Source organism: Hemicordylus capensis, chromosome 5, assembly GCF_027244095.1.
Source record: "Hemicordylus capensis ecotype Gifberg chromosome 5, rHemCap1.1.pri, whole genome shotgun sequence".
In the NCBI taxonomy this organism is placed as follows: Eukaryota; Metazoa; Chordata; class Lepidosauria; order Squamata; family Cordylidae; genus Hemicordylus; species Hemicordylus capensis.
In genome coordinates this window covers 224,766,818-224,910,996 of record NC_069661.1, presented here as the reverse complement: position 1 = coordinate 224,910,996, position 144,179 = coordinate 224,766,818, and the positions used below count along the sequence as shown (strand labels likewise).

At 44.4% G+C, this 144,179-nt stretch overlaps 1 protein-coding gene and 1 non-coding gene across 2 annotated transcripts; both read right to left on the bottom strand.

Moving 5' to 3' along the window:
• Nucleotides 1-48,142: 48,142 nt before the first annotated feature.
• Nucleotides 48,143-48,302, bottom strand: LOC128328625 (U1 spliceosomal RNA). Its single transcript, XR_008309342.1, has one exon. It is a non-coding gene; the product is annotated as a U1 spliceosomal RNA (small nuclear RNA).
• A 15,094-nt stretch (nt 48,303-63,396) lies between these two features.
• On the bottom strand, nt 63,397-136,234 carry NUAK1 (NUAK family kinase 1). Its single transcript, XM_053254321.1, has 7 exons — nt 135,613-136,234; nt 103,966-104,086; nt 83,878-84,029; nt 82,614-82,679; nt 72,396-72,515; nt 72,008-72,140; nt 63,397-68,187 (listed from the first exon to the last, which is right to left on the bottom strand). The coding sequence occupies exons 1-7, from the start codon at nt 135,982-135,984 to the stop codon at nt 67,043-67,045; spliced, it is 2,109 nt and encodes a 702-aa protein (XP_053110296.1). The 5' UTR covers nt 135,985-136,234; the 3' UTR covers nt 63,397-67,042.
• Between the last annotated feature and the right edge of the window lie 7,945 nt (nt 136,235-144,179).

The window sequence follows — 144,179 nt, the reverse complement described above, 5'->3', positions numbered from 1 at the left end:
TTTCTTTTTCTCCTGAATTGGTTGTATCTTATTATGTTTAAATTATGTTTAAGGGATTTTTTTGTTTCTTTTCTTTTTCACTTTTACTAGCATATATTATAACTATTCTCGATTGTGTTTTATGCATTGTTGTAATCTCATTGCAATAAAGGGGGGGGCGATATTGATGGTTACAAATGGGCCCAGGTTTTGAGTTTCAGATCTATTACAAGATTTAATTTCTGTACTACCATGTGGCAGAGAAGAATGGCCAAATCCAAATCAATCCTTACAATTTGATTTCCCCCAGGTTTTAGTACATTTAATCAATTTTGTGAATGCTTCCGGTGTGTCTAGATCAGGACCCAGAAACCTTTTAAACCCTTCTTATTCCTGTTTGGTTCTTTGTGCATTTGCAGTGCATATGCAAAAACATACTACAGGAATGGAAAGAGACTGCGGACACAATAAGGGGCATGGCATATAGAAGACTGGGGCACTTCTTCATAGATAGAGCTGAGGCTGTTACGACAGAGCTACCATTGCTTTTCACTTTCAAAGCAAGAAAATTTCAGCCGTTCTAGAAGATTCCACGGCAAACTGCAAAAGATGCAGAAGGGGAGAGACTTTGGATCCAGACAATTATTATTATTACATTTATATCCCGCTCTTCCTCCAAGGAGCCCAGAGCGGTGTACTATATACTTAAGTTTCTCTTTCACAAGAAGAACCCTGTGAAGTAGGCTAGGCTGAGAGAGAAGTGACTGGCCCAGAGTCACCCAGCTAGTATCATGGCTGAACGGAGATTTGAACTCGGGTCTCCCTGGTCCTAGACCAGCACTCTAACCACTACGAGGATGCCAATGACCTTCAACTGGACAAAAACTATACCATAAAGAAAGGTGCAGTGATATGCATATGGCAAGTGCATTTGATACAGTCAGTGAAGGGAGTTAACATTCTAGATGTTCTTCTAACTAGCATCGTGAGCTAATCTGGCATTAATGAAATACTATACACAACTTGGAAAATAGACCATGCATAATCTTGATTCCCTCTCCCAACCACAGAAGATTATGCTATAGGCTTATTGCGGCTATGTTTGTTTGTTTTTTAACTTAATCTCTTAATGCAGAGGTTTCCCCAGTGGGAAATACTTGTTGGCATTTTCCTGTATTCAAGCTATGTTACTGAGGGAAATGAAGGGGAAACTGGAAGGGGCAGGGGGGTTGACTGGCTGCTCCAAGGAAACCTATTTATTTACTAATTAAGTGCCCGTCACTTATGGGGAATGCAGAAGCAGCTCATTGCCCATTGCCACTTGAGAGGAATTGCAGTGTGCCCTGCCCCCCCCCACTGGTGCTGCCCCCTAGTTGAGCCCAGCGTGGCTGCTCCCCTACCCCTGCTGCCCTACTCAACCACTCACTCGCTGGGCCAGATGATGGATGATGGAGCTCAACATTTTTTAGCTTGGAAAAGAGGTGACTATGAGGAGAGGTGTTGGAGGTAATCACTTATACAGCAGATTATTTCAGGAGCTAACTCACTCCCATTACAGCAGCAGAAGGAGGAGGAGGAGGAGGAGGAGGAAGAGGAGTCACTTCCGCCCCAGGACATTCCTGTTGGAAAGTTAAAGGACTTTGCGCTATCTCTTGTCTCAGACAGTGGAGGACAGACTAGTAAGTCAGAGGGCTAGAGGATCAAGATATTTGTCATCCCTTCTCCACTGCTCTGATGCTATCCCTTTGAAATGTAGATTGCTAATCTCAGGGGATTCAACTTCCTTCCTCTTTCTCTCTCTTGCTACCTGGCCGTTTACCTTGCAACATGGCAAGTCTATTGCCCTGCACCATATGTGCAGAGAAGATGGAGAATCCATCTGCATCCACTTAGATAGATAGATTAGAGATCCTCAATCCTCACTTTCCTATCTAGAATGGAGTTCCTTAATAAATGCCTTTTATATTGACTTGAAACTATCAATTGGCTCCAAGTTACTTTACTCTCAGCACACACGCATGCCTAACTAATCTACCGCTGTGTTTGTGCCTCTGTGCACTCTGCTATATTGAGAAAGGGATTCTCTCACCACAGAGAATTTCCAACAATTCCTGAGTACATTCTATCCATAGAGGGGACATAGAGCTGAGGCAGAAATAAACAGGAAGGAGAAGGAGACCTCAACTGACTATCTCTACTCCCAATGTCCTCAGTGGTCTTTAGGGTTACTGATGCAAAAGGCTGATGCCATCTGGAGCTGGATTCTCCAACAAGAGGTGTATAAAATTATGCATGGAGTGGAGACAGAAAGAACATTTTCTCCTTCTCTCACAACACTAGAACAGGGGTCATTCCATGAAACGGATGGCCAGGAAATTTAGGACCAACAGAAGGAAGTATTTTTTCAGATAATACATTATTAATCTCTAGGATTTTCTGCCATGGGATGTGGTGATGACCACCAACTTGGAAGACATTAAAGGGGGCTTAGACAAATCCATGGAAGCCTGGTCCATCAATGGTTACTATACGCCACCTCCAACCTCAGAGGCAAGATGCCTCTAAATCCCAGTTGCAGGGGAGCAACAGCAGGAGAGAGGACATGCCCTCGCCTCTTGCCTGTGGGCTTCCTAGAGGCATCTGTTGGGCCACTGTGTGAATCAGGATGCTGGACTAGATAGGCTTGGGGCCTGATCCAGTAGGGCTGTTCTTATGACCACCCCTCTTCCCCTCACAAGGGCCTTTTGGTGATACATTGTCTCTAGCCAGCACTGCTGCTTGCTATAACAATCAGCGTACATCTAGTTTCGCATCAAACTTTGGTCTGTTTCCCTCCACCCCTGCTGCACCATTGCTCCAGACTTCTTCCCTCCAGAACCAAAGCAAATAAGCCTAGTGCCAGAGGGAAGAGACAGTGGGAGAGAGAGCAGAGCATGCATGCAAGCTGGGCAGCAGCACAGCAGTTGTGGCTAGAGACAGACCAGCTGGGGAAACATTATTTGTATTTGTTTATTTCGGCCCAAGGCCAGCATAGGTGAAACATTATGCACGCTGCTTGCTATGACCACCAGTGGCACTGGCCACAAGACAGAGTGTGTCACTGAAGATGAGGCACTGGCAAATGAAAGAGGGGTGGCATCAGCATGGGGCAGTGAGTTGGGTGGCTCACTCAACTCACTCCATGGGGCAGTGAGTTGAGTGGCCGGGCCAGTGAGGGGAAAAAGAAGAGGAGGAGGAGGCCGTGGGAGCAGGCAGGTGCAGTGATGCCTGTGCAGGGTGAAGCAAAGGGCCCACACTCAATGCCCCATGGTTCCCTTGTTGTCTGAGTTTATTGCCTCATTTGGCTTCATAGGGGAGCCACTCCTAGGTAGGGTCATCACTATGGGTCAAATTCAGATGGAAGGACTTCTATACGACAACCCACTATTATAGGATAAATGACCCTGCAGTGTATTTAGGGGTTCCTCCTGAGGCAAAATAACTGGAGCATTTATTTATTTAACCTATTTTTATACCGCCCAAAACTCACGTCTTAAAGGAAAGCCAAAATAATGTCATAGAATGTAAGAGGTTGCCTTATACTGACTGAGTCAGACCATTGGTCCATTTATTTCAGTACTGTCTACACTGACTGGCAGTGGCTCTCCAAGGTTTCAGGCACAAGTCTTTCCAAGCCCTAAACTGGAGATGCCAGGGGTTGAATCTGTTACCTTCTGCATGCAAAGCAGGTGCTCTACCACTGACTGAATAATTTCCACAATGAGCAGCATTTCTTGGAAGTTTTTGCACACCTCTACGTTTATTTAGTTCTGAAAGATTTTATATTGCCTCTCACCTATGGTTTCAACATGTTTACTGTTCCCTTCTCCTTCTCAGTGTTCTGTGTTTGAAAAGAGGGAACATAGGAAGCTGCCATATACTGAGTCAGACCATTGGTCTATCTAACTCACTGTTGTCTTCACAGACTGGCAGCGGCTTTTCCAAGGTTGCAGGCAGGAATCTCTCTCAGTCCTATCTTGGAGATGCCAGGGAGGGAACTTGGAACCTTCTGCTCTTCCCAGAGCGGCTCCATCCCCTGAGGGGGATATCTTACAGTGCTCACACTTCTAGTCTCCCATTCATATGCAACCAGGGCAGACCCTGCTTAGCTAAGGGGACAAGTCATGCCTGCTACCGCAAGACCAGCTCTCCTCCCGCCAGACCAGACTGGAAGAGGACTTAATCTGCCACCCTAGGCAATCACCCTGCCTTTATAGTTCAGCGCTCAGGAACACACTGGTACTGGATGGCTGCCATTGGATTATACCCATTGCAAATGTGAGACCTCAGAGAAATGTCATGAGAAGCCAAAGAAGAGTTCTGGAAAATCTACTAAAATTTCTTCAGGAGGCTTTGCAGATCCATTCTTTTTATAGGCTACCGTATGAGCTGCTCACAAACTAGCCTGTTTAAATAACCCATTTTGGGCTATTTAAAATACAGTCTTGATCAGTATGTATGTGCCAGAAGTCTTTACTAAGTTTGTTCTGGATTTCTTAGCATAACATAGTGAGTCTTTTATACTTCTCTCTGGTACACCAGTGAATAAATATTGGCTAGGTTGAACCAAGAAAAATAAATGAAATGGCTAATCAAATAAAAGTATGCACAAGTTACCTAATGGGTGAGGTATTCTTCTTTTTAGGGACAAATGCACCATTGACCAACCCCTAAAAGAAACTGGAGCACAGTCAGGAACTATATAGTCCTGGTGCAACTACATAGTAATTATGTGTTCTTGCAGAGCAAAAGAGCTTGGTAATTATATTCAAAGGTTCCCAAAATATGATTCAACACGTGTCCTGGTTTGTAAGACTAAAATAATGAGGAGTTTGCTCGGTGATTACATGCTACTTACCACATATATGTTCTGCCAATACATGATTGTTATAGACCCTGTCATTAAATGATCACCAATTACTCAGGTCAGAGGAAGGATCCTAAACATTTTTCCCCTGCTTCATTGGAAATTCTGCACATTTCTCTTCTGAAAGAAAATGTCAGGAATTGCAGGTCCCTAGATGAACAAGGTTAAGAACGTAAGAAGAGCTCTGCTGGATCAGGCTCAAGGCCTATTCAGTCCAGCATCCTATTTCACACTGTGGCCCACCAGATGCCTCTGAGAAGCCGACAGGCAGAGGGTGAGGGCTTGTCCTCTCTTCTGCTGTTGCTCCCCTGCAGCTGGTATTTAGCAGCATCTTGTCTCTGGGGCTGGAGGTGGCCAGCCCCAGACTAGTATAGCCCCCAGACTAGTAGCCATTGATATAGACAAAGTCATGGAGGACAGCTCTAAGGACAAGGTTTTTTGATGCAAACCTGGACAAACAGACCAGATTTGTTTGTCTAGATAAAAATTATGAGGAGGAGAAAGCATCTTTAAAAAGCAAGCAACCCATTCCAATGCACATGAACCTATAAGTGAGTGAATCCTGTTTTGCTCAATGGGGCTTACTTCTTAAAAAAAACCAAAACCCTGTGTTTTTACCATTTTGGGAGGAAGCCCACTGAACTGAACGCAGTAGGAATTACTTTCAAGTGAACATGCATAATATCACACTCCCATACAACTCATTATCCTTTCTCTTATCTGTTCCACATTTCCACATCACCACATTTCCCCCTAGTTCTATCCTTGTGCTTTTAACAGCAACCTGCCCATCACTGAAATTAAGCACATTGAAATTAAGCAGAAACCAAAATTAAGCTTTTCCTATAACCTTTGCTCTATGCAAGATAGAGTTCCTCCTTTAACATCTTTATTTTTTCGCATATCAGACTGTTGTTAAAACTACAGAACCGGCAGGGTGGAGAAACAGGTAGGAAGCTTCTTGTCCCTTCCCAAAGAAAGGTGTCGAAGAAGAGAAAGCCCCATCAAAAAGAGGAAGGGCCACAGAGGGAGCTACTCTACTGCCATCACACATGGCTAGCAGAAGAAAAGCAGAATGCTAGTAAAGTTCTCAGCCTGATCTGATGATCTATATTTGTTTCCTTCAAGCTCCACCCACATCTGGATCTATGCAACAGCTGGAAAGCTATTAGGTGGAAGAACTCACTTCACACTTCCCACACATACCGTTTGTTTAGCTGTCTTCCTACCACAAACATTCCAGGGCAGGAGCAAATATGAAAGCAAGAAGGACGTTTTCCATCTTTGTCTCCAATTGTGTTGTCTACAGCTTCCTGCCTCATCTTTTAATCTATCATTTTTGAAAGTTCTTTGCAAAACCCAAAGGCTGCAAAGTGATTTATCACAGCTTTACTTGCAGCTTTCCTCCAGGGAGTTTAGGCTGTGTTGCTACATGACCAATATTCAAGGCCAGCACAACAAGCACAACAAGCCTGCAAAGTTGGTTGGGCTGACAGAGAATAACCAGGCCAGGTTTACTCAATGCGCTTCATGGTTGAATGAAGAGCTAAATCTGAGTCCCTCTGGACTACATTTGGCATTCTGTCTACAACACTACTCTGGGACTGCCTCGGCTAACTGGGCAAAGAGGGATGGTTTAAAGCAGTGTTTCTCAAACTTTTTGGAGTCAAGGACCGCTAAATTCTTCGTGCAGAGTTTCAAGGACCGCTACATTCTTCATGCGCAGTTTCCCGGACCAGCAGTTAGTAAAGGGGTTTCAAGTCTGTCTATCTATCTATCAGACTTCTATACTGCCCAAAACTTGCATCTCTGGGCAGTTTAGAATGAAAATAATATAAGCATTAAAATAATTAAATTTGGAATCTTTTGCAAACATTGAATATTAGGGGTTCTTAACCTTGGGTCCCTCAGTTAAACTCCCATAACCCCCAACAACAATGGCATTTGGCCATTATGGCTGGGGATTATGGGAGTAGAAGTCCACCAACGTCTGGGTACCCAAGGTTGAGAACCCCTGAATCTAAAAGCCTGGGTGAACAAATTTGTCTCCAGTATGTCTGGAGTAGAGGTGCTTGTGATTACTCAATGGAGAGGGGATGTTGGGCCATTAGAAAAATTCAAAAGCTACACGGGGCCAATGAAAACAACATACAAGCAAGCCCCACTGATGCAAGAGGGAAACAGTGTTCCCTCTCAAGGCGCCTCGACCACAACAGGCAGCTGGGTTTCAATCAACCAACCTTTGGCTGCAAACAATGAGCATGCAAGAACCAGCAGCCCTTCAAGTGGCGCCCATTGCCATACTTTTTCCTCCATGCCCCCGCATCGCATACAGTTTGAAGCTGTAAAGATAGGGAATAAGATAGCTGTAGGAAGATCTCAGCAGCACGTGGAGGCAAGGCACAAGAAGGGTCCCATGCCTCCGTGATACTCTTCCTCTTCTGTGCCATGTGCAAAATTGAGGAAGTGAGTGCCTTGATTTCAGTTGGGGGGGGTGGTTTGACTCCCAGTCAGGGACCGGCACTCAACCCTTCGGGGACCGGCAGCGGTCCAGGGACCGGTGGTTGAGAAACACTGGTTTAAAGGGATGGTTCTTTCCTGCTTTGCAGAGGGTAGCAACCATCTCTATTCACTCTGACCAGTGGCGTGTTTAGGCACGGACCACAGGGCAGGGGTCCGTGGCCTCCTGGGGCCCCCCCAAATGCTTGGGGGGGGGCTCCCCAGAGCCCAAATGCCCTGCTTCTTCTGCCCAGGTCCCGCCATTTCTCCCTCACTGCCACTTGCCGCTATTTCCCACTCTTCACCGCTGGGGGGGTAAGTGGAACAGAGCAGGCTACTCCCCCCACCAGTGATGGCAGCGGCAGGTGCAGGTGGGCCTCCTTGGCCTGCACAGACCAGCCTCCTTGGCCTGCACACATGTGCAGTAGGAGTATGGAATGTTGCATCTTGTTACATCATGGGATGTGACACTCTATACTCCTACTGTGCATGCATGCAGGCCGAGGAGACCCACCTGCGTCCACTGCTGCCACCAGGGGGAGTGCCTGTTCCACTCTACTCTGCTCACCCGCTCTGGTGGTGAAGAGGGGGAAATAGCGGCAAGTGGTGGCGAGGGGGAAATAGCTGCGGCGCATGGCGGGGCCGGACAGCAGTGGCAGGGCAGCCGCAGCGGCGGATCAGAGAGGTATTTAAAAAATTATGGGGGGCTCGCAGCAGGGAGGGACTCTGAAGCCCTTCAGCCTCAGGTCTGGGCACAAAAAATACCTAGGTGCGCCCCTGACTCTGACAGAGCATCCTTCCCAGTGGTTGTTGCTGGATCCCCCTTTTTCCCCTTCGAATTTTGAACTGTTTAGGCACAGGGAAGCATCTCTTCATTTCTTTTTCTACGTAAACCATTTTGTGAACTTTGTTTTTGAAAAGCAGTATATAAATGAAATTATAATATCACTAATAACTGACATAGGGAGTACATCGTTGTATATATTTTTGTGGTTTGAAGAGTGACTACAAAGTGATGACTCTTCCAACACTCAAAGTTGGCACATATTTTTCTATGCTAACTTGTCAGCTAGAAAATGAGGGCTAGAAATGTTAAGATATAGATCCTATATTTATTTATTATTTATTTATTTATCAGATTTGTACACCGCCTCAAACTTTCATCTCTGGACGGTTAACAATAGCATAAAACAAGTTAAAAACATATACAAAAAAACTTAAAGTAATTTAAAAATTTAAAAATAAACCAGAGATTAAAACCTAATTTTTTTTTTAGGAAGCTGAGAAAGCTTGGGCAGAAAGATGGGTTTCCAGGTGTTTTTTGAAAATTGCCAGAGATAAGGAGGATCGTATCTCAGCAGGGAGCGCATTCCACAATCTCGGAGCAGCGACCGAGAAGGCCAGTCTCTGTGTAGCCACCAAAAGAGTTGGCGGTAACTGGAGACAGACCTCCTCAGATGACCTCAATGGGTGGTGGGGCTCGTAGTGAAGAAGACACTCTCTTAGCTACCCAGGGCCTAAGCCGTTTAGGGCTTTATAAGTTATAACTAGCACTTTGTATTGTGTCCGGAAACCTATTGATAGCCAGTGCCAATCTGGGGGGTGTGTGTGTGTGTGTGTGTGTGTGTGTGTGTGTGTGTAACATACAGAATCAATGCAACTTGATTTTTAAAGTGAATTCATGTGCATTTCTAGGTCTTCAGACATTCCAAGGCTGTAGCTCAGGACATTTAAAAAAGAAGTATTTTGAAGTGGATCATAGCAGGATCGTTTAAAATAACTGATAGTAAGACTAGTTTCTTATGTGCAGTTCCACTGTGTTTCTTATATTCCAAGATACAAACATTATTCTGAGCCTCTGTTATAGTGATTTTCAATAATCTCCAATATTGCAATCCTGCACATACTTCAGCTGCTTAAATCCCAATTAAGGTCAATGAGAGTCAAACAGCTAAACTTTGTACAGGACTGGAGTCCTAGGTTCCCAAAGTGATGTGATCCTCTCAACAACACCTTTCTGCTTCCTTTTAACTAATCATCTCTCATTCCAAAAATATTCCCTTTGGATGTTAAACAGGGCTATGCTCAACTGTCTGGGCAATTTTTCACTTATGTGATCCTTCTTTTCTGTAGCACACATGGGAAAGGGACTAGTGACGAGTAAAAGGAGACAGTATGGCCCACAGGAGTAAAATATGCATCAAGAAAGAAAGGTCAGTCCTCAGAAGGTCTGCAGCATCCCTTATTCAAACCAATAGCTTCAGAGCAGTCTTTGTGATTTAAACTGAATTATTCCAGAGGAAAACAATAGCCAAAGGAGTTAATGGGAAGGCCATTAAAATCAATAAGCTTAAGCATGCTTAATACATTGGATTGTTTTCCTAAATTTCCTTACTGCACATTAGTTGAGGGCCAAACTTCATGTTACCTGAAACCCATCATTAACAGATGGACTTAAAAGCAGCAAGTGGATAGGGAGGGGTCCTTTTAGGCCCCCAAGCACAGCTGTAGGGGTTCCACTTGAGTATGAGAGCAGAGAATGCGGTGAGAACTAACACTTTCCCCTCTGCCATTCCAGAGAGAGCTGAAGCGGTGATGGTGGTGGGACAGACAAAATACCTTATTTTAATATACCGACTATATATTTTAGTAGGTATATTTTAATATACCTACTTATTCAATTATATTTAATATAGTAGGTATATCTGTTGTAACTGAGTATTTATGGATTGTATTTTTTGCATCAAGTAGTTAATAGGTTGATTTAGCAAAGACCCAGCTCCCTTGAGAAGTCCAAAATGCTGGGGAAAGTTGGAGGGGGAAAAGAGGACGACCAGCAGCAAGGTGGATGGACTCGAATGCACCACTGAGAGACCTTACAGGCCAAGCTGAAGACAGATCGTCATAGAGAGAATCTATCTATGTGGTCGCTAAGAGTCAACACCAACTTGATGGCACTTAATCAATCAGTTAATAGGTTGGGTTTTCAAGTTTTATGTGTGAGGCATGTAGTGTGTTAAGGAATGGTGAAGATATTTTATTAATGGTATTTATTGCTCCTTTATATACTCTTTAAGACTGTTTAATATGCATATAAGTGCATGTATTTTACCTCACATACATTTTATTGTCTACAGAATTCCCTTGAGAAAGATTGTCCATCAAAATGCACTGGGAATAAATCAGCTTCTCATGCCGCTGTTCTTGTCTTTTCTGACACTGCCCCCCTATATCAGGGCTCCACGACCTCAGCCCTTCAGCTGTTGTTGGACTCCAACTCCCATCATTCCTAGCCACAGGGGTCAATAGCCAGGGATGATGGGAGTTGTAGGCCCACATCTGCAGGAGGGCCAAAGTTGTGCAGTGCTGCTCCATATTGTCTTGACTTTCTCCTCTGCCATTTTTGCACTAAAAATTGCTCCCCAAAGTGGCTATCTGTAGAAATAGCCACTTTGGAGTCAAATGATGGCTCCAGGAATTATTTCAGTGCAAAAATGGTAGAGGGGAAACCCTGTGCTCCTGCACCATAATCTGTGAACACCCCCACCCCCCATGACTGCTTTGGCTGAAAGGGACCATTTCCTGATTTAAGTCCATCTACTAATGATGGGTTTAAGTGACAATGTGTAATTTGACCACAAGTTGACTCCAGAGGAATTATTTTAGGATAAGTAGCTAGAAGGTTTCATGCCATGAAACTAGACTAAGATGCCTCATGGACTGAGATGCTTCACCTTCTGATTTCAAAGGCGTGTGCATATATGACCGCCTGCTGGAGGCAATTCTTTCTGATTAGAGATTGCAGTGAGATGGTCTGCAGTGCTCCTGGTACACAGGAAGCTTGCAGACCAAGGATGGAAAGGAGGTTTTAGAAAGAGATAAAGAAATGGGTGGCCATGTGGAGAAAATATGCAGCTAAAGATGTCGGACCCTCCCTCATCTTTCAGCTTATTTCCTGCTCAGCAGGTGCAGCATTGGAATGGCTAAGGAGGCTGGACCACAGAAGAGACGCCAAGCCACAAGAGACAGACCACAAAACATGTTATGGGTTGCATTCTTTCTTCAGTAATGATCAAGACTGCCTTCTTTGAAAGCCACATTTTCATTAGCCCTGGCTTTGAGGGGAAACCGCCTTTTTCTAGTTATTTCTCAGCTTGATAGATTGTTTTGGGCCATGTCTTTTCAGGGACATTAAGGAAGCTTATTAATCTTCCTTATTTATCCTGTTAAGCCATGCACAGGGCTGCATTAGCCATAATGCTGAGTAAGCAACAGCACAGAACTCCAGCTAAACTGAAATGCCTCCAGACATTTTCCAAAGGGGCGAGGAGTTCGTCTTCCTCACTCTGGATGCTTTTTACAGCTGATTCTGCATATTGTTGTGGCCACCCTTGCCAGGCTTGGCCCAGCATTGCGTGCCCAAAAGGCAAGACTCAGGCCGGTCTCTGACCCTGCCATATTGAGGGAGAGTAATCAATGCCTGCACTGTGAGTGAATTGTGCTGAGTATGAGGAACTAATTGAAAACTGTTTTTTTCATGCTCAAAGCTTTAGACCTTGATAGAAGCGGGGGGGGGGGGTGAGTTTATATACTCCTGTCCCAACCTTGTTATGTTCATGCATTTCTTCTTTGCCAAATGTAATCATTATATCCACTTCCAAGACTGCATATACCAAAGATAATCACAATAAGAAGGCTTCAGCATAATACACATAGATAATGACACCTACTGTACATATTTTAGGGGTTGTAACGATCAGGCAGTAAGAGCCTCTCCTTACTTCTAAAGAGTGAACTGGAAGTGAACCCTGTCCTGACTGACAGGCGGTGGCCTCTAGGGATCAGCCACTCAGCACACGGTGGGTGGGACCTTGAGGGCCATGCAGCAGGAAGAGAACTTCCCTTTGTGCAGAAGCAGGTAGACGGGAAGTGAAAGGATGGGCGGAAGACTTAGTGAGGAGCAATGGAATTTTGCTGCCTCATGGTCAACAGTTAGCCCGGAGAATTATCTCATGGAAGGACATCTGCAGATCCTTGAGAGACAGGATTGTGGGAAACTTGAATTCTCTCCTGGAGTATGGGGTGAGTTCAAGGGGGAAGGAAGCCAGGGCTTCTGGAAATTTAGTCTAGGGAACTGTTTGCATCAGAAACTTATCTTTTGTGTGCCTTGCATATCCTTACAACTGTTCTATGGTGTTTTAGCTGTAATGCAACTAAGCTAAGAAATGCTGAGTCTTTGCCATTCCAACAGGGGGTTGCAAAAGTCTTTGTACACTCTTAAAGGTGCTTTTTGTATTTTCTTACATCTATGTATTTGCAACTGGGTAACCACAGTTTTTAAAGTGTGCAGCCCCAATATCATCTGAGGATGCTTTTTGAAGTATTCTTGCAGCTACTGAGTGTTCCTTTTACCTGTAACAATAAGCTGGGAAAGCCTCAGATGGCAACAGTCTGTAGTATTTTGAACAAAGTTTATTTTTCTTTTTTGTTCTTTGCAATTTTAACCAGAATGAGAACACATGCATGCAACACATAAGGATTTTAGCTGAGAAATGATTTAACTACACGACAACTAGAAAATTGATTGCTTTGCTTGCTTGTCTGATTGGCATTTATGCCTATGTAACCAATTGCCTTAATAAAGCCCAGTGAACTATAGATGTTTGTTGTGTCTACTTTCTGCTTTTGAATCGAGATCCTACATGGCCACCACAAAAAGACCTGAGCCACTGTGTGGCTAGTGACCAAGCCTTGTTTTTCACCACTGCAGGGTGTGAACTGGGGCTGTGCTCACAACAATATGTTTATTCAGGAGTATGTTTGACAGAGTTCAGTGGGATTTACTGTCTAGTAAGTGTGCTTATGATTGCAGCCCTGCATAGAAAAGGTGTCTAGGGTTGTTGCCTTTTTATCCTGAGTCAGGACCTAAGCCTTTGAGAGTGGTATAACCGGTGTTCACTGAAGCTTCTCAGCCTTCCCACTGTGAAATGCTACATCTTGGGGAGGAGCAAGCATGAATTGTCCCCTTTGCTAAACAGGGTCCACCCTGGTTTGCATTTGGATGGGAGGCTACATGTGTGAGTACTTAAGATATTCCCCTTAGGGAATGGGTAGAGCATCTCAGTGCTAAAGCATCTGCATCCTTGCATGCAGAAGATCCCAAGTTCATACCCTGACATCTCCAGGTAGGGCTGGAGACTCCTGCCTGAATTTATTTATTTAAAATATTTCTATATTGCCCAAAACTTGTGTCTCTGGGCAGTTTACAATTAAAATCATTTAAAACATTAAATCAATTAACAATTAAAATCATTTAAAAGATTAAAAACATTTAAAACCCAGTATTAACATTATTTAAAACTATAAATCTAATTAAAAGCCTGGGTGAATAAATGTGTCTTCAGTACCTTTTTAAAAGTTGCCAGATATGGGGAGACTCTTATTTCAACAGGGAGCGCATTCCAAAGTCCAGGGGCTGCAACGGAGAAGGCCCGTTCCCGAGTAGTTGCCAGACGAGTTGGTGGCACCTGCAGATGAACCTCTCCAGATGATCTTAGCAGGTGGTGGGACTCATGGCGAAGAAGATGTTCTCTTAAATACCCAGGGCCTAAGTTATTTAGGGCTTTATAGGTAATAACCACCACTTTGTAATTTGCCCGGAAACGTATCAGCAACCTGTGCAATTCCTTTAACACAGGAGTAATATGGTCACTCCTCAATGACCCAGAGACCAACCTGGCTGCTGCCAGCTGGCAGGACAGTCAGAACGGGAGACAGCAATTAAGTTACTGATTTCCCTTCCCCTGCAATGGCCTGCTGACCTGTCAAAGTTACTCCTTTTATTCCCCACCACCACTGGAATAGCTGCCCCATAATCAATGGATACACCCGCTGTCTCCTCATCTCCAGACAGATCCAGACACATAGAAATGCAAGATTTAAAAGAGAAGCCCAATTATAATACCCACCCTGCTTTACACACCCACGAGAGATCTTAAGCCAAACAGCCTGGCCCTCACCCTCATTATCCCCCAAAGTGGCTTCCCCAAAGGGGTCGCCCCCTTTGGTGTCGCCCCTTCAGTGGTGACCCTGCCACCATAAGCAGTGTTCCTATAAAGACCAAAGCTGAGCAGGTGACCCAAGGAACTGCTGAGTCACCCAGGAGCTGTTCCCAATCCGGCACACACTCCCCACGGATGTTACCCAGAGGCAGCAGCCCCACAGGGGGAGCAGGCAGGCAACTGCAGAAGGAGTCCTTGGGGGAACCATTGCCAGTCAGTGTAGTCAATACTGAGCTGGATGGACCAGTCGTCTAACTCAGTATAAATAAGCTTCCTATGTTCCTATATTCATTCCCTGCATCTCCAGGTAGGTCTGGGAAAGACTTCTTCCTGAAACCTTGGAGAAACCACTGCCAGTCAGTGTAAACAATACCAATCTGGATGGACCAATGGTCTGACTCAGTGGTATAAGGCAGCCTATGTCCTTGTTGAATTCCTGCCGTTGTTAGTCACTGCTATATATTTTATGCAACCTTTGTGTGTTAATAGTCCAAGAGCAAAGAAATTACCATAGAAATTACAACCAGAAGCAATTACACCAGGCAAAAGCCACCTTGAACCACATCTGTATAGCGAATTACAGCTAGAACAACATTTTGCTGGCTCCGTACTGTACACTGCTGTGGAAAGAACTCCTACTCACACCATTCCATAACCTCATTGGAAACTGGAGGTGTGACCAGACATCCCTTATAGTCCTCCAAGGAGGAGAAATGGAGATAGTTAAACATCTGCTCCTCTTCACAGGAACTATATGGCTCAAGCTTGCAATTCAGCCCATTTAGCCGCTACAGAAACAAAATCGCATGCCAGCATTTGCAGTGCTGTAAATCAAGGTTAACAGCCTGAAATAGCAGAAAAGATACTTATCATAAAGAGTAGTGTATAGCAAAGTGATCCTCAAGACACCTACTGAGACTCTGCTCTTCAAATCAAAAGGGGGTGACTTTCATCAAGAACTAATGTTTCTTGAATACTGTTATCCAAGCATTTCCAAGACAATTTTCAGAGAAATAAAAATAATTTAGGGCCAATGGGGAAGTTCTCCCATGAGGACTTGTGGCTTGAATTTTGGGGCTTGAGACTGATGGAAGGACAAAATGAGGCCAGCTCTTCACCTCTTTAGCCACAGTTCTTGTTTTCTTTCTTTTAAAAAATGTCAACTAAGGATTACAGCATTATATAATAATGTAACACAGAAAAAATGTATATGAATAACTAGAAAGAAAGAAAACAATATTTTAAAAAAAGTCCCTTGAACAGGATATAAACATAATTTGCCAAGGGGAACGGGGGTGGAGGGACAAATCTCCCCTTCTAAGGATATATTTCTGCAAAACATGAACAATTCATTGGAATTGGGCCAAGTTGCTGAAAATTCCTCTTCTTTACCTTTCTGTTGGGGGTGGGGGATACTTCAAATGCAGACAAGGAACACATATCAGTTCTCCAAACTTGCAATTCAGGAGTAAATTTGCCCTTCTAGTGCTTATTTGGAACGTTTTGGCAACTCCTCATCCTTCTGCCACTTTTAGCTTCACAGTATGAGTGCTCTTCGTGGCAGCTGATAGCCCCCACTTCCCCCCAGAACCCTTTCCAAGCGACACTATGAGGCTGTTCTTACAAGCAGCCCAAACCTTGGCTGCCCGTGAGAACCCGTGGGAGCCAACCGGCTCCAGTGCCTTGGCAGCAAACCTGCTGGGAGAGAGGGCTCCCTTACCACGTTTCCCTGACTGTATGTAGTGCTGGCTGCTTTTAGCCAGCGCTGTAACACTGACAGGTGCCCTGCATGGTGCAAGTGCATGGTGCATTGTGGGATTTCCGGGGGCCTGGAGAACATGTCCCCACCCCCAAACCTCTCCACACTGCCTGGGGAGCTGGTGATTGTCTGGGCACACAATCAGTGCACCCAGCAAGGAGGAATCATCTGCAGGAAAGGAATCAGGGGCGTAGCTATAATTGAGCAAAAGGGTTCAAAGAACACGGGCCCCCAGCTCCTGAGGGCCCTCCAGATCCACCCCTCCCTATTTTCTCCATTGTCTCCCTCAATCTGAGGGGCCGCCAGAGAGAGGGATGAACACGGCCCCCTCTTCCCTATCTATGCCCCTGAAAGGAATAATCTGCACTCCGCAAGTTCATACCCCCACCCCCAAAAGGACCATCAAAACGGCACCTCATTTTCACAAACTGCAAAAGAGAACGGGACAACATCTTCCCAACATTGCTGTAAGGTAAGCAATCAGGTGCAAAGGAGGACAGGTCTCTCGTACCTCCCTTTAAGAATCTGACATTTCCATGGGGGCAGCTCATCAAAAAACCTGCACCTAATTTATTAGTTCATGTCATTTATAGCCCACCCTTCAGCACATGTGCTCCCATGTGCACTAATGAAACCAAATGGAATTCTCTCTGTGGCCTGCTTCACACAAACAGCAGATGAGGTGGTAAAGCTGATACACAGCAGGTGGGAGAATTATATGGCTGGGGGGGGGGGGATCCCATGCCCATAGAAAAGTTGATCCTAGAAAAAAGAGGTCTAGTCTAGCCTTCTTCCCAATAGACTAGTTTTGCGTCTGCAGGCAATATTTTTTCTGCAAAGGGAACCATTCAGCCATACAATCTGGCACCTGCATTTTGAAGTGAACCAATCCAGGAGCAATTTATTTTATCACCTCATCTGCTGTTTGTGTGAGTGATGGCTTTTATGCAGTGATTAAAAGTGCAGGAGACCTTTGCAAATGGACACTCTAGTTGTAAGGGCAGGCTCGTGTTTATTTGCAACTTGCTCCTTTATTTTAGCTAGATTTCCTCAGAGTAGGATGTTGCTTTTTAAAGCATTTCTTAACCTCTGGAATGAAAGAAGCATATATCATGTGGACTGCAAGTTTGCATTAATGATGGGTGAACTCCTACAAGCTCAGTAAGGATTGGGATCAGCAATTAAGAGCAGAAGTGGAAAACACACACAGAGTCCCCTTTTTCCAGAGAGTTTTAAACTTACTGGCTGACACCCTGACCAAATTTACTAGAGGAAGTCCTACTGAAACGTAGTAGTCCTCCTGAGTAGCCGGTTAGAGTAACTTAGTCTGGATATCAGCCACTCAGAATTACAACTCCAGGTTTCCAGATTACCTGCTGTTCAGCTTGGCAGGATTGTCTTGAAACCATAAATAAAGGTTGTTGTGCAAAGCCACCAGCAGGAGGAACAGTCTTTTCTAGCTTGCACGAACCATCCTACAATGGGGGGAACATACAGCCATTTTTTTTCCAACGTTGTAGTCCTGTATAGCAAAGATAAAACCCAAAAGAACACATCGGAAATGTGAACAGCACTTTGCTGACAGTGCAGAGACTGCATTGTCGAAACACAGGCAGTACAGAAGCACACTTAACGGACACATAGTGACACTGCTGTAGGGTGTCATCTGGAAAGCACCGCTGTAGGGTGTCATCTGTAGGGTGTGCATCTGGAAAGCACCCAGGAGCCCCTGGATTCCCTTGCTGCTTGCCCGCAGCAGCACAATTTCATTCTCCTCTGTGGCAGCTGCTGCAGAAGGAAGTTCAGGCTCTCTCTTCTATGTTCCCTGTTCACCCACTTCTCTTTCTCCCCAGCGCCTGGAATATTGTCACCATAGCATGCCAGGAACCTTGGGGAATGTAATTTTCCCAGGGCACTGAAATCAATACTGACTATGAACAATAACAGCAGCACACACTTACATTTCCCAGCAGAGCACCTAGTGCCTGGAATGTTACTGCAGCAGGGTTCTGGGTGGGGGTGAGAGAGCGGGGGCGGCGGGCGGGCTGCCATCTACTGCCATGCCACAACAGCCAGGTAAGTGAATTAGATGTGTGTGTGTGTAAAAGGGAGGACTTTGCTTCCGGGTCAAATTAAAATCTCATCCAGAGAAGATCTCAGCAGCCCATAATGTATTGACAGTATGTATTGTGAGTGGCTGGGGTTCAAATTCTGAGCCAAAGAATTATGAACTTCCCGGGCTTTAAATATCTGGTTTTAATATTTGCTTCTACTACTGTTACTATACACATTTTAAAATATATACATTGATTTTATTTTTGATTTTTATTGCATATTGTTTTATAATGTGCTGTGAATCACCCTGTTAATTTCCACAGAAGAGCAGTATACAGGAGACCCTTGAATATTGGGTGAGATTTTCAATGACAAACCATTAATCTACTCTCATTTGCTACCAGAGAATCTACACTCAGAACACCATAGAAACAACAAAAACCAGTACTCGCTCTCGGCCACCCCAGCACCCACCAAGTGCAGTTATGGGGCTGCTGACACCTCCATGCTTCTTTATGGAGAAAAACCTTAAAGCCACGTACACTTCAAAAACCACTTAAAAATCAGCCCTTTGCTCAATTCCTTTCAAATAATTCTGATAGCTTCCTTGCCCCCCTTGGGAACTACCACCCACCACACTCTGCTCTAGGACACCCCTTTCCTCCCAACATGAAGCTATACATTTGCTGCAATCCTCATTATACCCTATGAGGAATTCAAAAATACTTTTAAAATTCACCAATAATCGGAGGAGTATCCAATTGCCTTGGAGTTTTGTGGGTGATAGGAACCCCTGGGTGCCTACCACCCATCCTACTCTTGTGCCCCTAGGTGCTCCACAATAGGGGATAATTGGCTGGTTTGGGTCCCATCATACCCTATGAGAAAAATAATTAAAAATCGTAGGAGTGTCCAATTGCTTCAGGGTTTGGGTGGTTGTTGGCACCCATGGGTGCTACACAATAGGAAATAATGGGCTGGTTCGAGTCCCATTATATCCTATGAGAAAAAATAGAAATAAATTTCAAAAACTCAGAAAAAAATCATATGAGTGTCAAATTGCTTTGGGGTTTGTGTGGTAGGTACCCATGGGCGCCAGATACCAACCCACCCACTTTTGGAGGTTCAAACTGGTTTGAACCAGTTCAAAATGGTTCTAATTCAAACCACACCGGGGGGGTTCGAGCAAAACCAAAACCGAACCTCCCTCTCCTGGTTCGAACCCGGTTCAAATTCGAACCCAACCTGGTAAACCAGTTTTGTGCACATCCCTACTAGAAAACTCTGCAAAAGAGCAAAACTACTGCTGCAATAATTACATTTGTGTATCAGAAAGTTGCCTGTGAATGGTCAAAACTGTAGATGCTAAACAGGAGTGACCCATCCTAACAAGCTGTGTGTGTGTGTGTGTGTGTGTGTACTGATCCAGATGCAGCTGTCTCTGATTCCTGGTAGCTCATTTGCTCCTCTCTCTCTCTCATTCTGCCCTGTCCCAGAGTTACTGAGAGCTGTGCTACTTGCAGTCTGGACATTCATCAGGTAGAGCTCTGTGGGCTGGTTAAGGATTAACCAGTGACCCAGCTCTACCCAATGAATAGCCAGCTTGCAAGCAGCACAGCTTTTGTTAACTCCAGGGAAGGGTGAAATGAGAGAGGAGTAACAAGGCTGCTGGGAATTAAGGAGCGGTCTTGTTCAGCACCCCTCCCCAGCTTTTAGAACCAACCAGTCATGAAGCCAGCCCCACAATATTCAAGGGTCTCCTGTACATCAGCTTCAATAAACAAACTATTTTTCAGGTGTTCAGGAGGCGATGAGCCTCTTTCCACAAGGCATCTTCGCTGAAGCTGAACTGACTTCAGCAAGCATTCAGATAAACCACTGGGTTCCCTTGGCAGGACTGAAGTGGTCTTGGTCTTACTACTAGAGAACTGTGATGTTCCCCAGCAAAACTGCAAGCAAATACTAATGTGTGTTTGAAAACTACCAGCCTATCAGTCTAGTTGGGAGGCCCTGGATGCAGTTCCAAGCATGCTTACTGTGGAGTAGGTCCCGGGAATATTTAGGAGCATTTTAAGCTGGTTTAGAATTGCAGCCACGTTTTCTCAAAGAAACATTTCTGAGTTGCTATTCCTTCTTTGTTCTGGTCTGTGTATACTATTGCTAGTAAACAAAACCACCCACATACCATCTCAGCTACACTAGATGTTACATTGGGGAGGGTAAATATAATGATCCACCCACTTCTCCACTACAATTTTAGGGACAGGGGAATCCTCTCTCTGCATCAGAGAACAGGTGCAAGTCTATAAAGGGTGGTCTTTTTACTACCTCCTGGCCACACAGAGCTAATGTATCTAGATTGCATTAAGATTAGGAAGATATTCTTATGCAATAGCCAGGATATTGGATTTGGCAGGAAGAAATCTATATTCAAATCTCTGTTCAGTCATGAGGCTCACTGGGTGGCCCTTGGCAAATCCCAAACCCTCAACTTAAACCTACCTCACAGGTTAGGAACTAAAGTCCCTTGTATTCTGAAAGCACTATACAAAGTGTGCATAAAGCTTCCATTACCATTATAGGAAATGATTAGCAGGAGATTATTAACGAAACAAGTGGATAGTTTATATTGAAATACTATCAAATGTTATTTTCTACAGGGTGTGCAAACTGTATGGTATCACAAACCACTTTGAAGAGTGCAATTACTGTTGGGAGGGTGTGTGTGTGTATGTATGTATGTATGTATGTATGTACATGTAACAAATAACTATTTTGCTTGCTATGGGCACAGATTCAGCACAGCATTTGCCCTAGCTTCAAAAGCCATTAAATAGGATTAGAAAGAATGAGATCTCAAAAATGTCATGCATGTGAACTTGTAATGGCTGTCATTCAGACTAACAAAGGACTTGCCCAAAGAACAAAATTGCACTTGTGGAAGAAGATTGTGTAGCTGCATGAAGTCATGGGAATTTTTGGAACTGTGCTACTGTGCAAATGTTCCCAGCAGAGTGCTACAGGTTAGGGATGTGCATGATGCGCATGCGCAGGGAGGGATGCTGCAGTTCTATGAGCCCACTTTTGAGGAGAGTGCCAGAGGGGGAAGAGCGGCATAGCAGGGCTGGCAGGTAGGCAAAGCCTTCCCTGCTTCTTAAGGGAACCTTCCCCCCACCCACCGCCGTTGCATTCAAACCGGCCTGGATTCTGGTCCACAGAACCGGTTTGGCACTCCAGAAAATGAGCACCGGACTGGTTCTGTGCACATCCCTACTACAGTTTTGCACACCTGCTGTGCCAGTACAAACATGTATACTAGTCAGGAATGCAAGCTTTGGACTTAGTGCAACAGCCTTGTGCTAGTATGGCACATTTGTGCACCTGGATATCAGCCTTCAACTTTAATCTCAGCAAAGAAAAGCCTGAATATATCTTGGGTTGCTACCTGCATGTTTTCCACTGGGACAGTACAGTCAGGAACTTAAAATCTACATTCAGTGTCCAGAGCAACTGTTGACTGAAATGTTCAAAACCTGGGAATGGCTGGGCAAGGAAACAGATGAGTGAGGGAGGTGGCTTCCATTTGCTACCCAGCCCTTTTTTTGCTGTCAATCCACTCTTTCCCCTGGCCAGTAGAGCTTATGTGTGTTGACAGTTCTGCTAAGGAGCCTGGCTGAGTGGGGATTGGTGGGGGGATGCTGGGGAAGAAGGGGAGAGATTGATTAGGGCCTCACTGTCTCCCCTTCTGCTTACATGCCATTCACCAGGGCCACACTAGCACAAGCCCTAGACAACATGGGAGAAGGGAAGGGGCCGTAGCTCATTGCAGAGGACCTGTTTTGTATGCAGAAGGCCCCCAGTTTAATCTGTCACAGCTGCAGGTAGGGCTGAAAAAGACCTGTGACTCAAGAGCCACTGCTAGTCCGTGTAGACCAGGGGTTCCCAACCAGTGGTACTTCAGATGTTGCTGGACTACAACTCCCATCATTCCCAGCTATATTTTGCTGTGGCTAAGGATGATGGGAGTCATAGTCCAGCAACATCTGGAGTACCACAGGTTGGGAACCCCTGGTGTAAACAATAATGAGCTAGATAGGCAAGACCAGTTCACCAAAGTGCAGTTTTACAGGTGTATTTCCATTATCTGTGGGGGTTCCTTTCCCGCTGATTTACAGGGTAACGAAACCATGGATAATGGGCCATTGGGGCAATGGGAATCAGGGGAATCAGCATTCCTACGGACGCCAGGAAAGCCCTTGTTTCCACATACTTTACCCACAAATCCAGCACAGGAATCAACACCGCAATGGCCCTCCCACATCTCCTCATCCTCAAGAAGCAAAATAAATACCTACTGGTATGTAAGAAAAGAGAGGCAATGAAGGCCACTTGGTCATGGCTTATTCAGGCAGTCAGAGCAAAGGATTCAGCTCTGTTCTGGTGCATTACAACCAACCACACTGACGCAGCCAAGCCAGAGGTGTATCTAGGGAAAATAGCACCTAGGGAAAGCACTGAAATTGAGCCCCTGTCCAAACATCTGACACCCATCTTTCAGATAACCTTACCATAATATCAGCTCAAAAATTCAAGTTCAGACACTTTCAGGAGAAACAGGTTGGAAGTAACACACACATGCATACACACATACAACCACACATGTGGCACATGTGCCAGTCACCTTCCCAAGGAAATGCAGCACATCCATGTGCTGGGCATGCCTCCATAGAGCTAAGCAGTGAAAGCTCTCTTTAGCAAATGCTCTGCCACCTCAGCACACCTCACTACAGGTTGCAGCCTCCAAGACATTCAGGGATGGGTTTTTTCTGTCCAAACAGCCTTTGCCTTAATTTCAAAATGCCAAAAATCTGTGAATTTGGGAGGGGGTTAGGGCAGCATAGCACTGGCGCCCACCCCCCAGTGGCGCCTAGGGCATGTGCCCTGGCTGCCCCCCTAGTTTTGCCTATGAGCCCAGCTAGACGCTCATATCCCATCTGAGATCTGGGAATCGCACTTTAAGAAGCTGTACGATAACTCCTCAGCTGAAGATGCCTCCCCCCTCTACCAGATATGGAGGATTTGCCGATGTGGTCACCAGTCTCTATGGCCAAGATCGAGCCTCTCATCTCCCAAACTAGAGCGAGGAAGGCACCTGGTGAAGATCTCATCCCCCCAGAGCTTTTAAAGAATAATAAAGAGTGGTGGGCTCCAGCCCTGGCCTCACTCTTTACCTATATTGACACACATGGCTGTATTCCTAAGGACTGGGGGGTTTGGCGATTATCATACCCATATTTAAGAAGGGGAGAAAGGATGACGCTGCCAAATATTGGCCTGATAGCTTGCTCAACACCATCAGCAAGCTATATGCTAGACATCTGTATGATAAACCTAAGGACTGGCTAGAGCAGGAAAACCTGACTGAGGAGGAACAGGTCAGCTTTAGGTAGGGAAGATCCACAACTGATCGATGTCTGGTACTTCAGCACGTCATTGAAAAATATTCTTCTAACACCTCAACCTCCTTTATGCTGCCTTCATTGATCTCAAGGCTGCTTTAGACTCCATCTCCCGAGTCAAGCTGTGAGAGAAATTGGAGGCCTCCTCAACTGACTGGAGCCTGCTCTATCTGATCCGTATCCTTCATGCTGACATGACCCTCAAGATGAGGTGCAATACACAAGGGCACCTCACATATCCTGTCCCGACACTGGCCACACTCCTTTTCAGTTTTTTCATCAATGACATGATGAGACACCTTAGTAGTCCAGACTTTCACACTCACACACACCCCTAAGTTGACAGATAGAAGTATCTCCTCCCTGCTATATGCCAACGATGCTGAAATTCTCTCTAGAACACCGATTGGCCTCAGAAGAGCATTGACGGCCCTAGCTTAGTATTGTAAAAACAATCAACTGGAAATCAACTATCAAAAACCAAAGTCATGGCCTTTGCCAGAAGACCCAAGACCCGCCCTTGGAATACTAATGGCCACAAGATCCAGCAGGTCAGCTGTTTTAAATCTCTAGGAGTGGTCCTACATGCCTCTGGCTCAAGAAAGGCCCACTGAGACCATGTCGCCCTCTCTGCCCAGAAGACCTCCACTGCCATACTAAGATTCCTATGGTCTAGAGGAGGCCAGTACATACCTGCCGCGTTTAAATTATATGAAGCTAAGATCTGGTGCAAGTCCTTTATAGGTCCCAATCTGGTCCCCCTTCTCCAATTTTGCTCCTTTGGAGAGGGTACAGTCCAAATTTCTAAGAGCGGCCCTCCAAGTTCCCCATTGTGTCCCAAATGCTATCCTATGTTTGGAAATGGGCATGATCAAGGTTGAGGCCAGAGGGTGGTTGTCCATCCTTAACCTCTGGCTTAAATTATCCTTCAACCCCCGGGGCCTGGCCCCTTTGACTCTACAGGACAGTTTTCAATCTTCTTGGAAAAGGGCGGTGTGGTCTAAACTATCTCTTCTGGGCTTCTCCCCACCACCACCACTACTTGCGATGGGCCAGGAATGGGCAAAAGCAGTAATCAAACAGAGGATAATGTTCACTGAACGCCAGGCTGATTTAGGTAGGGTTTCAAACTTTTTGTCCTCGGAGAGCCGCAGGTACTCTCTCTCCCCTGCCGCTTATCTGTCACAGTTGGAAACCCCTAGCCATAGAAGGACCTTTTCCCTCGCCTGGTGTCATGTCCTTCACTCCGCTGTACTGGAAGGTAAATACAGAAAGATCCCAATGGCAGATCTTTGGTTTTTAGTATTTATAGTCTACAATACATAATAAAACTAATAATATTTATTTATTTAAAAATTCCTCTATACCTCCTCTTCCAAAGACTCGAGGTGGTGAACAATAACAATAGCAATATTTTTTTTTTTTAAGGGGAAAAAAAATAAAGGGCAAAAGCCTGGTGGGAAAGGTAGGTCTTGAGAAGGGCCTTAAAAGCCATGAAGGAAGGGGCCTAGCGAATCTGGGGGGAAGGCTGTTCCAAAGAAGAGGGGCAGCCATAGAGAGGGCACTCCTACAGGCCCAGGCACCACACACTACAACAGGGCCCAGGACACTAAGGAGGGCCAGCTGAGAAGACCTCACAGGATGGGATACAATTGGCCAAGAGAAGCAATCCCAGAGATATACAGGTGCTAAGCCCATAAGGGTTTTGTAGGTGAGAACCAGCACTTTGAATTGGACCCAGAAGTGAACAGGCAACCAGTGCAGTGACCATAAAAGAGCTGTGACACTATCAAATCTACGGCCACTCATAAGGAGGCGAGCTGCTGCATTCTGGACTAGTTGAAGCTTCCAAATCGGTTTCAAAGGCAACCCTAGGTAGAGTGCATTACAGTAATCCAAGTGAGAGGTATCAAAGGCATGAGTTACTGTTGCTGGGGCCTGCCAGTCAAGAAAAGGCTATAACTGGCAAAACAGCCAAAGCTGGGCAAAGGCACCCCTGGCCATGGCCTCCAACTGCAGCAAGCAGGAGCCGCAAGTCCAGAAGGACCCCCAGATTACGAACCATCTTTCTCAAGGGAAGCGCAACCCTGTCAAGAGATAAACTCACACATGGCAATTGGCCAGATCGCAAACTGAACAAGAGCAACTCAGTCTTTGAGGGATTAAACCTGAGCTTGTTTTGGCCCATCCAGGTCCTGACAGCCTCTAGGCACTGAGCCAACACATGAACAGCATCACCTGTTTGGCCGGGGTAGAGATATAAAGCTGCGTATCATCAGCATATTGATGAAAACTTACCCTAAACCAACGATGACCAGGCCCAGGGGCTTCATGTAGATGTTAAAGAGAATGGGACCAAGGAGTGAGCCCTGTGGTACCCCACAAGAAAGGGGCCAGGGTGCAGAACACTCACCCCCAATCAACACCAACTGGAATAACCCAGGGAGAGAGAACAGGAATCACTGAAGAACAGTGCCCCCAAGGCCCAGCCCACTTAGGCATTCCTGAAGGATAGCATGGTCAATGGTATCAAAAGCCATTGAGAGATCAAGAAGAACCAAGAGAGGTGCACTTCCCACATCAAGGATACAATAAAGGTCATCCAACAGGGCGACCAATGTCATTTCAGTGCTGTGCTGAGGCCTGAAATTCAACTGGCAATGGTCCAGAAAATCAGTTTCCTCCAGGACTCTCATCAACTAAGCACAAACCACCTTCTCCAAAATCTTATCAAGAAAAGGAAGATTGGAGATCAGACGATAATAATAATTTATAACTTTTAATAGTTTCTAGTAATTTTATCATTACATATATTATAGTTTACAGTAATTGTGGTCTATAGTAATTTTAATGCCATTCTAATGTTGATTTTAATTTTGACCATGCCATTTTATAATTGCTTTTGGATGTTGCTCTACTGTACTGTCTTATGCTGGTCTTGGACCATAATAAAGTTGATTTGATAAGCATCTACTTTGCATGCAGAAGGTCACAGGTTCAATCCCTGGGACCTCCAATGCATCTGAAGTCTGAAGCTACAGTTTCAGGGGAACCTACGCTGTATGATTCCTCTGTATGAGTAACTCAGCCCTGAGGACAGGGTGGGCCCCAAAACATGGTCCCACAAAGGCTGCCTGAGCTTTAACCATCTGTCACAGTGCAGAGGATGCCACCTGAACTTGATTGTATGGGCAGCTTGTTCACTTGGCTGAGAGATGTGTTATTGTGGCTGGGGATGATGGGAGCTGTTGTCCACAACATCTGGGAATCCAAGGTTGCAAACTCCTGGGCTAGAGGTTTATACTGGCCCTCTCCTACCTATTGAAGAAATAACTTCAGCGGACATCCACTGCTTAAATAGAAATAAACCTGTGTCAAGGAAAATTGGTCATCAGTCTCAATAGCAGCCCATTGTAATGAGCAGGAAATGTTGAAAACGAGCTGCAGATGCGGTGGTACCAGCAGCTGCCTTCTCACTCCCTTCTGGCCCTGCCCTGGATGTAATTGAGTTGTGTGGGCTGGTCACTTGTCCAGGAGGGATGGGAAATCCCCCATCTTGGTCGTTTGGCCAGTTGGGGATTCCCTTCCCCTACTGGATGAATGACCAGTCAGCACAGTTCAGTTACAGTCAGGGCAGGGCCAGGAGAGAGCTAACTATGCTGGCCCTGAAGAAGCTGCAGCTCATTTTCCACCCCTCCAGCTTGTTGGCATGGTCAGTCTACTGGTCAGTCTTGTTTTTGGCCTCCCCTGATCTATGTTGCAAGGAGACTCTGAACCACAGTCCAGCAGATGCTTCTCTGGCACATTGTTCACTGATATGAGCAGTGACACTCCTACTAATTTTAATGGAACATGCTCAGGAGGAGCTCCCTAATGCACTGTGCCCTATGGGAATTGCAAACTAATGCATGGTATCATAAGAACATAAGAACAGTCCTGCTGGATCAGGCCCAAGGCACATCTAGTCCAGCATCCTGTTTCACACAGGGGCCCACCAGGTGCCGCTGGAAGCCTACAGGCAGGAGTTGAGGGCATGCCCTCTCTTCTGCTGTTATTCCCCTGCAACTGGTACTCAGAGGCATCTTGCCTTTCAGGCTGGAGGTGGCCCATAGCCTTCCGACTAGTAGCCGTTGATAGACCTCTCCTCCATGAAGTTATCCAAGCCCCTCTTAAGTCCATCCAGGTTGTTGGCTGTCACCACATCTCATGGCAGAGAATTCCACAAGTGGATTATGTGTTGTGTGAAAAAGTACTTCCATTTGCTGGTCCTAAATTTCCCGGCAATCAATTTCATGGGACGACCCTGGTTCTAGTGTTATGTGAGATGGAGAAGAATTTCTCTCTATCTACTTTCTCCACACCATGCATGATTTTATAGACCTCGATTATGTCTCCCCACAGTCGTCTTTTTTTCTAAACTAAATAGCCCCGGTGTTGTAGTATTGCCTCATAAGGAAGGTGCTCAAGGCACCTGATCATCTTGGTTGCCCTCTTCTGCACCTTTTCCAATTCTACAATGTCCTTTTTTAGATGTGGTGACCAGAATGGTACGCAATACTCCAGGTGTGGCCCCACCATAGTTTTGTATAAGGGCATTATAATATTAGCAGTTTTATTTTCAGTCCCCTTCCTAATGATCCCTAGCATTGAATTGGCCTTTTTCACAGCTGCTGCACATTGAGTCAACACTTTCAATGAGCTGTCCATCACAACGCCCAGATCCCTCTCCTGGTCAGTCACCGACAACTCAGATCCCATCAACGTATACTTGAAGTTTGGGGTTTTCGTTCCATTGTGCATCACTTTACACTTGCCAACATTGAAGTGCATTTGCCACTTTGTTACCCACTCGCCCAGTTTGGAGAGATCCTTTTGAAGCTCCTCACAATCTGTTTTGGATTTCACTACCCTGAAGAGTTTGAAATCATCTGCAGATTTGGCCGCTTCGCTGCTTACCCCTGCTTCTAGATAATTTATGAATAAATTAAAAAGCACCAGTCCCAGTACAGATCCCTGGGGGACCCCACTTCTTACTTTCCTCCATTGTGAAAACTCTCCATTTATACCTACCCTCTGTTTCCTGTCCTCCAACCAGTTAGCTATCCACACAAGTACTTGTCCCCTTATCTCATGACTGCTAAGTTTTCTCAAGAGTCTTTGAGGAGGAACTTTGTGGAAAGCTTTCTGGAAGTCCAGCTATACTATTTCAGCTGGATCACCTTTATCCACACAGTTGTTGACACTCTCAAATAACTCCAAAAGGTTTCTGAGGCAAGATTTCCCTTTGTGGAAGCCATGCTGGTTCTCTCCCAGCAGGGCCTGTTCTTCTATGTGCTTTACAATTTTATCCTTGAGGATGCTTTCTATCAGTTTGCCTGGAACGGACATTAGGCTAACTGGCCTATAATTTTCTGGTTTGCCCCTGGATCCCCTTTTTAAAACCGGTGTTACATTTGCTACTTTCCAGTCTTCCAGTACAGAGCCTGATTGCATGGAGGTTGGCAATTTCACACTTGAGTTTTTTGAGGACTCTTGGATGGATGCCATCCATCCCTGGCGATTTGCTAGTTTTCAATTTTTCCAGACAGTTTAGAACACCACCCTGGGGATATTCATGGGAGCATAGGAAGCTGCCTTATACAGAGTCAGACTATTAGACCATCTAGCTAGAGGAGACCATCTAGAGGAGAGGAGAGCTGGTCTTGTGGTAGCAAGCATGACTTGTCCCCATAGCTAAGCAGGGTCTGCCCTGGTTGCATATGAATGGGAGACTTGATGTGTGAGCACTGCAAGATATTCCCCTCAGGGGATGAAGCTGCTCTGGGAAGAGCAGAAGGTTTCAAGTTCCCTCCCTGGCTTCTCCAAGATAGGGCTGAGGGAGATCCCTGCCTGCAACCTTGGAGAAGCCACTGCCAGTCTGTGAAGACAATACTGAGCTAGATAGACCAATGGTCTGACTCAGTATATGGCAGTTTCCTATGTTCCTATGTAGCTCAGTGTTGTCTACACAGACAGGCAGCAGCTCCCCGAAGGTTACAGCCAGGAGTCTGTCCCAGCCCTAGCCGGAGATGCCAGGGAGGGAACCTGGAACCTTCTGCATGCAAGCAGGCAGATGCTCTTCCCAGAGCAGTCCTCGCCCAACCCCTAAGGGGGATACCTTATAGTGCTCGCATGTGGTATCCTATTCAAATGCAAACCAGGGTGGGCCCTGCTTAGCAAAGGGACCAATTCATGCTTTTGCTACCACAAGACCAGCTTTCCTCCCTTTCCCAGCAGTGTGTCAGCTCACTGCACCCAGAGTTTGCCTCCTGCTTTCACAATCCGCCTCCCTGAGCATAACTTTGCAAAGCTCACCGTCTGCTTTCCAAGCAGCAGCTGATTTCCTTCAGGGGCGATTGGAGCAGGGTACCTTACATAACCTTGATGAAGGAGTTCCCTTGCCTGTTTCCTTGCTATAGCAATTGTTTTCAAGTTGCTAATCCAGGAAATACACGTCTTCTCTATTTACTTAGAAAAGAATGAATAGCCCTCATTTTGACGGCATCCTCCCACACCTCACTGTAGCAGAGGAAAGCAGACAGGACCAGGCTGCTAGAGTACTTAAGTTGCGTGCTGGGACTTAAGTACTGGGTGCCACGCAGGATGGTTGCTAATGAGACCTAATCATTCTCTCATTGTTATTCTAACACAGTGCACCAGGACAAGTGAGCCTGTAAACAGAGATCCAACCCAAATAAAACCATTATAATCACAGCCCAGGTTGTAAATCACAGGCAAGGGTGTTCTGCTGTGGTTTGACTGCAAGCCAGGGAATAGTCAAATAATCAAACTGCAGATGGCAGGGCAGCAAATCTACTTACATTTAAACAGTGGCACTGCTCCAAATGACAGACGGAAAAAATGTTTTGCACGATACAGGAATTCTCCCACCTCCCCATTTCTTGTTAACTAGGGCTATAAAATAACCAGACATGTTAACCAATAATCGTCCTGTTACTTACAGAAGTGCGTGTGCCAGCACAGGTCCAGGGGCTCAGCCGATCCTGTTACAAGCACCGCTAAATAGCTGCCATACTAATAATAATTAACATTTCATTTCCATGCAACTGAAAGGTTCCTCCCACCCTCTGGAATGATGGATTCCTGGTGTGAACACAAACCAGGTGGTTTGGCAATCTTGCAAAAGGCACAAGCAGAATTCTAGCTTTGCAACATGGAGCAACCTGGTCTTCCATTACCAGTGCTAAGGTTGCCAGGACAATGCAGGATAATTGCAGGTCCGTGCAAAGCAGGTGCTCGTAGAATTGGGTCTGGGGTTGCCAAGGAGCTGCAGGATGAAGACTGGAGGAAGAGAAGCTAATTAAACCTGGAAGCTTTTCACATGGGGCTTTTGAAGCCCTTTAACATGCATTTCCTCCAGAATGGAGGTGGTGTGTTCACATACTGGATAGATTTACCCCCAAGTCCCTATGAGTTATCGGGGAGCGGTTCATACACAATTCAGGTTTTTCACTGCCTGTTAGAGTGTAGCTCGATTTATATACAGGGTTAAAAAATCCACTACTTGCAGCATTTGTGGGGGGGACAACTTTGAGTTGACAGTGAAGCCTCCCCGTAAACTCACAGTAAAACCTGCTGTGCATAAAAGCCCCTGGGTGTTTTTCACACAGGGCTTTTAAAGTCTCCTCCAGAAAGAAAAGATAAAATGTCCCTGAGCAGATTCAGAATCAGAATGTATTTCTTTCTTCGGTCAGTAAGTAGTGAGAAGGTGACTATAAATAACCATTGGCCAAGTACAACTTAACATGGTCACTCACATTATACCGCACAATCAATGAGCAAGAGGCATCCATACTGCTCTCCAAAGCATGTCAGCACCGCTGCTGCAGCAGAGGTGGGCTGCTCCCTGCCTACTAAGCATTGCACAATTGCAGTTGAGATGCAACTTCCATTGTTATTTTGCTTTGGAGAGCCTTACAGTAGAGCAGGTCTCTCTCTCTCAGAGACCACTTCCTGTCACATAAACCTGACCATTTTCTAAGATCATCTTCACAGGGTCTTGTGCAGATGCTTCTGCCTTCCAAGGCAGGGCAGGTGGAGAACCTTTTTGGTGATGACACCTCATCTTTAGAATGTTCTCTCCAGGGATGTTTGCCTGGTGCTAACTGTTGCATCTTTTCAGCTCAAGGTGAAGAAGAGCTTTTCACAGTTTTCAGCTTTTTATTTGTTCGGGCTTTTCAAATCTCTGGATTCCTTTAGCCTCGGTTTTACGGCTGAATTTTGCTGCTCTACTTTTTTATTTTGTTGCTTTACTGTTTTGACTTTACTGTAGTTCTTACATTGTTTTTATGTTAGTTTAATTTGTTGCAGACTGCCCTGAGAGTTCTTCAGAACCAAAGGGCAGGAAACTTGCTTGACTTAATCAATAAACAACTGTGTTACCCAATCAAACAGGGAGGAAAATCTTAGCAATCTCTTGTTTCCCTAAACTGTTGATCAGATGCAGAAGTTTGGTAAGATTTTGCTTATCCTTCATCTGGAGCACACAGATACAGATATACAGTGTATCAAGTGGTTATATGAATGCTGTGATAAAATACCGTTTCATAATGGTATGAGTATTTCCATTTCATAATCTGGTATGGTATTATCATTTCATAATCTGCATCCTTCCACCCCCACCATACATACAAAGCAGGTTTAAGAGAAATGCTTCCAGGAGGTGCTCTTTCCAGACAGATTTCAGCCCTGGTATCTTTTTCCTAGAAATCCAGCCCCGTGTGCTCCCAAGTGCGGAAGCTACCGTCTGGACAAGTCCTTATTCTTGCTTCCTTTAAAAAGGACGTTGTGTTCTTTACAAGACGGAAAACTGCCTGAGTCTTAAAAATTCTGTTCTCAAGTATAACATTAGACGGAAGCAAACTTTACCCTGGAAAGCATTGCTTCTAAATTATTACATTGGCTTGTACACGTCCAGTATTTCCTCTCTGCTGAATTGAAGCTGACACATGTTCTCCAGACTTTTTATTTGTAAATGCCATTCTTTCAGCCTTAAATTTACAGTAAATCAGTGTTGCTCAGAGGAAACTAGCAGAGAAATCCCTGTTTCCTTTGATGCATTCCTAAGTCTCTTACTTGGAGAACTAAACTGGTCTTGTATGTGATTCAAGCCAGCTTCCTCTGGTTGCCATCCAAAAGATAAAAACAGCACAACCTTGCTTTGCTGAGATGTTTGTATGATGGGATTCAGCCCGTTATTCTTGTCCTACTCCCAGGTGTTCTGCTGGACTGTGCATAGTGTTTAGATCAAAATAGGTGGACTGTGCATAGACTTTAGATCAAAACCGCCCTGAGCCATTTTTTGGAGGGGCAGTGTGTTATTTTATATAACACAACCCTAAAATAAGCCTAAACCTCAGAATAAGCACAAAAGTGAAAAAGAAACTCTGATTTCCCATTTGTCTATTATAAGGTGCCAAACCATGGAAAGGAAAGGAAAGGAAAGGAAAGGAAAGGAAAGGAAAGGAAAGGAAAGGGTAGTGGAGAGTCTGTTCCACTTGGACTGGGGAAACCAGGGTTCAAGTCCCTGCCCAGCTGAGAAGTTCACTGAGTGACCTTTGGCAGGTCAGCCTAACCTACCTCATTGTTTCGTGGATAAGATGGGATAATTACCACGTACACTTGCTTGAAACCACCTAATGGCACAAGGGGGAAGTAACTTGCCTAGAGACCAAGAGGTTGCTGGTTCGAATCCCCACTGGTATGTTTCCCAGACTATGGGAAACACCTATATCAGGCAGCAGCGATACAGGAAGATGCTGAAAGACATCATCACATACTGCACGGGAGATGGCAATGGTAAACCTCTCCTGTATTCTACCAAAGAAAACCATAGGGCTCTGTGGGCACCAGGAGTCAAAATCAACTTGATCGCACAACTTTACATTACTTTGTCTTGCTCTTAACATACATGTCATTGCGCATCTGTAATTATCAAGACCTTTCCAAAACTTTCATTTGCCTTTGTTCAAGGTAGATGTGATGCATAGCCTTATTATTATTATTATTATTATTATTATTATTATTATTATTAATTCAATTTCTATACCGCCCTTCCAAAAATGGTTCAGGGCAGTTTACACAGAGAAATAATAAAGAAATAAGATGGATCCCTGTCCCCAAAGGGCTCACATGCTAAAAAGAAACATAAGATAGACACCAGCAACAGTCACTGGAGGTACTGTGCTGGGGGTGGATAGGGCCAGTTACTCTCCCCCTGCTAAATAAAGAGAATCACCATGTCAAGAGGTGCCTCTTTGCCAAGTTAGCAGGGGTCATTGCAGGCCTTTACTATTTTGGTTCCAGACCTAGCTGAGTCTTGGAGTTAGGAGTGACGACAACAACTTGAAGGCACAACACTTGCTTCAGCTCTTTAGAGGAAATGTGATAAAGACAATGGTTATACTTTTGCATATGGCTTGGCTCACTTGCTTAAAACCCTTGGAGCTGCTATTCTTTATTTATCACATTTATTTATTTATATACTACATTTGTATCTTATTCTTCCTCCAATAAGCCCAGAGCAGTGTACATGGTTATGTTTACCCTCACAACCATCCAGTGAGGTAGGTTAAGTTGAGAGAAAAGTGACTGGCCCAAAGTCACCCAGTGGGTTTCATGGCTGAGCAGGGATCAGAACATCTGTCTGCTCGGTCCTAGTCCAGCACTATCCACTGCACCATGCTGGCGTCACATACACCCATATTTTCTCCAAAGGCACACAGAGCAGTGTACACACACAGGAGGCCCTCATTATTTGAGTGGGTTCTGTTCTGGTCTACAACCTTAAGTCTATAGGAATTGGTGGGTTAGGTTCTCAAGACCAGGAAAATGACAAAAGAATCACCAAAAAACCCAGCATAAAAACAGAAAGAAGGAAGGAGTACAACACTGTAAATTGGCCACCTCAGCTTTCCTGCTCTCCAGCTCGTCCAGTAATACCCCCCTGGTCTGTAAAGTCAGAAGTGGTCACAATATACATTGGCACTGTATTTGTAGGACTCCAAAGGCTTGAAAAGCTCCACAGGAATGACTCCAAAAAGTGCAAAAAAGCTTCAAAAAGCTCCAGAGCAATGGCTCCTAAAGGCTCCTAAATGATACAAGAAATGGCTCCCAAATGATACAAGAAATGATACAACAAAAAATGCCAACAAAATAGATCCAATAAACAAACAAAAAAAACCCCCTCAAAGAACAATATCTTCCTCAAAACTCCTCTCTCTACACACAGGCATGTGCAGCAAGAGCTTTTCCATAAAAGGGCAAAATTGTGTCCCCCGAAAACTGTACCACAAATAATGAGGTGGGGTATATGTTACCCGAGTGGGATTACATGTGTGAAAACACAAGTAACAAGGGTCTCCTGTAGTTTTATTCTCCCCACCCCCTGCCTTTTATCATCACATCAGCTCTGTGAGGTAGGTTAGGGTGAGAGATAGTGACTGGCTCAAGGCCACCTGGTAGTGTTAGGGTTGAGTGGGGATATGAACCCAGTTCTCCAGGAACTGAGAGAATTCTGGAACTGAATCAGAATCCCAAAGCTAAAAACCCCAACATTCTTCCACTCCTCTTTTTAGAACAGACTTGCTCAACTTGGACCACCCCCGCCAGCTATTTTTGAACTACAGCTCCCATAATCCCCAGCCACAGTGGCTGATAGCCAGGGATTATGGGAATTGTATGCCAACAATTGCAGGAGGGTCGAAGTTGAGCAGCCCTGTATTAGAACATAAAGATGATGTTAGCAGTAACTGAAACATGTCAAGAGCATCTGTTTTTTACATATAATTTTGGAGCTCCACTGAAACCATGGAGGAACGCAGAATTCCGTGGGAACTTGCTCAATCCAGGGAAGGCGATTGCCCTCTCTTGCCTGCCCCTCCAGACACCCATGACTGGACCAGACGCCAATGTCTTGTTGACATTGGCCCAGATGTTGTGCAGTCTAACACAGGTGGAGCTGATCGGCCCATGCTTCCCCTAGTGAAGCACCAGAAATCTTTTGCAAGAGCACAAACACTTAAAAAAGCACAATCACACTCTGGAAACGCTACTTCGGTCTGAAATACGTCGTTTGACAATCCGTGAGATACTATGTAGTGGTTCTGGAATGCGAGTGCACTACTCTTTGTATCTGCAGTCTTCAGAGGCACTCTTACACTTTCACCCCTAGACTTTGGGGCCAGGTCCAGGGCCTCCACACCCCCTGGGGGCCTCCAAATCTTCTTTAGTCTGTCCTGGGTGGTGTGGTTGCCCTGCCACTGATCTGTGCTGTGCCAGGCAGCTGAGTATGATTGTGACCTGCACTGGGTGCTTTAGAGACAGAGTGGGGAATGGGGAAATAAATGTGTGGGATGGGAATATATTACGTTGTGTGTTGAAATGTTTCTGCTAATGCCTGTTTGCATAAGTATACCTGTTTCATATTCTTACATTCTTGTGAGTACAGTTGCTGTTTGTGCCCTCAAAAAGCCACGTGTTAAAAATACTGCATATGTCACGGTGTGTGTGTGTGTGTGTGTGTGTGTGTAGGGGGATTATGCTTAACTTGCAGTGGGGGTGGGCTGGCTCCAAAGGCCTTTAGTCCAGGCTCTAAAATTACCCAGGTGCACCTCTGGCAATCTTGCACAGAAGCTCAAGATTGCTGGCATGTTGCTAGGAGCCCACAGCAGTGTGGGCAGATTGACACTGCCTGCATTAGGTTGTGCAAGATGTGGGCCTTGGGGGTGTTGCCCTCTTCCTATGGGAGAAGTCAGGCGATGGCCTTGAACACAAACCAATGCCTAAGTACAAAGGCTTTTCTACCATAACGACCAACATACATTTTCCTTTATCTCTTTTCATCCACCAATTCTCAAACCATGTTTTGTATTCTCCAGATACCTCTAAGGGGGTAATTGTATCCTGCTCAGGTTTGTCATGTTTACTAAGCAAAATACAATTGGTTTTGTTTAATTAATTAATTAATTAATTAATTAATTCTTGTTTACACAGTCAGACAGGTGTTATTGACTGGTTTGTTTTATCCAGACATCGAGTTGTTATTATTATTTTCTGTAAGTTAAATTTCCCCTCTGAAACCCAACTCCTGTCCAGGTTCTGTCCACCACTTAATTACATGATGACCCCAATATTTTGCACGGTTTCGTTGGGGCCATACCTTGGGTGCCACAAGAAGGACCTTATGAGGCATAAAGGAAATAATTGTCACAATGGCTTCCGCTCCAGTTGTTGCATTCTCTGCTCTCCAGAGCACCATTTTTGTCTCCTCAGACAGTATTAATACCGGAATCTCTTTGAAGACGAGGCTGTGGGAATGTCTGCAGCTGTTACAGCCCTTTGAAGATGTAACAGCCCTAGATGAATGAATGGTTTGGCCACATTCATTCTCAGTGGATTTCTGCCTTTCTCTGTTGCACACAAATATTGATTTTCACTTATAAGGGGGTGAAAGCCTACGCATACAGCTTGGGATGCCATTTAGGGAGGAAAGGGAGGGCAACCACATACTCCTTGCAATGTTTCATACTGCTTGTAATTTTTATTCTTAGGAATATCTGCAACTCTGCTTATTGTATTAAAAAGTAATAATAACATGTTCTTAAAGTACATGGCTTTTTTTCAATTTCATCTTTGAACCGTGTGTGTTGTCTCTGTGTGTGTGTTTCCCCCCTCTCATCACCACCACCACCTAGGCTAAGACTGGCCCACAGGGCAACAGGGCATATTCCCAGTGTGCCCCACCCACAGGGTGCCCCTGCGCCCCAACTCCCACCCTTAATTACCCATTCTTCTCAAAATTTGGTGCCCTCCCCACATACATTTCATCGCCCTCTCAGTGCCCCCAGTCCGGCCCTGCCACCACCACCAAAACCTGAAACACCAAGGTCATTCACACAATCAAAAACTACCCGGGTTTGGGAGCTGTGTGTGCTCCCAGTTTTCGGTTGTGTGGAAGCAAGGTAGGATGAAAACCTGGGTAGAAGTGATTGTGTGGAAGCATGGTAGGAGGAAAAGCTACCCAGGTACCCTTGCTTCTCTTGCTTCCCTTGCAAGCTACCCTTGCTTCCACACAATCACTTTGATCCAGGTTTTCTTCCTACCTTGCTTCCACAGAACCAAAAATTGGGAGCACACACAATTCCCAAACCCGGGTAAAACACAGTTTTTGATTGTGTGAATGACCTCAGTGTCTGTGATATGGAAGATATTTTCTTCACTAATGCCAATGAGATTGTTCTTGAGAAAGGTTGTTCAGGAGGCTAGCCCATGCCATTATGAGAATAATCTCAATAGCAGTGCAATCTCTCTCTCTCCCCCTCCCTCCCCCCCGTCTCTGTTCCGGCTTTCTGTGAAGCCTTTGGCATAACCTCTTAGTTATCATACCCTATTTTAACTCAAATTAACTACTAGGAATGTTCACGGAACAGATTTTGTGTTTCATTTCAAGCTCAAAATGAAATGCAAATGGCCAAAACGTTTCATTGAAACAGCGATCAAGCCGGCTGTTTTGACAAAATAAAACTCGAAATGGTTCAAGTGTTTTGGCCATAGGGACCAATGTGGAAACTCAAAACACCCCATTGTTCCCCATGGGTAGCTCCTAGGGACACCAAAGTGGGTTGGGTGGTAGGGCATGATGGGTACTACCTATCCAACCCACAAAAGAAATTGTAAAGCGAGCAATTTTAAACAGATTTTTAACCTTTCCCCCAAACGCTCATAGGATTCTATATGCAAGGACAAAGCAGTGGAGTGGAATCAGGAATATTAATAGTTTAATTAATTAGATATTTTGTACAGAGAGGCAAGGGCAGACTGCTTTTCAGTGCTCTTGCTGCTGGCTGTTTGCCCCGCCTCTGCACCAGGACTGGAATACAAGTAACTAGAGCCCCATTCAAAAGCTGCCCTGGATCACGGAACGGATTAACCAAAAACACCACATAACAGGTAGAATAAATAATTTGGAAGATGTGATATTCTTCTGAGACTCTTAGGACACTCTCTTCTTCTGTGCTTTCTCTGTTCTTTCTTTTTCCATTTTCTGGATGCGAACTAAAAGTCGGGTGTGAAAAATGTCCTGGAATTGCCATCTCCAGGAAAGACTGAAAAGCAATCAGGAGCTCAGATACCAAGCAGCCAGCCACCTGCCTAAGCAACAGGCATGCTTGCTGCTTCCGCAGCACTTTAATCCCCGACAGCATGGCTCGTGAAGGCGGGGAGGCGTTGTGCCCACTAAGATAGCAGCTGGAGTGCGAGGATGCCCTCGTTAGTAGGCATGGAGCCTCTCCACCTCCACAAGTGCTGCAAGAGCAGCGAACACACCTGTCAGACAGGTGGTTCACTGCACAGTTTGTGAACCAGGGTTCGTCTTAAACATATTACTGTCTGAGGTGAATGACAACATGCCATGCTGTATCTACAGGCAGGTGCTCGGCAGGCCATGCAAAGCTAGACAGTAGCAGCAGGGGCACTCCTAGCTCACTCAGCGAGAGGGGAGAGGGGAAAGAAAAAGTGCACCCCAGAGAGGGAAATTAACAGCATTGTGGGGTGAGGAAGGGCAGTGGCAGCAAATGGCAGGGAGGCCCATGGAGTGGCACTTGTGGTGACAGAGGGTGGTGCTGGTCACCCTATCCACCCTTCCTCACACCCACGCCTGAGGGAACCCCTTTACCCTGCCTCATGGAAAGACCGTCCCTGCCTGGAGATTTTATTGGCTTGATGTGAAAAATATTGGGGAAATACAGGGGTGGGGGGTGAGGGGATTCCAATAATGGCTGCAATCAGATTGGCAACTCCCAAGAAGATGTGATTTTTGCTTGGAGTACCAAAATGTCTCTAATTTGGCAAGTCACCTTTGAATGCCTCCCATCTTGCAAGCCACCATGCCTGGATAGAATTGCCCCCCCCATAAAAGGACTGCTCCAGAAGGAAGCTATGCTGTAGACAGTATTTGTATAAAACATATATATATATTTAACAAGATTGGTTTTTTGCCATTTGCCCCCACTGCAACTACCAAAGCAAACGGAGATGACCTTTAAAACAAAGGTTTATTTCTGCTTCATCAGATCTGAACACAAGCTTTCTATTACATATGCATGTCTATGCAGCTGTAGATGTTTCTGTGGTGAAAGGTCAAGGCATTTTGTGACCTTTGCAATGGATGACCTAATTGCAAAATCACTGTGGCCTTAAAAAAAAAACTTTCACAAAATGACCAATGGGCCGCCTTAGCCCCAAAATGCTCCAATTCCACAAGCTTCATTGAAATGACTGAATACATTGAAATGACCAAATACATTGAACAGCTCTGACCCTTTTAACAAAGAGAACCTGCCCACTAATTCAAATTGTCATGAACACACCAGCTCAATTTAAGTTTGGTGTGTCTGACTGCTAGAACTGATAACAAAAGAGGAGTAATTTCAGTCTGCCTTTTAAAATAGACTTATTGCATTGGGAGGCAAGGAACCAAACAGTAATTTAATCTAGCTCCTTGCTGAAAGGCTGCATCAGCTACCCTATCGTCTCCTTGGATCAAATTTCAGCATGTTCAATCCAGACTTCAGTGTGGACAAAAGGGCAGGATTTTGCATTACAAGCTTGAACTGGTTTGAAACTGGTTTCACTGTCATGGCTCCAGTCACAGATTCCTGGGAACTGCTGTGGTGTGAATGGCCTGGGAATCTCAGTGGCCATAAGAGCTACTGTTTCAGAGCAAAGGTTCACTCAGCTGCCCACTATGGCCAGCCAGATGCCGCTTGGAAACCCACAAGTAGGGCTTAAAGACAATAGCCCTCTCTCATTGGTCCTCCCCAGCTATTGATGATCAGTAACATAGATACTGGGATACAGCTTGTGGATTCCTTTAAAAACATCACCTCATCAAGCAGCCAGGCAAGTCAATGAGTGTAGGAACCATGAAATGAATCTCATGCCTGAGCCCCAAAGGGCTCCTCTAGGCATGCTCAAGGACCTGAGGATTCCCAAGTGGGGTTTCTGACTTATTTTCTTTGAAGACTAGATTCCTTCCCACCAATGTCATACCGCAAACTGCTTTTGAGAGTTCCCTTCCCTTGCTTTCAGAAATGGTTTGCTATGCAGCAAGGCCAAAGGTATGCAGAACAAACTGTGTGGTACCTTGGATCCCAGCCACTGTATGGGGAACAGGAAGACAGCAGAGCACAGAGAAAAGAGATACAGCCACTGTTAATTATGTAGCAGGGGAAACGTTGGCTGCATCCCATGGCTATCTTGCCTTGGTAAATCTTGGTAAATAAGATTTACTTCCTTTCCCTCCTGCTGCTGAAGTGCTCTCTGTGTCGGCTGGCTTCCTTCCCCGTACCCCCAGCATCACTCCTTCCTCCCCCCTGCATTGAAGCAGCAGCTTCCAAAGTGCTGGCCAGCTTCTTCTTCCCCTCAAGATGCTCCTTCTTTTCTACGCACCAAAGTGCCAGCCGGCTTCCTTCTTCCCCCCTCAGCCACCAGTATTTCTCTTCCCCTCTTCCAACCCCTTTCCCCAGTCTCTCATCAAGCCTCCCCAACCCCTTTCTCTCTCTCTCTTCCTTCCTTCCTTCCTTCCTTCCTTCCTTCCTTCCTTCCTTCCTTCCTTCCTTTCTTTCTTTCTTTCTTTCTTGCTTTCTTTCTTTCTTTCTTTCTTTCTTTCTTTCTTTTCTTTTCTTTCTCTTTTTTTCCTGCTCTCTTCTCAAGACTCCCCATCACCGTTCTCTCTTTCTTGTCCTTTTTTTCTCTTGTCCATCTTCTCTCTCAGTGTAAAAGTGGTGCATTTGGCTAATGGTCAACCCCTGCTAACTTTGCTAACCCCTGCTAACTTGACAAAGAGGCACATTTTTAACGTGGCGATTCTCTTTATTTTGCATGGGGAGAGTAACTGGCCCTATCCATCCCCAGCACAGTATCTCCAGTGACTGTTGCTGGTGCATATCTTATGTTTCTTTTTAGATGGTGAGCCCTTTGGGGACAGGGATCCACCTTATTTATTTATTATTTCTCTGTGTAAACCACCCTGAGCCATTTTTGGAAAGGCAGTGATGTAGATAGGCTATACCTCCCTCGCAGCTCAGGTGGAAGAGGAATGCTACAAGTCCATCAAACAGTAGAGGAGGAGAAAAGAGGCCTTGAAGAATATATCAAGGACAGTGAAGAAGATGCACTTCAAATGGTCAAGAACGAGAAACTATTCAACACCAATGAAAGAAACAAAGCAGGCCTACAAGAAGGAACAAGTCAAGAACTGAGCAGAAAAATGGAAAAATAAGCCACTGCATGGTCAATATTTGCACAATATAAATGGAAAATCAGACATCACCAAGACCTGGCAATTGCTTAAGAATGGCAACTTGAAGAAAGAAACAGAGGGTTTAATACTGGCTGCACAAGAACAGGCACTAAGAACAAATGCAATAAGAGCAAAAGTCGAAAAATCCACCACAAACAGCAAGTGCCGCCTTTGTAAAGAAGCAGATGAAACCGTGGACCACCTAATCAGCTGTTGTAAAAAGATCGCACAGACTGACTACAAACAAAAGCATGACAAGGTAGCAGGGATGATACACTGGAACGTCTGCAAAAAAATACAAGCTACCTGTAGCCAAAGATTGGTGGGACCATAACATTGAAAAAGTTGTAGGAAATGAAGATGCAAAAATATTATGGGACTTCCAACTACAAACAAACATCTGCCACACAATATACCAGATATAACTGTAGCCGAGAAGAAAGAAAAACAAGTTAAAATAATCGACATAGCAATACCAGGGGATAGCAGAATAGAAGAAAAAGAAATAGAAAAAATCACCAAATACAAAGATCTACAAATTGAAATTGAAAGGCTGTGGCAGAAAAAGACCAAAATAATCCCAGTGGTAACTGGCGCCCTGGGTGCAGTTCCAAAAGACCTTGAAGAGCACCTCAACACCATAGGGGCCTCAGAAATCACCATCAGCCAGTTACATAAAGCAACTTTACTGGGAACAGCCTATATTCTGTGACAATATCTATAACAACAGCAACAACACTGATAATAAAATGCAGCCATCCCAGGTCCTTGGGAAGGACTCAATGTCTGGATAAAACAAACCAGTCAATAACACCTGTCTGACTGTGTAAACAAATAATAATAATTTAAGTGGCAGGATGAGAGGGGGGAAGAAAGGGAGTGAGAGAAAAAGGGAGGAGGAGGAGGAGGAGGAGGAGGAGGAGGAGGAGGAAAGAAGGTAGTGTAAGGTGAGCATGAGGTGACAGAAGGTGGCACAAGGCTATGTGTGGCCCCCCCAGAAGTGCATCAGAATCCAATCTGGCCACCACCAGATTTGAGTTTGACACCCCTGGCTTCTGGTGCTAGCTTTCATGGCAATCCCTCAGCTTGCTTGCTTCTAGTGGTGTGCCAATATGGCATGAGGCATCAAGAAAAGCAACTTTCACTGAAGGATGCAGCTCTACTATTACCTAGAACAATGGTTCTCAAATGGGTGTTCCAGACTCAGCCACTGATGATTCTAAGGACATGCTGGGACCAATAGGTGGGACTTGAATGATTTACTACATTTCTAAACCGCCCCATCCAAAGGCTCTGGGCGGTATACTGAGAAACAGGCAACACACCTAGATAACAAATGACTATGCCAAACAAATGGCCATAGAATAGACCAGAGAAAGTGACTCTGGATTTAATTCTAAGTGGCATCTAGGACTTGGTGTGAGATATAATTGACTTTGAACGGATAGGAGACAGTGCCCATAGAGCTATCTTATATGTAAGTGGGAAAGTACCAAGAAAGGCCAACAGTCACATCTGACTTTGAGAGAAGGCATTTTTCAAAAGTGAGGCTAGTAGAAAGGAAGCCTGGATGCTTGAGGGGCAACTCCCAAAGTTGCTGCCCACTTGATGAGGTCATCCGGGGAGGGGGCTCTGCACTGGCTGTTGTGCACGTGGGACAGGGCCTTCTCAGTTGTTGCCCCCAGACTCTGGAATTCTCTCCCGCTGGGCATCAGTTTTTAGAAAGCATTTGAAATCTTGGCTTTTTGCCCAGGCTTTTATATGAATGCTCCTATTGCTGCTGCTGCTGCTTGTATGATTATATTGTGCTTTTTAAAAAATGAAAAATCAGATGTATATTTTTATGTCCTAGCTGATATACTAATTGTGTCACTTTTGTAGTCTTGTTTTAACTTTTGTGTGAACCGCCTTGAGATTGTTTTAATGAAAGGTGGTATAGAAATTTAACAATAAAAAATAACAATAAATAAAAAGACTCTCCCCATCTCTGGCAACTTTTAAGAAGGCACTGAAGACATATTTATTCATCCAGGCTTTTAATTAGATTTATAGTTTTAGTACTGTTAATGATGGGTTTTAACTGATTTTAATGTTAATGATTTTAATTTTTTAATTGTTTTTCATGTTTAAATGATTTTAATTGTAAACCACCCAGAGACGCAAGTTTTTGGCGGTATAGAAATATATTAAATAAGTGAGTAAATAAATAAATCTTTCCTGCATTATAGAAAACCCTAGTGACTCCTTTTCCTGTTTCCATGAACCTGCTTTACTGTGTAAGATAATACAAGATGAAATGACACCCATCCTCCCCATTTTGCAGATGTGATCAGATAAGATTGCCGTACATAAAGAAATCAAATAAATAAAATGCCCAGTATAGGTTGGCTGAAAGGACAGAGAGACTGTAAAGTTATTAGGTGATAAACTATTTTCACATATGTTTAAACCTGTTGCTGTATTTAAAGCCTCTTTAAAGAACATGTAAAAGCAAGATTGGACTGACAGGTTTTAAAAATGGTCCTTTTGCCATCTATACAGCCTTAATGGCTTTAAGAAGGGCTTAGATCAATTCATGGAAGACCAGTCTATCAATACTAGTCTGAGGGCTATAGGCCACCTCCTGCCTAAGAGGCAAGAAGCATTTAAATACCAGTTGCAAGGGAGCAACAGCAAGAGAGAGGGCATGCTTGTGGGCTCCCCAAAGACATCTGGTGGGCCTTGGGCCTGATCCAGCAAGGCTGTTCTTATGTTTCTACTTTCCTGTTAGCAAGAAGTTTTTCACACGGGGCTTCCTTTAACTTGCATCGGAACGGAGAGGGTGTTTTCACATATTGGCCAGATTGACCTCGAAGTCCCTGCAAGTTATTGGGGTGCAGTTCACACACAATTCGGGTTTTTCAATGCATGTTAGAGTGTAGCCTGATCTATATCCAGCGTAAAAAAAATCTACAATTTGTGTTGGTTTTGGGGGACAACTTCGCGTTCGCAGTAAAGCCTCCCCGTAAATCCGCGGTAAAGCCTGCTGTGCATAAAAGTCCCAGGTGATATAACCTGGATTAAAATGCTTTCTAAATGTAACTTTTAAACATAGGTAGAGGCTTTCCCCATCTTAGCCGCATGTTCCTGGTACCAAGGAAGTGCTTTCAGTGGTAACAATATGTCCATTCTCCTTCCATTTTGTATCCAACAGATGGATATTTTTCAGAGTTCACAAACCCTGACAATAGATTGAGAAGATTATACTTGTTTAAAAAATTGGGTTTAATGTAGCTGCTACAGAGGGTTTATTGAATGTTAGGAACATAGGAAGCTGCCATATACTGAGTCAGACCATTGGTCTATCTAGCTCAGTATTGTCTTCACAAACTGGCAGCGGCTTCTCCAAGGTTGCAGGCAGGAATCTCTCTCAGCCATATCTTGGAGGTAATATCACACAAATATTAAAACGAGAACACCCGGACTACTTGAGAGATTTGTTATTCACACTTTAAAAATGGAAGGTTGAACCAGATCTATTTAAAGGATCCTCCTCAGTTAAGCAGCTAAGGAAAACAATTTATGGAGAGATTCTAGAAGTGGGTTTCTTAAAACCTGATTTAGAACGTAAACGCTACAAACACCGCACTTCACAGTACTTGTTGCAACCCGATCACCCTATTGCTCTCTTTAAGGAGAAAAAAGTCCCTTTCCATTTATGGGAAACAAGGTGGTGCTTATACCACCAAGTACTACCACTTAATGCGGCTAAGCCATGGCTCCCAGAGGACCAGTAAGAGTGCCCTAAAATCACCTGCAAACAGAAAGCTAGTGAGCTAGGTAAAACATTCAGGGAAACTCACTCACATTTCTTAAAAGAATGTGTGGTAGCCAAAAGAGTGTGGCAGGGAGTAAGCAACCTGTTAGAGTGGCCTGATCTGGAAAAACAGGCTTGGGAAGAACTAACCTCGGGTTTGAGCGATAGAACCTCCTTTCGAGGTCCCAGAAAGAAACCTTCAAGGAAACGGGACAGATCGGGTGCCCTCATACTAGGGAAGTGGAACGCTCCCCTTCTCGTAATCAGGTTAGTAAACCTGTATGTCATTTATGAAATGCTCCTGCATAGGAATAGGGAGGGAAGACGTGACCAAGAGGTTCACACAGATGAGACAGTAAATCTCTTCTGGAAAAGTTTGTATGGTTATGTGAAAAAAGACAAGAGTATCTCTTCTAAACAGCAATGGGACAAATTGTGGAAATGGACGTCGGATGTAACCCCGCCGATTACCTGATGTGCCTTGAAATCCCCCACCCCCCGAGTTACAGTACTACTTGCATATACTTCATAACTTTGTGGGTTTCCAAATCCTTGTGTGTAAATCTTTGTAGATATATCGTGTACAAACAAAAACTTTTATATAATTGTGCTTTGGCAACGTACTGTATGCTTTGGTAGTTTGTTGGTTCAATAAAAAAAATCTTGTCCTATCAAAAATAAAAAGATAAAAAAATCTTGTCCTATCTCGGAGAAGCCAGGGAAGGAACTTGGAACCTAGATGCTCTTCCCAGAGCAGCTCCATCCCCTGAGGGGAATATCTTACAGTGTTCACACTTCTAGTCTCCCATTCAGATGCAACCAGGGCAGACCCTGCTTAGCTATGGGGACAAGTTATGTTTGCTACCACAAGACCAGCTCTCCTCTCCTTGTCTCTTTACAATTACAAAAAGGGTGTGTGCGTGTGGCAAGGAGATTTCATTCTTTGCATGCAAAAGGCAAGGTCTCCAGTTCTTTGTCTGCTTCTCTGTCAACATTTAGACAAGCAGTCAGGAGAGGTCCTGTCTCCCTGCTGGGTTAATAAGCACCGTCCCTTCCCAGTCACAGCTAACAGTTTGCAGAAACTCAGAGTCCCTGCTGTGCTAATAAGTGGTATCCCATTCCACACAAAATATAAAATACATAGATACATTTTTGAATGTGCATGCCTATAATTTTCTGTCGTCATCAAAGTCAGAGACTCACATGAATTTCACATACTCAACTTTAGCCCAAAATCATATGTACAATTAGACCAGGTATGGGACTGAAGCCTTTTAAAAAGGCAGTGTATGCCAGAAACCATTTGACCTGATGTGATTAAAAGTTTCTGGGCCTAATTTTAAGTGCAGAGGGATGTGCCTAAAAGGATTATAGGAACCCCTTGCCAAACCCTATTCTGGGGTCTCATGCAACTTAAAAGACTGTAATTTATTTATTTATTTTTATTCATTCATTTGATTTCTATTCTGCCCTTCCAAAAATGGCTCAGGGCGGTTTACATTAAAACAAAACTAAAATCAATTAACTGTTAAAGTTGAAAAGTATAAAAACAACACAAAACCTTTATTAAAACAGTTTTTTAAGCCCTGGAAAACCAAGCCAAACCTATTACGGTTTCAAAACAGTTTTAAAACTCTGGAAGGCCAGGAAAAACAGATAGGCCACCATATAGTAATGTAGGCCACCACACTTTCCAGGTGCCACAGAGCTATTAACAACAGTGAAATCCACTTCACTTTGGGATTTGGCAACTATAGACACATTTCTGCAAGTCACTTTTTATCATATATGAAGGCTCCAATCCTAAATATAATTACTTGGAAATAAATCCAATTGAAATTAATGGGACATAGTTCCTGATAAACATGGTTGGGATATTGGCATTGTAGTGTAGTTGCCAGAGTGCTGAGTTTCCACATGGAAAACCCATGCCCAAATCTCTGCAGCTCAATGACAGAGCATCAGTTTTGCATGCAGGAGGTCCAAATTTTTATCCCTGTCATCCCCAGGTAGGACTGGGAAAGAGTCCTGCCTGAAACCCTGGAGAACCCCTGCCAGTCAGTGTAGACAATACTGAGCTAAATCGGCCAAAGGTCTGACTTGGTATAGGGTGGCTTCCTATGTTCCTATGAAGCTCACTCGGTAACCTTGGGCAAGTCACTAGGTCACAGTCCAACTTACCCGACAGGGCTGTTGTGAGGATAAAGGAAGATAATCCAATGTATGCAACTCTCAACTTGTCGGGAGGCAAACCATTGGGGGGGGGGCAGGGGAAAGCGCGAATGCAGTCCCTACCACAAATTATGCAGTTGAGTTTCCTGCATTTGGGGAAATCGCAGGGGTCAGCACACTCACAGTGCAATGGATGAGCCTCACCCTGGGAAATCCTCCTTCATGATCAAGGTGTCTCCCCTGCCAGGTAAGTATAAATAAGAGATTTCTTCCGAATAGCTTGCCCTTGTCAATTGCCAAGCTACCATTTTCTGCATCTGAAATATTAATACCCTTTAGTTTTCATGGAGTGGGTATATTAAAACCATTTTAAAAACCAGGATAAGCCATGTGAGCTTTGCATACTTTGGAACAGCCTCTTTTACTATGTCCTGTCACACATTCTTAAAGTCTGCAATTTTATGCACAGGGAGTAATTCCCTTGAATTAAGCAGGGCTTACTTATAAGTAAAAATCCACAGGATTGATCCAGCATGGTGTAGTGGCTAGAGTGCTGGACTAGAGCCAACTCAAGTTCAAATCCCATCCAGCCATTAAACTGAGTGACTTGGGGCCACTCACTTATCTCTCAGCCTACTTTACCTCATTGAGTGGTTGTGAGAATAAACATAACCATGTACACTGCTCTGGGCTATTTGGAGGAAGAGTAGGATATACATGTAAAAATAAATAAAATATACTGACTGGAAGCCCTTTTCTAATGCCACCATTTATGCTCCAGGTTTACATCTAAGTTTGTAGAGAGGCTTTGCGGTAGTTGGCCCATCTTTTCCGGAACCCAAACTAGATCCTTTTTCCAGAAGCAGTACAGCTCCTTCTATCTGAATTGTTGTTACTAGCAATAATTCTTTTTAGTATACAGAAAGATATATCCCAGGCTGTTGACATAGTTGCTCCTAAACGCCCTGTCCAGCTTGGTGGAGCCCATTCGGCTCCTTGGTTTTCCTCGGAGCTTAGGGCGATGAAACAACTCCGGCGACGGATGGAATGACGCTGGAGGAAGAGTCGTGACAAATCTGACCAAACACGGGCTAGAGCCCATTTTAGGGACTACTCCGTGGTGGGGGGGGGGGCGGCAAAGAAATGTTTTTTTCCACCTCCATTGCATCTGCTCTAGTGATGTGCGGTTCGGTCCGGATCCGGATCGGTTCGTCCCGAACCGGTCCGGATCCGGCGGTTCGATCCCGGACCGAATCGGGCCCTTCTGGGACCGATCCGGACCGAATCCGAGTCGGTTCGGCTCCGAACCGGCTCGGGTTTCCCGAACCGGTTCGGGAGTTCAATTGAGTCTCTGGAGTGTCCCTTTAAAGTTTGAAGTGTGTCCTCCATTTTGTGGCTCATTCCTGAAACTTTTGCTCCTAGCATCCATTTTGTGATGCTATTTTCAGGCATTGTATTGGCTGCGCTATTGATCCTTTGATTGGCCAGAATGAGTCCTTTGGTCTGGTAGGCTGCTTGGCTGTTGCACTGTTGAGAGCTGGCACCCTGTTGGCCGTGGGGGAGTGCAAAGGTGGGGGCTCCCAAAGGAGGGAATTTCAAACCTATATAAACCCAAGCCTCTTCTCTGGAAACTTCTCTTGGCTGCAGTTGTGGGATCATCTCTGAGACCTTGCTTGCTCTTTTGCTGCTGGTGTCTGCTGTGAGTCCCTGCTGACTGTGTGTCACATTAGTGTGTGTCTGTCTCTCTGCTCTCTGTGTGTGTTGTTGTGTGCCACCTTGTCCATCTGCCCTCTGTCTGTCTCTGTCCAAACCTCTTTAATACTTTCCCCTCAACTTTTTCCAACTTTTCCTGTTGTGTGTTTTCTGTTCTCTTCACCCTTTCTCTCTCAACCCTTCTTCCAAAGTTTTGGCTTTCCCTCCTTCCCCCCCCCCACCCCCCTCTTCTGCATTGCTTTCCTGTTTTTGTGCCTTGCCTGACTTTTGTTCCACTTTTTGAGTTGCATTCAATTATTGCTTCTGTGTAAATTTATATATTTGCTGATTTTGGTTTTTAATTAATAGCTATTGTTATTGCTGGCTGCCTGTCTGAGTTGTGTTTCTGAGGATTTAGTTTATATTATTGCTGCAATTTGATTCCTTGTGTTCTGATTTTGATTGTTAATTTGTTCCCCTCTGGCCCTGCTCCTAGCTTCCCCCCTCCCTCCCTCCCTCCCACCCAGATAAGATTGTTTCCCTCCTGTGCTGCTGCCTGTTGAGCCTTGCATTCTTTGGATTTCTTTGTGGAATTAGGTTCTGGTTTTGGTTTTGCTCCCTGTGTGTGTCACCCACTCCCCCAGTCCCTCCCCCTGGTAGTTGTAAACCCCCCCCCCCCGCCCTGAGACTTTCTGGCTGCCCTTTGGTTTCCTTTTTTTTACTTTGTGTATAGATTGTTTGGATTCAAATTTGATTGTTCCCCTGTGGTCCTGCTCCTAGCTTCCCCCCTCCCTCCCCTCCAGAAACCCACTCCCCCCACTGCCACCTCCTCCTCCACTCCTGCCCTGCCTGCCCCCTCCCACCCAGACTGAGTGTTGTTCCCCATCCTCCCTGGTGCTGCTGCTGCTGCCTGTTGAGTCCTGTCTTAGTTACTTTGGGTTTTTGTGTGAAATCAATTAGCTTCTTTTGGTTCTGGTTTTGCTGTGTGTGTGTCCCATTCCTCCCTGCTGGTTGTTGTTGGTTCCTCTCCCCCCCCCCCCAGACTTTCTGCCCATTGTTCCCAGGTGTTGTTTTTTTTTTTTACCCCAGGCCCCCTGCCACAGACTAGCCCCCAACCACACACACCCTCTCTGCTCCCCCCACCCCACCTCTTTTCCTCCTTGCCCCCGACTCTCTCCACTCACCCCAGGCCCCCTGCCACACACTAGCCCCAACCACACACACCCTCTCTGCTCCCCCACCCCACCTCTTTTCCTCCTTGCCCCCGACTCTCTCCACTTACCCCAGGCCCCCTGCCACACACTAGCCCCCAACCACACACACCCTCTCTGCTCCCCCCACCCCACCTCTTTTCCTCCTTGCCCCCGACTCTCTCCACTTACCCCAGGCCCCCTGCCACACACTAGCCCCCAACCACACACACCCTCTCTGCTCCCCCCACCCCACCTCTTTTCCTCCTTGCCCCTGACTCTCTCCACTTACCCCAGGCCCCCTACCACACACTAGCCCCCAACCACACACACCCTCTCTGCTCCCCCCACCCCACCTCTTTTTCTCCTTGCCCCCGACTCTCTCCACTTACCCCAGGCCCCCTGCCACACACTAGCCCCAACCACACACACCCTCTCTGCTCCCCCCACCCCACCTCTTTTCCTCCTTGCCCCCGACTCTCTCCACTTACCCCAGGCCCCCTGCCACACACTAGCCCCAACCACACACACCCTCTCTGCTCCCCCCACCCCACCTCTTTTCCTCCTTGCCCCCGACTCTCTCCACTTACCCCAGGCCCCCTGCCACACACTAGCCCCAACCACACACACCCTCTCTGCTCCCCCCACCTCTTTGGACCGCTGCTACTGCTGTGTCCTCCCCCCACACCTGAATCCCCCCTCCCTGCTGCGCTGCGCTTCTCCTCTCTCCTCTTTCTCTCTATCATCTCTCTTTCTCCTCTCTCTCTCTTTCTTTTCTCTCTCTCTCCTCTCTTTCTCTTTGTCCCTGCCCCCCCTCTCTTTTCTCTCTCTCTTAGTCTTTTCTCTCTCTGCTCCCCTTCACTTTCCACCTCCTCTCCCACAGCTGCAGCCACACACAGTAGCCTACCCACCTGGCGGCTGCCATCGGTTTTTTTTTCTTTTTATAGTTTTTGGTTGATTTTGTCTCTGCTTGGGGGTGAGTTGAGCGACACAAACAGTGTTGTCTCCTCACTTCTGCCCCTCCATCGTTGTTGAACTACCCCGGTTGCCTGTGTGCCTCGTGCGGCCGCCCTGCTGTGTCTCAGCCCAGGGTGGCTGGCTGGCGGCGGCGAATCCGTGACCAGCAGTGAGCGGCAGGAGAAGGACCGGAAGAAGAGGGGTTAGTGCGTGTGCGATTGTGCACCTTTTGTTGCCCCTTTCTCTCCCTAGCTGGCGGTTTTAAATAGGGACACCCCTATTCTGAAATGCATTTGGGTGTGGGGAGGAGGGAGGGAACCTTGGAGAGGAGATGTACTGTTGTAAAACTTGTGTCTTCATGCCCATGCCCAGTAAAGAAATTGCTGCTGTGTGTTGCGTTGCATTGCATGCGTCTTGCAGGTGGTTTTTGAACAGGTGCCTTCCAGAGTGCTTCCTTGCCTCTGGGGCAGTCTGAGTGGGGTCCAGGGTTCTGATGCGATGCTGCCACTGCTGGGCCCATGCCATGCCAGAGTGCTTCCTTGCCTCTGGGGCAGTCTGAGTGGGGTCCTGGCTGGGCTCTGATGCTGCCACTACATGCTGGGCCAATACACACGCATGATGATGATCATGATGTTCAATCCATGAGGCTGCCATCAAGTGTTTGCTGCTGCTTGCTTGCCATGGCATTGGGCAGGCAGAGTCACAGAGTGGGTGGGTTCAACCTCTGTGTTGGTGTGACTGGGTTCTGGTTTTGGTTGTGTGCAATTTAGAGTCACTAAATAGGCTGCATTGAGTTTGAACCACCCCCCAGAACCCACACTTTGTGTTCCAGTTCACTAAATAAGGGTTTCCTCCTTTGATCTGCAGGTTCCCAAGCGTTGACTGCATCCCTCCCCCACCCCCGGTAGGTGCTGTGCCCTCCCCCCATCCACTCCCCCCCCCCCAAAAAGCTAAAAACTTGCCACCCACACCACAACTACTCCACCCAACTGCCCGTGCCACCCTCCCACACCGGGGTTCCACCCTTTAACCCCCTATTTTTCTAAAAAAAACCCCTCCCAGACCCATCTCCCCAATTGGCTTGGTGGTTGACTCCCAAATTCAAAAAGGACACCCTCCCCCTCACTTCGATTGGCTTCCCCCCCCATATCAAAAAGTCTTCCTTTCCCCCCCATTGGCTTCCTTTTTTCAAAACAAACTTCCCCCCCGCCGCCTCCAAATCAGCTGCCTTTTTTTTGGCCCCTAAGCCCCTCCAAATTATTTTTTTGACCCTGTCTGGCCTTCCTCCTAAAGTCTCCCTCCTTCTGACCTAGCAGCATGTCTGAGCGCCGTGTGGCGGGCAGGGCTCGCTCAAGGCTGGCAGGCAGAGGTGGGAGAGGCCAGGTGCGGGGTGCGCCTGCGGCACGGGGAGGGAGAGGACGCGGGGAGCCTGAGGACACCCCAGTTCTCCCCATTGGAGAATTCTTTGCTCCGGCCCCATCTTTGGTGCGCAGGATTCAGTTCCCCACGCCTGCTGCCGCCAATCGCGGCAGAGGCAGAGGCACTGTTAGGGCTGTGGCGGGTCCCTCCTCGCCGGCGGCACCAGGTGCTGCTGAGCTACCGCCAGTTGTTGAGGTGGAGGAGACTGTGGAGTTGGAAGAGCAGGTAGAGGGCGGTGAGGACCGTGCGGCTGGCAGCGATGCAGCCAGGTTCTCCCTCCCTCTGGGGCCCCTTCCCCCTATCCTTTCGCCGCTCAGTGGGGCCCCCCCTCGTGAAGCCCGACACTCTGGTGGGGAGCGGTCTGGCGAGGTGGTGGAGGAGAGGCCTGCCTCTCCGATGCCAGTTCAGCCGGGCCCTTCCTCCGCTGTGGAGGGCGGAAGGGGCGGGTTGGGTGGCAGCAGTGGGCAGGCAGCGGCGGCCGCCCCCCCCCTAGGACTGCAGCCACCCTGCGAGAAACGGCCTAGGACGGCGCCCAGGGCGCAGGAGGCCAAGGGCAGTGGTGCATGGGTGCATTTTGAGGTTCCTCAAGATGACCCATTCCACGCCCGCTGTGTCCACTGCAGGATGCTTGTCAGCCGTGGAAGGGACCCTGCGCACCTGGGTACGACGCCTATGTGGAGACACCTAGAGCGTCACCACCCAGGTCTCAGGGGACAGGCTGGCAGCGCTAGTGCGCCTTGTGCATCTGCCACTAGGGCGGGCAGCGGCAGTGTGCCAGCCAGCAGGCAGGCTACACTGCCCGTCCAGCGGTGGACGCAGTCCTCGGGCAGCCAGCGTATTGTTCGCGTGGACCATCATCACCTCACCCGCCTCATAGGGGAGATGATTTCCACCGATGACCAGCCGTTTCAGGTGGTCGAGAACAACGGCTTCCGCCGTATTCTCCAATACCTGGCTCCCGAATACGTCATCCCCTCAAGGACGACGTTCAGCCGGAACGTGGTCCCCTCCCTGTACCGCCGGTGCAGGGAGCTCGTGTCGGCCGAGCTGCGTGCAGCTCCGGCCGGGACAAGCGTGCATTTCACGACTGACCTCTGGACCAGTGTCAGTGGGATGCACGCTTCTTTCCTGGCCCTCACTGCCCACTGGTGGGGACCGGAGAGTGAGGGGACCTCCGCGGGCGATGCTTCCGGGTCCGGCGCGGCTCCCGATGCACTACGGCACAGGTGGGCCGTCCTGCACGTGGAGACGATGGACACGAGGCACACCGCGGAGGAGGTGGCGGCCGTACTCGACCGCCAGATAGAGGAGTGGATTGGCGGGTGTCCACACCTCTCCCGCGGCTTCATTGTCACCGACAATGGAGCCAACGTTACCGCCGCTGTCGAGACAGTCATGGACTGTGTGAACATACGGTGTATGGCACACACGCTCCATCTGACCGTCAGGGACGCCCTTGGCCTTAAGGAGCTGAGGGCGTCCCAGGAGAAGGGGGCCCGCCCCATCGCAGGTGCTGTTGCTGCCACGGCCACGCTTGTGGATAAGTCCCGCAAGCTGGCCGCCCACTTCCACCGCAGCGAGAAGTCCAGGAGACTGCTTCGCCAGAAGCAGGATGACCTTGGCCTTCCTCGCCATCTCATCCCTACGGATGTGGAGACGCGGTGGAACTCCACCTTCCTCCTGTTCCAGCGCCTGTTGGAGCAGGAGAGAGCCCTTGTCGCCCTGGCGAGGGACGAGTCCTTGGATGTCTGCGACTTCTCGAACGCAGAGTGGAAGCAGATGTCCGAGGCGGTGTCGGCACTCGAGCCCTTCCAGCTTGCCACGAAGGGCTTGTGTGGCGACACCACTCCCTTGAGCCAGGCGCTGCCCACAGCTGTTGGTCTCGAGAAGCTGATGGGTGGACTCCATATCTCTCTGACCACGCCAGAGGGTCGTGCTCTGGCTGGGAGGCTGAGGTCTGGGGTTGACAAGCGGCTCGTTGATGTGCTGGGAGACAGGGAGGAGTATGTCCTCGCTTGTCTCTGTCACCCAGCCCTCAAGGGCAATGCCGTGAGTGCCGACGACTTGCCCAGGTGGAAGGGCATCCTGGTCGAGAAGGTTAGGGAGGAGGAGGCCGCTAGGGCCCGCAGAGACCAGGGTGTTGGTAGTGGTGCGGGGGCAGCCCTCGCGGCCCAACCCGCACCCAGCAGCAGCATGGGCGGCCAGCCGGCGTCAGCTTCCCCTTCCCCTCCCTCTTCCCAGTCCAGCAGCGCGGCATCCCAGGCGGCGCCATCGCAGCAGCCATTTGCTACCGACTCGAGATCCGCCCAGTGGTTTCAGCGGTTCTGCTATGGCGCCATGCCTGGTATGCGGGAGGCTCGACCTGCCAGGCCCCCCTCCAGTGCTGAGCAATGCGTTGCGCAGTACTTGGAGGAGCCTGTGGAGGGAGACGGCGTGGACTGCGCACAGTTCTGGGCGAGCCGCCGCCAAGTCTGGCCGGACCTGGCGGTGGTGGCTGTGCGCCTCCTCTCCTGCCCCCCAACCAGTGTCCAGAGCGAGCGGGTGTTTTCACGTGCCGGGGACGTGGTGACACCCTCTCGCTCCCGCTTGGACCCTGGTCTGGTGGAGCAGCTGGTCTTCCTTAAGGTGAACCTCCCCTTGTTGGGCTACCCCAAGCTTGAGTTTGAGACGGGCGAGTGATTACCGTGGGTTGCCCCATGGTTGGTCACCTGCCTGGCTCGACCTCTGCTTATCCCTACCCTCCCCCCTTCCACCTCTAGCTGAGCTGACGTGACAGATGCTGAGCCGTGCCAGCCAGTCGCAGCGTGTAGTGTGCCCACACAGAGATGCAGTTGTAGTAGTAGTTGTAGTGCTGCGACTGGCCAGATGTTTACAATGCCCACGCCCACCTAAAAAGAAACCCAATGCTGACCAGCACAGGCCCTTTATCTATCCACCTGTCAGCATTTGGGGACCTGGCGTGGGCACGGCACACCCCCCCAAAGTAGCACAGCCCACGGAGTACTAGACTTAGCGGCAGCGGCGGGTATACGTTCAAAAATGCAGTGTAGATATGTAAATACTGTATGTAAATAAACATGTAAATAATTTTTTCTTTAAAAACCCCATGTCAAAATCAAGCCTCAAAATTATGCAAAAGAAAGAAAAAAAGGTGACAAAGGGAGAACAAAATGATGAATGCCAAATGAATTGATTTTATTGAAAATGTCACCAGAAATCATGTGTGGGGGGCTTGGTTTACATGGAGAAAATGATTGGGTGATTTTTTGAAATGAAACGAATGAATTATTATCATCTTATGTTCATCTTGATTGTGGTCACTGTTGATGTTGGCTGATGGCAAAAAACCCAAAACCATCAGAATAGCAATGAACTGGCTGCCAACACAACATATTGATTGATAACTGTGCAGGGGGGGAATTGGGTCTGTGTGTGTGTGTGTGTGTGGTGCAGGCTCAGTCTGTCTCTTCCTGTTGTGTGTCTGTCTGTCTGTCTGTCTGTGTGAATGGATGCCTAGCACTGTCTCTGTGTGTGGATGCTTTCTGTGTGTAGTGTGGTGTGTGTCTGTCTACATGTTTTTTTCCTCCCCCCTCCAACTCCCTCCATCCTTCCCCTCTCATCCTCTCCCCTTCCTCTTCACCACCTTCCATCCTCCCTCCCTTCCAGCCCACCACCGCCTCAACTGCCCCCAACCCCGGTCTGGCAGATGATGAGAGTCTGGTCTCTCCCACCGAAGCACACACGTGAGCACGTGTGTGCACAAATATGTGGCTGACCAACTCTGAGCCGGACCCTCCCCCCTTCAATCCCCTCTACATCCCTCTCCCCCTCCCCTTTCCTCCCCCCTGCCTCCCAGCCTCCCTCCCTGCCTCCCTCCCCCCTCCTAGCTAGCAGCGCACACATACACACACAAAACACCTGTGGTGGCAAACACCACCAGCACACATGCACTCACACTGGTGCCACCACCTCTGCCTTGGGCCTCTGTGTCCTTGAGCAGATATGTGGTGGTGGACCAGAGAAGCATTTCTTTCCAGCAAGGCAAAAGGCATGCACTCACTGCACACACACACACACACACACACGAAGAGGTGAAGACGAGAAGAGGCAACTTCTAGAACCAGCAGCAGCAGGTGAGTGTCGTGTAATTGTGTTGCTTCCCAAGGCCACTGCCCATGCTCAATGCTCAGTCTGCTGAAACTAAAGAACTAGCTACAGTCACCCTTCCTCACATGCAGCTCAGCTCAGCTCAGCTCAGCTGCACAGCACACTGACTAACTAGACACTACAGCTGGTGGTAGAAAAAACAGAAGTCTAGATTCTAGAAGATGTCCTGGTGGATTTTAAACTTTCAAATCTGTGCTAGGATTGCCTCGCCCGCCTCCTCCTCCTCCTCCTCCTCCTCCTGCCTGTAATTGTGCCCTCTCCCCTTGCAGTTGCGCCGTCGTGATGGGTTGGTGATGTGCGTGCGCCGTCTACTTGTTAGCTCTCTCCTCCTCATGTTGGCTGGGCTTGCCAGGCACTGGCTGGCAGCAGCTGTTGGCTGTGTGCTAGGCTCAGGCTGTGGCGCGCGTGACTGGACTGGGAATGTTATTGTAGCGGCAACACTGGCTGTGGTGGTAGCAGTAGTAGCTGTTGTTGTTGCTGGGCTGGTGGCTGCTGGCCTGTGCTGACTCTGCGCACTTGGTCTGGTCTGGTCTGGTCATTGGGATGCAGATGTAGGGTGTGTGTGCATCATCCATGGGGAGCATCAGAGCAGAGCAGAGCAGGTTGGCTGGCTTCTGTCTGTCGGGCCTAGTCAGTGGCAGGCACTGAGTGAGGCGGTGGTTCCTTTGGGCATCACGTCACCCATCATGCGGAGCAGCAGGTCTGCTGCTCTGCTGCTCCGCCTCCTGCTTCTTCTCTGTGTGTGCTGCTCTTGTGCTTAGTGTGCTGCTCCGCTGCTGCTGCTGTGCTGGCAGGCAGCACAGCTGTGGCCTTTTTGTTAGATCAGAGAGTGGGTGTTGTCTCTCTGAGTGTCCTCCTCTTACTTGCTTGGATAGGAGTGGTGGTAGTAGGTAGGCATTAAGATGGACTGACTAGGTGTTACGTGTTAGGGCGCCCAGAGAGAGGCGCCAAAAAGATGGGGTGGCAATTGTTGGGTTGCTCCTAGTATTATTGGTGAATTTCTGAAGAAAAATTTTTTTTCCATTGGCTAGAATGGGGGTTCGGGGCTGCCCCAGACCCGCCTCTGTGGGGTGGCAGCACCCCCAAAGTGGGTCCGGGGCCATGGCAAAAATGCCCTCAGTCCCTCCCAGCAATCCCCGTAGAGATAGGAGTGATGGTTCTGTTGTTTTTCTGAGGTGTTCTGAGTGAGTGTGGATTCTGTGATAGCAAATGAGAGTGGATTCATGGTGTCTCATTGGAAATCTCATAAGCTATCATAGAATCTACACTCAGAATACCTCAGAAAAACAACAGAACCATCACTCCTATCTCTACGGGGATTGCTGGGAGGGACTGAGGGCATTTTTGCCATGGCCCCGGACCCACTTTGGGGGTGCTGCCACCCCACAGAGGTGGGTCTGGGGCAGACCCGAACCCCCATTCTAGCCAATGGAAAAAAAATTTTTCTTCAGAAATTCACCAATAATACTAGGAGCCACCAATTGCCTTGGGATTTTTGGGGTGGAGGACACCCATGGGTGGCTACCACCCACCCCAGCTTTTTTGCCCCTAAGGGCTCCACATTGTGAGTTATGGGCAAAAATTTATTTTTTGAAAAAAAATTGTAAAAAATCAGAGGAAGGTCCAATCGACTTGAAATTTGGGTGGCAGGTAGAACACAATGTCCCCTTCAAAACCAGCCACTTTTTGTGATCCGAACCGGTTCGGTTCGGATCCGAACCGGTTCGAAACCGAACCGGACCGGGGGGGTGGTCTGGCAAAACCAAAACCGAACCACCCCGGTCCGGTCCGGACCCGGTTCGGACCCGAACCGAACCGGGAGAACCGGTTTTATGCACATCCCTAATCTGCTCAGTGCAGACTGGCGGAGCTGTTCCATGTAGCAAAGACATTGCTGTACACATCCCCCCAGGTAATGGGGGAGGAATCATCTACAGCCTGCTGTGATCAGTTTATGTGTCACTTTATGGATAAAGTCATGGTATCTTTCTGGGCCGCCTCTCGAGTATGGGAATCGGAGGTACTGCGTTGCAGTGGTTCCAGTCCTTTCTTGGGGGGAGGGACCAGAAGGTGGTACTGGGGGACTACTGCTCTGCTCCGTGGCCATTGGCCTGTGGGGTCCCACAGGGTTCGGTCTTGTCCCCCATGCTGTTTAACATTTACATGAAACCGCTGGGAGAGATCATCCAGGGACTTGGACTGAGTTGTCAGCAATATGCGGATGACACTCAGCTCTATCTCTCCTTGTCACCTGATCCTAGGGAGGCGGTAGATGTCCTGAATCGGGGTCTGGAGGCCGTGAGGGATTGGATGTGGGCTAATAAACTGAAATTGAATCCGGACAAGACAGGGGTACTGTTGGTCAGTAGGAGAGCCAATCGGGATGAGGAGATTTTACCGGTTCTGGATGGGGTTGCACTCCCCTTGAAGGAGCAAGTACGCAGCTTGGGGGTACTACCTGGCTCTGCTTTTGGAAGCTCAGGTGGAGGCGGTGGCCAGGGGTGCCTTTGCACAGCTTTGGCTAGTGCACCAGCTGCGTCTCTTTCTCGAGAAGGCAGATCTGGCCAGAGTTACCCATGCCTTAGTCACATCTCGGCTGGCTTATTGTAACGCACTCTACATGGGGCTGCCCTTGAAGAATATCTGGAAACTGCAGCTAGTGCAAAACGCGGCAGCTAGGGTTTTATTTGGAGCTGCCTGGTGGGAGCACATCATACACATTCTGAAAGAGTTGCACTGGCTGCCAGTTTGTTTCCAGGTCTAATTCAAGGTGCTGTTTTTGACCTTTAAAGCCCTTAATGGTTTGGGCCCGGGATACCTGAGGGACCGCCTGCTCCCAAGGGTTGCTGCCCGCTTGATGAGGTCATCTGAGGGGGCTCTGCTATGGGTGCCGACAATGAGGGAGGCTAGGTTGTCATGCACTCGGGACAGGGCCTTCTCTGTTGCTGCCCCCAGACTCTGGAATGCTCTCCCAGTGGGTATCCGCTCCTCAGTCTCCATCACAGTTTTTAGAAAGCATGTCAAATTGTGGCTTTTTAACCCAGGCTTTTATATGATTTTCTCCACTGCTGCTTCTTGTATTTTGTACTATTTTTATGCTAGTGTTTTAATTTAATTTTTTAAAAATCAGATTTGTTTTTATAATTTTTAGCTCAATATTTTAATGTGTCTTTTTTATAATCTTGTTTCTAAATTTTATTGTGAGTTGCCTTGGGATTTTCTTAATGAAAAGCGGGGTATAAATTTAACAATAAATAAAAATAAAATATAAATGGAAAGAAAATTAGGCTGTTCTCACGAGCAGCCAAGCCTAGGCTGCCCGTGAGAACCACCTGGATCCATGTGGATTCCAGCAGTCCCGTGGCACCAAACCCCGCACTGAAGCCTGGCTCTTAGACAAGGTTAAGGGCACAGCTGCCAGGATCATGTCTCATCGTAAGCTGCTTGTAGCTCATGCTGACACAGACAGGCGCTTAGATTCCTCCTGGGGGTATCTTCCAATGTACCATGTTTAGTGTGCAGTGTATTGTGGGATACCTGGAGGTTGGGGCACATCGTCCTGGGTCTCTGGGGGTGGATTGTGTGGCATCTGGGGGGGGGGTGAGTGAAGCGAAGCCTCCGCCCCGCTTCCTGGGTCAGATCCTGGTTTGAAAACTGTGAAACAGAAATTGTGAAAGCTTAAGAAGCAATTTAAATTGTTTTGAAAGGATAGATGGCTTATTAGGTTCAGTGATGGTGGTGGAGAGTTCAGTAAAATGGGGGGGGGTCCTCAAATGCTTGAGGGGGGGGCATCTGTATCCCTATATGACTATGATAGTTTTTCCTACCTGGACAATTTGCTTTTTCACAAACCACAAATAAGAAAGGCTGGGGTCCCTGCCTGGCTGCCTCCTCTTGTGCTCCCCCCTTTGTTTGCTATCTGCTCCAGCCAGGACTGTCTGTGTTGGTGAGTCCTTGCAGGACTGGGGCCAGAGGTGACTGGGCAGTTTTAGTTCCTGTGTTCCACCTGTTGGAGCTGCTGCTGCCCAGGACTATATAGGCACAGTGCCAGTGGCGGTGGGCCCGCCACCGGCGGGGCAACACCAAAGGGGGCTGCCGCTTTGGGGGAGCCACCTCGGGGGAGAATGAGGGCGAGGGTCAGATCTTCTGTTTAATTATTAGATTGGGGAGGAGCTACTCAACAGTAGAGCTTCTGTTTAGCTGTTTTTAGAACTGGCCTGAAACTGCTACAATGTGTTTGGGCTTATCTGGAGATGGGGAGATAGGGGGTGCCTTTGAATGTGGGGCAGCTGTCCCAGTGGTGGTGGGGAATAGAAGGAGTAACACTGTCAGGTCAGCAGGCCGTTCCAGGGGAGTGGTGGTCAGAAATTTAATTGTTGTCCCCCCCCCTTCCGGCTGTCCTGCCAACTCTCTGACCTTGGGGAGCACTGCCAACAACCCACATAGCCTTATCCTGCTTCTCTGCAATGCCAGGTCAGTCCAAAATGAATCTGAACTCATCCGTGATTTGATTATGAATGAAGGGGCCGACGTGGTGTGTATTACTGAGACTTGGTTGGGGGAGGCCAGTGGCCCAGTTTGGGCCCAGCTTCTCCCTCCAGGATATTCTGTAGAGGAGCAAGTGAGGGGATGTGGGCAGGGAGGTGGAGTGGCTGTGGTCTATAAGGATAACATCTCCCTTACCAGGGTCCCTGTTAGGGTATTGGACCATATTGAATGTGTGTACTTGAGTTTGGGGACCAGGGATAGATTGGGACTTCTGTTGGTGTACCGATCGCCCCGCTGCCCAATAGAATCACTTACTGAGCTCATGGTCTTGGTCGCGGAACTTGCGTTGGGGTCTCACAGACTTTTGGTGCTGGGGGACTTCAATGTTCATTGTGGGACCAATTTGTCCGGGGCAGCTCAGAAGTTCATAGCAGTCATGACAACTATGGGCCTATCCCAAGCAGTCTCTGGATTGACACATATTGTAGGTCACACGCTTGATTTGGTCTTTTACTCCATTCAGGGTAGTGTTCCATGGGTGGGGACTCTCCATTGTCATGGACAGACAACCACAATGGATTTCCCCATTGTCATGGACAGACAACCATCTGGTTAAGGTTGGACTTACAACCACTTCCCACCTCCGCAGGGGCAAGGGGCCTATTAGAATGGTCCGCCCGAAGAGGTTATTGGATCTGCTAAGATTCCAAGAAGCCTTGGAGGGATTTAATGTTGGCTTTGCCAGTGATCCTGTTGATGCCCTGGTTGATAATTGGAACAACTTGCTCACCAGGGCAGTAGACACGATTGCTCCTAAGTGTCCCTTCCGACCTGCTTCAAAACTGGCCCCTTGGTATATGGAAGATCTACAGGGGCTGAAGTGGCAAGGTAGGTGACTGGAGAGTAAGTGGAGGAAGACTCGACTCGAATCCAACAGATTACAACATAGAGCACATTTAAAGATCTATGCTCAGGTGATACGTGCAGCAAAGAAGCAGTTCTTTTCTGCCTGTATTGCCTCTGCAAGTTCGTGTCCAGCGGGGTTGTTCAGGGTTGTGAGGGGACTAGTATATGCCCCCCTCCCTTGAACCAGAATTTGGAGTAATCAGTTACCTGCTGTGATGTGTTTAAAGAATTTTATCATTGTGAACCGCCCAGAGACACGAATGTGGGGCGGTATAAAAGTGTAATAAATAAATTAAAAAATAAAAGCCACGAATTGACCCTAAAGGGAAGGGGGAATGTCTGAGCCTGATGCTCATTACAGAACATTCTTATAATGCTAAACCATGGTTTATCATTATGTCTGAATAGAGCCTTTGTATTCAACGCTAGCATATTTACTTGAGGTAGTGTTGCAATCTTGCTTAAAATAGTTATGAAACACTTTCTGAAGGTTGATCATCTTTAACCGGGGGGCAGGGGTGCAATCAAAACACGATTCACATTTTTATTGGCATTCTGTTTAATAAAAAAGACAGTATCAGATTAAAAATACGAACACTTTGGGTGATTATCCAGCTTTTCTCCCCAGCATGCTTCACAGAGATCAAACCAACCAATGAGCAAAACAAAAAGAAAAACAAGTTGTTGTTTTTTAAGGTAACATTTTGGCCAGAGCTGTAACACAATGCTGCACCAATTAAATTACACCAAAATATATTATTATACCTTTGAAATGGCTTTCAGACCAATAAATTAAAAAAGAGATAAATTCAAATAAAAAATTCAACTTTGAATTACCAAAAAAAAAAAAAGTCCCCAAATTAAATAAGAAAAAAACCCCACAACGCTAATAATAACAATGTGCAGTCAAGTGTTCTTCTCCTAGGAATGATAACATGCCAGTAAGTCCCTACAGAACATTTTCCAGTTTGGCAGCAATCAATCAATCATTCACATTTGTACACAAGATGACAGGCCTGGGCAATAGCCTATGTAGAGCTCAGACGGAAAGTTATTTGTTAGTTCCTCACAAGAGCAGTTGAGAGTTCCTGTTCTTTCACCAAATACATCAATTAAATATTTAACTGAGCCAGATGAACAGTCTGTAATCCAGCACTGTTCCACAGAAATCAAGCTCTATTAGGACAACTGAGACCAATCTTGTCATGGCAACCAAGGTGAACGGCTTTTACATGCCAAGTCAAAAGATGGTCTTTATGCTAATGATTAAGTTTATCTAAAATACTGAAGCACCCTGTTTCAAAAAGGACACAGAAAATCTTCAGACTTCCTTATCCCTTTTCAGGATGCAACTCTTATTTTCACTTATTTGAGAAAAAGCACCATTGACCTTAGGAGTGAGTTCTGTGTAAATATGCTTAGGACAGAGCTGCTCAAATTGTATGTGGGAATGAAAAGCATAGTTTGCAAACGAATGAGAGTGGGTGTCTTAGCATGATACTGTAGCAGACATCAAACAGTATAATAAGAATATTTTCTCAGCAAAGAAAAGGCCGGGTGGGGGAGAGGGAGGCACTTATGTCTATAAGTATAGATACACGGATTTTCTGGAGGTACAATGACATTTTGACCAAGACTGAATAATTAATTTGGTCCAGTCCCTTGTGAGAAGAGATAAAAACTGTCCTGAAACATTAGAAGAGCCATTTTGGAAAACTGAAATTAACAATCCTAATTAGTTCTCATGTTTGATTGCTAGATGAAAGCATTATGACACAAAATAGACAGTTTGGAAATAATTATGAGAAACACAAAACCACCCTTTCTTCTAATTTAGGTAATGTTATGTCTTTACTTTGGACTATCTTGAGTTTGGCACAAGTTCTCTATGGTTTTTGAAGCCCAGATTTAGGGTGGGTCAAATTTTGTTCTCAGTTAAAGTGAGGAAGTTGGCACTAGTTAAATGCAAGAACAGAATTTTGGCATATTACTTGTAGTTGCATGTGAGCGATGTCTTTAAACAAACAAACAAACAAACCCTCCAAACAATTTGACCTGGGAAGCTAATTTAATAACACAACTCCACTGAACCCTAAGGGTTGTTTGTTGGAATAACTGTGCCAAGAATTGGGCCAAATTATTCCTAAATTGCCCAGGCCTGTCAAACACATAGTGCCTATTTAAAAAGAGGCTTACATTCATGTAATCCAGTAGACCCAAGAAGTACCTTTATGGGAGTTGAGGCCTTTCATTTCAGTATTTAAACTGCGCCCATGAGACATAATATTGTCTTCTCCAATTTGACCCCACTGGCCATGCAATGTCATTCACAATACATATACATTCTTACACTGAAACCCTCATCAAATCTACTCTCCTATTAGCATTTCTCTACTCATAAACCATGTTCCTTCTGTTTCTCTACCACCTTACTTACTGACAAGGGCTCTGGAAGTCCAAAGTTTACAGCCACAAAACCCAAATTGACCAAACTAAAATTCTACTGTAGAATTTCTGTAACAATTAGCAAATGTCTGTTATACATTATCAGAAATTTGCTTGATTTTCATGGTTCAAACCATTTGCATAGATGAACAACTGGTCTTGAAAAGTGTTTTCCTCAGAATTTCTTCTTCCTCTTAGGGAGTGTGTGTGTGGGGTGGGGGTAGGGGTAGTGTTGAGACTGTCAGGTTTCACTTCCAGACCTGTGCTGGAAAGGCTTTAATGCAATTAGTCTCACCTGCATCCTGTCTTGATTTATTCTAGCTCCCAGTAGCTACACATAAGGGAATGAGAGGGGATGCTGGCAGGCAATGACTTCACCTCTCTATGCTTCCCAATACAAAGTTGTTTGTCTTTTCTCCTTGATATTTCCTTTTTGGCCTAACCTGGTTTTGGATTATCAATGGCTCCTTCTAGGGAGATATTTTGGATTAGCTTGTTCTGCTAAATTTTACAGCTGATGTGCTTAGATTTGCCCCCTAACCTGTTCCTGCATATCTGGGTTCTGTAGGAACCAACCTCTTTAGTTGAAGACTGGCCTTACACATTCGACCTGCTACCGGGGCTTAGTGGGAGTTGGGGAAGTTAGGAAAAATGTAATGGGAGGAATTCAGAGAAAGCAAAGCATGTCTGAGTGCCTTTGAAATTGGTGAGGCACAAGTACTTAATTACACAGTTCTCTTGATTTCAAGATGGCTTAAGCACTTCTAACTTTCTCTGGACAGTGGTTATATGGAAGGGATAATGAATATCATAAAATTCTGAATTAAAATGGTCAACACATTTTCAGATTGTTCTCTACAACCAAGAAGGTAAGAATCTTGTTGTCTTAAACAGGAAAGCTGACTTTCTCAGGCTCTTGCTGAAGTTTAAATGGCATATCATGTGGCTTCACTGTAGCTATGCAGATTTCCACAGCCCCTGTTAGTTTGTTTCTGCTTAGAAAAAGCTTACTTCTTCTTCTTCACTCTCATCTCTTCATCTTTGTACTACATTGCTATAATCTTTTCCTAGCCTAACTTCTACAAATACGATATTCTTTCCACTCAAATTACTAAATTTTCACAAGGTGGTACTATCAGCCAATATTCAGCAGTGTCAGTTATCAGTTGGACAATTATGCTTGTGCAGTAGGCAATCCTCTGCTGCATGTGCATGTCTCTCTGGATCAGGACCTTGTTTGGCTGGCCTTGTTCAGAATATGTCATTACTATGTTTGCATAACCATGCAAATTATTTCTTATACCTAATAGCTGACTTTAAAAAACAACTCAAATCAATACATTTTACTTTTACTGTTATAGCTTTTCCAGTGGTTAGTTACCTTCTCTAGTATAAATATATGTACCCTTTTTTCCAGTTTGTGTGTTGTCTAGCTTCAACTTATAGCCACTGGAACATGATCCTTTTCTGTCTGCCAAATTCCAGAGTTTTTGCTTCATACATTATTGTAGGTTCTTTGGACATTAGGTAGTATTTTGATTGTATGAGCTATAAAGTTGCATAAAGAACATGAGATGAATTTGCCCCCAACATAACTGAAAGATTTCTGCTCAGTCTGTCTGTTCAATCTTGTTTAATAATGCTACCACTGTCAGCAAAATGATAGTTGGGCCAACTCCATCATAAAGGTACCCAAGACCCTTTCCTTCCAGCTGTGCTATCTCCCCTCTACTAGTTAAGTTTGTTACAGATCTCCAGAGCTTTCTTGTAGACCTGAGTGACATCATCCATGTCTGTAAGGAGAGAAAAACTGCTATTGCCTGTCCGATTCCGATAACGTTTCAGGTATTGTGGCCGTGAGCGGTTTTGGAGTCCTTGGAAATCCTGAATCTGGAGGAAATTTTCAGCGGAGACACAGCTCCTTATCCTCAGCTTGTTCTCTTGCAAGTCCACCAAGTCAAAAGAGTCACTGGACAGGATGCTGTCATCACTAATCACACTAGAAGGGCGACTGTAACTTCGAGACAATCCATCTCCAGGCAGGACAACTTCCTCCATGCCTTCCAAGTTTGGTGTGTCAGGGCTGACTAAAGCTGAATCTGTGCTACTGGTGGAATACTTGCTGCTGTGTTTCAAAATACCCTTCCGCCTGTAGGAATGGCTGTGAGACTCTATCCTCAATGTTTCAATGATACCTGGGGAAGTGTCACTATTCCCTGCCTCCGCATTTTGGTCCAAGAGCTCTGAAGATTCACTCCGTTCTGGAGATGAATAATAACCAGATTCTCTCTGCTGAGTCTTCTTGAGAATTCCCTTTTTTGGCATTAAGGAACACTGCTTAGTGCTGTATTTACCCGAAACCTCCCCCTCCACAACGCTCTTAATGGACATGCCTGTCCTACATAACTCCTGCTCCATTTTAAAACTGGAGGGTAACACTGGATTGACTACACCTTCTATGAATCCTGCACTGTGAGAGCGATGTTCACTGTTGCTCCTTTTCTTCAAAATGCTTTTTGGCCTCTTGGAGTTTAGTTTGCATGCATTTTCACTTCCTCCTTCCTGGATAGACTGTGCAATGTCATTTTCCTTCTTTGATTTTTTCAAGGATCTCTGTCTCTCTAGCGTGACTTCAGATCCTTTTGGTTTGGAAAGGCACTTCATTTTGGTATCAGTCTCTGGCTGGAGGCCACTGGAACGATGATGCCAATCTATAAACCTAGATAGCAGCGGGGACTCTGAGTCTTGCAAGGCATCACAATCACAAACACTGCTCTTATAGCCCCAATTCACCCACCAGTGGTTGGCTATATCTTCAATGTTTGCTCTGCGCTCAGGATTCACCATCAGCATCCACCGAATCAGACCACGGGCATCTACAGACAAAGAATACCAATTAACTATATTCCACCCTGACTTAATTCTAAGTCAGAAATACAACATAAGAACTACACAAGCAAGTTACGAGCCATAGCTTTTTTTTACAGCTATCTGACATTAGGAAGTACATTATATGGTACATATGGTACTCAAAGGGTCACAATACAAATGATCTCCGAATTTCTGTAATCTGAGTAGCTTCCATATTAGGGTTGCTCTCATGCTATACCTGGCTGGCCACTGCACAAGGCAGGATGCTGGTCTGGATGGACCTTGGCCTGATTCAGCATGGCTTTTCTTATGTTCTTATGAAGAGAATACAATTGTGAGAGTCCTACAGTCTAGAGTGGTATAGACCAGCTTCAGCATCTCAGTGAGAAACAGACCTGTTTATACAATGGTAAGCAGTGTTCACCATCCCACATGTAGGGAAGGGAACTTTTCCAATGAGAGAGAAATGCTTCCTGTTGTCTACAGGTGAAACTCGGAAAATTAGAATATCGTGCAAAAGTCCATTAATTTCAGTAATGCAAATTAAAAGGTGAAACTGATATATGAGACAGATGCATTATATGCAAAGCGAGATAAGTCAAGCCTTAATTTGTTATAATTGTGATGATCATGGCATACAGCTCATGAAAACCCCAAATCCACAATCCCAGAAAATTAGAATATTACATGGAACCAAGAAGACAAGGATTGTAGAATAGAACAATATCAGACCTCTGAAAAGTATACAGTATACTGTGCTTGATTGGCCAGCAAACTCGCCTGACCTGACCCCATAGAGAATCTATGGGGCATTGCCGAGAGAAGGATGAGAGACATGAGACCAAACAATGCAGAAGAGCTGAAGGCCGCTATTGAAGCATCCTGGTCTTCCATAACACCTCATCAGTGCCACAGGCTGATAGCATCCATGCCACGCCGCATTGAGGCAGTAATTGCTGCAAAAGGGGCCCAAACCAAGTACTGAATACATATGCATGCTTATACTTTTCAGAGGTCCGATATTGTTCTATTCTTCAATCCTTGTCTTCTTGGTTCCATGTAATATTCTAATTTTCTGGGATTGTGGATTTGGGGTTTTCATGAGCTGTACGCCATGATCATCACAATTATAACAAATTAAGGCTTGACTTATCTCGCTTTGCATGTAATGCGTCTGTCTCATATATCAGTTTCACCTTTTAATTTGCATTACTGAAATTAATGGACTTTTGCACGATATTCTGATTTTCCGAGTTCCACCTGTAGATCCAGGCAAGCAAGGGACTTTCCTCATCTTCCTGTTGTGATCTTTGGGGAAATGGAACATTTCCTTTGGATGATCATGGTTCATGGTTGTCACTCACCCACCCCTAAATTCTTCCAAACCAAACAGGCATGCATGCAGGTGTGTGTTCACTATGATTCCCATGTTAAAATGTCTAGGGTTGTGAAAGTGAATCATGTAAACTGTGTTACTTTAATGCTATTCTTAGACAGCATTAAAAAAAAATCTTCTATATGGGGGAGCTTTCCCATGCTATAATATTTGTGTATTTAAAACCAAAAGCATGTAACATTGTATCATCACTTTTGAATTGTTCCTTGCTGTAAGACATTAATAGCCATATCATAATTCTTCTGAAACCGTAACAGAGAGAGGCAGAAAAACCAATGTTCAAGATTTTTTTTTCACTATTAGTTTTGTATCACTTCCAAATAGGAAGCAAAGAAGAGTCGGAAAAAAGACATATACTTCAAAGCACTTAAACAGCTACTTTTGCATAGCAGCAATGTGATTATATCTTGGAAAGAAAAGGTTAAAGGCAAATACATAATAAAAACTCAGTATTACAGATGATAAAGCCAGAATATAGGATTATCTATCTGCCATGTCATCAACCTCCTATAAGGTGTGAAATTATTGCTATTGATGGCAGACTGGGACCAGACTTCCTGGGCTAATGATTTGCTCCCCCAGCATTATCTATCCATTCCTTGTTCTTGATGTATACAGCACTGGATAGTTAGTGTATCACTACCTTGTATCAGTTTACAGTTTTTCTGAACAATTCCATTTGCAAATGCTAATAGACTTTCCACTGTCACTGATCTAGCGAAAAGAAGTCTGGTAAAGCGTCCTCAAAGTAATAACATCTATTAAGATATTTAATTTGGAAAGTATTTTTCTAAGCACTTTACCCAGACAAGAATTGAGAACAGATGATGTTTTGTGGGGAATGAGAAATCTTTCCCACAGAATTTCTGATGCAGTGCTAGGCTTGCATCAGAAATGCACAATTGATTGATTGATTGATTGATTGATTGTTTGATTTGATGCACAGCCACCCATATCTCAAAGACTTGGAGCAGGTAACACTACACTAATCAATCTCAACTCCATTAAAATGCTGTGATTGCCAAGTTGAATCAAACATGAATTATTTTCCTTGCAAAGTAGGTCGCAAATTCCTTGGAAGATGGTGATGCTGATTTAGTGTTTAGATATAGATATATGAAATTTATTTATTTATTTATTCATTCATTTATTTCTATCCTGCTCTTCCTCCAAGGAGCCTAGAGCAGTAGACATGGTTATGTTTATCCTCACAACAACCTTGAGGTTGTGAGGTAGGTTAGGCTGAAATATAAGTAACTGGTCCAGAGTCACTCAGTGAGCATCACTGCTGGAAGGGGATTTCAATCCAGGTCTTCCCAGTCCTAGTTTAACCCTCTAACCATTACACCATACTTGACAGCCTTGGCTCACTAAGCCATTAATCACTCATAACAGCTCCACTGGATGAGACTTTGCAAATTAGTGACAAAAACATGGAGGGGGGGAGAATGGCGAAGGGATTTATCAGCAGCTTCCACTATTATCATAGTAGGACTGACGTAGGTGTGCAACAGATCCATAAGTGTAAGCTGGCCAGAGTGCTTTTCACTGAAATCATTGTTTACAGAAACATTCATTTGAAAATAATCTGGGTTCTTGGGTTCCTGGAATATCCTTATGCTAAACCCCCATCCTTGTTTTGAGAACAAAAGCAGAGGAATCAAGGAAAAGGCTATCCCTAAGGTAACCAAATGGTATGGAGAATCAAGGAATATCATACCCCTATGAACCCAAATGCAGTGGAGAAGCTAAACATCAAGGTTTATAAGCACTGCATCTCAAATGCAGTGCATATAATGGAATAGTCATTCATTCATTGGCCTAGCAGCACCAATACAATCATCATACAAGATACAATTATCTGATAATTATATTAGGGCTTTAAATGTTACTATCGTAAATTAACTTATCACAAATCTTCCTCAGTTGTTCTACTTGTGGCTCTGTCTAGCCAGTGGTGCTACAAATGTACAGTATCTCAATCCTTCTGTTTTCACTGCTCCAAGGGTGCTGTCTTTTGCTACTGAGATGGGCTCTGGGCCCGTAGGATCTAAGAGGTGGGATTGGGAGAGTCGGATGACTCGCAGATTTGAGAAGAATAACTCCTGGTCTCTAAATACCTTAGACTCTCTGTTGCCATGGGGAAAGCTTTTGACATTCACTAACAACTCTCCCCCACCCACCCCGACCCCGGCCACGGGCATTAGAGATTTTTTAAGGTTGCCGCAGAGGGGTCTCCCAGATTTCCAACAATAGCCTTTTAAAAATAATCTCTGGTGCAATCAGGTCACTTCAGTGTGTGTTGAGCGCCACATACTCTCTTATCATCTGTCTGCCTGTTCCATCCACCTAGGTCCTCTATAAAGTGAGGATCAGAAAAGGGATAACACCAGCTTATTTTAATTCATTATACCAGATCTTTCTGATACCTGAGGGCTGTGTTGGCTCACGATATTCTCCACTGCTGATCTGCCTGATTAGATTTTTGTGATCAAAGCCATCAAAAGGCATTGTTCCATAAACCAGAGTGTAAAGCAATACACCAAGGGCCCAGCTGTCAACCTAGAACAGAGAGACAAGAAACATAAGGAAAGTGGACTTGCAAATTCTATGAAACTACAGAGCATTCTGCTATGCTTAATGAGGAGCATTCAGCTGTCCTGTGGAAAATGTATATGCAAAGGAAATGAAAGCAACAGTTTAAAGGTCTTTCAGCAGCAACTTATTTCAGTTAGCAGGACAAGCTTGTGATCATTTAATCAAAACATACAAGAATGTTTCCATTCCACTTCTTTCTTCCTTTCCCATTCTGCCTACCTCTGGGCCTCTGTAAGGTCTTCCATTGACAATTTCAGGAGAAGCATACAGTGGACTTCCACAAAAAGTCTGGAGAAATTTGTCTTTCTGATAAAGATTTGAAAGTCCAAAGTCTGCAATCTGTAAAGACAAAGGCAACAGGGTTCTCTAAAGTAAACTTATAAAGTAAAAGAATGGGAGTTTGATTTGTTGACAAACATCAGCAATATGAAACAAGCAGGAGCTTTGGTTGAATAATAATAGCACAGGATTAACATTAATAAAAGCTAGGGATGAGTGGATTTTCCCCAATTTTCCAAAATTAATTCCAGATTAATGCCACAGCGTTTATTTCTTTTGATTGATTTGCATATTTCTCCCCCACACCATGTTACCAATGCTCACATGCACCTTGATAAAATACTGCAAAAGGTAATCTTGATTTGACTGAATATATTATTGCATCAAAGTTCTTTTATTGTCATGCCTCTCTCTCTCTCTCTCTCTCTCTCTCTCTCTCTCTCTCTCACACACACACACACACACACACACACACACACACACACACACACACTTGCTGCACAAAACACTGCACAAAATTTTTTTGATGCAGTCATATGAACACTTCTAGAGTGCTTTTATAAAGTGTTTTATCAGTAAACAAGTGTGCAAAGTGCATGGTACACAATTCTGAAATTAGAAAACAGAACAATTCAGCATTCATAATGCATCAGTTCCACTTTGGAAACAATTCTAGGTAATTTGGAACTCCAACATCCAGGCAGAAATTACCAGAATGTCCCCTGGTAAAAGCATATGCCTTTCTAAGCAGAGAGTGTTCCTGTATGATAGCTTGCAAAATGCAAGGTCCTACATCTTATGGAGTAAAAGAGGATTTCTCCTCCCCTGGTGGCTTGGACTTTACCTCTCTTTTCCAGATCATGAGCAAGACTGCCACAGTTCAAGATCAAATGTGAGCAAGCTAGAGTTACAGCAATACTTATTTTTGGAGACGATCTGTGTATGCTTCTGTTCCACACTCAGAATCCAAGTAATCCTTATGTCTGGCATTAGAAAGAAGTTCTAGTCCAAGCTGAGCTTGTGACCTCAAGAAATTTTGCCTTCTTCCACGTTATGTGGATTGTGTGGCTGATTTGCTTGAGTGGTCTGTCAATGATTACCTGAATTGTGCAAGCATCTCTGTCACAGGCTATTATAATTCTTTGCACCAGCTGTTTCTGGCATATTACAATCAAGATGATGTAGGTTAACTTGAAAGGTGTGGCATGGATGTGATTAAATGGGTGGAAGTCCTTCTTTAAGGCAGAGCTGGAATAGATGACCTAAATCAGGGTTTCTTAACCTTGGGCCCCCAGATGTTGTTGGACTACACCTCCCAGAATCCTCAACTACAATGGCTTTTGCTTGGGGATTATGGGAGTTGTAGTTCAACAACATCTGGGGGCCCAAGGTTAAGAAACCTTTACCTAAATTCTTCATTGTCCAGACTTCCAAGATATGAAAAATGGTAGCCAGATACCAATGGTAGCCACATAATGTACAAAACTGCTATTTTGACATTATCTATCATATGCAATTCAGCTACTCACCTCCACTATGCTGGCTGGTGGATGTGTTTTATTACTCCTAGCACTGAACTGTTGTCTGTGGCATTTCATGTAATTTTTTTTTTCAAATTTAGTATCCAAATGTATGTCCTAACAGTTCTTTAGGGGTAAAAGCAAGAGATAAAATCTAGAGAAAACAATGCTCTGTAAAATCTTCACTATCTGCCTGGAATCTCATTGGAAGCAGCTGGTGTACAACTGCAGTCTACAAATGTATTCTCAAGGCTCAGATTGCAGTTAGCTGCCTTAAATAAATTCTACTTTCTTATCAAGTCACCCTGACTGACTTGCATGAAGTCAGTCAAGCTAAATAACAGTGGTGGTTTCAGTATTAAAGCTTGGAGGCCAGTTTGTAGAATTAAATTTAATTGACACAGATGCTTATGCTGGTTTGATACTGTATGGCAGGGATGCACAAGTTCAGCCCTAATGCAGATGTTGGACTATAGCTCCCATCATCCCTTACTGTAGGCCAACAACAGCTGAAGGACTGGAGTTATGCAGCCCTACTGTATGGTATGCCTGCTTAGGACAATCTAGAGTGCCGGACTAGGACCGAGGAGACCCGAGTTCAAATCCCCATTCAGCCATGAAACTAGCTGGGTGACTCTGGGCCAGTCACTCTCTCTCAGCCTAACCTACTTCACAGGGTGGTTGTTGTGAGGAGAAACCTAAGTATGTAGTACACCGCTCTGGGCTCCTTGGAGGAAGAGCGGGATATAAAATGCAAAAATAAATAAATAATAATCATGCAATGTGCAATATTTATAGATATTTGCATGGATATATGAACACAGACTGTTAAGATCAAAAGCAGCTCCTAACAGGCATTCATGCTTTCATTTTGGCCATTCAGGAAACAGTATTTCTCTCACAGCCAACTCCCATAATCACAGACTGATTTTTATCAGCTTTCCCCATTAAAGCTCTCATTTTTCTCTCCCCCAACCATGGGGGAAAAAAATTAGAAGTAGCCAAGATTCCTTCATGTTCTTGGCACTTAAATGGAGCCAAAGTATTAATTCAAAAAAGGTTTCCTGAACAGGGGAGGGGTTGCTGGAAAGCCAGACTTTGTATTCCCTAACCTTCAAGGAAATGACTGTTTCAAGTACCTACAATAAACCCGATGAAATTTACTTGCTGAGTATGAAGACTGTAGTGACTTCAGCTATTTTGAATTGGTGTTTACTGACATTGCTCCATTAATTTGGTTTTGCATCAGCTGGGAAACTGAATCTTTTTCTACTGACCTCTGGGCTGGAATATATAGTTGAATTATTGACAAGAGAGTACATTATTCACAAAGCCCAATATCTATTATATATTGTGAACTGCCCAGGGACTTTTTTGAATGGGGCGGTATATAAATGTACTAAATCATCATTTTCATCTGCACGTGCAGTGTACCATTTTAAAGAAACAGAAATGTACTTACACACACACACACACACACACACACACACACACACACACACAGAGATCTACTGATTTCCTTCACAGATTGTTCTAATTATCTTGCTTTTCTTTTCCAATATACTATTGTGGGCTACTGAATTTGCAACATTCTCTGCAGTGGTTATGTTTTTAAATTTTTTGCAACTTAGTCAATTGGTTGATTTAGGAAAAATAATACTCCTTTGACTTTGTTGCCTTTCTAACTACTCACTGAGGTAACTTACACAATGAAAAACTGTGTTCTACCCGGGTTTGGGAGCTGTGTGTGCTCCCAATTTTTGGTTCTGTGGAAGCAAGATGAAGAAAACCTGGGTAGAAGTGATTGTGTGGAAGCAAGGTAGGAGGAAAACCTGGGTAGCTTTTCCTCCTACCTTGCTTCCACACAACCAAAAACTGAGAGCACACATGACTCCCAAACCCAGGTAGTTTTTGATTGTATGAATGACCTCAGTGTTTCAGGTTTGGGTGGTGGTGAGATGGCGTGGCGAAGGCAAGAACCGCTTGTCTGCCGGGGAAGGCAGGTGAGCTCTTGCCTTCCCCACCGCTTGTGAAAGTGGCAAGTGAGGGTCATGTGCACTATCTTATTGTACAGATACAGTATACAGGAACATAGGGACATAGGAAGCTGCCATATACTGAGTCAGACCATTGGTCCATCTAGCTCAGTATTGTCTTCACAGACTGGCAGCGGCTTCTCCAAGGTTGCAGGCAGGAGTCTCTCTCAGCCCTATCTTGGAGATGCCAGGGAGGGAACTTGGAACTTAGATGCTCTTTCCAGAGTGGCTCCATCCCCTAAGGGGAATAACTTGCAGAGCTCACACATCAAGTCTCCCATTCATATGTGTTGGAGATGAACTTCCAGTGCATTGACCTTTTGTACCAACTGTCCTAATGACCACTAGGGGCATTGGGAGTAGAGACAGTGAGTAAGGGTCTCCCTATCTGTCCCTACTCTATGAACCCTGAACTGACTCTGTAGCACTTCCTGTGCTGAGTCACAATCCTTCCTTTCCTCCTAGAGAGCAGATGGAAATCTCTCTCTATCTCTCTCCCCTTACCTATCCATTATGTAGTCCTTTAGATTAGATATAGGTCTTTCCTATCTAAGTGTATTTAACCAATACATATTTAGTGTTTAGTCATACAAGGATCTCCATGTGTTTTCTCTAAACAGCTGCAGTATCCAAACCATCCTCTGCTACCTACTCTGTAACTTGAGCGTGTGCTCATTCCTTAGTGCTCTGTTGTTTCACCTATTGTGGGTAAAAATCAACAACCTCTAACAATATGCAACCAGGGTGGACCCTGCTTAACAAAGGGGACAACCCATGCTTGCTACCACAAGACCAGCTCTCCTCTCAGTAGCACTTGCAAAAGAGTAGCACTTGCAAAATGCTGTTAACTTGTGAGCCGCTGTTAGGAAAGCAAAAATAAGTGTCGCTTGCTATGAGGAGTCAGAGCATGCACAAGAATTCAAGTCACAATCATGGGCGTATCTAGGGTTGGGCAGGCAGGGCATGTGTCCTGGGCGCCACTTGAAGGGGGGCGCCATTCGTTAAAATTAAAAATAAAATTTTTAAAGCCTGCCAAAAACAAAATGGCTACCGTGCATGCTCAAACTGCCTCTGTGAGGCCCTAGGCCATACCAGGCCTCACAGAGGCCATACCAGGCCTCACAGAGGCCATTTGAGCATGTGTAGTGGCCATTTTGTTTTCAGCTGCCATTTTTTTAAAAAAAATATTTTTAAAAATGGCCACCGCACATGCTCAAATGGTCCCTGTGAGGCCCTAGAGGCCAGCAGGGGGGAGAGGGAACCTTTGCAGATCCTCCACACACCCTTTAGGAGGCCCCCCAAAGGGGCTACAGGTAATTATTTTTTAAAAAAAAATAATATAATATAAGTCACTGTACACATATTCAGATATATGACTTGTATGTGACCTTCAGACTTGTATTTTTCAGCTGATATTATGGTAAAGTTATCTGAAAGATGGGTGTCAGATGTTTGGACAGGGGGCGCAATTTCAATGTTTGCCCTAGGCGCTATTTTCCCTAGATACGCCTCTGGTCACAATTCTCCCAGTTAATAAGAAGAGGAGAAATGTGTAGACACAGGGCATATATTGACACAAATATATGAAATAGAGTTTCCCTAAAAAGAGAATTGTACCACAGGAGTTGCACAGTTTAATGTCACTCCCTCAGTTACTTTTATTTTGGTGCTTGATAATATGAGGCTCCCCCTATGTATGAACTGGCACTCACTAGTGTTATAGAAGAATGACACAGTCTAATGTAATTGTCCAGCACAGCCTGTTGACCAACACTCCACAGGGGCAGAGCATGTTAGAGCTAGGACCCTGGCAGCATCAGCTCTCAATTGTAAGGTCTCATAGTGACCACTGAGGAGGTTTTAGGGTTATGGATAAAAGTGCTGGACTCCTCCCCTCTTTCTTCTTTCAGTGTTAGTCTCCATTTTGTCTCTCCAGAGATAGCTGTTTTGGACTCTCTCTTCAGCCATGAGTTACAGCTTAAATTAAGATGCAGGCTTTTTCACATTTGTTTGTAACCTTTTCTATAAATAAATCCTTGTAGTTCTTCAATACTAAAGAACTGTCCAAGACCTTTTGCTTTGCTGCTTTCTCACCAAATTGGTTTTGCTTTGCTATTTGGGGACTGAACTGCCATTCTTCCCTTATAGAGCAAATGGGTAGAAATCTTCATCTCTAGAGAAAGTGATGACATCCTATCCATACCTCACTTTCCTCAAACTACACAAGAAAATACTGAAAACTAAATCTCATAGTTCTTTAGCTATCTTGCAAGTATGATAATAAAAATATTTTCACTTGGACTGATGGGTACACTCCAAAATATTTTCAAGTAGTATGTAGAATGCTTTGGAAACCACTGAATGAAATGTATTGAGAAAGTTCAGACATTGTGTGGAACTGCGGTTGAAGCAAAGTTCCATGTAGTGTCCCTCCGCCCCGGGAGCACACGCTCCCTGCACAAATATCTACTTTCTTTATCAGTTAGGGTATACCAAGATTGGTCATGATGTCCAAACCATATTCTAACCTAATTGCTTCAGAAAACCCCCGTCCCCAAAACTCAATGGAACCCTTGGGTAGGTTAGAATATGCTGATTGGTGGGTTCAGACATCACAACCAATCTTGGCATATTCTAACCAAAATATGAAGTAGGCATTCACATGGGAGGAGGGAGAGCATTTCCAGGACTGAGGGAGGTCATGCCGAGCTCAGTTGCAACTGAGGTTCTGTACAACAATTAAAGCCATCCAATCTAAAACAAGTTAGTAGGGACAGATATCTTACAAAGGCAATAATTGTTCGATTACCTTGCAAAACAGCACATTTCTAGTCTTCTAGAAATATACATTTACATATGTTTTAGGAAATGAGGTTTTACTCAACTGCACACCAATAATTTACAATCTCAGCTGTGTTTCCCTGCCAACCAATATTGTTATTGAAACAGTGGGGAGAGGCAAGTCCCTGGGATTAGTACCAAAACCACAAAAACAATTTCTAAGCCTACAGTATCAAGGCTGATAATACAAGTTTCTTTGATATCCAACACTGCAGACATGCCTCAGCAGTATGGCAAGTAATATGTAAAGGAGAAAAATGAAGCCTCATATGAAAGAATCCAAGAACTGGCACTGTTGACTGTGAGGAGAGTAAATGTGAATGTGAGGGAAATAAAGTGGGGAATATGTTCAACTGTCAGTTTTAACGTCTTACAAAGTTCATCCATATGGGCATAAGGAGAATTTAAGCTTGCAATACGTGTGTGTGTGCTTGTGCACATGTGCATGCACACATATGTACAATTCCCTGAGGGAAACACATATCAGGGAATATTAGTATATACATTGCAGTTTAATACATATATTGATACTCAGAGGTCAGGGAAATGTGAACATCATAATGTATGAATGAGTGTTTATATTGCTTTGGACATTTGTGATCAACTATGACTTCATATATTCATTTATCAGGAAAAAAACAATATTATGTATAAAGCAAAATTTAAGATCATCCTCAGACTTCATTTTCTTTTGGCAAAGAAATTAAAGGAGGGCAGGAAACACACAATGCAAATTAAACTGCTATTACTGCACTCAGGATATATTTATTGAACTAATGGTAAAAATCCTACATATACTTATATGGACATAAGTAATATGGAACTCAGCGGGTCTTACTTTTGGATAATATGTTTAAGGTTGGGATATAAGACATGCTTTGCTCAAACACAAGCACTTAGAATGGAAAATTCCATTAAAGATATCAGCACTAGCTAACAACAATTAATATTATCCTAGCTTAACCTGCGCAGAGCATCTGTGCGCTAGTACTTGATTGCTCTCCTCACCCCCTATTACAGCCCCCTCACCTCGGAGATCTCTCCATCCTCACCTGAGCAGCAGTCCTGCTCCTCCTCCAGCCGGTTCCTTCCATCCCCCTCACCCCTCTTGGTCACTCCTCCATCCCTTTACTCCATCCCCCTCACCCCTCTTGGTCATGGCTGCAGTGTTGCTGGTGCCTATTGGCCAAGCTGCAGCCCCCTATCTCCAGAGACCTCCTTACCTGAGCACTGCTCCTGCTCCTCCCTGCACCAGCAGCAGCAACAACAGTTGACTGGGTCCTTCCTTGCTGCTGCTGCTGCAATGGCAACTCATTCCCCTCAAGCCGCTGACAGGCTAGGGCCTGTCCTTCGCCCTTCGTTCTTTCTCTCTTCTCCTTCCTTCTTTCTCTCTCTTTCTCTCTCTTCCACTCGCTTTTCCCCTCTGTCTTTCTCCACCCCCCCCTGAGTTAACAGATCTTGTTCATCTTGTTTCCTCATCTAATTCAAACAACAGCAGCCTCCTTCTCCAGAAGGGGCACTTTCCTCCCTCACGACCCCTCTCTTCACAGACCCCTGCCCACTATCCTTTTATATATATAGAAGATTCCTCTCCTCTACAATCAAGAACATCTTCCAACCAGTAACAGTTGCATTCCAACTAACCTTAACCATCACAGGCTTCTCTCCCCTATCTGCATATGGAATCCCCACTGTCCAATCATCACAGTGCCACAGGCTTCTCCTGTCTGCATATAGAATCCCTACTGCTCAATCACCATGGTGCTTCTGCTCTCACAGGCTCCTCCTCCCTATCTGCATATGGAATCCCCACTGCCCATTCAGGTGCTTCTGCTTGCGAACTCTCGCAAGGGCTGTCACACACAGGATTAGCCACAGGTATGCCTTAGAGAATTATATATTTGGATTAGTACTGCAGGAAGATCACGAAAGAGCAAACACTTAGGACAGGGCTCTTGACTATAAATGCCCCAAATGAGTGAGAACTGTATGCAAAGTATCATATAATTAATACAGTTTTTTGGAGCCTGTCAACATGCTACATATGTACAGGAGCAGAGTCTGAAATTGGTGGTTGACATCCCCTACTAATGGTACAGAAGCACAGCATGCGAAGCTCCACCACAGTCTTTAATAATGCATAGGAACATAGGAAGCTGCCATATACTGAGTCAGACCAATGGTCTATCTAGCTCAGTATTGTCTTCACAGACTGGCAGCAGCTTCTCCAAGCTTGCAGGCACGAATCTCTCTCAGCCCTATCTTGGAGATGCTAGGGAGGGAACTTGAAACCTTCTGCTCTTCCCGGAGCAGCTTCATCCCCTGAGGGGAATATCTTGCAGTGCTCACACATCAAGTCTCCCATTCAGATGCAACCAGGGCAGACCCTGCTTAGCTATGGGGACAAGTCATGCTTGCTACCACAAGACCAGCTCTCCTCTCCGAGTTGTGCTCTGTGTGTGTGTGTGTGATTTTCACAGATTCCCCCTTCCGCTGGAAGTGCTCTCTGTGACCTGGAAGTCACTCCCTAAGGGTCATGCAATTCTCAGGGACCTACTTTCAGATTGCAAAAATAGCCCCTCACAGGTGTGCTGCACAACTCTGGATTACTAAACACTACGGAAGTGCTTTGCATGATGTGCCTCTGCACTGTTAGTCAGGATGTTGGCTGGTATTTATTACATTCTATTTATTAGAGTTATGTTTCATTTTTCTTCCATCATGAAATAATTACTCTATGGAATTTGTTGTTACAGTTCAGATGGCTTTAAAAGGCAAGTAGACAAATTCACAGAGGACAAGTCTACTAGCGTACTTGATGATGGCTACATGCTGCTTCCAAGTTCAGAGGCAGTATGCCTTTGAATACCAGTTGCAGGAGAGGGAGAATGCCTTAATTCCCTGCTTGTGGACTTTCCAAAGGCATCTGGTGAGCCACTATGGAAAACAGGATGCTGTAATAGGCAGGCCTTGGGTCTAATCTAGCCAAGCTGTTCTTACGTTAATTCACAGAAGTGTTTATAAGGTCCCTAGGCAGACTCCCTTCCAGGTACTGACCAGAGCCTGACCTGCTTAGCTTCAGGAAGATGGCTGCATCATGTGCCTTCAGATCAGGCTCTGGGGAAATTTGGTACCAAGGTGAGAATAGCCTGCCTCAGATAATTAAATAGTTGAAGGTGAAACTTGGGAACAGCACTAATTTCCCAGAACAGCACCACATATCTTGTATCACAGCCATTTTTCCTCCAGGAAGAATGAAAAGGTCATTCCCATGCTTTCAGTAAGGATTTTTGACATAGCTATGACATCACCAAAAGCCAATCTGAAAGCTATCATTGTGCCTGGAGTTCTAAGGCCATTTCCTAATGAAGGACATGTGCTTTGCTTTCATTTATTTTGAAACTGGATTTGCTTACTTTTCAGAAGTGATCAAAAAGATGTTCACAGTGCTCTGGAGGAGGCACTTGAACCTTGTAGGTCAATAAATTTTTCATGTCCCCAGCAGCCAGCAAAAATACCATCTGTAAAGTAAATTGTCTTGTGTGGGGATTCTACTGTTTCTGCTGTTGAATTGCTATTACTCCTCTTGAGAGGAGAAAAAGACCATTCCCTTGCCTTCAAATAGAGCTTAATTTAATTCTTAAGGCCAATAAGGAAGAACAGTCACTACACCCCATTTATACAGTTGCTGAGCAAATTTTGCAGTGGCTACTATAAGACCCCTGGATAAAAGGTTTTCAGACTACAGAAAAAAGCTTTACCTTAATATTACAGCTGTCATCGAGAAGAATATTTTCCAGTTTTAGGTCCCTGTGGACAACACCATTCTGAAACAATAAGAACAAGAACCAAGGTAAGGATGGACAGAAAAGAGGATTTGTGGAGGAGGGCTTAATATTGGATGGATTCAAGTAGTGAACCATCAGGGTGGTCTTTGCATTTACACTTCAGTCATAACACTTGCAACCTAATAACTCATGACAGAACATGTATTAGTCACTTACTGTGTGGTTAAGGGAAGAATGACTGGAATCTGTCCTCCCACAAAGCCTGTAAAACAGCAGGGGGACTCTTTTCGGAACTCAATTCCAACCCCAATCCTCTCTTCACTGTGTGAATGTAATATATTCTTTCCAGGCACCAGAAAACTGTGTGTCTCCATGATATTAGTCTTTGCAAAAGGTCCAGTTCTTCCAGTTCCTGGCCTTTTAGGCGTGTTGAGTGATATCTCTGAAAGGCTGTGCTGCTGTTCAAATCTGAGTACTGAGACGTAACCATGTCATGCTCATGTCACAGCTTCTTCAATGCCGTCAAAGCCACACAGATATTCACCGCAGATTTATTTATTTATTTAGTGGCGTGAAGTGAGAAAGCTACAACCTCCTTTTCTTTCAGTGTTTTAGCTTAATGAAAGATTAAAATAATCCTTCTTGGCTGAAAAAAGCTTTCATTACAAATGATTTAAATAATTCTTTAGATGGCCCATATACAGTCATTACATGACAACAATTTACCCAGTTTTAACAGTTCTGCAAATGACTTTTAAATACATCTTCATATCTTAAGAGATGAAAAATTTAACCCTGTCATCATTTTTAGTTTTTGCTTGTGGAGCACATCTCAAGGTATGAAATAGTTTACAATTTTGATTTTTCACAAGTTTCACATATACAGTTTACCCACTGAAAGTCTACAATTCTTTGTATATGTAATGTTCTTTGCAATGTATACTACAGGATATTGGAAGCAATTTGTGACCACACAATCAGCTGTCAAGTGTGATGCACTTAAATATAAGTGAAAAACTATGTAAGAACAAATAAATATATTCTTCAGTGTGAAATGTGTGCCTGTGAAAGTGCCCTCAAGTAACCTCTGCAGGCTCTGATCACTTTTGAACTGAAGCCCAGTTGTAGTTGCTATGGAATATTTTTGCTTCTCTGATCATAATCCACTGAGGACATGGGAAACAATGTCACCACATGAATCCTCCAAATGTGAATCTGGCTGAAGTCCTTTGCTCACCTTGTGGCAGTAATGCACAGCAGAGACAATTTGCCGGAAGAAGTGTCTCGTCTCCCGCTCGTTTAGTCTTCGCCTTTCACTGATATAATCATACAGTTCCCCTTTGCTGGCACATTCCATGATAATCACAATTTTATCTTTGTTCTCAAACACTGCAGATTACAAAGAAAAAGGCAGCTCTTTTAATTCACTGAAAGACAGGCACATAAAGATCAGCCTTTAGTTTGCAGAGGTCGGGGGTGGGTGGGACACTGATCTCTCCTCATTCCCACTACTGCAGCCTGCTTCTTCCACAGCGCTGTCCCAGATGCGTTCTAATGACCTTTAAAGCAAGGGAAGGCAAGCAGAGCAGCCGTTCATTGGTTCTGTGTTTCTAGACGCACAGAGAGAGATAGCACAACACAACAATGGCAGCTGAGCTTCTGCTCTCTTTCTCTCACACCCCTTTCTCTCTCCCTCCTTCCATGGCCATTTAAGCTAGGAGGGAGCAAGGAAGGAAGGAAGAGAAGCAGAGGGAGATCAAGAGAGATGCAGGTACAATTTGCCACCTGATAACTTGCCTGGTGGCACTGGCTGCAAAAGATATTACAGAAACATGGTGAACTATCAATATAGCACAAACCTCCAGCATGCTTGAACAGGGCTTGGTCAAGTGCATGGATTCTCAGCTGGCTGCATGACCCTCTGGGACATAATTTCAGGAAGCACAGGCAGCTGAAGAGGGGAGGGGAGGGAAGATAATGAAAAATTGCCCCTCCCCTGTTTCACAACAGAAAATGCTGGCGCCTCAGCACAGCATTAGTCTGGATGAGAGTCAATCAAGGTAGGAAGATTTTCTTTTCGTTTTTGCTTCATTCAATACAGAGACACATCTTACTGGAGTAACATTTTGTTTGGCAGATCTTCCGCGCTAATTAGGTTATCTTAAGTTAATACAAGTGGTTTTAGCACAAATGGTGCACTGCCTTAATACGACGAAAAGAGAGCTCACTAACAGATATTTTACAAATATGAAATACAAAGTCACAGTTCTCAACACTTAGTTTCATTTTCAGACGTATCTTCATATGAAGAAGTGATACACAGTCATATGTATGACTTATGTCATACGTATCTTCCCATTTTATCTTCACACATTAAAACCAGTTATCTTCACAGTTCTTTAAGCAGGGGCTACTTTGACAAAACACCTTCAATGTGGGAGCCATTTCCTATTGCGTTGGCCTCTGTGTTGTGTTGAGCTTTTCCTATAGTATAGTTCTATAGGAAATGCATTGGGAAGGACTGATGTGCAACTTCCAAGTCAGCACTGTGACTCAAGAGTGCTCAATTTCTCTTAAAGAAGCCCAAATGGTGCTGGGCAAAGCTCAGCACTATACAGTGGGAACTGCCACTTCTGCATGGTGCCACACTTCGGGTCAATGGGAGCCACCACTGGCTCCCAAGCCTTGCAATAACATTGTATTAGTTGTATACAGTGTATCAAACTCTGTGTTAAACTATATATAGCAAAATTTTGTTCTTTCTTTCTCACTAAAATTTTCAACATAATAGCTTTTATATATGTGGATTTGTGTATGGAAAAGAGAGTGAGCACACAATTAGGAAGCAGCCGGATAAACATTGGCTGCTGACTGGTCGATTGCCTAACTGCTTATAAAGCACTGATTTGTTCCAGTGATTACACCCTCATTAACAATGAACTTTGGAAACTGTATGAACTGTCTCTGAATAGATTACATTGTAGCATCCTCTCCAAATTTGATAGAATAAAGTTTTCTAGGAAACAATTAATGTAATTGTTAAAATGGCCTCACTCCTTAGTGGCAAAATCAGTAAAAAAAAAAGGCTCTTATATTTGTAAAGGCACAGGCTAACAATCTGACTAACCTTTTGTGGATGTGCCAGGTTTTTCTGTGTTCTGAAGGAGCTATTTTTGGCATTTTTCCTGAGAGTTCCCCAGATCTCAGGGCTTGTCCCTTCCATCAGTCAACAGAAAAACCTAGTGAATCTGCAGAAGGTTACAGTATAGGCACACAAAAAGTACTTTATCTTGTAGAACAATGCATTGGCAGCAATCCACAACTATTGCCAATGACTGACCAAAAGCACTGATTGTTGATTTGCTTCAGGCAAATCTCTTTCTTGGCCCTGGTACCTGAGATTTGGAGAGATTGTATAGGAGGGTCTGTTGTTACAGCTATGACCTGCCTCCATCTTCTACAAAAGCAATTTTTTAAAAACTTCAGTATCCACTCCTATACAGACAAGTAAAATTACTTGAGCATTTAGTTATTATTGAGCTTGTTAAACCATACCAACTAAAAGCATTCAAAACAAAAATGGCATTTTAATTGGTAAACTCAGAGAGAGAGAGAGAGAGAGAGAGGCATCAAGGAATACAGACAATTTAGAAAAGAAACCCCAAAATGAACCTCATTCTAACTTCTCTGCTCGGGCTCTTAACTGATGGAGCTTTTGCTGAACCAGCAGTAAGATGTAAAACGTTACAAGGCTAAGAATTGTCATACTCCCACCATCTCACAAGAAGATGGTGGGAGATGGTGTAAGAGCAGAAGGTTTCAAGTTCCCTCCCTGGCTTCTCCAAGATAGGACAAGATTTATTTATTTTTAGGACAAGATTTTTTTTTTATTGAACCAACAAATGACCAAAGTATACAGTACGTTGCCAAAGCACAATTATATACAAAGTGGTTGTTTGTACATGATATATCTACAAAGATTTACACACAAGGGCTGAGAGAGATTCCTGCCTGCAACCTTGGAGAAGCTGCTGCCAGTCTGTGAAGACAATACTGAGCTAGATAGACCAATGGTCTGACTCAGTATATGGCAGCTTCCTATGTTCCTAAATCATGACAGACAGCATTTCCTCCAAGAGTGATTTCTGGTACCTTATAGGAAAACCCTCTCTTTTTCAAAAGGATGCTTTTACAAATATAATCTTTGCTTTGAAGTTGTTGGCTGATGGAGGCCATGGGGACAGAGCATAGTGTCATGTGCAGATTTTGATCCAGCCAATGGAGAAGTTGGCCCATCAGATGTTTTCTTAATTATGAGATGCATATGGAACAGTAAAGGCGACCACTACCCATGGTGATGTTCCTCACCTCCCCGCAAGTAGCTGGATAGTTACCAGGCTGTGCCGTCATCAAGGGGTAGGATCTGTATTCTGTTTGGTAGGCCATAGGCAGTCCTTGGATACATTTGCTCTTTCCTGGAATGTGACCAATCCACCATGCTCTCAGTTTTAATTTACACATAGCAGGCCTATCAATATTTATTCTTCAAAATATTATCATGCTGAAATTTGTCAAGAAATTCCATAGCAATCTGCAAAATATATCTTAAAAACAGGTTTTTCCATCACAGGGGAAAACAAGTTTTAGGGCACAGTACCTAACACAGTGTATCCCACATTGTAAGGCATGGGTCATCAGTAAGAGGTACACAAACAAGTCTGAATCTCCTTCAGAAACTGGCTGATACCCGAGCCATAACAGTTTCCCCCCCAATATGAATCACAGCTCTTTTAAGACTGTGCAGGAATTAGGAGGAAAAGTGAAGTGTAGATGTATATGGAAGTTAGAGAAGGAGTTTAGCAGTCTGAATATAAGGTAGAGCAGCCAGATGGAGATGGGCAGTGATGTTTAAGGGGGTAGGTCACAGAATACCCGCTGTGTTTATGTGGAGGAGCAGAATTTCATAAAATTAGAAATATAATAAATAGATTATAATAAATAAATACTCAGTAGCTGACATCCTAACTAATGAAGCAATGGTGCTGCTAATGGGTTCAGCTAATGCAGCACTGACATTCACACAGCAGATAGGGGGCAAATTTTGATGACACTCCCCCTTCCCCCAGAAACACTCTGTGTAGGGGCATATTTTCTTGTTGCACAGCACACTTCCAGGGGAAGAGGATGTCTCTGAAATTCACCCTCTGACATGTGAGTGCTGATGCTGTGTTAGCTGAACCCATCAACAGCACCAGTACTTCATTAGTCAGGATGTTGGTTGATGTTAGAAGCTAAACTGAAGGTTTCTATAGGTACTCCAGAGATCTGTCATATTTATGTGCCATGGACTGACTACTGAAACACAGTTTAAGAGCCTCAGCTGTTGATTTTTAGAAAATCAAGATTCTAACTGCCATAGTTTCCTAGAAACATGAGGATACAGTCTTTTGAAGTCTCAGAAATCAGATTCAGGCAGATGATTTTCCAGTGGTCAAGGAGGTGAGAAACTTATCCATGGCTATTTTTCCCCCGTAACACTGAGTATATTAGTCTTTCCATTCAATCTCCAAGCTTTTTCTTTCAACATCTCTTCCTGCCATCCAAGTCAATTACGCTTTTTAAAAAATCTGTACCTTGGAAGAATAAATTTTGCAATATGACGTATGCCAGTCTACTCATCTTACTCTGACCATAGATGGTCTTTTCTTGGTTTTGTCCTGGTTATTACAGAAGAAATAAATATTGCTATGCATGCACCGGAACTACATTTAATTCAATCCCCACAGAAGCCCGATGGAGGAAATCCTGAAAAAGACCCAAGATGTGATAGAAGACTCCTGCAGGATGTGGTGTATGTTTACTCCTTTCATGCTGTAAACCTTTCCAAAAGTCAATTAGATCTCCATGTAGCTAGAAGAAAGAGTTTATGTTCAAACACTCAATATATTTACTCTCCCCTCCTTAATTCTAAGAACAAATTTGTTTGTTTATTCTAGTGAATGCATATGTGTGTTTTAATTCCTTGTTTCTGGACAACTAATTGAAACCTCATCTTTTGGCTTGGGGTTTTATTAAAGGATAAAGAATGTAAAACTGGTAAAGAACTTCAGTTCTCACTACCAAAGATATGTCTGACTTGAAGTATATTCTGTATCAGCATCTCTCTCAACCCATTATTCTCCATCATAGCTTGTTCTACTATCATAATAACTTCTGAATGTAATCTGTCTACTTAACTATATTTAGAAGACTTGAAATGATGAACTCAGCTTCTATTCAGAACTCTAAACTTTGCACAGAATCTTGCTAGCACAGAGATTTCTTTCCCTACCTGTCTATTCAGAGTTCTGGAACTATACTGCATCCAATAGGCATAATATTCACTCTTAAAAACATACTTGCTCATCAAAAAGGAGAAAACCTTCTGGGGCATGCTGAAAACAGATTATCAACATAACATTTTATGTGAAAAAAACTGGAATGTGTACTAATGCAGGCTAAGTGAAAAACAAACAAGAAAGTTCTTCACTGCTTTGAGAATGTCTTTTGCAAATGTTTGTTTGCATATGTCTAAGATGGAACTAAAAGTAAATCATCATCCCTTTATATTTCTGTGCTTCTGGAATCCTAAACTGAGACTGAAAACTGTGGTTGTACAGTATTTTTTAAAAACGGACTTCCACCTTGAGGGCTGATTGCTTTCCGTTTACATGTAACCCCAGGATAAGAATTTTCGTTTGTTGATTTAAGAGAGGCAGCCAATCTCTTCACATTGGAACCATCTGAATTCTCCTCATGCCTTTGCTCTATATCAGAGCAATTTCCTAAATTAGTTCCAGTGTGTTGACATTCCTTCCATCTGGTGTCTTTCCATAAAGTGGTATTTTTATTACTCTTCTTACAGCAGCAGACAGAAGTACCTTTGCAATGATACAAAGTGCTCTTTTATTAAAGGTCAGCCAAATTAGAACGGCAAGTGTGTTTGTCTGTAATTTTAGGGACGTAGGATTGAATAACCTTTCCTTCACTAAACTCACCTAAAAGCCTCTCAAAGAATCATTTTTCTAGAATCATTTGAATAATGGAAAACCATTCTTAAGATTTAACATCTATTGCATCCCACTCAGAACAATGTGGCAAACTTTTCTAGGCCTTTACATTGTTAGATTAATGTTTTTAAAGGCATTATTAATTACATTTCAGGACTTTTAAGTGTTCATTTGTATTAAGAGGTACAAAAAATGTCTACTAGTTTCCCTAACCACACTAACATCTGATTAAACTGATAAGCATAGATCTAACATTACAAAGTCAGCGTGGTGTAGTGGCTAGAGTGCTGGACTAGGACCCGGGAGACCCAAGTTCAAATCCCCATTCAGCCATGAAACTAGCTGGGTGACTCTGGACCAGTCACTTCTCTCTCAGCCTAACCTACTTCACAGGGTTGTTGTGAAAGAGGAACTCAAGTATGTAGTACACCACTCTGGGCTCCTTGAAGGAAGAGCGGGATATAAAATGTAAAAAAAAAAAAAAAAAGCATTTGTCAGTGGGACTACTCATCTAACCAAGTCAACCAAGACACTTTGGGCACCAGGTAATCTGTACCAGTTTCTACTGATTTTAAGGATTTTCGCACAATGCCTGTGTGTTGCAATGTAATGTTTGTGCAGTTGTGCAAGAGTTCTGTTGCGCTAAATGCAAGAATTCCATGAATGCAGCTGCGCAATTGATGGGCATTATTTCTAATGGCCATCAATTGCAAACTGCATTTGCACAACTGCATTATTGCATTTAGTGCAACAGTCCCCCTACTCAATTGTGCAAACTTTATGTTGGAATGAGCACATAACGTTGCACAGTATGTCAGCCACTGTTTCTGTTCCAATGCTTAGGTTGTGGCCAGAGAGAATTTTCTCCCCTTTCTTCTTGAGAATCAACAACTGCCTTAACAAGAGCATACTGGGTGGCTGCACAAAAATGTGTCTTGAGAAGATTCTGTTTAATGTTTTTCTTGTGTTCAAAGTCTTAACAGAAAAATCCATAACTGACACAACCTCTCACCAACCACTAAAGTTGCCGGATCAACACTAAGAAAGTGCTCCTATACTTGCATAGATAGAATCTTATCAACTGAAGCTTTTCCTACCATTTGGAAGTGACTAGAGACATAGCAGCTCACAACATTCTGATCTTTTAAAGTCTTTAAAGGTTTAGGAGCTTCAAGGACTGCAAGATCTACCATCCAATCACTACCTTGTATAACCTTTACTTCCTTTAAAGGCCCCAATACACAGACCTCTAGTAGCCACTTTACCAGGGTGACAGTCAGGCAGGAAGGACCCCTTATGGTCCGTCCAGTGCTCATAAGAATACTATGTTGGCACAGAGTCTCAGTGGCTCTTATGCCAGTAAAGGTATGTGTGAGGGGCCTAACTCTGAGTTGCAGACCAGACTATCCTGGATCAAAGTGTGTGCCATATAAAAAGTATCAGGTCTCAGAGTGTTCTCTAAGGGCACCCCGTACAGCCACCTTGATGAAGCTAGGCAGGTCTTGGTGCGATCCATGCCTGCATGGGAGACCCATGTATGCCACCTTTGGTGGTGGGCTGTAGTTCAGTGGCAAAGCACCAGCTTTGCATGCAGAAGACCCCAGGTTCAAACCCTGGCATCTCCAGGTAGGGTTGGGAAAGACTCCTGTCCAAAACCTTGGAGAAGCTGCTGCCAGTGTAGACAATACTGAGTAGGATGGACCAATGGTCTGACTTGGTAAAAGGCAGCTTCCTATGTTCCTATCTTCAGGAAACCAAGGCAGATTGCCAGCTTTCTCTCCACCTCCACAGCTTTGGTTTCTTACAACAAGCAGTATTATTTAGGTGTTAATTTATATTGAATGCAAGGAAGTCAAGGGCTGTAGAGTGTGAGACTCTGGGGGTTATGTTAGTTTATACTTCTTTCATTTCTAATCATGGTCTATAGGAAAATCTATTATAAACTTGGGCGTTATCAAATGAGAACAATGGAAATAATATATTTAAAGGCTGAAATAAAAAGGAAGTGAATTAGATAACTGTTGCAAGATAGCGTTCATAATGTTAAAGTAACAAAACCAATCCATTGGCATTTTATTATGGGAGATATCTCAAATGCTTTCCATATCCAGGATGTTTGCTTTTTTTAATGAACATTTTAGATATACAGATGTGACATCCAGGGTGAAATTGTGTGTGGTTTTGCATTTTTAAAAACCCAGAATAGCAATGCTGTGAATTAGGCTTAGTGTGTCATTACCATATACAGGCAAACCTAAATACAGGGATCCATCTTATTTATTTATTATTTCTCTATGTAAACCACGTTGGAAACTCTTGTTGAAAAGCAATATATAAATATTTGTTGTTGTTACTCATGGGGGTTCCAGTTTTCGCCTACCACTGCGAGTAATGAGGCATTATGTCTATGGGGAAAGCGGGGTTAGGTTACAGAAGGGGGGGGACACAAAAAATGTGAAAGAACACAAAAATAATGTTTTTTGTACCATGTTTTTTGTACCCTATTGTACCATGCTCCCATGTGCTTAGGAATGCCCCCCAAATCTGCAAAATACCCCAACAAACTGCAAACAATTGTAGGGGAAAGATGGGGTTGATTTTTTGAAGAAATAAGCCACAAAATTTATTTATTTATTTAACATATTTGTATATCACCCCTTACCAAAGTCTCTAGGCGGTTTACAATAAAACAAACCAAGAAATTTTAACAATTAAAACATATTAAAATATCAAATTAAAATGCCCATAAAAACTACCAAAAGCGTGGTGTAGTGGTTAGAGTGCTGGACTAGGACCAAGGAGACCGGGTTCAAATCCCCATTCAGCCATGATACTTGCTGGGTGACTCTGGGCCAGTCACTTCTCTCTCAGCCTGGCCTACTTCACAAGGTTGTTGTGAGGAGAAACTTAAGTATGTAGTACACCGCTCTGGGCTCCTTGAAGGAAGAGCGGGATATAAAATAAAATAAAATAAAATAAAATAAAATAAAATAAAATAAAATAAAATAAAATAAAATAAAAAGCTTGGCTGAAGAGATGTGTCTTTAGTTGTTTCCTAAAAGCCAACAGGGATGGAGGAGCTCCAATCTCAGCAGGAAGTGTGCTCCACAGCCCTGAGGCAACTACAGAGAAGGCTCTCCTTTGAGTCGTCACTAGACGAGCTGGAGGCACACTCAGAAGAGCTTCCCCTAAAGATCTTAATAGGCAACAGGGTTCATAACAAAGAAGGCGTTCTCTTAGATACCCTGGCCCCAAACCGTTATGGGCTTTACAGGTAATAACCAACACTTTGTAAACCAACAGGTTTGCCCAGAAACCTGTTGGTAGCCAATGTAGTTTTTTTAAAACTGAAGTAATATGGTCTCTTTGGGACCTCCCAGAGATCAATCTGGCAGCAGCATTCTGCACCAATTGCAGTTCCGGACTAAGGCAGCCCCACATAGAGTGCAATGCAGTAGTCATGTCTGGAAGTTATCAACATGTGCAGCACTGTCTTAAGGTCACTCACTTCCAGGAAAGGACGCAGTTGGCGAATCAGCTGAAGCTGATAGAAAGCACTCCTGGCCACCACCTCCACCTGAGATAGCAGAGAGAATGTTGGGTCGAGAAGTACTCCCAAACTGTGGACCTGTTCCTTCTGGGGGAGTGTAACCCCATTCAGAACTGGCAAATATACCTCATTTCCTGAACTGCGGCTTCCTATAGTAAGCACCTCTGCCTTGTTTGGATTCAGTCTCAGTTTGTTATCCCTAATCCAGCCCTTTACTGCCTTGAGGCAGGCATTTAGGGAAGTTATGCCATTGCCTGATGAAGCTGACATGGGGAAATAGATTTGGGTGTCATCCACATACAGATAACACCCTGGGCCAAATCCCCTAATGATCTCTCCCAGAAGTTTCATGTAGATATTAAAAGGAATTGGAGACAAGACCTGAGGGACGTGAAACAGAAGCTCTCACTTCCTAGAGAAGCAGTCCCAAGTAACACCTTCTGATATCTCCCTGAGAGGTATGAGCGGAACCACTGCAAAGCTGTTCCCTCTACACCCAGTCCTCCCAAGGTGATCCAGAAAGATACCGTGGTCAATGGTATCAAAAACCACTGAGAAATCCAAAAGGACCAACAGAGTCAAACTCCCTCTATCAATTCCCCGTTGGAGACGATCCATCAGGTCAACCAAGGCAGTCTGCACGCCATAACCTGCCCCAAATACAGTTTGAAATGAGTCTAGATCATCTGTTTCATCCGAGACTGCCTGGAGTTGAGAGGCCACCACCTTCTCAATCACCTTGGCCATCCATAGGAGATTGGAGACAGGCCTATAATTGCCTAACTCTGAGGGATCAAGTGTAGGCTTCCTTAAAAGAGGTCTAATAATTGCTTCCTTTAAACAAGGAGCCTTCCTACCTTCCCTCAGAGAAGCATTTATGATCTCGACCAGGTCCTCTCCAAAATCTCCCTACTTGATAATAAAAGCCATGTCAGACAAGAGTCAAGGGAACAAGTGGTAGGACATAAGCAGCTTGTTCATGTCCTCAAGAGTCACAAATTGACACTGATCCAATTTAACCACACAATAATTATTACTGGATACCTCCACTAAAGACTCTGCACCAACAATGGAATCCAGGTCGGCTCAAATATGAGAGATTTTGTCCACCAAAAAATCATTAAAAGCTTCACAGCTGCTAACTGATGGCTCCAAAGCCGGAGCCGAAGGGGCCTGGAGAATGGTTCATCCTGTCTCCTTCTGGGTGCCTGCAGACAAAATGGCGGCTGGAAGTTACCTCCATGGACACATCCGGCTCTATAGGAATGGCGGATACATGGGTTTTAACCCTTTAGTATCTGTGGATACTGAAAACAGGTATCAATTAGACACCCGTGAATACATGGAACCATTATTTTCAGTTCCACAAATAACAAAATGCTACTGTACACATTTGTTTTGTTTGTTTGTTTGTTTTGTTTGTATCCTTACTACAGTGGTCCCTCGACTTACAAACTACTCGACATAAGTATTTTTCGAGTTACAAACAGCGGTTTTAGATCCGGTTTTAGATGCGGTTTTTTCGACTTACAAATTTTTAGATGGGGTTTCCTCGACTTACGAATTTTACATGCGGTTTCCTTGACTTACGAATTTTACATGCGGTTTCCTTGACTTGCCTGCCTGTTTACTGCCTGTTTATTCTTGAAAAGAAATGTTCCTGTGCAGTTTGCAAGCCTTACTGGGGGTCTGGGTCTTTTTTCTAGGCTCCGGAACGCATTAATCCGTTCCCAATGCATTCCTATGGGAAACCGCTTTTCAACTTATGAACTTTTCGACTTACAAATGTGCATTCGGAACGGATTAATTTCGTAAGTAGAGGGACCACTGTATATACATTCCATTCATGGGGACTAGGTTTCAATCTTTTTTTCAACTGAATCTATCTATTATTAAGAATATTTATAAAAATATATACTTTTCAACAAAACCTTTTCCAGTATTTTATATGGAAAAAGGAGTAAAATGATTGCCTGTCCCAAAACGGCTCACAATCTTTTTCTTTTTTTTTAAACCCACTATTTATATCATAGTCCTACGCAGGTGATGAGGTCCTTCACATGACTGGACGGGCATGAAAGCTGATTGTATTCATCTTTCCCCAAGACAAGCACTGGTTGTTTCTGGGAGCGCAGACCCAGAAGTCTGCTCCCAGAAGTGGTCTGATCTGGGCTGTGGCTGAGCTCCAGAGGCTGGGACGCATCATCCTGAGCTCCAGGAATCCCACAATGCACCGAGCACAGTGCATTGGGGGATTCCCCCAGGAGACAGGAGCTCTAAGCATCTGTCTCTGTGTGCAGCTGGGCTGGAAGCAGCCTGGCTCGCAAACGAGCAGTAAGCCCAGATTAAGGGAGTGCTTGCTCCCTTAACCTCAACTAATGCCGGGCTAAACAGCTGGGCTAGGAGGTGCTGCCCCCCAGGATTGGGCCTGATCCTGGCAGTTCTCATGCGCAGCCTAACCCAGGCTGGCTTATGCTGTGCCTGAGAACAGCCTTGATATGTTTTACTGATTTAAACATTTTGGTTGACATGTGACACAGCATAACATGGATGGTTTAGGACTGCCCACGCTACTGTGGGTGTCTAGAACACCACCTGCACTGCTGCAGAAGAACCCTGTTCTGCTACTACTTAAAATTGCTCAAGTGCAGTTGCATGATGCTATGTCCATTATTCCTAACTAACATCGTGTTGTGCAACTGTTATTGTGTATGTTTAAGTAGTAGCAGATAGGGCTGTTCTGCAGCAGCACAGGCAGTGTTTTAGACACCTGGCGTGAGCGGATCTGAACTACCTGTGTTATGCTGCACAACATGTTAGCCATTTTAAAATAGTATTTGTATCTTGTCTTTCTTCCATCCAGTACTCAAGACAGGGTAGAAAGGATGTGTTAGCCTATCAAGACCCTGACTAGACCCAGGTCTGCTTAGCTTCAGAAAAGTTACTGAGGCTATTCACACGGTCTGCAAAAATCAGGCTAAGGGAACCTAGCCCGATTTTTGCAGACCGTGTGAACCACCAGGCTCAGCTGCGAGCCCGGTGGTTCCTGAGCAGGTAACCCGCTAAAGTAACCCTCCCCTTAAAACGAGTTTGTGGAGCGAGCACTCCACAAACCTGGGGTTTTTTTTGCTTGTGAGTTACCACAGCGCGACTCCGCGCCGTGGCTACTCATGAATAGACCCCAGGCCTGGAGGCTTAAAAGCAACCTCCCAGCTTGTGGGTCTCTCCAGTATGCCCTGCGCACTCAAGCAGGACATACTGGAGCTTCTGGGGGCTGCGCAGCCCCCAATCCTCCCGGCCCCCACCGGCTCTGTAACGGAGCCAGAAGTTGTGTGGGCAGCCGCCCTGCACATCTCCGGGGAGAGCAGGCTTAGCCCGCTCTCCCTGCTAACCCTTACAAAGCGGTTCTCACTAATTGTGAGACCCGCTTCACTGTATCATATACCTTCAGACTACTGCCTCTAAACATGGTGAGGCTGTTCTCACGACCAGCCTTACTCTGCCTGGGTTGCCCCAGGCAGGGTTAGACTGGTCGTGAGAAGTGGCGGGATCCTCGCAGATCCCTCCACTCCCCGCCCGCCTAATCCCCTTAACAAACCCAGTTTTTAGCTGCGGTAAACGGTGCTCTCGCACCCTTAACTCAGCTACCAAGTATTGCGTGTGCAACCCAAGGAGTCACAGAGACAAGTGGATAGAGTGCCCGTCTGAGGGGGGGAATCCCCAATGCAATGCGCGTTCCCCATGTTGCATTGAGGGATGCCTGGAGGCCGGAAAAACACGTTTCGGCTCTGGATCCCTCCACTCTGCTCCATGCTTCACGGACCTGCACGGAGCAGGGCTGCCCGTGTGGGTGCGCGGAAAGCACGCTGAAGAGGACCTGCTTGGTCATCTGGTGGGGGAGGTAAGGTGAAAGCAGCCTTATCCCTGCGCCCTCCCCACCCGCCCAGGACAATCATGTGAATCGCCCCGGTATCTGATAAACGTGGCTCAAATTTTGTATTGACCCTTCCATTCAAAGCACAAGACTTTAGATACAAAAAATATGGGAATGTGTCTTTTCAGAAATATAGTTTTATCATATTATTGTGTCAGTGGGATACAATACCTCAATGACTGGTTATGGTGGTCCCTAATCCAGCAAAATGTGACCATATGCTTTGCTTCAGTGAATCTTGGAGTTAGCTCTTATAACAGGAATATTTATTAATCAAATACAGGAAATCCTTCTGAAATCATTTCTACTGCACTATCTGACCTCTGCTAACTGGGCAAAGAGGTACCTTTCAAAGTGGCAATTCTCTTTATATTAAGCAGAGAGAGAGAGCGACTGTCCCTATTTAACCTCAGGACAGCATCTCTCCAGTGGCTGTTGCTTGTGTCTACCTTGTGTTTCTTTTTATACTATGAGCCCTTTGGGGACAGAGAAACACTTTAATATCTATCTATCTATCTATCTATCTATCTATCTATCTATCTATCTATCTAATTCTCTAAGAAGTACCCATTGCTAATCCCATGTGTAGCAGCTCTCATGAGAGTTTGTAAGTGAACTGCCAGGAGGGGCAGAGGAAAGCGGCAGCAGACAGGCTTGCAGGCGGAGTGGGGGAAGAAAACAGCAGTGGCGGTGGGGAAAGAAAACGGCAGCAGTGGAAGTGAGGGGAGAAAATGGCAGCAGCGGGGGGAGAACATGGTGGCAGAGGAGGGAGAAAGCGGTGGTGCTGGGAGAGAAAGTGGTGGCGGCTGGGGGCCCCCTGAGAACAGGGGGAGAGCCAAGAGGGAGGGGGAAGAAGGGGAGAAAACTAGAGGCAAAGTTGCTCTGCACCCAGGCCAGCTAGGTATTATTACTATTATTCTTTTTCTGTGCAAACCACTTTGAGAATTTTTTAATTGAAAAGCAGTATATAAATAGAAGAAGAAGAAGAAGAAGAAGAAGAAGAAGAAGAAGAAGAAGAAGAAGAAGAAGATGATGCTGGCTTTAAAAAAAACCTTCCTTTCCCCCTCATATTCTCTCTTCATACAATAGAACTAAGAAAGATTATTCTAAGGTTGAAACTATTGTTCAGATATTTTACTATTTTAAAACATTTAGTTCACATATCTCTGCTTACAGGTCAGTACATGAATAAAAAAGTATGCAGGACTATATTCTCTTCAGATTTTAAGCTTGTATAAAGTACTGCCAGATGAGATATTTTTCTGAGGTTAGTATGTCCATAGAATAATGTTTCCACTTAGAAGATTTAAATGTGAGCACAAATGTTCAGGGTGGGGGATGGGGGTAAAAAATAAGTGTCTTGCTGTTTAAGTTAAAATGTATGCCCTGAAAATCAGAACACTTCTGGAAAAGTCAACTTAATCTGCTCAGTCTTTAAAATTACTTGAAAGCACTTCCCTTCCAGCTGCACTCAAAAGACTGCCAATTACAGTCCTGTGGAGAGGATGGAATTTCTTCTGACTCCAAACTGGGGGGCTGCCTCTTGCAGATAATGTGGGAGATAAATTCATTTTGATCAAGTTACAAAAAGAATTCTGAAACTAGCAAGCCTGTTTACATACATGTGGATTTGGCTACCACTGAAAACGGGTGGTTTGTGTTGACACTGAGTTGACAAATGCAGAGGTTAATCACCTTTAGCCAAACAAGGTCAAAAGGATACCAAAACATGTATCCTGTTTAAGGGAAGCACATGTTTGGAACCCTGCTGTAAAGACTTTCCAGCAAAAGAGTAGTGCTCACCTTCGAAAGACTCAATGCATCTATTAATGAGCAGTGTTCAACGTTTCTGGACCTGGGACCTATCTTTAACCTCAGACTTCAGTACTGGAATGCATGTGTTTTATATTAGATTTCCTTCCCTCCTTTTCTTTTTTTCTTCATTATTGTTTCTTTCTTCCTCTGTCTTTCTCCTTTTCTTTCCTTCTCCCCACACCCTCTTTATCCTTCACTTAAAAAATTAAATGGAAAAAGAAAGAAGTGGTGATGCCACTAATGCAACTCTCTAGTAGCAGCCAGTGAGGGCAGAATTGTGGGGAGGAGCAGTGAGAGGCGCCTTTAAAAATAAATTAACAGGTGCTGATCAACGTTAGGGCAGCACCTGCAAGATGCCTCAAGCAGCGGTGCTCCACCCGGGATCCTGCGCGGGGCGGTGGCATGGCTCTGGTTTCTGTGCATGTGCAGAGCCTCCACTCACGTGCAGAGGCCAGGGCTATGCTGCTGCCTGGCAGGGATGCTGGGCAGGGCACTACCGCCCCGCACAGAATTCCAGGTGGAGCGCTGCTGCTTGAGACAGCTTGCAGGTGCTGCCCTAACGTTGGTAGGCACCTGTTAATTTATTTTTTCCTCTCATCATCACCCCCGCACTGCCTTCACTGGCCTCTACTGCAACTTTCCTTAGCTTTGAGAAGGAGAGGAGAAAGACAGCATCCAAAAGGCAACTACAGAATTGCAGGCATCTCCCCCTGACCCGGCTTATTCATGGGGGCGGGGGAAGCATTGCTACTTGCAGTTTCCTGAGATGGGTCTAAGTCTGCAAGACACACCTGGTTCCATCTTTGCTCCACCCAGAGCCTCAATGATAGGTAGGTAGGAAAGTAGAAAAAATATGTCTCAGGGTTGCCAGCTTCTCCGGGGCAAGGTTCCTGTAGCTTAAGTTCAACAAATGCAGTTTTCCTTGGCAGGAGGTACAGTGTTTGGAGAACTTCAGTGTTGAATTAGTGTCTGACATGCAGCCCTGCCCAAAAAAGATGGCAGTTTTAACTTTAACTCTTCTTGTTGTTCTTTATAATTAAGATCATGAAACTATGCTGCTTGTCTAAATGCTCAGTGTTAGCTTCTTCACCTTGGTGACTGCTTTGATTTTTTCCTTCAGATTATCCCTTTGCTCAAGGAAGAGAAAACTATATTTGAAGAAAAAATATTTTTAGAAACCCTCTTGAACTGAAATAAATGACAACTAAGTGGATACATTCTGAACAGAAAAAACCTCACAGAAAACTGCTTTAGATTTAATGAAGAAATACTTTATTTATTATTATTTATTCATTTAGCATATTCATATATCACCCACTACTGAAGTCTCCAGGCGGTTTACAACATTAAAAGAAAACAAAAAAATAAAATAAAAATAACTTAAAATATATAAAAGATCAAATTAAAATAAGTAAAAACCACTAAATAGCTAAAAAGCTTAACTGAAGAGATGTGTCTTCAGTTGTTTCCTAAAAGTAATCAGAGATGGAACAGCTCTAATTCAGCAGAAAGTGTGTTCCACAGCTCTGGGGTAACCACAGAGAAGGCTCTCTTTTGAGTCGTAACCAGATGAGCTGGAGGCACACTCAGAAGAACCTCCCCGTAAGATCACAGTAGGCAGCAGAGTTCATAACGAAGAAGGCGTTCTCTTAAATACCCTGGCCCCAAGCCGTTAAGGGCTTTACTGGTAACAAGTAAATTTTAGCCCATTGAATAACGGGCGCTAGGAAGGGAAGGGCAAATCAGCGGCCGGGCGGACTCTGGGGGCGCTGCTGCCGGTCCAGTGCGGGCCGCCCCCGCCTCACATTCCCGGCCAGTCTCCCCAGCCGGGCAAGGGCCCCAAGGACTCCCAGCCGCCCGGCTTCGGCGGCGGCACCGGGCCTCGACGGCGGCTCCGCCACCACCTCGGCCGGCTTCCCCGCCACCTCCTCCCCCCGCCCAGCTTCAGCGGCACGGCCAGGCTGCGGCCATGGCTCCGCCACCGCCTTGGCCATGCCATGTCCTTGGCCATGCCAGTGTCCCCTACCGCCGCTTACCCGGCTTCTTCGGGGCGGCCGCTTCTGGCCACCCAAGATGGCCGCCGGGTCCTGTTGTTCGTGCCTCCCTTGTTCTGTACTGGGCATGCGCTTCACGCATTCCCACAATAGGCGTGGCACAAACGCACGCTTGGTGTCCGTCCACGGACGGACACCAAGCGTTTTATTAGAGAGGATAACCAACACTTTGTATTTTGCCTGGAAACCTGTTGATAGCCAGTGTAGTTCTTTTAAAACCAGAGTAATATGGTCTCTTTGGGATGGCCCAGAGACCAATCTTGCAGCAGCTTTCTGCACCAAGTGCAGTTCTGGTCTACATACAAAGGCAGCCCCACATGGAGTGCACTGCAGTAGTCAAGCCTGGAGATTACTAGCATGTGCACCACTGTATTAAGGTCACTCACTTATAGGAAAGGGTGCAGTTGGAGGACCAGCTGAAGCTAACAGAAAGCACTCCTGGCCACTGCCTCCACCTGAGGTATCAGAGAGAGAGAGATGGCTCCAGCAGTACTCCCAGACTGTGGACCTGTTCCTTCCAGGCGAGTGTAACCACATTCCGAACTGGCAGGTCTATTCTATTTCCCAAACTGTGGCTTCCTACAATGAGCACCTCCGTCTTGTTTGGATTCCATCTCAGTTTGTTATCCCTCATCCAGCCCATTGCTGCCTCAAGGCAAGCATTTAGGGAAGTTAATACACAACTATTGGCTGATGAATTAACAAAGATAGATCCTAGTATGGATTCAAATGAAAATTAGACAGAATATTCATAGAAACAGAGGAAACTGTTGTTTGCTGAGTCAGTCCATTGGTCCACCTAGGACAGTATTGTCTACTCTGACCGGCAGCAGCTCCCCAGAGATTCAGGCAGGAATTTTTTTCAGCCCTCTGTGGAGCTGCTGGGGATCGAATCTGGGACCTTCTTCATGCAAAGCAGATGCTTTACTACTGAGTACAGCAACCTTCAAACACAGACCATCAGTTTACCACATAGCTGACTCCTTCTTATAATGCATTACTCCCACGTGCATTATTCCTCCTTATAACATATTGTTGTATGTTAATGGCCTCTTTAAAGAGGGAATCCTGCTTAGAGGTCTAGTTAAAGGGGTGGGAGGTTTAGAGATGCTAGCTTTGAAGACCATAGATGTCTTTGATACAAACAAGGCACATTCACTGCATATGGAGAACACTGCTTCTGCATGAATATATCTGCTACAGAGGTACCAGAAGTGGCAAGGAAAGAGTTTCTTCCGTGTGTGTGTGTGTGTGTGTGTGTGTGTGTGTATATATATATATATAATTTTATTTTTATCTTTCAACGAACCGTCTGATTGTATGCAGAATTACAAGTCTACTGACTTCTAATTCCACTGAAGACTACTGAAATCAAAGGGCCTAAGCATACATAACTTTGAACAGAATCTGGTGATAAATAGTTTAGCTAGTTTTTTTTACAGGCAAGTTGAAAGTTTGCAGCAGACCTTTTTTTTTTTTTTTGCTTTAGTCCACATTCAGAACTGTTGCACCATTTGCAACCCACATGCTGACACAGCACCCCTCCCTTTCTCTGTTTCCAGATCCTGTTAAGACTTTATTCAATAAAAAAGTCAGATATTCATCTCCTTTCAACTAAAGGAACATGCTTTTGAATAACTCAATATGTGATGCTGTAACATGATTCCAATGGTTCCTTGTTTTAATCATTCATATCAACTCTCAGAATGGGGCTTTCCATTAAGGCTAAACATTTTAACTGCTTTAATTGGTAGGTTGATCAACTAAAATTTTAACTGCAGATTAAAATATGCCCCTGATTAACCAGTGCGATGGAGATGGAAATATATGCCCCCACAAGCATGCCAATTTACACTTCCATGTGTCAAATTTGATTAAAGAGAACCTTAAAGATGACCCTTCCAATTTGTATTCAAAGCTAGCAAATACTTAGCATTTCAGAATATCAAAAATGGTATTTCCTGGGAGCAGTTTATGGCAGCTTTTATTCATTAAATGCAAGGTCTCATACAAAGAGAAGCTATATCCTTCCTTTGATACCCTGAAGTCACAGCTATACTGAAGTTTGAGAAATATGAAGATGCATTTAAATCTCCATTGATTAATTAGATTAAAGAAACAAAAAGCAGGACAGTTGGGTCATGCTTGAGAATGTGATTGCACAATTTTAAACAGTAGCACACCAACCCTGTCCCGCCACACTGTGGGCATTGTTTTAGACGTGCAGCAGCACAAGAGAGTCTGTGTGCCGCCTGCATTTTACTGCACAGAATGGCAGCTAGTGAGTACTAACTGCTGTAACTTGCTGCTCCACTGCAACAGTGTGAATAGTGGCAGTGAAGTGTAGCAGCACTGTTTCTTGCCTAAGGCTTGCTGAGAACATGGGCACTGTAGGCAGCAGTGTCCTGACAAGGTGACTCCATATCAACACCTCATCCTGTGGCAATGCAGCTGCCAAGGAATGAAACAGATGGAGAACTGCTGGTGGAGCTGGAAAGAAAGCAACAGAGAGTTCCACCCCGCTCCTTGTTCTAATCTTTTGTTAGGTATTACTTCATACCTGCCAACATGTCCCTATTTTCCCATTCAGATGAATGGAAGATAGGGACATGTTGGCAGGTATGTTACTTTACATAGCTTCTTCTTGTCTGGTCTAGGACTGTAAATAAAACTTGACTTGACATAGCTTCTTCAAGAGTTGATAGCAAAGCAATTCAAGCACTTGATTTTATTCCTGCAGGTGCTAGTATAACTTAAGTACATCAGCCCAGTTGGAAACCGCTAGAAAGATATTTTTTACTATACAATATTTAGTATACAATTTTTAAAGATATTTCCAATAAGAGAGCCAGTGGTGTAAATGATAAATTTAGACCTGAATGAATAAATGGTACAGATGGTGAAAATAATACCAGTCACTAACCTTCATATATAGTGATGATATGAGGATGGCTGAGAGATGACATGATCTCAATCTCCCGTCTGATGTGAACCATATCTTGTTCATCCTTAATTTTGTCCTTACGGATGGATTTTATTGCAACCTATAAATTCAGGAAATTGAGCATTACTCTTAGAACAAAACAGATGAAAGTAATCCATTAGGCGAGTTCAGAAAATAAATACAGATGTTAGATGCTGGCAAAACATGGAATGAGCAAAACAAAGCTTTAAAATACATACCCACAACCCATTCCTTTTTATTGCATTATGACAAATGTAGTCCATGTTGCGGGAGCTAGTAGTACTGTTTTTGAGATCTTGGTGTGCACTGCCATTCATTTCTACACAAACTACACAAACTTTTTAAAAACACACACACAGAGAATAGGCCTACCCATGCTCCAAAGTGATGCCACCTAATAGGAACAAATTTATGCCAAGCTAGGACTTCACCTAAAGCTATGATCCTAAGGGTGTTTTTATAAGATATGCTGCATTAATAGAGCATAGAAAGTAGAATAAAGCCATTTTGAAATAGGCTGTGCACTCTATTCAACATAGGATTTTAATCTGTCTACTTCACCTACCTACCTACGAATTTAATCTATCTAGGAGTGGAATTTGCAAAAACCTGTAAAAATGACCTACGGTGTCAGAAAGAGCATTTGTTTTAACAGAATCAAAACAGTTAAAAGAATGTGGATGAAATTATTTTACCCAAGAAATTCTTATTTAAGTAAATAATTCTTGTTTTGCCCTGAGTTGTTTGAAGCTGTTGCCACCCATAAAGCTGCACCTACAGTTCATAGGGTTCTGGATGTATTAAGGAAGATGGGTAATAATGAAGATAGACCTGAAGCCTATTTTTTGACTATTTGTGGAAGTGATCTATGCTTAGCCTAATTTCAACCACAAGCTTTTAAAACAAAATCCAGAACAGTACTGAAAGTGACAGCTGCATGTGATCACTCAAAGGCCTCTCCAGAGTGCTTCAGGTCAAAACTTCATTTTTGAAGATTTAAACAATTCTGCTCTTCCAAAAATTACTACAAAGCCAACAATCCAAAATAAATTGAGCCAGTGCAATTGGCAAAGGAAAAAAAGATACACTCTCATCTCCCAAGCCCCATAAGGAAATGGCCTACTACATGAGCCCAAGCTGCAGTTTCCAAACTGACTTGGGAAACTCTCACATAAAGATTAGGGATGTGCACACATCAATTTTTTCATTCAATCTGTGCCCAAAACAAATCACCCTTGATTTGTTTTGTGTCCAAATCTACCCCCCATCACCCCAGATTCTATTTGTATTTGATTCTATTTGGATTTGGTCTGATTTGGACCACTTAACAAGGTCCTAGGGGAACCAAATTTGGGTGATGGGTAGGTCCCCATGGGTGCCACCTATCATTCAAATTTCAAGGCAGTGGGATGCTTGGTTGACTTTTAATGAACTTTTTAAGTTTTTACTGATTTTGAACATTTCTGCCAAAGGAAACAATGGGGATTCGAAGTTGCCATATCCTAACCCTAACATGGATCCCCAGCTTTCATTTTTTTAAAAAGCTAAGCTCTAGCCCTTGTAGAAGTGGAGTTATGGAGCAAAATGTGCAGTCATATTTCAAGAGTTTGGATTCTTTGGTGTATAATAACTTTTGCTCATAATGAATCCCTATGAGGATTCATTGCACACCTTCATTTCTTTGGTTCATTTTGACTGTCACTGGACAGTGCCAACTGTCAACTGCCATGTGCCAACTACACCACACCCCACCTGCAAGGCAGTAGGGTATTCATTTTAATTTTTAGGAATATTGAAATGTTTAGATTCTTTGGTGTCTAATAACTTTTCCTCATAATGAATCCCTATGAGGATTCATTATACACCTTCATTTCTTCTGTTCATTTTGACTATCATTGGACAGTGCCAACTGTCAACTGCCATCTGTCAACTACACCCCCACACACACACACACACTGGGGTACTCAGTTTATTTTTATTTTATTGGTATTTTTGAAGTGTTTAGATTCTTTGGAGTCTTCATTACCACATCTTCATTTCTTCTGTTCATTTTGACCCCAATGCTTCGCAGGTGGAGTTGGGGAATTAGTGGCATCCCATGTTCCAACTACCCCCCCAACCCACTGGGTACTCAGGTTATATTTTAGGAATTTTTGAGCTGTTTAGACTCTTTGGTGTGTAAGGAATCCTCATAGGGATTCATTATGAGGAAAGGTTATTAGACACCAAAGAATCCAAACACTTGAAAAATAGTGACCACACATTTTGCTCCATAGCTCCACTTCTATAAGGGCTAGAGCTTAGCTTTTTTTAAATGAAAGCTGGGAATCTGGGGAAAATAATAGGCGGGATTCGAATCTCGAATCAATCCGAATCTAATCAGGAGTGATTCGATTTGGACCCAAATCTAGCCAATGGACCACAGGGGTGATTTGTTTTGTCTCCAAATCACCCGAATCAGCTAGATTTGGGTACAAATCCATTTGTACCCGAATCAATTTGCACATCCCTATTGAAGATTTCAACCACAAGGCATGGCACAAAGTTGGCTGCTCCCTATGAAACAGCAAAACTGCTGAGGTTAGGACAGCTTCCACCTACAAAACTTTTCAGCAGTGGGGTGGGGAGAGAATCCATGAATTGCCAGCAGCCCATTTCTTCCCCCAACTCAAGACCACAAGGTCCACTCATCATAATTTCTTCCTCATCCAGTCAGTTCCAGTTTATCTTTCCTCATCCATTCAACAATGGCTGGCAAGCAACAGTTTAGTTATAAAATATTTGCTCCTGGTTATTTCTAATAGAACAATAAACGGTGTTGCACAGCATTCCAAAATTCTAGATGAACTCTCCCAGTGACTTCATTTGGACACCCAACAATACAGTACTAGGGTTCTAATCAGTAGAAGAACATTCCATCTTTACTACTATCTGTTGGCATATTTTGTGTGTGCCACTTAATTACTGAACATGTGTACATAAGTAATACTGGATGTGAGAAATAAACATGAATGGAAGGAACAAAAGCGAAGAACAACAAAGGAACAGAAAGGGGAAATTCCTCTCATCTTACAACAAACTTACTTACCTGTAATTGTATTTGCTCATCTGATGAGAGCGAATGCAATTTTGCTACACTGTTTGCCTCTATTCCCCTCACAATGAGCATTTAGATAGTAATCTCCTTCTGGCACAATCCCTCTCTTTTAAAAATGTTACTCTGTAAAGTATCATGTACACTGATTGTGCAGTATAAATTAATTAGCAATAACTCACTGACTCATGATCCATTTCCATCATAGTCTATAGTGCTATATACAAGTTGCTCACCCCACGTTAACACAGCAAATGTTATTATACTCTATAATAAGAAGACTGCCCTCCATTTATGATACAAGAAGCAATGGGAAAACTTCTATTTGCCAGTATTGCTCTTTAAACCCTGCACTTTCATGTCTTCTGCAGAACTTATGCAATCACTTAGTAACCATATCCTTCCTGCATCCTTCCTCAATCATACGAGTGGACATCTTCCCAAAACAAATGGTGGGAACAAAGGAAACAATAGCCAAACTTGCATCACAAGTTCACAGTCTAAAAGCCCCATGGGAGTGTCTGTTGCCAGCAGAAGACAAGCGTATAAACGGCTACCGACATCAAATCAGGCAACAAGATGAAAAAGCGAACCACTGATAGATAAAGTGACAATAAGCACCCAACCCTGACATGTATGTTTTGCTTTTAAATGTAAAATGTCATAACCACAGATGTCATGATTAAAGCCTGAATTATGAGACTTGACAAGAATCACTATCAAGCAAAGGCAGAAATTGTTCTCTTGAAGATATATTGCTATTCGTACATTCCACAACACTATTACAATATACAATGATCATTTCTGGAGGAAATATTTACCATCAGTCTTGCCTTGGGTTTATGTTTTAGGAAATTTAAAGTGTTGCTGCAGGAATTCATAATTGCAAATGACATTGCTGCTTTTACTTTTTATTGGCATCTCAGGGTTTTGGAAGAAAAAGTGAAATACGCTAGTAAACTGACTAAATCAGAAGTTAGACTTAGAACAAGTTTCTTAAGTTAAACTTAGAACAAGTTTCAGACAAAAAGAAGCAGATCCTTCCTTAATATCCCACCAGCGTTCCAAGGTATTTTTTGTGCAATCACTATCAGCTGCTGCGCAGGATAAACTATCCTTTCTCAAGTATCATATACACTGATTGTGCAGTATAAATTAATTAGCAATAACCTGAATAATTAGCAAGTGCTTCTGACAGGAAAAGCTGCATTGTCCCATCACTCAAACTGCAAGATTTGCTACAAGGAGAACATGAATTGTACTGCACCTGTTGCAATAGCAATGTGTAGCATGATGTTAGTAGCAAAGACAACTATTGGATTAAACACATACACTCCATGCCATTGTCTGGACCCTGTGCTGCCCACTGCGTCATCCTCACTGGCTCTCCATGGTATGAGATGTCCCTCCTTCTCACCTGGCCCCTGATGGAGAGGCAGCAGCACAGCCAGACAGCATAATGAGGTTTGTTCTGGGTGGCAGTATCAAGGCAGTGTGTGCGCACGTGCATTCAGAGTGAGGCCTCCCTGATTCAACTTGAGCAGAATCTATATTTAACTGAGCGGACATCAAAAATTGTGTGAGTGCAAGCACGTATGCACGCCTTAGAGGGAACACTGGTGCCAGGCTTGCACGGGGCTTTAAAGAGGGCCAGGCCAGTGATGAGGTGGACTGGTCTGAGGCAGTTGGGATCCTCCGGGGAGAGGCTCAGTGGCAGATGGTCCAGGACAAAGGGTGAAGCAACCCCGCTCCCTTGCATAGTCTGAGGCCTTGGGGAGAAAAGCCCTCGAGGAATTCCTTGACAATCCAGTGAGCGGATCTGACAGCCACGTTGTGAACTTTTACATTTCATTTAGATTAAAAATGGTTTAGATGCCAAGCACAGTCCTGTTGCATCACTCAGAAATGCCCGTGTAACCCTTAAAAAACCCCACAGAAATGCTTACATAGACCTTTAAACATACTTTAAATGTCACAAACATTAAGAAAGCTATCCTTAGGATTTTGGGTTCCAAGGCATGGTCTAAGGGTCACCATACTGGATTGAAGCAGGTCTAGGTCTGGTGAATTCCTAGATGGGTATCTACCTCGGAAACACATGCAAGTCACCTTAAGTTCCATGATGGAAGACAGCCAGGATAAAAATGTAATATATAAATAAAATTATAGCTACCTTTCCCCTTTCTGCAATGCTCCATCATTTTGCAAGCCTTTTCCCCACAAGTTATTTGAAGTTTGTATGTTCAACACTAAAGCCCACAGTACCCCTTTTTTTCCAAAGTGGCATAGAGAATTACTGTTATTCTCAACACAGGATGGTTAGAGGGACTGATATTACACAATTAGCACTATTAGGAGGTGCTGAGGGAAGGATGAGATTGTCAATGGCTGAGATATTCTTCTTTTGCTTCTTAAAGCAAACCTTTGGCTTAAAGGATCAACCCAACAGTCTGGCTGTTTGCAGGATGGATTCAATTTTAATCATGGTAAGAAAGAATCTCAATTAAGAGGAACAAATGCTTAAGCAGTTCCAAAGGGTTGGAGGGCAACTTCAACTGGCAAAGTCTCTCTCCCTCTCTCTCTCATTTTGTTCACAGGGAGAGGCTGCAAGTATAATACTCTGCATGAAAGGAGGATGTGGGTAACTTTTGGATCAGAACATGCATTCCTCAGGAAAAAAATAAATATAGACATTGATAAAAACATGCTTAGTATAAAACAGCCTTGTATTTGGCTCTTAGAAAGAATATTAAAAGGACTTTATTGTCATACACATAAAGGAGCAAATTATTCAGCATCTAGGGTCAAACAATAGGGAGGATCATATCATCCAGAGAGACCAAAACACTCTACTTGGAATCATAAACTGGATATTATACAAAAACACACAAATTCTGGAAAAACATAGCTGTAAATTCACATAAATGATAAAAACACATGTTTCTCCCAGTGTCTTTTTAATGCAGTTATGTTGCCTACCATCTTGATTCTCATTAAGAGTGAGATCTCTTCATATTGTTCCTTCAAAAGGCTTAAGACAATGCAGTACACAGCTTCATGCATTTCATTCCTATTTACTTCAGTGGTATTTAGACATACACGTTAATTATTATTAAAATAATAATACTGTTATTATTAATTACTATTTCTCAACATAAAGAAGTTCTCTTTGCAAAAGCATTGCAAAATTGTGCCGTTCCGGGCATAATTATGCATCGAATTGAAGTTCAAAATCTTAAACACTCTGAATGTTTACCAGAATTTATGGTTTCAAACTTCAGGCTCTAACTGCTGCTTTGAGTTTGTTATTATCAATTCGAAGCATTTAACAGTTTTTATCTTAGGTGTTCTGATAGAATAGTAAAATGTTACCAACAAAGTGGGGTAAAAATGAGTAGCACATAGCAAATAAAAGGTTATTTGTGGATCAAGTTCCATGACTGAAGATCCCAAGTGAATGCAGCAACAAGAAGCAGAATAGTGTCTGTACCTGGGTCTAGCAAGGCAGCTGGAGGCACCAGCTCACAAAGACAGCTGCTGAACCAGGAAAAGTCTAATGCCAACTGAAGGGCTGGCCTTGCTCTAGAAGCAGCACCTGAGCTGGCCTCCCTCTTCTCCTCAATAGGCTCACTGTAAAGGAAGCGCCAAACAGCCAGATGAGCACTCCACCTTTGGAGATGGAGCTCAGCCCTGGAACAGTGTCACCTCCAATCCTGGGGAGTCAGAGGTGAAGGAGGAAGTTCTAAGAATGGGGCCGGAGCATTGCTGGGGGGCAAAGGGTCCCCAGAGCTCTAGGACTCCGAGGAGGAGGCAACTGCAAGAGGGTCAACAACCTCTGATTAGTCCAGTCTTGGGCCCAAGGGATTTTGTAAGGGCCAAGGGTCTGGACTGGGGCATGCTCCTCATCCTCCTTCTCTGAGAGGGACACCTCCTCATCAGAATCAGGATGTGTCCTGACACCAAGAGGCTGAACCAGGAACAAGGAAGTTCCCTGTTAAAATTTCACATCTGACATGAACTCACTAGGTGACTGTAAGCAAGCTACTATCTCTCAGCCTCAGCTCCCTCACCAATCTGCAATCTGGGAATAATATTGATCTACCTTACAGGAATGTAGAGATTACGGACACAATGTATGTGAACATTTAAAAGCACTATATTAATGCTAATTTTAATAAAATAATAATAATAATAATAGTTCAGCCAATTACAAAAAGCAGCTTTACTGGGAACAGCCTATGTTTTGCGACGATATCTATAATAACCAACAGTATTGATGATAAAATTCAGCCATCCCAGGTCCTTGGGAAGGACTCGATGTCTGGATAAAACAAACCAGTCAATAACACCTGTCTGACTGTGTAAACAAGAAATAATAATAATAATAATTGAAAGGCTGTGGCAGAAGAAGACCAAAATAATCCCAGTGGTAATTGGCGCCCTGGGTGCAGTTCCAAAAGACCTTGAAGACCTCAACACCATAGGGGCCACAGAAATCACCATCAGCTAATTACAAAAAGTAGCTTTACTGGGAACAGCCTATATTCTGCGAAGATATCTATAACCATTGACAATAAAATTCTGGCATCCCAGGTCCTTGGGAAGGACTCGATGTCTGGATAAAACAAACCAGTCAATAATACCTGTCTGACTGTGTAAACAAGAAATAATAATAGGTGTTGTTATTGGAGAGATTTCTATATTAGGTGGTATGTAACTTCAATAAATAATAAATTATTAATGTTATTGGCCTACATCCTGATTAGCACAGTATGGCTGTGCTAGGAAGATACATTCATGCTGCAAAGAGCTTTCCTAGCTGGACAGTGTCAGGTGCACAGTGGGGAGGGAAGCAAATTTTGACAAGCTGCTCTGCCCTGTGTCACCTGGAAATATGTCTCTGAGGGTTGCACAGCCCTCAGGAGCACATTTTCAGGTGACACAGGGCACTTCCAGAGGCAAAGTATAAATTCACTCTCTGCTGTTGAGGTGTGGGTGCAGTGGGGAAACTCTCCACAGTGTGGAAACTCTCCACAGTGTGGAAGCATTATTCTGAGGCATCCACAATGCATTAGAAAGTCAGCCATTATTTGTGGCATCCATACTGACATGAAGGAATAAGATGTCAATCTGTCAGCTGATACTTGAGTGCCAGTCATGAGCTCATATTACATAAGTACTGAGCAAAAGGTCTTATCTGTATGAACTAATGTGATTCCTTAAGATAAACTATCCGACCTCGCACAGAGCATCTGTGCGCTCTTTGGGGCCGGCGGTTACCCCTCCCCCCAACCTTCTGTCCCAGTCTCCGCTTCCTAACCATGGTCGGCCCATGCCAGGCCCAGCCGCCTCTCCTCCCCAGAGCCACTTCTCCCCCCCCACTTTCTTTCCCTCCTCCTGGGCCTTGCCTCTGTGGGTAGGGGTGTGTCCGAACCAGTCTGGAGGCCATTCTAAAGGCCTCCAAACTTCCAGACCGGTTCGGACTTGGCTGGTCCGGGTCCGGGTGGGGGGTCTTCCTTTAAGGGTGGGAGGGCTTGCTTACCCCTCCTGCCTCTTTGCCCCCTCCAGCGCCTGTATTCTATTGTATAATTGGGGCGCTGGAAACCAGCCGATCAGAGGCCCGGTCTACCCGGCTTCTTCCCGGCGGGTAGACCGGGCCTCCGGCGAAAGTTTCATTAGATCCGGAGTCCTATCGCGCGTGCGCGCACGCCCAAGGCCCCAGTTGGGCCTGAGACTTTGGCAAGAGAGGAGCTCTGTTCGCGAGCTCCTCTCTTTTTTTGGCAAACGCGGTGAGCACTCGGGGGGGCAGCGGGTGGGAGGGGGGGCGGGAGGGCGGCAGTAGCTTTCCTTTGCCCCTAATCCGCTCGCGGGGGGGGGGGCGGCGGAGGCGGCTGGGGCGGCTGGTTTCCAGCGCCCCAATTATACAATAGAATACGGGTGCTGGAGGGAGCAAAGAGGCGGGAGGGGTAAGCAAGCCCTCCCCGCCCTAAAAGGAAGGCCCCCCTTCGGTGCCGGTCCGGACTGCTCCGGACCATGCACATCCCTATCCGCGGGCGGGCTGGGTCTGCCACCGCCTCTGGCCTCCGCAGCTGGCCGCCACGGCAACCAATCCTCCTGGGTGCGCCTCAGCCAATCAGCTGGGCGCTGGGATGCACATTCCAAGGCATACCCAGGAGAATTAATAATATAGATAATATACAGCGGCTGAGGATTTGGTCCAACTACTTCAATATCATTTTAATTATCTAAACATGCTCACCTATAAGTATAGAGGCTGCTCTGCAGAATGTTATGATGTATTTAAAAGCATAAAAGAAGAATACAAGATACAAATGTGTTTCATTACTGTATCAAAGCATTTATAAGCACCATAAATACCACTAAAAGGGTTCTGTTTATGAATGAATTTTAAACACAAATATGTTCAGTGAATATAAAGAATCTTTTCAAAAGTATGTTTATACTTTTGACACCAGAGCTTTTGTAGACTTCATTTGTTGACATCTCACTTATGGGGCCAATGCCAAAGACTGCATAATGGGCCTGTACAGTGTAAACCTAATTATCTTACTTGAGGAGATGTTTTTATGAAAGTGTTTGTTCATCAAGCAGATTCCTTTCTTGGAAAGCAATTAACTGTTCCCTGCTAACTGAGCAAAGAGACAGCTTTTTAAAGTGGTGATGCTCTTTATTTAGCAGAGGGAAAGAAAATGACCCTATCCATCCACAGCACACCATCCCTCCAGTGGCTGCTGGTGTCTATCTTATGTTTCTTTTTTAGACTGTGAGCCATTAGGGGACAGGGAGCCATTTGTTTGTTTGTTTGTTTGTTTTCCCACAGAACCTAGCCTTGCTCCTTTGCAATGCCAGGTCAGTTCAGAACAAGACCGAAATCATCCATGACTAGATCATGGATGAGGGAGCCGACCTGGCTTGTATAACTGAGACCTGGATGGGGGAGGCTAGTGGCCCACTTTGGGCCCAGCTTCTTCCACCAGGCTACTCTGTTGTGCAGCACGCTAGGGGAATTGTGCAGTGGGGTGGGGCTGTGGTCCATAAGGATACCACTCCCCTTACTAGGGCCCCTGTGCAACAGTTAACTTATATTAATATATTATATATATAATATACTTATATAATAAAAATAAAAAAAAATATTGAGTGTGTATTTCTGAGGCTGGCATCTAGGAATATATTGGGGATTCTGTTGGTGTACCATCCACCCCACTGCCCAACTGCTACCTAACTGAGCTGACAGAGTTAGTCTTGGAGTTGGTCTTGGAGTCACTCAGACTTTTAGTGCTGGGGAACATCAATATCCATTGTGAGGCTGACTTGTTTGGTGCGGCTCAGGAGTTCATAGCAGCCATGACAATTATGGGCCTATCCCAACTAGTTTCAAGACCAATTCATGTTGCCGGCCCCACACTTGATTTGGTCTTTTGTTCGGATCAGTGAGGTGTTCCGTGGGTACGGGATCCTGTGGTTTCCCCATTGTCATGGACGGACAACTACCTGGTTAAGGTTGGTTTCACAGCCAAAACCCAGCCCTACAGGGGTGAAGGACCTATTAAGATGGTCCGCCCGAGATGGCTGCTGGATTCAGTAGGATTCCAAAAAGCCTTGGAGGGTTTTGATGTTGGTCCTGCCAGTGATTCTGTCGATGCCCTGGTGGGAACCTGAAATAGGGAACTCACCAGGGCAGTAGACATGATTGCTCCTAAGCGTCCCTTCCAAACTGCTTTAAAAGTGGCCCCGTGGTATACAGAGGAGTTGCAGGGTCTGAAGCAGCAAGGTAGGTGACTGGAGAGCAAGTGGAGGAGAACTCAGTGTCAGTATCTGGCCACCTGGCAGGGAAGTTCACGGTCTCCAACAGAGTTGCAGAAACAAGAGACGGCTCAGACAAAGTTCTTCTTATTGGGCTTGGCTGCAAGCTGTCAACAGGGAAGTTGACAAACGTTGCTTTCCAGCAGTGAATAGAAAGCCGGTGATGCAATTTATAGCACAAACCGAGAGAATAGTCTCTAGCTGTGTTCTTCGTCTTGTAATTCTCCTCTGTTGTGGAGTCAGTGGAGGTTGCTTGCATAGCTCCTCTTCTGATTGGTCCGTCATGGTTTCTGCTGTCTCAGGTTGTTGTGCCTGCTCTAAATCATCTGCCTCAGCCGTTTCTTGGAAACTGACAGCCGGGCTCTGCCCCTCAGATGCCCCGGCATTGGCTGGAATGTTGACAGCTTCCCCTTCCTCCTCGCTGTCTGAGATCGAGAGCGTGACACTCAGCTTGAATGTGACAGGACACAGCATAGAGCCCATTTGAAGGTTTGTGCGGAGGCAGTGCGTGCAGCAAAAAAACAATTCAGGTCTGCGGAAATTACTACTGCAGTTTGTATCCAGCAGAGCTGTCCCAGGTTGTGAGGCATTTGATTCAGGCTCCTTCCAATTCAAACCAATCACCGGAGACTTTGTTCTGCTGCAATGCTTTTAATGGGTTCTTTGCGGAGACAATATTTTGTATTCGGGCTAACTTGGACTCCAATGTTTGTGTAGAATCTATTAAGGTGGTTCTAGCAATCTTTCTTGCAGTATTAGATTGGATCAATTTCAATCTGTGATACCTGATAACATGAACAAGCTGCTTGGGGCGGTGTGGCCTACCACTTGTTCTCTGGATCCTTGCCCAACTTGGCTGCTTCTATCTAGCAGGGAAATTGTTGGAGATGGCCTAGTTATTAGTTAATATCATTAACTCATCGCTGAGGGAGGGCAGAATGTCTCCTTGTTTGAAGGAAACAATGATTAGACCACTTCTTAAGAAGCCTTCCCTAGATCCCTCAGTGATGGATAGTTACAGGCCGGTCTCCAATCTCCCATGGTAGGGCAAGGTGATTGAGAGAGTGGTGGCTAACCAGCTCCATGCAGTTTTGAAGGAAACCAATTATCTAGACCCATTTCAAACTGGCCTTAAAGCAGACTATGTGGTTGAGTCTGCCTTGGTTGGATGAACCAAGATGGATGAACTTTACCAGGGAATCGACAGAGGGAGTGTGACTCTGTTGGTTCTTTTGGATCTCTCGGCGGTGTTTGATACTATCGACCATGGTATTCTTCTGGATCGCCTAGTGGAATTGGGGATAGGAGTCACTGCTTTGCAGGGGTTTCGCTCCTATCTCTCAGGCAGATTCCAGGTGTTGGAGCTTGGTGACAGTTCCTCTTCTAATCAGGAGCTTTTATATGGAGTCCCTCAGGGCTCCATTCTGTTACCAATACTTTTTAACATTTACATGAAACTGCTGGGTGAGGTCATCAGGAGACAGTGCAGAGTGTAATCAGTATGCTGATGACAACCAAATATATTTATCCTTATCATCATCATCATCATCATCATGATCATCATCATCAAGAAACGGCATTCATTCCCTAAATGCCTGCCTATAGGCAGTAATGGGCTGGATGAGGGATAGCAAATTGAAGCTGAATCCAAGCAAGACGGAGGTGCTCATTTTGGGGGATCGGAATCTGAGGGATGAGTTAGATCTTCCTGTGCTGGATGGGTTTACACTCCCCCAGAAGGAACAGGTACGCAGCTTGGGAGTGCTCTTGGATCCAGGCCTCACCCTGGTATCTCAGGTGGAGCCTATGGCCAGGAGCGCTTTCTATCAACTTTGGTTGATTCGACAGCTGCGTCCATTCCTTGAAGAGAACGCTCTCAAAACAGTGGTGCATCAGCTGACAACCTCCAGGTTCGACTACCGCAACGCGCTCTACGTGGGGCTGCCTTTGTACGTAGTTCGGAAACTTCAGTTAGTTCAAAATGCGGCAGCAAGATTGGTCTCTGGGGTAACCCAGAGAGACCATATTATGCCTGTCTTAAAACAGCTGCACTGGCTGCCAATATGTTTCCAGGTGAAATACAAAGTGCTGGTTATTAGCTTTAAAGCCCTGAACAGCTTGGGTCCAGGCTACCTTAGAGAGCGCCTTCTTTGGTATGATCCCCATCACTCATGCATCATTTTGAAGGCTGGGAGGATTCAGGGGGTTCTCCTTTAGTGGAGGAGATGAGGTAGACAGAGTTAAGGACAGTTCCATTGTCTGAACATATTTACTATTCAGATACTCCAAGCCAGATCATCTCCATGGTGATGCTGCCTCAGAGAGAATAATGCAGCAAAAGTCTAATTAATTATTTATAAGTGACCCAATCCCATTGTTTAGAAAAAATAATCAAGGAAGTTGCTGCAGTGTTTCACACCAAACAATCTGTGGGGCAATTTGTACCAAACAAGATCCTGTTATTAATACTGAAGTTGTTGGCTCTTGTTATTAACAGTGAAGTTTCCAAAGATGTGTTTTCTGTTATCCAGGGCCATTAGTTTCTGCAAAGAAGTAACAATGATAGGCCAGAAGAAGGCTATTTAGCCACCATGTACTTTTTAATTAGGCATATGGTCTTTAAAAAAAAAAATTGCAGCTCACTGCAGCGAATATATATAAACTGCAGCAGTCTACTTCCCTGTTCAGCTTCCCAATATGTCATATTAAAAAGATTTTGTTTCCTCAAACTGAAGCTGATTTATTGCTACTGCAACATTGCTTGTGAAAACAAACAAACAAACAAGATTTCACTCTCAGACAGGCCTGTATATAAAGCCTGTATAAGGTCTGTATATAGATGATAAATGCCAAAACAAAGTTTTATTTGCATAAGCAGACAGACCCTCTGCTTGTGCTAAGAAATAGGATGCTTCTGGAAGCAATTCAGTTTTGCATTGACAACAGTGGTGACTCAGCAACAGAAGAGGGATTAGAGTGAATAAGAGGACAGTTTTCATCATCTACACAGGCTCAAAAGCTAGTCAAGCAATCAAAGGATTTCTGCAGCACTTACATCAGCCAAAGGATGGGAGGTACATTTCCAACACCCTTCCTATCCTTTGCCCTCATCCTGGTGTGGTAACAGGATTTGTGTGCGTATTTCCTGAGCACTGCCACAAATGACATCCCTTCATTGTTTGGTATCTGCCATACTCTGCTATGCAAATAGAGCTTGGCACAGACACACACACACACAGACACACAAACTGCCCTCTTTTTCACTGCACATCCTCTTGCAAAAAGTTCCTGAACAGGCCATTTATATTTTAGTATGCAGAGAAAATTCCACTTCACCCTCTTAAATTCCAAGTGATCCTGGCAGTCTAGGCTACACCTAAGAGACTCTGCTCAGAAACAAAATGCATTAATTTAATTTTTTGTAAAGTATCCAACAACACTTCAAAGATGGGAACAGGTTCATTTTTAGGTTGCTAGTCGACCAATCTTTTGTATAAAATCTTAGTGCAGCTTTGAACATTACATTTTCCCTACATGGAGATGTTCACAATGTTGGGAAAATAAACCCAATTAGCCAGCCTTCAGGTTGCTATGACACTCAGAAGGAAGTTGGTTTAAATAAAAGTGTTTTTCATATAAGCAAATGTGATGGTGTGTATCTCAGACATTAAGCAACTCATTCCTCAAATACTAACTACTGGTCGAAATTCAAGACTCTCTGATTGCTTTATCCTAGTTTATAGCATAGGTTAAATGCCCCAGATCAACTCTTACATCCATCACCACAAATGTGTGCTATAATTAAGGCCAGCAACGGAAATATTCTCTCTCCCAAGAGAAGCAATGTTGTCAACTCCCTAGACTGTAGCAAAAAGCCTGTGTCATACTTAGGCCATGTTCTTACACTACTTGCTCTAGAGTATTTGGTCATACTTCAATAAGACTACTCTAGGGAAAGCAGCTGAAGAACTACATTTGTGTTTTCAGATCCTGAAACACTGTTACAGACAAGACCAAATTCCTGAAGCTTTATGGGAGCAGATAAAGTCAGTCATTCTACTGATTTTAGAAGTAAGTAATCCACATTTTAGCAGAGAAAACTGGAATTCAAGAGGCTCAGTATAAATGTAACTAGTGTGTGGTTTTATGCCAGCCTTGATTTGGAAAAGAAGGAAATGATTCATAACTCTGGGGCTGACATTATTAGTGGTAGTCCGAGGTCAAGCACAAGCTACATTTATTGGGCTGCATAAGACACTTTGTCATTTCTTCCTGAATTAAATCCATCCTTGCAATAAATCTGACATACACAGGTGTCCATTGTATTTCAACTGAAATAGTTTGAAATGTAAGAAAAAGTTTTAGGGAAAGCATCCTCATTCACAAGATTTAGTATCACACTAACAGTACAGCTGCTCTCCTCAATATTAGCCTGCTACGGAGGCTTCCACAGCAGAAAAAGGAAGAGGTATAAGGTCCTTGGTGCTGAAATTCTAAACATCATTTCTGTTTCATTACAGCAGATGGACTGCAGAGGTTGAACTGTTTATTTACTTTCAATAGTTATTTTACAGATGCTAAGGGTGGAAAGGACAAAGGGTGGAACTATACTGTCTCAGCAAACATGTGGTACCAACCTGGTGTTTGCCAAGATGACAGTGGCAGGACAAAGATGCTTAACCCCTCCCACACATGCTAATTCTATTCTGTAAACACCTTCTCATCCAGGCCATTATTCTCCCAACCGGGCTTACTTCCAGTTTCAGAGCTCAGTTGGGGGCAGGGGGAGGCCTGAAGGAGCATATGGAGGGAAGAATTGGCAATGAGGGAGACAGTTAAGCATCTCCTCACACACGTGCCCTACCAGCCCCTGTGTTAGCATTGGCGGGGGGGTGGGGGGAGAGAAAACACAAGGATGGGAACCCTGTGTTTCCTACCATCTAGTTCTATCCAAACACTGGCCAATATACACTTTAATGATGCATTGATGGAAGAACCAATAGTTTAACTCTAACAGTTTAAATAGAACCTATTGCTCTTATCAAACAATTGTCAGAACATCTAAAATTCTACTCCAATATGCAATCATTTGGGGGGAAAGCAGCTGGTGGGGGGAAGTATATAAATTTAGAGGAGCTTTAGGTAGAGAGAAAAAGAACAATTTTCAGAAAATCATAAAGTAGTTTTGTTTTTACCAAGCCTTATGAGTCAAAAGAAATCATCCTGTCCAACAAGCTGCATCTCTCAAAGAAATGCACATCTGGATGAAAATATTCCATTCAAGAGAGAGGTGGTTTCAGAAAGCTCACGACTGCAATGAAAATGAAAACTATTTTACAACTAAATATGAAGCTGTAATTCTGGTGTTTTATAGTAGATGTTGACCAATACCAAATATTATATCCTCTGAAAGGACAAAAGCTGCAATTATATTTAACTTGTAGCAAAATTGCTAAACAGATGTTTACTTTTGGCCATGTTCACTATGGCCAAATGCAATATCAAATTAGGATTCCAAAAAGTCGAGTAACTAACTTTCTTCCATCCAAGTAACAGATTTTTAAGACATTAAAAGCAATGGCTGACATTTCTTATCCCCCATTTCAAATGGGGGAGGGGGGACTAGTAATAGCTGCCTTCATCTTGCGTGCCTAATCTTCATGATTTAAACATTTGGAGCTATACAGTAAAGGAAGGCAGCTCACCATTACTGATCAGCTTTCAAATGCACAAGATACCATTTGCAGAAAAAAGAATGTTGGCTAGGTTTCCAATGCCAGTCCCTTGCCACACACAAGACTCTAAGCATATTCTAAGAAAATACTGACAAATCAGAGAGAAAATAAAAGTGAGAAAAAATAAAGTCTCAAGATCACAGTGTTCTATTTTGCACAGTTGCAACATATTTTCCCCAAAATGTTGAAAGATAATTTCCTGAGCAATTATAAGATCTGACCTTACCTACAATGAACTTAATCAAAAAGAAAGCAAAAATGAAACATTAAGAAATAAATATATAAAAGTGATAGATCTCTCTGTAACACAGACAAAATTCTACCCTGCTTTATTTCCCAAAGGGTGTTACAACATTAAGATTTCAAAGAACAGCAATAAAAAACCAAAAATAAACTAACAGAAATATACAATGAATTGGGAATATTGTGATAAGAGTTCTGAAGTAGCAGTGGACTGTACACTTCTGATTGCAGTGCAGGATTACATTTTTGAATGATCATCCATGTAAAAAACTTAGATGGAAGAAAACTAACACAGTAGCAGTGTTCCCTCTAAGGCGTGCGCATGTGTGCATGCTCAGAAGTTTTTTTTAATGTCTGCTCAATTAAATTTTAGATCCTGCTCAGGTTGAATCAAGAAGGTCCCACTCTGAATGCATGTGCCTTGATACTGCCGCCCAGAACAAAACTCATTCCACATACAGATGAAATAAATTAGAGAGAACACTGCACAGCAGTGAGGGGATTCACCTAGAAACTTTTTCCTTGATATTTTATTTATTCATTCATTCATTCATTCATTTAATTTCTATACCGCCCTTCCAAAAATGGCTCAGGGCGGTTTACACAGAGAAGTAATAAATAAATAATATGGATCCCTGTCCCCAACGGAAGTACTTTTTCACATGTGTGATCCACTTGTGGAACTCTCTGCCACAGGATGTGGTTTCAGCCAACAACCTGGATGGCTTTAAGAGGGGTTTGGATGACTTCATGGAGGAGAGGTCTATCAATGGCTACTAGTCGGAGGGCTGTGGGCCACCTCCAGCATCAAGGGCAGGGTGCCTTTGAGTACCAGTTGCAGGGGAGTAATGGCAGGAGAGAGGGCACGCCCTCAACTCCTGTCTGTGGCTTCCAGCGGCATCTGGTGGGCCACTGTGCGAAACAGGATGCTGGACTAGATGGGCCTTGGGCCTGATCCAGCAGGGCTGTTCTTATGTTCTATGTTCTTATGAAACATAAAATAGACACCAGCAACTGTCACTGGAGGTACAGTGCTGGAGGTGAATAGGGCCAGTTACTCTCCCCCTGCTAAATAAAGAAAATCACCACGTAAAAAGGAGCTTCTTTGCCAAGTTAGCAGGGGTTCTTTATACTCGTTCTTTACTTGTGGGGATTTTTTAATAGGTTGACGAATTCAAAAATTACATCCCCTACCTGCATCCTGAAATAGCACAACCAACTCTACCACCAGTATTTTGCCACCATATTCTATAGAGCCAGCGTGGTGCGGTAGTTTGGTTACCATGTTGGACCCTCAGTGATGTATTTTAGTTCTTATAGAGCTCTCTGAACAGTGTTCCCTCTAAGGTGTGGGCATGCGCGTGTGCTCTCACAGTTTTTGATGTCTACTCAGTTAATTTTAGATCCCACTCAGGTTGAATCAGGAAGGTTCCATTCTGAATGCACATACGCACACACTGCCTTGATACTGCCGCCCAGAACAAAACTCACTCCACACGGGGGGGGGGGAGGGAAGAGAGAGAGAACACTGTCTCTGAACTCTAAGGGCTCTGGCACAAGAGCCCACATGCAAGGCAACTGTGGGAGTTGCTCAAAGGCCCTGGTGCATCAAAGCATATGCACTTCATTAGTCAGGATGTCAGAGGTGAATTAGACAGGAGAATGGGACACATGTCTTTTGCAGCTTGTCACATGGCTAAGATCAACAGAATAGGGGGATACATATTCAAATACAGGCCTTTTTGCACATCCCCCAGCAACTCAAACTTCCCACTTCACCCTGCCAATGATCTACACACAGACTTGGATGTACTACCTTCCCCAGACTATAGAACCATTCCCTGCTCTGGCTACTCCAGCCAGAATTTCATTTCAGCAAATACCACAAATCATGTCATACTGTGTGTGGGACTATTTAAAAGTAGGGTTATGCAATGTGAACTGTTCACTGCATGGGAATGAGCCCGAGACTGCCCAAGTTGCTCTCTTTAGCATCTTTGTTTTTATTTAAATTAGCCTGAAAGAGGTGGCTATGCTGTTACTTTGGAACTTATATCCATTTTCCCTCTAAATCCAAGACCCCAGCTAAATGACAAAAATAATTTAATGCGAAGATCAACATTCTAGCAAAAGAATGGTTTCGATATTTTTTCCACATGAATTATCGGCGTTTTGTAGAAATAGTAAGCTGCTAGCTCAGCTAAAATGAAATGAAATGAAATGTTTAATGGAATTAGGACACAGTAAGTTATTTCCTTAGGCCCTGATAAACCATACGTTTTCATGAATTACCTTCTACATTCTTCTAACAAGAATACGCAGGAGTAGGGCAATAAATAATACTGAGGGCTTCCAATACAATAAATTAACTTGTAAAAACACTTTGTAAATCTTTTGACTGTGTCTGATAACCAAGTCTTAGCATCCCACTTTTATTTTCTTAACTACTGACTTCTTTCTACAGTGTGTTCTTTAATGTACATATCAGTTTAAAAGTGTGCCAGTGTTTGAATTAGCTTATATAACAAATGTCATGGCAGGTTTTGTTGGAATGTTAATAAGGCAAATTTGTGTGCACAATGAAACAAAGATGCTGATTCCTGTGCCAAACATTCATTTGATGGCAATACTTCAAATAAATTATTCCTTATAACAACTGAGCTGTCATATCCTACAACCACATCCCAAGCAACCACCCAGCTGGGCTCAATAAAGCTATTTTCCGATGTGCTGTATGCACATACAAACACCCATACTCCCCAGATGTTCTCTGTGTAAAACAATTGGTTTCAAATGCATAGCAAGTCTTTCCAAGAAGCCATTACATTTGTTTAATGGACTCATACAGTTCAGCTAAAATATCCTGGAGCAGACATCTGACTGCATTTCTGCTCTATGAGCCCCATCTGCAAAAAGCAGAAAGAGCACATGAGAATGCTTTACATGATTTATGTTGCCTTTATGATCAGCCAGTTCATAAAGCACAAGCTTTGCTCAGCAGACAATAACACAGACTGCTTTCAAGTGTGTCATTAAGCCCTTTTCTGTTTAAAGAAATACTTTCCATTGAAGCAAAGGGCCCAATTCTAAAGCAATGGGATCAGTGCAACTAGAAGCAGAGTTTGACTCAAAAGGCACCATCAAGAATGCAATTTCCTGCTTTCCTCTCCTGAGGATGTACAAGACAGATAAATCCATAATGTCTATGGTGGCACAGTCTTCTTTCCCTCAAAGGAATGCTGGAGGAAGGAAAGTTAAATTACATAATGAGTTATTACTGTTAATCTCATTTATCCTCACAACTCTGTGAGGTATGTAAGTTGTCTTATTTTACAACTGGGAAACTGAAATTTAGGGATAGCTGTTGGTCCCAATTCTAGCTGAGTTATATTTGAGTTCCTGCTCTATTGAGTTCCTGATCTCCTTGATCTATTAATAATGGATATGAAAATAATCTTTATTTGAATTCTATATACAATACTGATATATTTTAATGTGAAAAGATGATCCAAAAAACCCCTCACTGTTACTTAAGATACCTCTCTTAAGATAATTTGAGAAAATATGTTGTTTGCTAAAATGAAGAGAAATAAGAACACCTTAGATTATGGTCAAGAAAAATTGCCATTTAAAAGGTAAACTTTCTATGACTTGTCTGATATCATGCCATAATACTATGAATAAAAAGGACTCGATGAGGAAAAAACAATGGCTGACATCCAAACTAATGCCACACTGATGCTATAGCAGGATTATTTTCACCAATCTCCTTTTCACTCTGAAGTCCTCTATGCCTCCTGAAAATGTGCCCCTAGGGGTCATGCAATGCTCAGTGATATACTTTCAGAAGGCACAGTGGGCTTCAGATTCAGACCTTAAGATCTTTGGAGGCCCTGCTTCAAGTACTCCTGCCAAATGAGGCGAGGTGGGTAGCTAACTAGAGAGAGGGCCTTTTTGGTGGTCACACTCCATTTATGGAAAAGCCTCCCCAGTGAGGTTCGCCTGGCAGCATCACTTTTCTGATGGTGCCCTGAGTGACCTTTCTGTTCACTCCGGCTTTTTAAAATTGAATTTAAAAAACAACAGCATTTTAGGGTTTTTTTTAAAATGTTGTGATTTGATGTGTTTTTATTGGATGTTCAATGTTGTGTTGTGAGCTGCTCAGAGAACAATTTGTTATGGGGCAGCTAACAAATAAAGAAGAAGAAGATGATGATTAAGAATTGCTTATGTGTTTATAAGTTGCTTGGTGTTAGTGAATTAAAGCATGTACAGTACTTGGATTGATAGAAGTTGTTCTATAGGCATGTGCTGTAGAGTCAGTTGGAAGTAAACTGCTAAGAAAGAGACTGGCAGAAAGGGACTCAGATTAAAGGACAGGCAACTGTAACTGGTTGTGCTCTGGACTGTGTCTTTCTTGGAAAGGACCATTATTTGGTTTGGTTTGTTTTTCTTGTGAAATGAAAAATCCTCTTTATTTTAAAAATATTTGGACTTTCTCTGTTGGAGTAACACCCCATGTCTAAAGCATTCCTCTGATTTCAAGGGCAATAGATATTAGAGAAGAGGACTATTGAAAATACTGTAAATGGTGGCAGCGCATACAGGAACTATCACAGCTGGCTAGCTTTTTGCTATCATAATAGAGCCATCTAATATTTTTACCACATTGCTGTAGATCCAAATGTCTCCCTTACAAGTATCTTAAATATATTTGTGGTCAGGTAACAATATGGTATTTTAGATGGCATATTTACAGGCTATGTTTCACCCTGGTATGCAATTATTTAAGGCCCCAGGAGGAAGCATGCAGCTAACACACATGTTTCACACGTGTGTGAGTATTCTCCTTCCTGTTAGTTTTTCTTTTTGGCAAAAAAGTGTTCGACAGTGAACAACAAACCACAAAACAGAATTGCTGAGGTGATGATGAGATAATTCTATATTTCAAGAATTACAGAATGAATTCAGTTCTAAGACTAAATGTTTTGCTCATCCAAGGTTTTTCCCCCCTTTGACAGGATATAATTAAAATCCATTTTGAAATAAAAAGGAACTATGTATGGAAACCATGCTGCAAAGCAGTACTGGGCAAGCTCACCAATAGTTCTTTTTTATTACACTTGTATCCCATTTTTCTTCCACTTTGGAAATCAAGGTGGCACATGTGGGGTTCTGAGCCACTCTCCCCCACCCAGGCATTTGCCAGACCCAGACCCGCTTCGTTTAATATGCATTATAATGTGCTTTTAAAAAGTATATTCAAAATGCATTAAATTTGGGTTTTCTCTCAGGGTTCTTACCTAAATGATGTACTGGCAGTGTTACCAATACATGTGGTAATGATGTATTGGGTATGTTTTCTCTCAGGGTTCTAATCTAAATGATGTATTGCTCCCAATTGGAAACAAGTCTCCTGACACTAGTACAGGAACTGGTGAAGCAATTTCCACTGGAACCAAAGCACTCACTCCTGTATGCTGCTGTTCATACAGCACTATCGTAAAGGCAAAGGCAAAAAAGCACATAAATGTAGTTGCCAAATGAACTGTTCTGAACTGATATAAAAACACACCTTTATGCCATTATTCCAACCAGCTAATGGCATTAAGGCAACAGCCCAGGGGCTGTAAAAGCCAAAGCTGCCACTTCCTCCCAAAGCTAGGCCACTGTATTTCCTTGGGTGCAAAAAGTGTCCAAAAAGGGCAACAAAAGCACACAGCAGCTCTTTCAACCTAGTGGCCCCTGATCTGTGGCTCCTGACTTCTGGATCAGTGGCCGCTGATCCAGATCAGGATTGGAGGGGGAGGGGAGGGGATTTAACATTTCTCCCCTACTGTGATCCCAATCTGGATTCTGCACCCCACTTGCAGCTAACTTCCCTGAATGCCTGCCTGGAGGCAGTTTGTGCCAAAAATATTGTGCCAAAGGAACTCTGCACTACTCAAACTTGGGGGGGGGGGGAAGAATCTAAATTGCTCTGCAGTTGAGACAATTTAAACCTGATCTACATACAACTGCCAAGATATAGACATTAAGAGTCAAATAAAACGTATTTAAAATGTATTTGTTTCGCCTGGCCTTCCAGGGTTTTTAAAATTTTAACATGATTTTGGGGCTTTTAATTATTGTAAATCGTTTAATTGCTGTTTTAAAATGTTTTTAAATTGTTAATTGCTATACTGTTTTTAATTTGTTTTAGCTTTTTATTGTTTTATTGGTTTGTTTTAATTGTAAACCGCCCTGAGCCATTTTGGAAGGGCGGTATATAAATCAAATAAATAAATAAATAAATAATGCATGAACCAAAACCTGCCCACAATGACTATTTTTCAGATCTTGACACCGCACCCTCTGATTCGATTCTCATTGCTATTCCAATTTCCTCTTCAAATACAAGCCCCTATTTCCTAAGCAGGAATCCGATTTGATGAATATGTATGAATAGCCTAAAGCTGAACAAGGGATCCCTGCCTTTGTGATAGATGAAAACATGAAATATTAAGCTGAAAATCAGATCAATCAAATTACTCCTTCTGAGTAATGAGGCACCCTTTAAAGTGGTGATTCTCTTATACAGTATTTAGCAGGAGGAGAGCAACTGGCCCCATTCACACACACACACACACACACACACACACCCAGCACAGTGTTCCACAGTTCCACTAGTGGCTGTTACTGGTTCCTACCTTGCGTTCCTTTTAGATGGTGAGCTCTTCTGTGACAGGGAAACATTAGCAGTACATAAATATTCACAGTACAGAATAACAGTAACTTTTTAAGAGAAAGTGTTTGCTCAAATATGAAATGGTCATGTAGTCATACTCAATCTGCAACCATGAAATTATGGAATAAAGTGCCTATATTTTGCAAATTGATCTTATCTTCAGTTGGCTGTCTAAGCAGATACCACAATATTCCAATCCTATCAAGAACGTTTCCTATTGCTGCCATTTCTACACCCCCCCCCCAATAAAATGTAACCAGTCACAAACACATGGTACTATATTCTTCTCCTACATAAATATAAGAACAATGCCTGAATAATCACATGTGTACTAGATTTAGGGCTTGTCCTGAATCTTGGGCCAGCAAAACTTTGAAAAGTTAGTATCGTGCCAGACATCAGAGCTAGTAGCAGTGCTCATCCTGTGGATGGCTGAGATATCACAAATATTAATAAATTTAACAGAGAATTGGTTCATTTGTACATAAGCTGGTTGCTTTAAATATATACTTTACTACAATTTGAACATCAAATAATCGTTTACAGCCGCATGGAGGCATTTCCTCCCATTTTAAACTATAGCTAAAGGTTACTGAAGGGTCTCTATATGTATTAAACATCTGGAATTTTTGGTATGGATCCAAGATATTTGATCAGCATGGGCAACCACTAATATCTCACCCAGCCCCCTAGTGTTCAGTGTCTGGGATCTCCTAGTTTATACAATGTACAGTGTTGTCTGTGCAGACATGTTGATAAATATGTGCTGTTTAAAAGCAGATACTTCACAAACCATAACTTACAGATGCTCGAGGCTTTCATGTGGTCAAGACAAATGAGAATCCTATGCCTGACTGAGCAGACTGAGTTCAGGAAACAACAGCAGGACAACACAAATGAAAATCTGGATACACTTGTGGGTAAAATGAACTGGCCATCAAATATTATGCAGATACACTTATCACACTTTGCAGTTCTTTCCACAATAACTCAATACCTAGCAACAGACCAGGATTTTCTTTAATTGTCATAACAAATATACAGAGTATCAACATCTGTTAAAAGGGTCAGTTAAGAGTGGCATTTGTTATATATAATGTATCATTACAAAGAATCTGTGACTAGAATTCGGAATCTGTGACTAGAATTCTGTGAAGAATCAACAATCTTGAGAAGGAACTGCTTGTTCCAAACAGCTTTATCCAACATGTATGATACCAAAATGCAATTTTATATATGCTTTCAGATATAATTTTCTCCATATGTCATACATAACATCCCAATCTTGAATTTAATGACATAAAAACCCACACGCATGGCTCAACACAAAGTACTTTAATGTTATATATCCCTTCTGTTACGATTTTTCTCAAATGATGTTTTGAAGCTGTTAGCAATAACACATTATAATGCAATAATACTTTTGGTCTAGAGCAACTTGGCAAACAATGAACTGGATTCCACTGTGGATTTCACCTCAGGCAGCCAAACTTTGGTCAACACTCCCAATCTTAAGAACCACAAACTGAAGTCCAAATACCACACACCAGATATGTACCCCCTCTATACACAAACTCACAGGTTCACAACTAACTTATCCACCATAGGTCCCACAGAGATGACAAACCAAAGATCTATACTGTCATGCCCAATCGCCTTCACACATGCCCTGACCCACACCTCTGACCACAAACTGAGCTTCCCAGACTATTTGATTTCAGCTTGCCCCCGACCCCCAATCCTCAGTTTGGTACAAAACAACTCATAAGCTTTATGGAGCTTGTAATCATTCCTTTCTCCTTCCACCTGTATTTCCAAAGCTCCCCCTTATTTGTGCCGGTGGCTCTTCCTCCCCGTCTCCACACAGTCACCCACTCTTTACAACACTCAGCCTCCTAGCACAGCTTCTTCAACAGCTTCTTCCCCCAGATCCACCTTCCTTAGCTAACTAATTCTTCCCCATCTTCCGAAACCATCCAAAGGGATCCTTTGCATTGGCGTTAGACAGCAACTGTTGCAAAGAATTAGATGGATCCCATTTTAAGGACAACATGCAAAGTATCCCTTGCCATTTTTCCTGCTTCTTTCTGTCCCAGTCTCCTGGATGACTAGTAGTGCATACTTAACTTCCATCTCTTGACTACTGCACTCAGTTCATGGGTCAAGGCTTGGTCCTCATTCCTTAATCTTATCCCTAGGGCAGCCAAGCATTTTTCCACATGCATTCTCATCAGCATAGTTATGGAGAGATGTGTGCAGACACTAGAATATTCTGTGAAACTGGGATAATGTGAATTCCTTAGAGGACTGCTTGACTTTGCTAGCATGTAGTCAAAACTCAAGTATATTCAGCATTACTTTTGAGTTTTGCAGGACCAAAAAATGAGGATAATTTCCAAAGTGCAGCTCTTTCATCACACTTAGTTCCTAAGGGCTTAGTCAGAATGGAAAATTAAGTTGTAATTTGCTATCACTATTCCTGTTACTTGAAACAATTCCAGTTAAAACAGTATTGTATGAACATGTATTTATTATATTTTCTAAGGACAATATGACTTATTGCAATTCTACTTCCAACAGTTGTGTTTAATTTCAAGTGCTAAAAAATGTGTAGTGTTTGGATTCCCAATATTTATCTGTTGGTATGTCTTGAAAGAAACTGTTCAACTTGACTTTTTCATATACAAAAGTTGTATTAGTGTTGTTTAAATTTAGGGACAGGCATATGTCCTTGGTGTCCTATCCAGTTCTATGCACACATACAGCCTCAAATGAATAAAATACAGAGGTGTGAGCTCTCAAAATACACCAGGCAAAAGGCCAGGGAATTCTCCACACAGCAGGCTTTACTGTGAATTTTCTGGGAGGCTTTATTGCAAACTCAAAGTTATCCCAAAAACTCAATGCAAAAGGTGGATCTTTTTGAATCCCAGATATAAATCGGGTTGCATTCTAATATGCAGTGAAAACCCAAATTGTGTGTGAATTGCTCCCCAATAGCTCGCAAGGACTTTGGGGTAAATATGCCCAATATGTGAACACACACCCTCCATTTCAGATGAGATGCAAGCTAAAGGGCTTTAAAAGCCCTGTGTGAAAAACTTCCTCATAGGGAGAGTAAGAAAATTTCTTTTAAAGGAAACAAGAAAAGTTCCCATTACCCTAGCGGAGGGGGGGGATTCAGATGACGAATGCCTAATATAGAGGTGACTGATTGCATTGCTAATAGGTTAAGAACTCAGGAAAGAGAAACATAGGCCCACCTAAGAGCAAGTCCTTTGTAACAGCAGCATGATTTTCCAGAAATGAACTAGGCTCTTCACTACTATACATCTCTGTTCCTCACTGCAATACCTTCATAAGGCTGAGCCCCTTTCTATTTGTGTTAGCGTAACATGTACTAGGGATGTGCATGGAACCGCAGTGGGGCAGTTCAAAGGCGGTGGGGGTGCCACTTTAAGGGCGGGGGAGGGTGCACTTATCCCTCCCGCCACTTTCCTCCTGCCGCTTTCCCCCTGCCGGCACTCGTTGCCGTTAAAAGCCTTTGGGGCAGCAGTGTACCTCCCTGCTGCTGCCCCTTCCCCCTGCTCGGCCAGAAGCACCGGGTGCGCGTGCACCTGTCACGTGTGCACATCAGGCGGGTGTGCGCACACACACCCAGTACTTCCAGCCACTTCCGGCCAAGGAAGGGGAAGGGGCGCAGGGAGGTACGCTGCTGCCCCGAAGGCTTTTAACAGCAATGAGCGTCAGCGGGGGGGGGAAGCAGCAGGAGGGGTAAGTGGACCCTCCCCTGCCCTTAAAGCAGCACCCCCCCCCCGGGCCTTGAACTTCGAAACACCACCACCACCCCCAGTGTTCGAACCTTTTCGGAAGCCCGTAAAAGGGCCTCTGAACAGGTTTGTGCACATCCCTAACATGTACAACATCAGCCTATTTCTTCAGTCTATCTTGTGGTGGCAAGCATTAATTGTCCTCTTTGCTAAACAGGGTCCACCCTGATTTGCACTGGAATGAGAGACTGTGTGTGACTACATGTGAATGGGGCTACCCTGGGAAGAGAATCTGCATGCTTGCATGCAGAAAGTTCCAAGTTCCCTCCTGGCATCTCCAAAATAGGGCTGAAAGAGACTCCTGCCTGTAACCTTGGAGAAGCCGCTGCCAGTCTGGGTAGACAATACCAAGTCGGACCAATAGTCTGACTAGGTATAAAGCAGCTTCCTATGTTTCTACATAATAGCATGCTGCAGTTTCCAAGCATGCACACTTCCAGTTCTTCCTTTATTTATATACTTCATGTGCTTCTCATGAAAACATTTGGCTGCTGCTGATTAACTCTTCCATAAGCTTAATTACAGCTATGGATTCTGGGACTAAAAGTAAGTCAAGACAGATTGCAGTATATGAATAAAGTTTTGTTTGACTACATCTGAGCAAATGGAGCAGATTTTTTCAGTGTACAGGCTACTTTGCAGACTTCCTGTGTTATCTGTGTTACCAAATGAATGTTTAGAAAGCTGGCTGCCCCAGTATATGGTAGATGTGCAGCTGTACTTCATGAAGTACACAACCCAGTTTCTAGCTGCTGTATTATTAAGTAAACAAGTATAAATAATAAGTTGTTGCCAGCAACAAACTAAATATAACATATCTATAATCCATCTCACAGTTTCATAGCCAACACAAAAGCTAGGGCTGGAAAAGCATTTGATTTCTAGAAGCCACCATCAAACATTTAGGCACCAGCCATTTACAGAATTCAGATAATATATAATCTTTAGGAGCCTGTGTGATGAGGCATTTGAGATTTTCTAGCCCTGATATGACATATACTGAAGAGAAACACAGAAAAACTCAGACGTGTATCTAACTATATTCAATAGGGCTCACTCCCAACTAAGACTACATGCTTAAACACACACATTATTTGTGACTAGGCTCAAAATCCTCTAAAGACAATGCAAATTTCACAGCTGGTTTCAATTAAAATAAGCTCACATCATTAAAACATCATCATTCTTTTATTTATATAGATTTATTATTAGCATGATTCCACTGGCAGTAGTGGAAATCCTTCAGATTTATACCAGTTTGAGGTCATAATTAACCTGTCAATCCTGTAAATTTCCATTTTAACAATATCTACTATAGAAGCTAGAGAAAAATTCAAAGCCTCACATTGTATTAGGCTCGGTCTAAGCAGTCAAGAATGCCTAGCAATATGCTGCATACCTAATTTGCATCTCATTAATATAAACATTAAAGCAAAAATATATTAGGGCAGATATTTGGGGCTATTCAATATGTTTCCAAGATTTTCAGGTTTGTAAGCTGTTGCCATCTGGCTGCAAATATTTACATGCTGTTGTGTAGGAAAATATTAGCTAACCTAGTAATATGACAGCAAGCAAGTGACATAGGTGGGAGTGTGACCTTGGGATTTCTAATACTTAGCTTCTCTTTATTTGACGATTTGCTGTGAAGTCATGATAGGAATGATGCCTGTCACAGTGCTCTGAGAACCCCCTCTGCTGGCATAGCCTAGTACACAGTCTATTCAAACTTTTTTAATGATGCCATAAATGCTGATGACTAAGGGGAAGAGAAGCAGAGCAAAGGAAAGCAAAACCAAAAGCTGAATAAACTCCCTGTGCTTCTGCTGGCCCAGATGCTATTCACATTCTTTCCTTGTGTGTGAAATGGCCCGCGTGAAAAATTAAAGTTCTGCATTTATGTTCTCCATCTATGTGGTCGCTAAGAGTCGACACTGACTTGACGGCACTTAATCAATTTTAAAGACTAGGAGAAAAGAGACAAGTTTTTAAGAAGTCAAAGTACATCTGGCATAGAGTTACAGCAACCAATTCTTGTTCCTTGCAGCAGATAATATATAGATATTTTTGTGCTTTCAGAGGTGAGACTTCAGACAAAAGCATGCTGCCATATGTAATATACATGAACACCACCCCCTGCATGGCCCTGGCCCATGCTTTTACAATGTAAAATAAATGTCAGTATTTATCCCAAAATCCAATAGACAGATATGAACACCATTACTACTATATTCAGGGGTCTGCTACTCTAGTTTCCTCTGCTTTGCCTGTTGAACCGGAAAAAAATGAAGTTATAAAGTCACATCTCAGCCCTTTATTTCAAAATAAATGTAAGAAGATCAAGAGAATATTTTAAAAATAAAAACAACAATAGTTATGTAGTATAAATGAAATGAGAACACAACAATATAATCTGGAAACAATATGATAGTAAAATTTTGATCTATAATGTAACCTACAAGTGTTGTTAGTTTGAAATGAATATAGGAACATAGGAAGCTGCCATATATCAAGTCAGACCATTGGTCTATCTAGCTCAGTATTGTCTTCACAGACTGGCAGTGGCTTCTCCAAGGTTGCAGGCAGGAATCTTTCTCAGCCCTATCATGGAGAAGCCAGGGAGGGAACGTGGAACCTAGATGCTCTTCCCATATAATATGGCACAATCCAGGCAGAGCACTTTAGAAAGTCACTCAGTTGGAGAGAGCATGTACGGTTGTCTCAGTTGTCTATTTAACTATCCTCTTAATGATTTAATAAAATGAAAACACACATAACACAATCTTAAGACTTATCTGCATACAAAGGACTTGCAAATATAAGTTTTATATTGCACTGGGGCTTTTTTTTACATTGCTAAATCATACTATTGGAAAGTTTAAGTTCTTGAATGTTCATAAGTAGATGGATCTGCCAAGCACATAAGCACACTACACATAGACAGGGCACATTCTTCATTTTCTTTCTTTTGTTTTGGGAAGGGAGTTATTTGTTTGCGTCAATATTTTTAAGCAGTAGGAAAAAACAATAATAAACAACAATGAATGAGTCACAAGCCCTCCTTTTGTACCAAACCTAGTGCAAATCAATTAATCTACTTCAAACAAAAATGTATGCTTGGAGCACTTCAGAAAACCATCTGTATATGCATAACTGATTCAGGTGCAGAACACTGTGCTCTGAATCTGAATGTTAAGCATAGTCAGATGTTTTTAATAAAATGCTGCTAATCAATATTCATTGCAAAATGTACATCTCTAGCTTATTACATAAGCATGCCATGCATGTGCCTGAGTTTTCCTGTGCTGCTCAAGAGTTCTGGGACAAAAGAACTACACTGCTGGACTGAAGAAATGGTTCAACATCAGGCTGCTCTGTTCAGACTGTTAGCCAGCAGACGCGGATGAGCCAAGTGGACTCTCAGACTCACTGAGGCAGAACAGCAGCAGCATCAATATGTTTGTTTATAGGGGTCAGCAAGGTTCACATTGTAAAAACCAGCAACAAGTTGTTGCTCTTTTTACAGTTCCCTAACTTGAAGACTATCTTCTGTTTAGCTTACTAAAGAATAAGATATCTTCTAGGAAATGTTTATTTGCTCTTTCCTAACAAACAGCAAACAGTCTAATAGCTGTGGGGTGGTGATGGAAAGGGTGCCAATTTAAAATTTTAAAAAACTAATCTCCTAACACCAAGCAGCATTTTGCATAAGATATACACATCTGAATTCTATTAAAAAAAAAAAAAAACAGTTGGGGTTGGGTTTTTTTTTGGGGGGGGGCTACAACTCAGGGTTCAGATACCTTGAGGGAATTCAGATCAGATGCAGGTCTGAACTTCACAAACAGATCGCAACAGACTCCTGGGTCCCAGAAAGAAAAGACAACAACAACAACAACAAGTGGGCGGGGGGGGAGAATGGGGAGAGAATAGAAAACAAGCCTCAGTGGGCAAGCAGAAGGCCAGGGATTTGGAAACAAAAGGCGAACGTTGAGATATTTTTAGCCTTGGAGAAGAGGGAAATTGAGCTTTGAGGTTTGGACATGCCATTAAGGGGACGCGCTACGGAAGGAGTGTAATGGTTAGAAGATTGACTAATGCAAGCTGTCATCTGGAGCATCTCCCGCAGCAGCACTTCCAAGTCCTTACCACTCTGCCTGAAAACCGCTCGATGGCCCTCTTGACTTTGCCATAGGTACCCTTGCCCAGAGTTTCCTGCAGCTCATAGCGATGCTTCAGGTTGTGCTTGTGGTGGTGCCGCTTGACCCCTTGCTGCTGCTTCTTCAGCTCCTGGGCTGTCGTGCTGCCGACAGCGGCAGAGGCAGCTGCGCTTCCCTCCCAGGCTGGAGCCTCCCTCGTGGGGGGATCTTCCATGGCTCCTGCCTCTCGCTTGCTGCCTGGCGCTGCTTCACCTAGCTCGGGGCTGTTATTAGGAGCGGCTGCTGCTGCCGCCGCCGCCAGGCAGCCTTGCCGAGGGGCTTCTGCTGCGCTGCGGCCGCCATCCAGCTCAGCCCCATCCATCTCCTGCTCGGCCAGAGTGTGTGCGCCGGGGAGTCACTTCTGGCAGCGCGGGAGGAGCCTCGGGGGCCCTCCTCCCTTCAGGCGTGCACCACCGCCAGGGCCAGCCCCAAACCCATCATCGGGGCGGGAAACCGGCGGGCGGAGAGGGGGAGCGAGGCGGAGGGCGGCGCTGCCCCTCCCCTCTCCTCACCCCCGCTGCGGCTACTAAAATACATTTGGCGATTAGGGAGGCGGGAATTTGCAGAAGGCGAGGTGACGTGTCCCAGAGAGAGGAGTCCTGCCGAGACGGGGCGCAGAGGGAAGCCCCCTTCCTCTTCCTCCTCCCTTCTTGCTCGCTCTCTCCTCGTTCCTTCCCGCCTGCTGGTGTGTCGGCGGCCAACCCTCCTCCTCTTCCTCCTTCCCCGCTTTTGTGCAGCCGCCGCCTCGCCAGAGAGGGCTGGGGAACTGAGCCCGAAGCTGCCTGCCCGTGCCCAGCCCGCCCCAGTCAAGGATGGCCGGCGTTTAAAGCCCGCTTCCTCCCCCTCCGCCGCCGCCCTTCATGTCTCTTCTTTCTTCTTCTTCTTCTTCTTTTCTTTCACTGGGCTATTACATCTGTCCGGCGGCGCGGGGCTCACAGCGCGGCGGCGGCACGAAGCGTCGCAGAGCCGCCTCTTCTTCATGTTCCTGTCAGCGAGGCCGCCGCCCTTGGACTTGGCCATGCGAGAAGCCCCGACTGGCTCGCCCCGCCGCCGCCTTAGCGGGTCCCATCATGCCCTCTTCGGCCAGCCCTCCTCTCTTGCGGGGAGGGGGAGCTACTAGGCTCGTCTTCGCTCTCCGTCTCGGGGCTGGCGGGGGGGGGGGGAGAGGCTTCCCTGCGGGTCCGCCAGGGAGCCGCCCCGTCGCTCCTCCCGCCCGCGCGCCTCGCCGTAGCTTAGAAACTGGGCGGGCTCTCCCACGGCCGCCGCTGCCGTTCGTGGGCGAGAAAAGCGTGGGGGGGGGGGCCTCTCGGGGATAAAGGTGCCAGATGGTTCTTCTTCCACACGGCAGCGGTGGGTGGACGCGAGGCTCCATCGGCCATTCATGGCCCTCCTGGCCTTCATAACTGGCTGGCTTCCCTGCACAGTGAGGAACAATCGGAGGGGTTGTGTGCAAATGTCTTGTGGGTGTTTGTTTCTTACCCCTTCCCCCGCCAGCGCTGAATGATCCATGATTTTTAAGGTTTGTGTGAACAAGGATGTAAGCCGTGACTGGATGGGAAGTTTTTTGGAGGACTCTGTCCCCCGCCAAAAAAATTATAAAAAAATCACGAGAATATATGTGCAGCAGGTCTGACTTTGATCCTCATTCTATGGGATGGAATTGACCTGGAATGTCAGAACTAGTGCGGGAGATCTTTCCAGCAAATGTGCCAGCCACAAGCAAAACCTAAATAGATGTTAGGGCCTCCCTAAGTGTACACTGCACAATGTACATGAAATCCCATCCAACCATACCAAGGGGATGCTTTTCCTCTAGCCTACAGCACCAGGCAGCATAAAATCGTGGGACTTGGTAAGAGCTGGAAGGTGCTGGTTGTAACAATAACTTAAAAATCAAACTGGATCCCCAAGCCAGTGGGATGTGTTAGAGACACTGGAGAACAATATTTTAGCACTGAAATGTTAGAGACACTGGAGAACAATATTTTAGCACTGAAATATTTTCAGTATTACACTTTTAAAATCCCTTCAAGGGCAAAAATGGGACAGCTGGAACGGTTTGAAAAAGCCCAGAATGGTCCACTAACACTCAAATTGCATCCACAAAACAGGTGTGTGCTGCAGACACCAATATTGTGGCAGTACTGAGATAATTGCAGTATTACAGATCTATTAGCCCCTTCCATGCAAAACATGGGCTGCAACGGTGCAAATGTCTGGAACGGCGCCGAAACTGTCCGACTGCATCCCAAAAATAATGGAATCAGCTACAGAGACTGAAGAAGAATATTACAGCATCAAAATATATACAATTTTGCACTTTTATGAAAAACTTCAGTGCCAAAAATGGGTGAACAGCAGAATTGACTGGAACAGCCCCCGAAATGCCAAGCTGCATCCCAATAACAGTTCAATGGGCTGCAGACACTGGAGAATAATATTGCAGCACTGAAATATATCTTGCACTCTTATGAAGCCCTTCAGTTTCCAAAATAGACCAGAACAGCAAAACAGCCTGGAATGGCCACCAAACTGTCAAGCTGCATCCCCAAAACTTTGGAATGGCATGCAGACCCTGGAGAAGAATATTGTAGGACTGAAATATTTCCAGTCTTGCACTTATATTTTCATTTATTTATTACATTTATAAACCACCCCATCCAGAGTACAACAACTTTTTAAAAGACATAGAAACACACAATTCAAAACAGTGCTAAAAACAATATAAAAACAATTCAAAAACAAAACCATTTAAAACCAATTAAAATACTTAAAAAAAAAAAAAAAAAACCAACACCACGTTACAAGCCTTGGAAGGCCAGGCCAAACAAATAAGTTTTTAGGGCTCTCTTAAAGGCCAACAGCGAGCCTAAAGTGTCTAAATCTGCCGGGAGTGCATTCTGTAGACCAGGGGCGTAGTAAGGATGGAGTGGGCCCAGAGACAAGATTTTAAAATGGGCCCCCTGCTGATATACACACACAAACACACTTCACAATATATAGTGCACTCACACTCACATCCCCATTATGAATACGGTGAATACTTAGTTCACATTGAATTGAGTTTCTTTTACTCTCTGCTCCTGCCGATCTCCAAGAGACACAACATAATTCATAGGGGGTGCAACATGGGTGGGGGGGAGTCATGTGATGTGCCTCTGGGGGGCCCCTCGACGCAGTGGGGCCCCAAGACGACTGCCTCCCCTTGCCTAATGGTAGTTACGCCCCTGCTGTAGACCAGGATCAGCTACAGAAAAGGCCCAGTTCCAAGTTGCCACCAGACATACCCGGTGGTAACTGGGGACAGAAATCCTCAGATGACCTCAACGAGTGATGGGGATCATACCGAAGAAGGCACTCTCTAAGGTAGCCTGGACCCAAGCTGTTCAGGGCTTTAAAGCTAATAACCAGCACTTTGTATTTCACCTGGAAACATATCGGCAGCCAGTGCAGCTGTTTTAAGACAGGCATAATATGGTCTCTCCAGGTTACCCCAGAGACCAATCTTGCTGCCGCATTTTGAACTAACTGAAGTTTCCGAACTACGTACAAAGGTAGCCCCAAGTAGAGCGCATTGCAATAGTTGAACCTGGAGGTTACCAGCTGATGCACCACTGTTTTGAGAGCATTCTCTTCAAGGAATGGACGCAGCCGTTGAATCAACCGAAGGTGACAGAAAGCGCTCCTGGCCATATCCTCCACCTGAGATACCAGGGTGAGGCCTGGATTGAAGAGCATTCCCAAGCTGTGTACCTGTTCCTTCTAGGAGAGTGTATCCCCATCCAGCACAGGAAGATCTAACTCATCCCTTAAATTCTGATCCCCCACAATGAGCACCTCCATCTTGCTTGGATTCAGCTTCAATTTGTTATCCCTCATCCAGCCCCTTACTGCCTGTAGGCAGGCATTTAGGGAGTGAAGGCAATTTCCTGACGATCATGATGATAAGGAGAAATATATTTAGGTGTCATCAGCATACTGATAACACCCTGCACCAAATCTCCTGATGTCCTCACCCAGCATTGGTGACAGAATGGAGCCCTGAGCCCCATTTTAAAGAGGAACTGTCACCAAGCTCCAACATCTGGAATCTGCCTGAGAAATGGGAGCGGAACCACTGCAAAGCAGTGATTCCTATCCCCAGTTCCCCCAGGAGATCCAGAAGGATACCATGGCCGATGGTATCGAACGCCGTCGAGAGATCCAAAAGAACCAACAGAGTTACACTCCCTCTGTCGCTTCCCTAGTAAAGGTCATTCTTCAGGCTGACCAAGGCAGACACAACCCCATAGCCGCTCTAAAGCCAGTTTGAAATGGGTTTAGATAATTGGTTTCCTCCAAAACTGCCTGGAGCTGGTTAGCCATCACTCTCTCAATCACCTTGCCCTACCATGGGAGGTTGGAGACCGGCCTGTAACTATCCATCACTGAGGGATCTAGGGAAGGCTTCTTAAGAAGTGGTCTAATCATTGCCTCCTTCAAATAACGAGGCATCCTAACCTCCCTCAGCGATGAGTTAATGATATTAACTATGCCATCCCCAACAATCTCCAAAGACAGAAGCAGCCAAGTTGGGCAAGGATCCAGAGAACAAGTAGTAGGCCATACCGCTCCAATCAGCTTGTCCATGTCATAAGGCATCACAGATTGAAACTGATCCAGGGGTGTAGCTATAATTGAATGAAAGTGTTCAAAGAACACGGGCCCCCAGCTCCTGAGGGCCCTCCAGCTCCATCCATCCCTATTTTCTTCATTGTCTCCCTCACTCTGGGGGGCCGCCTGAGAGAGGGATGAACACAGGCCCCCTCTCCCCTAGCTATGCCCCTGAACTGATCCGATCTAATACTGCAAGAGGGATTGCTGGACACCACCTTAATAGACTCTGCAGAAACAGTGGAATCCAAGTCGGCCCGAATACAGGAGATTTTGTCCGCAAAGAACCCATTAAAAGCATCACAGCAGAACAAATTCCCCGGGGATTGGTTTGAATTGGAAGGAGCCTGAATCAAACTCTTCACAACCTGAGACAGCTCTGCCGGATGTGAACCCGCAGAAGAAATGCACGCAGACCAGAACTGGTTTTTTGCTTCATGCACCGCCTCCGCATAAACCTTCAAATGGGCTCTATGCTGTGTCCTGTCACATTCAAGCCGAGTGCTCCTCCACTTGTGCTCTAGTCACCTACCTTGCTGCTTCAGACCACGTAACTCCTCTGTTTACCAAGGAGCCACTTTTAAAGCAAATCAGAAGGGATGCTTAGGAGCGAATGTGTCTACTGCCCTGGTGAGTTCCCTATTCTAGGTTCCCACCAGGTCATTGACAGAATCACTGGCAGGACCAACATCAAAACCCTCCAAGGCTTTTTGGAATCCTATTGGGTCCAGCAGCCATCTCGGGCGAACCATCTTAATAGGTCCTCCACCCCTGCAGGGCTGGGTTGTGATTGTGAAACCAACTTTAACAAGGTAGTGGTCCATCCATGACAATGGGGAAACCACAGAATCCTGCACTCACGGAACACCCCACTGATCCAAATAAAAGACCAAATCAAGTGTGTGGCCAGCAACATGAGTTGGTCCTCTAGTTGGGATAGGCCCATAATTGTCATGGCTGCTATGAACTCCTGAGTCGCACCAAACAAGCCAGCCTCACAATGGATATTGAAGTCACCCAGAACCAAAAGTCTGGGTGACTCCAACACCAACTCCGAGACCAGGTCCATCAGCTCAGTTAGGGAGTCAGTTGGGCAGCGGGATGGACGGTACACCAACAGAATCCCCAATCTATCCCTAGTTGCCAGGCTCAAAGACACACTCAATGTATGTCAACTGTCGCACAGGGGCCCTGACAAAGGGAATGGTATCCTTATGGACCACAGCCACTCCACCCCACCACCCACATCCCCTAGCCTGCTCCACAACAGAGTAAGCTGGTGGAAGAAGCTGGGCCCAAAGTGGGCCACTAGCCTCCCCCATCCAGGTCTCAGTTATACAATCCAGGTCGGGTTCCTCATCCACGATCAAGTCATGGATGATTTCGGTCTTATTCTGAACCAACTTGGCATTGCCAAGGAGCAAGGCTAGGTTCTGTGGGAAGTTGGAACTGCTCCCCGAGGCCAAAGAACTGACAGGGCAGCCGGAAGTGGAAACCATTACTAAACTACTGGTTTCCCTTCCCCTGTAACAGCCAGCTGCTCTGCCAATGCCAATTCTTCTGTTCCCCACCACAACAGTAATAGCTGCCCCAGAGCCACTGGACACATACCTGGCATTATTCTGCCCAAGAGACCCCAAACACATGACAACAAATGCCTGGCACAACCCAATAAAAGGGAGGACTAACAACATTAAACCCAGACCTCCAACCCCACCATAGAACTCTCCTCCCAGACCCCAATCCCACACTGGCTTCGGCGGCCGCCTGCACGCAGTCCGTCAGCTACGCCTCCAGCATGCCTCCCTCCAATAAATGCTGCCAAGGACTCCAGAAATCTCTCCTCTCAGGAGAGATCTCTGGTCCTTGGGGACAGGTGGAACAAGTCAAGTACTCAGATAGAAGGCACAGGTGGAATAGGGCAGCAATCAGGCTGCCCTGAGCTGGACCTTCAGAACGTCTGGGGCTGCAAAAACAAATCTCCTCGTCCGAGACAGGAATGCGCAGGCAGGGTGAGACGGCTGTTGTTCGTCAGGAGAGGCCAGGGAGCTCACAGAATCTACCCCCTTCCTCTCTTCACCCTCTCCTCTGTCAGGATTGCATTATAACCAGACAGGAAACCAGGCCCCATGTGACCTTTCATAGGGAGCCTCCATAAGTGGATATGAGGACAGAATATTGGTCTTGGAAAGGTCTTGTGACCAGGAGGGGGGCCTTGAACTTTGTGCATACTTGGTGCTTCTCCAGAATTGCCTCTTTCCGGTAGTACTCTTGGCAGATGAACTAGAATTAATTATCCTGCACCATCAATTTTGCTGCCCATTTTGATCCTGATGAATTTATCTGTTCAATAAAAAGTTACAGCCTGTATTATTCTAGCAAAGCATTTCCTGTTTTCTTGCAGGGACACATCTGCATACTCTTTTCTCAGCATGAAGTAAGGGGAAAGAGTAGCTGGTGCAAATGGGGAATTACTGTATTACTCTAGGAATAATTAAAGTTTCAGATGAATTGGAACTGCCATGTCACTGAAGTTACCACAGGCATTGTACACCAGATGTAATTACTGAGTGGAAAAAGAAAACAAGTGTGACCACACACACTGCCTGTCAACTCTAAATGATAAAATATACAATGGCACACATATTTTGGTTTTGTAACCTTGCCCAGAATAATCATTTAAATGTAGATTAATATAAGTGCAGAAAACCTTTTGTGGACAGAAGAGAGGAAGGAATATGTTGGACAGCTAGGGCTGGCGTCAGAAGTCAGCACTGTTGGGCAGGCTTTCAGAAGGACCCACTGCTGATTCCTCAGACCATCTCTGTGTTCATATAGCATTTGTGTGGTGGTGGAGGAACAACTCTTTCAGGGCCCACCTAGTTCGTTGAGGGTCCCCTGAAACTTGACAGCCATCTTTTCAAGTTGGTCAGTTATTGTTGGAAGTGAAGGACTCTGCGCTGCCTCGTGCCTCAATGACAGAGGGGTACAGATTAGTGAGTCAGAGGGCTAGAGGGTCAAGACATTGATCATTCCTTCTCCTACTGCTCTGACACTATCCTTTTGATATTTAGATTGTTACTCTCAGGGACTTCCTGCCTGCCTGCCTCTCCCTCTCTTCTATCTTCTTCTCCCTAACACACACGCTCGCCCCCCCCTCTCTCTCTGTACCATGTGTGCAGAGATGCAGACAGCATCTCTCTGCATCCAGCTAGATAGATAAATTAGAGATTCTATCTCTCCACTTTCCTATCTAGAATGGAGTTCTCCAATAAAGACTCTTCATATTGATTTGAAACTATAAACTGGCTCCAAGTTTCTTTTACTCTCAGCAAACACGCATGCTTGGGCAGACTCCACTGTGTTTTGCCTCTGTGCACTCTGCTGTAATAGAAGGGTATCTCATACTAGAGAGAATTCCCAACAGTTATGTGATTTGTACATCAATATGACATCAGATAAAGGGTGATAAAGTTGACTCAGCCATATACCAATATATGTGTGGATCTCAAGGAGCATCTGCTTTAATTACTGAAATGCAGAAATTAACTCCAGGTAAATTTTATTCAATATGCATAGCCTTAGGCCAGGGGTTCCCAACCTCTGGTCCTCCAAATATTGCTGAACTACAACTCCCATCATCCCCAGCCACAATAAATTGTAGCTGGGAATGATGGGAGTTGTAGTTAAGCAACATCTGGAGAACCACAGGCTGGGAACCTCTGCCATAGACCGTTGCACCTAACAAAAACAACAACCAATCCAGCTCAGTCACATACAACTCTGTACAATGCCTGGTCACATATAACTTAATACATGAACCACCAAATAAAAAAGTCCCCCTTACAATCAATTGCTATTATC

Coding starts and splice junctions, on each gene's coding strand:
- NUAK1 (XM_053254321.1), bottom strand. CDS start 135,984: ATGGATGGGGCTGAGCTGGATGGCGGCCGCAGCGCAGCAGAAGCCCCT. Junction 104,087..135,612: donor AGCGGTTTTCAGGCAGAGTG/GTAAGGACTTGG, acceptor CTGAATTTATAG/GTTGCAATAAAATCCATCCG. Junction 68,188..72,007: donor TGAGCCAACACAGCCCTCAG/GTATCAGAAAGA, acceptor CTTTGTCTGTAG/ATGCCCGTGGTCTGATTCGG.